This window comes from Camelus ferus, chromosome 23, assembly GCF_009834535.1.
Source record: "Camelus ferus isolate YT-003-E chromosome 23, BCGSAC_Cfer_1.0, whole genome shotgun sequence".
Lineage (NCBI taxonomy): Eukaryota > Metazoa > Chordata > Mammalia > Artiodactyla > Camelidae > Camelus > Camelus ferus.
The window spans coordinates 15,608,392-15,719,781 of NC_045718.1; the positions used below are offsets into that span (position 1 = coordinate 15,608,392).

The following is a 111,390-nucleotide window of genomic DNA, read 5'->3' on the forward strand; positions in this document are numbered from 1 at the left end:
ATATTGAATTTTATCAAATACTTTTTCTGCATCTGTTGAGATGATCATGTGGGTTTTGTCCTGTCTCTTGTTGATGTAGTGCATCGCATTGATTGATTTGTGTATGTTGAACTATCCTTGTGACCTTGACATGAATCCTACTTGATCATAGTATATGATCTTTTTTATATGTTGTTGGATTCAGTTTTCCTGATAGTTCAGAATTTTTCATCTGTATTTATCAAAGATACTGGCCTGTAATTTTCTTTTTTTGGTAGTGTCTTTGTCTGGTTTTGGTATCAGGGTGATGATGGCTTCTTAAAATGAGTTTAGGAGGGTTCACTCCTCTTCAATCTTTTGGAAGAATTTGAAAAGGATCAGCATAATTTCTTCTTTGTATGTTTGGTAGAATTTCCCAGTGAAGCCATCTGGTCCTGAACTTTTGTCTGCAGGGAGTTTTTTTAAATTACAGATTCTATTTCATTTCTACAAATTATCTATTTCTTCTTGATTCAGTTTTGCTGGACTGTATGTTTCCAGAAATTTGTCCATTTCTTCTAGGTTGTCCAATTTGTTGGCATATAATTGTTCATAGCATTCTCCTGTGGTTTTTTGTATTTGTGTGGTATGGTTGTACTTTCTCTTCTTTCATTTCTTATTTTATTTATTTGTGTCCTCTCTCTTTTCTTCTTGGTGATCCTGGCCAGAAGTTTGTCAATTTTGTTTACTCTTTCAAAAACCCAGCACTTGGTTTTATTGATTTTTTTCCATTTTTAAAAATCTCTATTTTGTTTATTTTCTCCCTGATCTTTATTATTTACTTCCTTCTGCTGACTTTAAGTTTTGTTTGTTCTTTTTCTAGTTCTTTTAGGTGGTAGGTTAGGTTGTTTATTTGAGGTTTTCCTTGTTTTTAGAGGAAGGCCTGTATTGCTATGAACTTCCTTCCTAGATCTGTTTTTGCTACATCACATAGATTTTTGTGTGGTTGTGTTTTCATTGTCATTTGTCCCAAGGTGTTTTTTTTAATTCCTTCTTTGATTTCATCATTAACCTGTTGGTTTTTTAGTAGCATGTTGTTTAGTCTCCATGCAGTCATTTTTTTCCTTCATTTCTCTTTCTGTGGTTGATTTCTAGTTTCATGGTGCTGTGGTCAGAAAAAATGCGTGAAATAATTTCTATCCTTTTAAATTACTTGAGGCATCAGGAAATGTACTTTTGACCACAATCTGTGCTTATTGTCAGCAATTACAGACTTCAAAGGTAGAGCTAAGAAAGAAAACATATGGACAATAACATCAACTCAGCTCTCAGTTCCCTGGAGAAAAGAAAGATTGGAATGGAAGAAAACTATATGGATCTATCACAGTCACTTGAAGATACACCTCCAACAGTGGAAAAATACACATACACAGTTACTCACTGCAGTATTGTTTATAATTGCAAAATATTGGAAACAACCTTAATGTTCAGACACTTATGGTACATTACACAATGGCATACTCATCAGCTCATTTTGAAAAATGAGGAAGAACTCTGTGTATTGGTATAAATTGGTTGCCAAGACATATTGCTAAGAGAAAAATGCAAAGCACAGAAGATTTATCTATAGAATGCTGCCCTAAGAAAGACAGGAATATAAGAAAACGTACTGCATTTGCCCATTTGTGCAAAAGAAATGCAGAAAAGATAAATCAGAAACTAAGGAGACTGGTTACCAATAGTGAATAGATGTGAAAAGATTGGGAAAAGCGAAGTAAATGAGAATAGGGTAATAGGGATGAGGAAGTAGTGATACTCAGTGTATTTTTATATAGCTCTGACCCTTAGAACCATAGTGGTGTATCACCTACCCCAAAATAAATGAACAACTAAAACCAACAATGATGTGGAGAGACCCCAAGTGGGATAAAAATATTATTATAAAGCAATAACGTAACTACACTAAAATGCATGGGAAGAAAAGAACTAACATACCAACCCCAGGAAGGAGCATCTTGATTGGCCACCATAAGTCTTTAGACAAAAAGAACTGTTGAGAATATCACCACTGGGTAAATAATCATTGCAAACAAGTTCCATTGATGAGTGGTAAAATTAGTGGGCAGAAGTTTGAAAAGAAACAATTTGCATTGTCTTAAAATATCTCCCACAAGACATTTTTTAACTACAAAGGGAAAGAGTAATTTTACAGTGAGAAACCCAGCTTAATCAAGTGATAAATGTCAACTTATAAGTAATAAGATACATAATATCATGAACCTATGATATAATTCACTGAGGACACAATATTATACCTGTCGTATTTAGTCTAGTCATGATAAAACATCAGATAAACTCAAATTAAGGGACATTTGACAAAATAACTGACCACTACTCTTCAAAAAAGTCAGTCATGAAAGACGAGGAAAAGCTAGGGAGCATTTACAGACTACACAAGAAGAGGACGGTAGTAGAAATACTGGTAAAATTCAAAAAAAGTCTTTAGTAGCGTTGCACCAATGTTAACTTTGGGGGTTCTGATAATTGCACTGTAGTCATGTAAGACGGTAACATGAGGGGAAGATAGAGGAGAGATATATGGAAACTCTCAAGACTACTTCTGCAACTTCTCTGTAAGCCTAAAATTAATTCAAGGTAAAAATTTTAAAAGAAAAAGGACATTATCTTCTCCTTCAACTCTTCTCGTGAGGGTGACTCACCCAAATCAAATTTTGCACCTTCCAGGAGATCATTGCCTAACAGTAGAAAGGAAAGGACAAAAGACTTTTAAAAATACAACTTATTTACGTTCAAGCAATTCCACATAAAGTTACTGGATCTGCAGAGGGGATAAGGAAGTAGAAAAAATGGTGGAAAACGTAACACTCAATCTGATGTTATAAATTCCAAAAACAAGAAACTGGTTCCAGTTCCAACATATGGAGTCTAGAAACTCCTTTCGGAGGCTCTTCCTCCAGCTTCAGGGCATGAGACCTGTGTAGTCACATAGGACCCCACACTTAGAAGAGCCTCACGCTTGGTTTAATGTTGTGCTGTTGCCATCTTGGGAAGTCTTAATGGTTTTTGAACAAGGGAGCCCTGCATTTTCATTTTGCACAGGGCCCCACCAATTAAGTAGCTAGTCCAGTCTGCCTCTGCTCACCAACAAGCTTGCAGAAGGAGAACTCCATCCACATGGTACACCGTGTCTCCCACAGTTGGCTTCTTGCTCTGTGGGTAAGACCCTGATCCAAGCTCAATCCAGTTAGACTCCTTTCGCAAGAATTTGAAACAGGAACAAAGTGGCCGCCATGGTCTGTCACATCTGTGGAAGAGAACAGATGTGCGTTAGATGTGTGCTATTGGCTCCTAAACATGGCAGTTGGCTGCAGATTGAACAATAAAGAGATTCAGAAACAAGTCAAAGACAGTACTTTCTGCATCAGATCCAGCCGTGAGACACCTCCTCACCTTCTCACCACTGTCTTTGAGCTGCTGTAGCTGTTTCAGCCTGCAGGCCTTTTCCAGCTGTTTCTACAGTCCCTTCTCCCCTTCAGTTACCTCGTAGTGAGCAGATTTGCTCCAGGGTCTCCCCTCGGGATGGGGGGTGGGCAGCAGGGGCGCCTGTTTGTACACTTCTGCTCTCCAGACTGCTCTCTGCTCGCTCCTCCCTTCTCCTGTGCTGCCCCCACTGGCTTCCTCCAGCCCCGCCTCCCCTTTTTCAGGTGTCCGTGTTCTCTGTGGGGCAGACTTCTGATGAGGGGAAGGGGCGAGCTGAGGAGGAGGCTCCTTTTCTCCCTCAGGGGACACTTCTCTTTAGCCTGAACTCACTGGGCCCATCCATGCACTTCCTTGGTTGTGGCAAGAACCCTGCTAAGTCAGTTTAACCAGAACCCCCAGCCTGATATCTGATCACCCTCCATATCAGATCAGGTTCCTCATCCTCCACCGTCCCCCAGGTGATGTCTGATCACCCTGACCCTGTCTTCAGCAAAAGTCTCGTTAGGTCAGTTTAGCCAGAATCCCTTTTACCCTCTTGTTTCCTCTTAGAAATTTTCCATCCACTGACTGCCCACTTCGCTCCATGGCTGTAAATTCCCACTTGCCTGTGCTGGATTTGGAGTTGAGCCTAACCGTTCCTCCTGACTGTAAAAATCCCACTGCAGTGGTCCCTATGCGTCTCACACTGGTCCAGGATAAAGTCTTTAACAAGCATCATTGAGCAGTTCTTTTCTGTAACAGGCCCACCATCTTCACAGTCGCTTCTGCTCCTTGGAGCCAAGCCCTCTGGCTGAGTCATCGAAATGCAGCAGATTGTCAATCTATACCACCCTTCCTTCTCCTTGTGATTTTTTTTTCTCCTACTTTGGCTTCTTGAAGATCACTTTAAGCAGAAGGAAGGAGAGAAGAGAGGTGAACAGAGGAGAAAGAGTAAAGAAAGGAAGCACGAGGAGGGTCAAAGTGAGCAGGGCCAGCCACAGGCTTGCTTGCTCTCCCTCCCTCTTTATCTTTCTCTCTATATATAAATACATTCCCTACACACTTACACTCTCACGTATTACATCCCCAGGCCTCACAGCCTCACAATAACTCTACAAAACGTAGCCACTGACATCACTATTTTCACATGAGGTGCCGAGGCTCTAAGAAGAGAAATGACCTGCCCAGGGCATGTATCCTGGATAACACGCAGAGTCTGAAATTGAATTCAGGTGTGTCTGGCCCCAAGGCCATGCTCATCCTATAAATTAGAAACTAATCAGGGCTGCAACTTATGACACCATGCCCCCCAAGCTGTGCCGAACACTAGACCTCTCTTAGTGGGACCAATACTTCACCCCAGTGAGGTGGGTGTATTCTCCCAATTCTAGAATGTAGGTGAGCAGCGGGGGGCTCCTCACCAGGAACTGCACATTTCCTAGAAAGTAAGATACTTGAGGACGAGCTGGGACACATGGGCAACTTGGCCTGGGCAGTGGAAAGAGGCAGCCCTCTTGTTCCAGTTCCTTGTTGTACATGCTCGGGATGGGCTAAGACACAGGGATGAGCATCCTCAGAGAGCCTCCACCTTACTGAGCCTATTGAGAGCGTGCTGCCTGATCTCCCTACTAGACCCCACACCTTCCCTGCCCAGCCGTCCACTCCGGCCGTGCAGCATCAGTGCTGTGTCGCCAATGCGCTCATCCTCCCACGGTGTTGGAAGTCTGACCTGTCTGCCCAGGGAAGGGGAAGACGTAGTGACCACTCAGACGTACCACTTAACCACAGCAGTACCTCAGTCACCCCCCCACCCCCGCCTTGTCCTTGAGCACCAGGATCAGAGGCTCCTGTTTCCAGAGGACGCAATGGTAGGTTCCACAGTCGGGCCCTACAAGTCTGGGCGTAGCACAGGTTCAGGAGGGAGGGAAGGAAAGGCATCCCACCTACCCCAGTCTCCTTCCCCCCAGGGCTCCAGCACCAGGGACAGCACCCACCTAGCCTCTGCCCACACGTTTCCTCTGAAGGCTGACATGAAAGTCTTCGTCCTTCTCCACTATTTGGCCCATTGAACAGACCTAGGCCTTATAGCTCCTTCTGCATTACTTAGAAACGCTTGGTAGATCTACACACACCAGGGACAGCACACAGGGCTCTCCTGAACACAAGCTCAAGAATTCCAGGCCCTGCAGCCAACAGCTGATAATTGAAAGCCACAAATGGCACAAATCTTCCACCTCCATGGGCCAGGTCTTAACTTCTTTAAAAAACTTTATTTTGTTTGGGTTTTTCTGGTGGGGGAGGTAACTAGCTGTTTTTTTTAATGGAGGTACTGAGGCTTGAACCCAGGACCTCATGCATGCTAAGCACACACTCTACCTCTGAGCTATACCTGCCCGCCCCAGGCCTTAGCTTCTGAGATTTAGTCTCCTACTTCCCTCCCCTCGCCAGGCCCGCCGAAGACAAATGGACACCTTCTTCAGTTGCCCAGAGTCCTCATCTTCTGCCCTGCCAGGCCCTTCTCTTCCTGCTGCATTTGGCAATTCTGGCTCCTATGCCAGGGGAGGGAAAAGTTACCCCTCAGGGAAACTCCAGCCCAGTTGGTGCCCACCCCCCATCAATTCGTGAGCACTTGGTAACACCCTCAGGCTGTCTCTCTCCTCACCTGCCCTGGCCTGAAACTCTCACCTTGGCTTCTGGTTCAGCAAGCTCTTCTCCCAAAGCTGTTCTCACAACCTAGGCCCATGGGGTTGATGACATCAGCTGTCACTGACTACTCCTTGGCGCCTGACTTGGGATTGGGGTCCCATACATGAGGCTCTACCGGTCCCCATGGCTGGAAGAGATGGAGGAGCCCATCTGTCGGCCTCCTTTCAGCTCAGAGAGCTGGTGGGAATAAACAAGAAAGGAAAACGGGCCTGGGGATCAGGGACTTGGGTGTTAGTCTTGCCCCAGCCTCTAACTAGCTGTGTGATAGCCTTTCCTCTCTGGATCGCAGTGTCCTCTGCTGAGAGAGAGGGGCTTCAATGGGATGCTTTCAGAATTCTTCCCGGCTCCAAATCGGTCCATGAAAGCCTGCTGAGCTGCTGCCCAGGGATCGCCTCTCCCAGGAGAGGAAAGAGGAAAGAGCAGGGGCCTTTTTCCCAGCTTCTCATTCCACTTCCTAGTTCTTCATGATGCCAAATGATGAAGCATGTCCAGAGTGGGTTATGGTACTGTTAGCAGATGGAGGGACCCCTAAATTAGGAAGCCCATCAAAGTGTGGGTCCTTGCTGCTGGCTGTGAAAGAATTCACACAGCAGAGGCAGAGGAACCAAGTGAACAGCTGCTTTATTGCTCAGAAGAGGAAATGGAAGAAAAGTGTTTGAGCAGAGAGAAGGAAAGAAAAGCACTCGAGTGAGGAAAAGGCGCCAGAGCGGGGAGCTGTCAGCCAAGGTGTGTGGTGGAGACAGCTCCGCCCGGGTCGGGCCACGTGGACTTTTATGGGAGGCTTCTGCCATCGTGTCCTCCTTCTGGGTGTGATGGAGCCAATCAGTCCTTGTTCCAGCTTTTCAGTCCTTGCATGGGCTTTTCCAGTTGTTGTCATGGCAACAGTCAACTGTCATGGCACTGGTGGGTGTGTCGTTTAGCATGTTAATACATTATAATGAGCATATAATAAGGCTCAAGATCCACTGGAAGTCATCCTCCACCATCTGACTCCATGCGTTCTAACCGGTTCTTGTTTTTTCTCTGCAGCTGCCTCCTGAGACTTAGATAAGTCTATTCGAGCTTTCTCTTTGAGGGAGGGGCAGGAGTATGATCCTGGGGGCAACAGCCTTGGTAACAAAAAGGAAAGTTGCTTTTAACCAGAATGGCTGCAATATGGTGGAGCCAGCATCCCCGTTAAAAAAAAAAAAAATCTCCGAAGATTCTGTTCAGCCATGAAAGTTTTAAAGAGAAATTGGGGACTAATCTCAGTTAATCGTTGAGCGAAGTGGTCAGAATCCTTGCCACCCGCCAGTCCTTGCAGGCTTGTCCTCATCAACCACTCGAGCCTGCCCTTCTATGACTCCGGGAGGCCTGGCAGACTTCAGCTTTTCTATAAACAAGAGGCAGGGGTTGGTGGTGGAGTGGGTGGGGCACAGGATCCTGCTCCCATTCAGCACCAACAACTGAAGGAGGAAAAAGCGTTAACACTGGGGCTGAAGAATGCAGGGTCCACGGTCTGTCAGCTCTGGCTCAAGCCTTGGGGCCAAAGATGTGAGCTGTGCCCTCTCCTGAGTGCTGTGGGACATTTAAAGCACCAGAGACCATGCCCCTCTTCCCTGCAGCCTCAAGACAGGACACTTTTGAAGTGTTATCTCAGGTCCGCAGCTCCCCAGGGACCAGCTGGGCCCTCTTTTGCAACTTCTTTGTCCTTCCAAGCTCTCTGCTCATTCTTGCTTCCTTCCCATCCCTAAGGTATTGATCCTAAGCATCAAGAGACCTCCCCAGCAACTTCCTGCGTAGAAACATCTATCAGAATCTGCTTCTCAGGGAACTAGACCGATAGGAACTGGACCCATGGCCAACCGGGTCCTTCATAATCTGGCCCCTGCCAATCTTTCTGGTCATTTCTCTCCAGGGCCCCCTTGCACTCTATTTCTTCAGCCTCTATAAGCTCTCAGTACCCCAAACACCAAGTAGTCTCTTGCTCTGTGTGAATCTGTGCATGATGTTTTCACATAATTTGTTCAACAGATATTCCTTATGCTACTGTATCAGTCATGATGCTGTCAGGAAAGAGATGGTATTCTCAAAAGGGGGAACTGAAGAAAGTTTAATGAATGGGCTACATAAAAGATGTAAGCAGGGTTATGGAAAACCAGCAAAGCATCCTAAGACAAACAGCAGTAGGATGGTTGTAGGACTGATGGGGTCAAGGGACGAGTGGTTAGTGGAAGCTACACTGTGAGAGCTGTAGCTCCAGGCAAGAGCCGTCAGCCCAGAGCTGTGGCCTCCAGGAGAAAGGCAACCATTGCCAACCCAGCCAAGCTGGAACTAGAGTGAAAAATTCCCCAATCTCTCTCTCCTGCCACTCTCCAAATCCCACTGGTTGCAGCTGAACCCAACTGGAAAGCCCCAGAGTAAAAGACATAGTCCACAGGGCTGGGTGGAGAGCGGAAAGAGTGGATGTGGAGGGCCAAAGGGAGAGCGTTCAGCGTAATCCCTGTTGTGCTCCAGACACTGAACGACACAGAATAGCAGTGTCCTCATGTTGTTTACAGGCTCAAAAGGGAAAATGAGCTTTCATCATGAATCATAAAAAAGTAATGAGAATACCGATTATTTTCATGTTTACATGAAACACTTGTAAAAATTCACCATAGCTAGCCCAGAAAGAAATTCCCACAAGTTTTCTAAAACTAGCATCGTACAGACCATGCTCTCTGCTCACAACTGTATTGTTATAAATCATCAATAAAAACATAAAGGAATTTATCCTCACACTTAGAAATTTTAAAACATGCCTATGTAACACGGTAAAGAAGACGTCACAACTTCGCAATTAAAAAACACTTAAAATGGAATAATAACAAAAATGTTACATATGAAAATGTATGGGATACAGCAAGAGTTGGATTTCAAGGGGAATTCTGAACTCAAATCTTTACATTAGAGAAGAAGAAAGGCTGAAAATTCGTAAGCTAAGCATCCAGCCTAACAAGATGGAGTGGGGAGAATGCACAATGGAATAACCCTAAAGAAGAGAACAAAGAAGATAATTAAGACAAGAGTGGAAGTTAATGAGGTAGAAAATAGAGGAACGATGAGAGAAACAATTGTACTAAAAGGTGGTTCTCTGAGAAAAAGAAAGTGGCTCCGCTGTAGCACATTTGCTCACTAGAATAATACACGGTAGTGAGACAAATGTACTACGGTGGCAACAAGTCAGCGTAGATGAAAGTCAGAAACATGAGTGGAAACAAAAGGCTAAACACAGGCAATACCACTTTTGTAAAGCTCAAGAACACGCAAAGCCAAATTATATATTATTTAGGGTACTTGTATATTTGGAAAAACTTGAGTTTTTTTGTTTGTTTTTGTGTTTGTTTTTGTTTTAAGCAAGAGAATGATAAGGACAAGAGTGACCTTGGGGTGGGAGAGAGGCAGGGGACTGTCATCTGGGAAGAGTACAGAGTGGCTTCAGAACCATGGTATTGTTCTGGTCCACAAGTGGACAAGGATGCTACAAATAATTTGTTGCAGGTATCAAATAGTAATAATTTTAAAACATTGTAAACAAATTCTGCTCAGTAGAATGTCTCAGACTAACTCTGTTTTGTTTCTCTACACTGCCAGCTAGGAATCTAGAGCAGCTCCCTTAATTTTCAGAGCCTTGGCTTCACACTGAGCCTGGCACTTACCTCATCCTCCTACCCTCTCCGTTTGGTTCCTGGATTCCACACTTAGAAAGCCTCTGATTTAGCACACTGCTGGATGCTTGAGCATCTTTATGATTAGTCTCATTGGGAAGTCATGCTAAGAAAACAAGGAAGGGAGAAGAAAGGAAATAGAAGCCAAGGGGGTCATCTTACAATGAAAAAATGTCCAGAGATTTAAAAATGAACTTCCCAGAGACCCACCTGCGACCCCTCCGTGCACAGGCTCCAATCTGTAAATCCGCTTCTATGACCTTGCCTCCCGGTAGTGCCAGAAAGGGGGATGTGAATGTTGAGCTGCCCAGGAAGTGAACTGTAGTGGGCACCTGTCACCTGGAGCCTCTCCGGAAGCTAGGTCTCTTTTCTAACTGTTCTTTGATTGTCTTTTAGGAATTACACTTCCTCCTTTGAAAGCAGTTTTAGCGAGTGGGCAGATCTAGGTGCTTGCCTCCCACCATGGACTCTAGAGGGGAGAGAGCCTTCCAATTCCTAAGCAACGTAGCTGGAAGATGGGCCTAGGGAAGATGCTGGGCCAATTGAGATAACAGTGAGAGGGTGGGGGGAGGGTGTAGCTCAGTGGTAGAGCACATGCCTAGCATACACAAGGTCCTGGGTTCAATCCCCAGTGCCTCCACTAAATAAATAAACCTAATTACCTCCCCGTGATAATTACAGTCAGCTATTCAGTCAGCACTTTGTGGACTTCTTGGGAACCTGATGAAGATGGAAATTCTGAGGTTGAATTTAATAATGTTTAGATACTTGGCCTCTCCCGTCTAAGCCCCACCCAAACACAGGTTTGGAAGGCCACGAAGGCCACCCTCATTGTTCTGTTTAAGAGACAAGCCTGCTGAGGGCTGTGTTCTTGAAAAGCATGCCTAATCTAAAAATGTGTATTTTCTTTACAAGCCATTTTCTCCAAAGCAACAAGGGTAAGAGAAAAAGAGAACTCAGTCACACGGGGCTTTCTAGTAGGAGAATATAGGGTATATGCATACAGATGGGATATATTTAGTTGTGAAGGGTGGCTGGAGTTAGGGGAGTTTCACAAGTGTCAGAGGCTTAGCTACACTAGATGACTGTTGTGTTGGGGGAGAACCAGAGCATCAACTGTAGCTTTGGCTTTAAGACTTGATCACAACCACACCAACCGTTTCAGGTGTGCTGCCATCTCCTGGCCAGACTTGTGTTGCAGTCAAATCATAAGAGTTAACAGCAAAAAGTGATGCCACTATGGGAGTATGACATAGTTAGCCCGAAACACGCTCTCTGGGAGTCGGCGTGCTGGCGTCCCCTGGTGGCTGCAGGTGGTGCTGCTCTGCTGGAAGAGGCCGCTGCTGAGTAAGCAGATCTGAACAGTGGCCTGTGCCTAAAAAGAAAATTCAAATATTCCAAATGCAGGTAGGCCTATATATGGATTCCATGCCCAGATTCTCTCACAGGGTGATAAATAGCTAGGCTTGTGCATGAGCTCAGAACATTGCAAGGATGTGCTGAGAAGAGGCTGGAGAAAAGGATGTGAACCCAGGAAGAGGCTCTGAAAAAATAAATTGCTATCACTCCACTTGGCCTCCCTCTTCTCCGCTGTCCTGCCTCCCACTCCCTGGCCCCGCCCTCTGGTTGGGGTAATGCCAAGTACCCAGGGACCAAGAGTGACCCGTGGGCAGAGGAACGTGCTCCATCCATCTCTAAGACAAAGTGAAAGACATCTGACTGCAGGGGTCCCAGTGGAAATGGAATGGAACGGGGAGCGTCCTGCAGACACAGTGGGGTGAGGGAAAACAAAAGCCAAACAGATGTAAACCTAAAACGTTAATGTGGTCTTTATTATACAGCACATCTGGCATTTGTGCATCCCAGCAAGTGTACACAATACTCTATAAAACCAAACCCAGCCACTCAAAATTACACTAAATGAAGGCTTAACCCACAGTTGTGTGTCTTAAAAATACACACAAATAACACTGTCCTGCTGTAACAATATCACGGAAAGAGACAGCGCAGGAAGGAAGGGTAAGAACTGACGTTTGTGCCAAAGCAATTTTCTCTTGTTATTGCACTTTTATTCTACACACTTAGTATGTTACACTTTTATTTAACACTGTAATAATAAACGTTAGTCCTTTAAAACAAACAAAAATGTTACATAAAGACAAAAGACACCAAGCTGTCCAGACCAATTTCCTTTTCAGCCCTCTGAGAAAGGTGCCCCCCCGACTATCAGGTGTTTACACAGGGTCTCTGCCATCAGCTCAAATGGACTGGATGTTAACAAAGCAGATGAAGTTAAAACTAAAACCCTTTTAAGAACAGTAGTGCTACTTAAAAACCCCCAAGGGAATCTGCAATACAGGTTTCTCTAGGTTACTTCCTCCTAACCCACTTTAACAGAATACTAGCCCTAACCCACGCCACTCCCATATTTAGAAGGATAAACCCTCTTTTTTTCTTTTAAAGAAAAAGTGGGTTATTTGATCCAGCAAATCCAAAAATCAAGCTTTGAAAACTCAAAGAAAGCAACTACTCTTTTTGGCAGTGGACTCTTCGAGGGCCATTCATCCCTCTCTGCTGCATCGTGGACTTCGGAGGTTCCCTGATTAGTCAGATGGAATACCACACAGGCCTTCTCTCCAAAGCAAGGCGAGAGGGAGTCACCAAAGTGCCATTTTAATCACCAACCCCCCATGGCTTCTCAGTGCTAAAGAATAAGCCACAAAATAAAGTGTCGTTCAGTGCAGTTATCACTTTGCAGCCCTGCCACCCCAAACCACTCATCCGATCAGGAAAAACCTTTGCCAACCCCTCTTGGGCAGCTCGCGCAAAAATGCAAAACAATGCACTGGAGAGCTGACAGGTCCCAGCTGAGGGTTCTTCCAGTCCCTCGTTTCTATCCGTGGTAGTAATGGATCCTTCCCTTCACTCTTTCCTTGAATTTTAGTGTTAAAAATTAGGAGAAGTTGCTGCCGAGGCTCTGTCCCCTTGAAACTGATGGAGTCACAAGTGACTCTCTTTGGTCTGGGAAGAACCAGCACAGTCCTCCTTCTCAGAGAAGTGAAAGACTTGCTCAATCAATGAGTCACTCTCTGCCGAGGATCCAGGGGACCAGGGTGTGCCTGCGGAAACCTCACCCCAGCGAGCATCCCTCAGCCCACCCAAGCTGTCCTTGCCTCACCACTGGCTCCCCAGGCACAATGTCAGCTACTCTGGGGCCCCGGGCTCCGCCATGTTTTCTGATTGCTCTGCAGGAAGGTCCCTCACTCGGTTCTGAAGCAATGTAAATGACCAGACTTCAAGCGCATTAAAAATGGCCAGGTGATCATTTTCAGGCTGGGGTAAATTGCCCTAACTAAGTGGATAAGAAGGATAGAACACAGGAAGGCTAATTCTTTCATCCCATCCTTCCTTCCCCAGCCACAATCTCACCTCACCACTTGGGAGCATATACAACCAAAGCTAGGAGGTAAAATCTTCAGGACTTTGGTCTTGCTGAGCCCTCTACAGCCCAAGTGCCGCCAGACTTCGAATATCTAGTGTCTTCCCGAGTAATATACAATACAGTACATTTCTGGCATCCCATCACTTAAATAACGGGTGCCAAGGAACAAAGAACCCAAAATTAGCAGACAATGTTACAAAACAAAAGCAAAGTGTACATATGTTATACGTATGTATTCCTGTACTCAGCCCGCTGAGTGTTTAAATAACACTTCCAAATACCGACACATGGACTTTGGCTGGCCCGGAGACTTTCAGGAATATTTTGCACCTTTTCTCAGAATACTTTGTTTTTTAATGAACTATAACACAACTAGACATCTCCTTTACTAAGTACTAGCCCCTCCCTTGCTCTCTCTCCCTGCTCAGACAAAAAATGTGGGGAATCTGCCAGAAAACTGGTGTCTGAGAGCAGACTAAGCTACAGGGGATAAACTGGAAAGGGACTCTGGCTGGAGAAAAACCTGACCTCCTCTGTGTAAATGGGAGTAAGAACTAAGACTTCCGAAGAATGTCAGGAATGTGGTCTCCACAATGGGAGCACTGAGTCCTGATTACAGCTAGAGTTAAAAGACAGTCTGGAAAAGGGAACTATGTAAGACCTTTCTTGAGATTTTATACAGAACAGATTTATACTGAGTTTTTGGCTAAAGGAGTAGCTTGGGGCAGGAGTGAACTGCTGAATACGCTCAGACGGCCACCCAAATCTTCACTCTCCAGGAGTCATCTCTGTCTGGGAGGGTCTCAAGTTGCCCAGCAAGCATCAATCCCCTCGGGAGCTCTCCGTACGGAATAAATGTCAAACTCTTCCCATAGCCAAAAGGTGAGGGGAAGGAAAGAAATAGAGAGCGAAAGAGACAGTCTTTGCTTTCAAGTAGAATCGTCCAGTCCTCTGTTAGGCCTCTCAGAATGGGACTTGCAGAGCCGGTCCATGATGCCCTGGAGCATGGGCTGGACAATGCCCAGGAGGGGTCTCTGAGAGGGGTCACCATCCCAGCAGGCTTCCATCAACTGCCAGCACTCCTCGTCAAACACAGGAAGGCGTTCTGGACGGGCCCCTAGAGAAAGGAGCACAGGAATAAGACCAGAGGCAGCGAGATGGGGACCAAGCCGAGAAAGCAGCATGATGGGCTCAGCTCATTGCCCAGCTGGGGCTCCAGGTGCTTAAGAACGCAGTGAGCTCTGACTCCCACTGCAAACACCTAGGTCAGAACCTAACAGTGACAGTGATGAAAAACTGTAACATGCTGGCAAAGGAAGTTGAAGAATTACGAGATTTTAAAGAAAACAGCCTTTCAAGAATTCAGTACCATGCTGCCTGGAAACCAAGGTTTGACTTAACTGTCTTTTCTGAGGGAGGAGGGTACAGCTCAGTGGCAGAGTGCATGCCTAGCGTGTGTGAGGTCCTGGGTTCCATCCCCAGTGCCTCCATTTAAAAATAAGCTAATTAATCAATAAACCTAATTACCTCTCCCCCCCAAAATGTCTTTTCTGGATTCCATGATGGTTTAAATGTGTATGTGGTCCTGCTGTGGAGGGGCCAGAGAGGGTGACAGGAGGCCCCCGCCGCAGTGCCCGGTCCCGGTCTGCTCTCGCCAGGGGAGTTTGGGACAGACAGGGCTGGTGGCTCTTACCTCTCCGCACGTTGTTCCAGAGATGGTCTTTGCTGGCACACCGCTCAAATGCCTCGGGGAGCCTGACAGAACCTGAGCAGATATACCAGAAGAGAATGCCGAACGCGTAGACATCCACAGAATTATCATACTTCCCTACAGCAAGAAAGGGGAACAAGCGGTGAGGGAGCGCGGGAAGCGGCGGCACCTGCCGAGGTCTTTACATATTCTGTTCTACAGCTTTTAACATCCGTTCTCTCTTACAACAACCCTGTGAGGCCGGACACGTTTATAGTGCCCATTTTATGATATAAAAAAACTACCATACTGGGAGGTCAAAGCTAGAGATCAAGAGAGCCAAGACTAGAACTTGACAAAGGAGAAAGAACATAGGCCTTTTATTTCAGTAGGACAGTCAAAAAGATTAATCCTGAAAGGTCATGTTAGGGAAACACAAACAGGTAGATAGGTTGGAACCAGAATCTAAAGAGTTTCAAAGTCAAAGTCAGACAGAAGAGTCTGGCTTCGGTGGGCAGCAGGAGTCATTTATGCTTTAGAGCAGGAGGTAACATGAAGAAAATATTTTAGGAAGATGATTTTTACAGCAGTAGGCCGAACTGCAGTAGAAACAATCAAAGGAATTTAAATATGAAGGAGCCAAGATAAAATAATAGAAGTGGAAATACAAATTTTTTTTAAAGTAAAGCAAGGAAAGAACAATGCTGACTGTCTGCTTCTTTCCAGCGTGCACAGGACCCCAGCTGTCCAGCTACCTCCTAACACGTACATGCGTCACTCAGTGAAGGGCTGGGGGAAGACTTGGGCCCAAGGCTGATGACAGAAATCCAAACACCTTGCTAATTTTAATTCTTACCGATACTAACAACTGACCTGCAATTACCCTTCCGTCTTGTCTGGCAATGACACAACCGTCCTCAACTATTCAGATTCATTTTAGCCGTTCTTTTTCTGTTCATTTACCCATATCAAGTTAATAATAAAATCTTGCCCACTCCTCTTCTGAACTGACCTTAAATCTGTAACTGTTTCGTTCTGTTTTGTTTTCAGCACTAGTACCAACCTAATTCTGGAGACAACCACCACTGGTCTCCCTACCTTGGTTCCTGCCAGTCACATCCCCCTTACCTACTGCTGTTAAACATTTCCACAAACATCTTCCATAAACATTTCTTTTCATCCCTCACTTGCTCAGAAGCCCAGTACAGCTCCTCACTTCTTCCACATCAAGCCTTCACTCCGCTGCATGAATTTCAAGCTGAAATATAGTTAATGTCCAACTTGTTTGTTCTTTCCCCCCAAATGGATTTCTTTCCTGTCATGCTTATTTCTGTTCGGCAACTCTCCTCACATTTCCCCTTCTCCAGCCTCCAGAATTTTCTTTTTCATACCATGGTTGGACTTGACAGACAGGAAGACCTAGACTCCAATCCCAGCCTTACGGCTTCTAACTCAGCGTTCTGGGGTGGGTTTCTGCACCAGTCGGCCTCGCCTTGACTTTATCCATGACATGCACGTAACATTGCGTCAGCATCGCCATGGAATTGTTGTGAGGATGAAACGGAACAAAATATATGAAATAACATACCCACACTGCCTAGCTCAAAGAATGTACTGAGTTCCCTTCCCATTTACCAAATTCTCCAGATCTGACTCAATTTCTATCCAAAACCTCACCTCTACCACAAAACCATCAAACGTCTCTCCTCTGAACACCAGCATCACATTGTGTAGCACTTAATCACATGCTGTCGTATGCTGCTTCCTACTTATTTTACCCGTCTTCATAGATCTCTGTCAACTGTAAGTTCTTTATTGATAGGGGGTGACTCTTATTATTTGAGAGTTATTCAATCAATACGTTAGGATTAAATAGCTGGTTGATTATGGCAATTATGGGACTAACAGCCCAGAGAGAATCCAAAAGAACAGTTGGTGACCCGGATTTACACGTTTCTTTCTCGCCCCTTTACCTCTTCACTTTTCCCCCTACTCATCTTAGGCTCCCCCAGTTCTGGTTTCTCCCTCACTGGTGTCAGACCTTTCAGCAGTACTTGTGGACACTACTCAGCCCAAGGGGCAGCACTCAGGGTTAAAATATGGAGCCCTGCCAAACCCACGCCCGCCCTCCAGCTTACCTGTGAAAAGTTCAGGGGCCATGTGGATTGGTGTCCCCACAATGCTGCCTGACATCATGGCCTCTGGCTTGCAGAATCCTAAGTCAGTGATCTTGGCACGGTTCTGCTTGTCCAACTGCCAACAAAGCAGGGCGAGAGTCACCGTGTGCCTGGTCCTGCACGTGGCGCTCAGTTGCATACCCAAGCTCAGAAGTAGGCATCTACCTCAAAGTGGTACTTCCACCTCCAGCCTCCCTGGCTCCAGGTTCACTCCCATCACTGTCTTCTCCCCAGACTGTAAGCAGCCTGATGGCAAGGACTGCCTTCTCCATCTCTGTGTCCCCAGCACTCAGCACAGTGCCTGGCACATACTGGGAGCTTAGAGAATCTTGGAAGAATGAATAAGTGAAAGACTCTCAGGAAAGTATTTCAGCTCCTGATTATTCTCCTCTGACCTCCAGACCCCAGGGCAGAAAATTACTAAAAAAGAAAGTTGAGGTCCTCTAGTCAGCTGAGGAGAGTTTCTGAATTTCCTGCAGTTTCCTTTCCTAAGGTCCAAGACAATAAATCTATGTTTCATTTGGCTATTGGCATGCCTCTTAGGTTTCAGCCTATAATTTCAGGAAAATATTTTGCTTCCCCCCAAACTGCTCTCATCTTTCTATATCACTTAAGTGTTACCAGAGACAATTCAATAATAATCCAATATATTTTCAAGAGGAGTATGCCAAAAGACTCTTACAATTTAGATAACAGGACTGATGCGTTCATGACTATCTTACCTTTTAAGGTGTATTTACCCATCTCAGTCCTCGTGCAGCATCTCTGATCAAACCCTAAGCAATAATAAGACCTGGAATACTCAAAAATATCAATGTCCCAAAAGCCAGAAAAGGTAGGACTATTCTACATTAAAAGAGGCTAAGGAAACCAGACAAAATACACTGTATGATTCTTGGACTGGAACAAGCAAACAAACAGACCATATTTGGGACAGTTAAACATATTTGGGACAACTAGAAAATATTAATGTAGACTGTATGTTAACTAATAAACACTGTATCAACTTAAAATTTCTTGAGTGTGATAATGGCATTTTAATTACATGGAAGAATGTCCTTTTCCTTAGAAGATAAAAGCTGAAGTACTTAGGAGTAAAGTTTTATCTGCACCTTTCATATAGTTCAGTAAGAAAAAAAAAAGTGTATATGCATGTGTGTGTAGATGGGGGGAGAGAGAGAGAGACTAGGCTGGGAGAGAGAATATGAATCTGGGGGAACAGTATATGGGTCTTCACTGTACTGCTCTTTTAGTTTTTCTGTAAGTTTAAGTGTTTTCACTAGTGTTGGGAGAAAAAGCCTTCAGCAACTGAAGCTGGGCCTATGATGCTACACCTCCCTAAGCTATAAGCCCAAGACCCCATCCATCTACTCTGCTGTCACCCCTTCTCCTCTTCCTCCAGTCTCTTCCTGCACACCTCCCTCCAAAGGTCACTGACACACAGAGGCAGGGAGTTATCTTGGGGGAATGGCTCTTACTCACCAGCACATTTTTCAGTTTGATATCACGATGGACAAGTCCCTGGCTGTGCAGGAAGCGGATTCCTTCCACCACATCTAGTGCTATCTGCAAGCGTGTCTCCAGGGTCAGCCCAGCCTGGGGAAGACAAAAGGGCTTACTTGTCATTAACAAGATGATAACCACTCAATCCAACTTGCTTAAACCAACAGTTCTTTCTGTGGGGGCCTGAAGGACTGGCCACACTAGGGTGCACGAGGGCAGAAAAGTGGACGAGTAAAGGGAAGAAGGAGGCAGTTAGGAGAGGGAAACTGAGGACAAGCAAGGCAAGGCAAGCTGTAAAGGCCAGATCAAGTCCCCTGGAGGCAGCACTCAGGCCTGCTGGATCACCCCAACGTGAGCAGGGAGCCACAACCCAACGCCTGAAGGCCTCAGCTCATCTCTAACCCTGAACAAACTCTGGAGCTGCCTTTGCTGCTCAAACGAAGTATTTCCAGGACTCTCAGATTTATTTCCATGGCTTTGTAGGCCTGGTTAGCCCAGGTTTGGTTTTAGGGATTCACATACCAACATTACCCATCTTACTTCTACCAAGCCTCCAATTTAGGGTCTACTGAATTCTGGAGAACGTTACCTTGCTCATCCAAAAGCACGTGAATGGTTCTCTAACCCACTTATGGAAAAGCATGGCACAGTGCTGAGCTTAACTCTTCTGAAATGAAGGGGGATAACCACTTGGAGAGTCATTTTCTTCATCGCATTGATTTCTCATGACACCTGTAAGCATTTCTAAGGATTCCTCTGTCTTACTTACTTTCATATAAACTGGTACAAGAGGCATCTGGCAGAAGGGACCTACCAGATACTCCGAGGTTAGCTTTTCCAGCTCCAATGTACGGGAGAAAACAAAAGAAACCTTTCTATGTCCCTCGTGGTGGCTGTTTCAGACGAGGGGAGCTTAACATTCGACTGAGGACACTTCACCTTCATTCAGAATCTTTCAGTAGCCTCTCATTGTCTACAACAGAATTTGAATTCTACGGAAATTCTTAACATTCCTGGTGTTCTATAATTTGTTCCCAAAAGTTTTTTTGCACATTATCTCCCCTCTATTCCTAGCATGAACCAGCTGCTCCAACATGACTAGCGTCCTTCAAGTGCTCTGGGCTCTATGCGACTCCTCCCCCTGGTGTGGCCTCTTCTTTCCATCTGCCTAAATTTTACCCAGCAGGGGAGACTTTTCAAACTCAGATGCTACCTGTTCATGAAATATTCACTGACTACAATTCTTTTAAAAGCCTCTGGCCAATTATACTTTTTGATATCCCCTTATGGTGCTTAATACATGTTTTGCACAAAATAGTCACTAATAAATATTTGTCAACAACAAAAACTGGCTTTATTCATTGAGAGCAAAAAAGGAGAAAGAACAGGCGAGTTACAGGAAGGTCTTCTGCTCTTCTGCGAGGGCTAGACTTTTACCACTACCACACGAGGTCAAAGTGGCGAAATGCAGTTTTCTGGTGATAAACTGGGTCAAAAAACAGACTCTGAGAAATTTTTAAGGCTTTTTGGAAATACAGGTAATAAAATGTGATTACTCCAACCATGTCTGATGACAGCTAGATGCTTTAAACAGAGAAGGGAGGAGAGGCCAGAGAGGCACCTGTGGCCCTGGCTGCCGTGTTCGCCCTCCCGGCCCCGCCCACCTTCAGCGGATCCCCCTCCCGGCCCCGCCCCACCTTCAGAGGACCTCTCCCTCCCGGCCCCACCCACCTTCAGCCCAGTGTAGAGGTCGCTGTGCAGCCGCTCCATGATGAGCAGCACGGCGATGCTGGAGCCGCCTCCGTAGTTGTAGTCGATGACGGAACCGTGCAGGTCCACCAGCCGCTCATGCTTCGGCAGAGACCTGAAGAGGAGCAGAGAGGGCTGGGCTACGGCGCTTTGGCGCTAATCTCGGGCAGCACGCTGCCACGGGGGAGGAAATGCCCTGAGCCCACGCTTAGTCCAGGCCCGGAGTTAATTGCCCTCATGACAGAGAGAGGGCCAGGAGGATGGGCTCTCAACAAGGACAGAGAATGGTGGAATCTAAACGTTAACTGGACTGGGAAAGGTATAACTCAAGTGGTAGGGCCTATGTTTAGCATGCACAAGGTCCTGGGTTCAATCCAGGTACCTCCTCTAAAAATAAATAAACAAGTGAACCTAATTACCTCTCTCTCCCAACCCCCCCCCCCCCAATTAGAAACAAAAAATTTTTTTTAATTGGTAAGTCTTGAGGACTAAGGAAGCAAGTCAAATGGCAGGGTGGGCCTGAGAAATTAGGATGGTGGGGAAAGGGCAGGGCAAGGCAGTAAAGGCCTTGAAGAGAGCATATGTCTGGGTCAGACACTGAAATACCGGTCTACAGCATTGTGAGAGGTAGGAATGGAGAGACAAGGCATGCTATAGTTCCTGGCACAAAATTTAAACAGGCTTCTAGCTTCTTCTCTGGATCGTTTCCCACAAAGATGAATGAGACCAGAACCGACCTCATGTAGTGAAACTCCAAAGCCAGGTCATTCCAGTGCTTCTCATCTGGAGGGACAACCGACTTCAGGGCACAAGGGAAGTGTCCCCCCCAACTGTCACACAGGTACACCACGCCATACTGGCCCCGGCCCAGCTCCTGGCCCAGTTTAGGTTTACCTGTAAGGTACAGAGACAGAGATAAGGCAGGAAGGATGGGAACCTGAGGGGCAACACCCCTAAGATTCTTGGGCGCAGGTCTGCTTAGAAGCAGGGAGTAGTAATTATACCAGCAAAAGAAATTAGGATGCTTCCTAGACCAGGAGTAACCTAACTGGTTTAATTTAAATCAACTTTGGTCATGTTATTTGAACTATATAAACAGACTTCAGGAATTCAAAAATACATCAGTGGGTGTTGAGGCAGCTTTGCACGGAAGCAGTTTTAGACGCTGGGGTTCTCCGAAGTTGGACATGAGAATGTCGGGTATCCAGAACCCTCCTCCAATTTACTGGGGGAAAAATAAGGACTCACGATGCAGTAAGACGTCCTGTAAAGAACGGCTTTCCAGTGAAAGGCGGGCCAGGCGGGGAGCGTGATCTTTCCGAACCTTCAGCCATAGATCTTCAGTTTTCTCCAAACGGCCTGAGTGGCCAGCTTCCAGCTGGGAGGGAGAAAGAAGAAAGAAATATGACCTATCAGGTCCCCAGCTTTGGCTTCCTTGCCTATTATATAGGGATAATAATATCTACCACGTGAGGATACATAACATAGCTCAGAGATCGGCACATACTGAGCTCTCCCTAAGCAATGACTTCTCCCCCTGGATGCATAATCACACCCTCCCACCCTCCCCTCTACACGTATGTACACACGCACAGACACACGGCCCAGAGGGACAAGCACATGTCACATAATTGCAAACTAGTATGGAAGCGGAAAGTCATCCCTTTCTGTCTCTTGTTCCTAAACTACTACATAAACTCACGTAAAATTCCTATCCCTTGATTTTCATTCCTCACTCAGTGAAATGGGGAAAAATTGAGTTCCCTCCATTCTCTCTAGAGCTAGAAAAATATCCACATTACAAATTTATTGAAACTTCCTGTAACTTAGTATTATCTCTTAACAGAATAGAAAGAAAATATACTGATGATTTTTTTAAATGATATAAAGAGCAGCAGACAAAACATTCCCCAGTGGATGAGGTTCTCCTCTGCTTGATCCAGCTGTATCTGCTTTCCTACATACCCACCTGCCGCAAGGAGGCTGCAAAAGCCTCATGAGAACTATTGAGCCGAGTCCGGAATTGGCTGCAAATGCTCTTGGCCAACTTGGAGGCACTGAGGCTCTCAATGGCCTCCTGGGCCACCTTCCTCTTCCACTCCAGTGTGATGGCAGGTGGGCTCACCCATGTGATGCGCTGGATGATCTGTCCGGATGAGGACAGTGAGAACATGGAAGGATGAGAGCCAGGAACCACTAGAAAGAACCAACAGCCTCCCCTCTTTGGGTTACCTCCTCACTAGGCGCAGGCTTTTAAGATAGGAGCTGAATGAAGCCCAATGCTCCTCTCCAATTCCATCTAATCAGGGCTCAGCTAAGAGAAAGGCATCAGAGAACACTGGGCCTCGTCTACATGTTCACAAACCCTCAGCACACTGCACATTCAGTGCAGGGGGTGCCTGATACATCCCTTTCTCAAGTCAGCAAATAACTACATAAGAGCCAGATCAAATTCCAGAAAAGAAACCACACTCGTGGCCTCCAGCAACAAAGCCTGGTTCCAAGAAACAACTTAGGTTAGAAAAAGAAATACGAAGAAGCCAGTGAAGTAGAGTCTTGTGGCTAAAATATCATTAAATATCATAAAATATCATTTAGACACATCACTTTTAAGAGCTAAAGGGGGCACTGTTGAAAATTATTTTGGAACAGGCATAAACCAGGGTTCTCCCAGGCAGGGAAACTAGGGCCCATGGTCACCCAACACTGACAGAAGATCCTAGGTGTCAGTTTTTGCTGGAGTGACTAAGATTCATTTGAAACAACTAGGGGCTGGAAAATGTTTCCCTAAGCAACCTCTACCTGTTTGATTTGCTCCCACAGCATCCTTGTAACTGAGGACCCTGAGTGAAATGTGACTTCAACATGATAGGCAGCATTTAAGATCTGAAAGAGAATACAGAAAAGAAAATCCATATGCCATGAGTAGAGTGGCTAGTTTTTAAAAATGCAATAAATGATATTTACTTCAAGAACACAGTCCAGTTTCAAGGTTCCCAGATCCATCCCTCAATATGTGCAGAGTCAGTGCAGGCTGATCATCTGTTTTGCAACTATTTGGGCCCCTTTACTTCATCTTCATCTTCTTGCTCATTGACTCAACTGCAATTGTACTTGTTTACAAGTACCTGCCACAGGCAGCAGTCATGAGATAGGAAAACAAAATAAAATTCAAACTGCATTGGCAAAAAGTTGAAAGAGAAATTCTCGGCTAACTTGAAGCTGGGCTTGTGGGTAGATTCTGTTTCATGTGTTATCTGTGACATGCTCTCAACCACCGACCCTTTGAGTACCTGTTTGAGATAATTACTGGTGATGTGAACTGAGACATCCTGAGACTTCTCCAGGCTCTGCAGACACCGCTCCAGGGTTCCGACGAAACTCTCGCGCAGGTAATCCACGGAGCTGATCAGCTTGTTGGCCACTGCCTGATTAAGCCGGGAGATGATGAGTTCCTGGATCTGTCGGATGCAGCATTTGATCTCTCGGGTGCCCACTGGTTCTCCATTCTCAGGAACAATGACATCTATGGAGGCAGAGCAAAAAGCTAGTAGGTTGTGAGGGGAGGGGCAGGCACACTGCAAAAAGGCATCTCCCAAGTCAGAGCCCAGGGGCTACCACTACGACGACGGCTGCAAAACACACGTGGCTGATAAATTGACTCAGCATGACCAGGGGCCACGCAATCCTCAACTACTTGAGGCATCTAAGAACCCTGAGAAGAAGCAACTGTGTCCAGAAGGAGCCTATTGATTTTGGCAGCCTTTATGTCACATTTATAGGAGGGGAAGAACAAAATTCACTGAGTGCAGACTATTTGAAAGGCACTACAGTATGCATTTTATATATGTAATCTAATTTAATACTAACAATAACTTTGTCAGGTGGGTATTGGTGGTTATATTTTATATGTCAGGAAAAAGGCTCAAAGAGAGAATAAAGTGGGCACCTGGAGAGGATGGTAGAGGAAGGAAGTAATATAGCTAGCACCTGAACCCAGAGCTCAGGGATTCCAGAACCTCTGATCTTTGTATTTGAACCTCTGATCTTTGAATATTTCATACTTCCTAGCATATTACTGAGAAAAACCCAAGAGTCAAGAATTCAATTCTAAATCAATTACTAGATAAATAGAAACCGTAAATGGATTGTTGTCCCCACTATGTTATTACTTCTCAGGATTTTGCAAACCAGAGGACAGAAGAATTTAAGAGAAGATAAATTACCTGCAAAAACTCCACCCCTAAAAAGGCACTCTTATGAAAACAGATTAAAACAAAATTTCTTCTGTATAGCACAGGGAACCATATTCAATATCTTATAATAACCTTTCATGAAAAAGAATATGAAAACAAATATATGTATATATATGCATGACAAGGACATTGTGCTGTACACCAGAAATTGACACATTGTAACTGACTGTATGTCAATTTTTTTTAAAGCATGTTTAAACTTAGAAAGAGGCACTAGTGGTGGAAATTTAAATTGGTGCTATCTATCAAACATGTAAACTAATCAAATGACAAACAAAAAATATCAACATACCCTTTCACTTAACTATTGTTTGTGCTTCTAGGAGTTATTTTTCTAGAAATATACCCTTAGAAATCTCAAACATATGTAGAATGATGATCAATGCATTACAGTCTATAATAGCAAAAAAAAGAACTAGCCTAAATGTCCAGCAGCAGGGGAATAGTTAAATAAATTAAGGCATATCCATTAGAAGAAGACCAATTTCTCTGCACATTTACTGGAAAGATCTCTAAGATATGGGTTAAGTGAAAAAGCAAGGGCAGAGGAACATACGGAGGAAAACGAGATGACTAGGGGACAGCACCTTTATATCTTTGAGTTAAATACCAAGTATGTATTATCTTTCTAAAAAATAAATATTTTCTAAAGTATGTATGTCAAGATAACCAGTACACATGTATTACCTTTATTTTAAAACAAACAAAAACCATTAATAAAAATCTGGTTCCATAGGATATGTAGTAGTTCTCTTCTAAATCCACTCATCATTACCTCAAGGATACCCAGAAAGGATCAGAACAGGTAAGAAGCAGCAAGTAAGTCTTGTCTAAGATCTAGCCAACTAGATAAGTAGATCCACAAGTCCACGATGTAGTTATTAACAGAGCCAGACATTTGATCGACTCGTGCCCAGACTCCACATCCGAGCAAACCACTGTGTCCCAGACACTGAATATAGTGTATCTGACACAGGACAGACAAGCAAATATTTCACTGACTGCTCAACCTACCTGCCCTGACAACCCTTATCATGTCCACTCTGATGCTGGCATTGATGCTGCAGTGTCTTTTATTCAGGCACTGAATTAATTAAATTAAATATTCAGAAGATTTCCTGGGATTTCCACTGCAAGTGAGCATTTCTCAGCAATTCCTCCCTATAATGGGAATTTGCCAAAGAGGCATCTTTGTTCGTCTTTAGAAAGACCTATAAGAAATCAGGCATCCTATGCTCGCTAAAGTCAAGTATATTTCCTTTGTACCTATAAATATATCATAAACATATACCATCATTCACACACTCATTCATTCTCCAAAGACGTACTATACACAGACTGTTATTTGTTACAAGGGATATGATGATGAATAAAGACCCAGATCCTATTCGCCTTCATTTCTAGGACTAAAAAAAAATAGAGAAACATAAATAACTGTGAAATACACCAGAAATTTCAGTTACAGATGAAATGCTTTGGGGGTCCCAATGTATGTGATCATTATTAGAAACCAGAGGAAGGTGTGCAGTGGGAAATATGACTGAGAAACTTGGAAAGAGCTAGGCTTTTGGAAGATCTTGAATACTAGGCTAAGGAATTTAAACTCAGTCTGTAGGAATACAGAGCCAATAAAGATGAATTGGAAAAAAGGAGAGAAAGTGGTCAGTGAGATCAGTCAGGTAACAATAGTTCAGTTACTCTAAAGAAGAGGGACTAGAGAAGCAAAGGTATGTATGAAATATGGAAGAAGACTCGTTAGGATGTGGCAACTGACTGGATATGGGGACAAGAGAAAGAAAACAAAGACCGGGCTGAAGTTTTGAAGCTGGTTACCAGGAGGATGGGAGCATCAGTAACTGGCAGCAGGTGAAGAAGCAGTAAAGCATGGAAATTAAGAGTACAGGCTCAGGAAGCGGACTGTCTAGATTTAAATTCTGCCTCTACTATTTAGCAGCTGTGTGACCTTGAGCAAATTACTTAACCTGTCTGAGCCTGAGTTTCCTCATCTAGCATTTTCAAAACCCTCCCAGGTGATCTGGGTGCATGGCTATGACTGAGAACCTAAAGGGCAACATGCAAACCACCTCGCTTTAATTAACAGGCAGTAGAGCCAATGGTCAGTCAACAAAGTCAGCAGCATCTAAACCTCAGCCACCAAAAGACCTGACCAATCACTTGGCCCAATTTTGCTAACAGTCATTGTAAAGAACGGGAATGCCACGAAAGCTAAAACCGCTACTTTGGGAAATCCTCCTGAGCTAGGTGTCAGGAGCAGCCTGAAAAGAAAACGAGACCATGCACACAAAAAAGGACTGATAAAGAAGCACAGGCCACGTCAAAGGAACCCAGGAGAAAGCACAACTTAGTGACGTTCTTCAAGCAGCTCTTCTCCAGCTCCATCAAGGTCAAAGGGGTACAGATATAAACCAGAGACTTAAAGAGCACTCTTAGGATGAATTTACCAAAAGTTGGACTAACAGTCCTGGGAAGGGATGATGGTGGAATCTTCCAGGAGGTCTCTCAGAACAAGAGAAGGTGAGCTCCTGCTAATGTCAGGGGTAGGTGAGATTACCCTGAGGTTCCTTCAGAATTAATGTACTCAACTTCCAGCTGGAAAAGACTTAGAGGATGCTGTAGTCCCGGCTCCCCACCAGGCTCCGCAAGACCTACCTTTAAACTCCATGTTGGCAGCATCATCCAGAAGCTCCTCCTTCATGGTGTTCAGCGTCTCAACAATCATGTCCTTCATCTCCTCCTGCTTTCGGTTGGCAATATTCATCAGTGATTCGTACAACTCGTTCTCCTTTTTCCGTGTGTACTCCAGACGCTTGGGAGTAATCTGCAGGTCCCGCTGCATGTCAAAGGCCTGGTTGATAAAGATGTCGAGGCAGTGGCAGTGCACCAGGTTCAGGGCCTTGGCTGCGTCCACCAGGCGGGTCTGCAGCACCTGGTGAGAAAATGTGTTCAAGTGTCTCAGCTTCTCACTTTGCTCCACCAGCATGCTCTGAGCTTTGGTGTCCTGGCCGGGGGCCCCACAGTTACAGTGACTGCTGCTCAGATAGCCCAGGTCAATTAGCTGGCGGTGAAGTGGTGATCTTTCATTCTCCATTCTTCTGGTGGAGCAGTCGATCATCTCCGAGCCCAGCTTCGGCACTTTGAAAAAGAATATGGGAAAGGAGAAATACTTTCGGATTTCCTGAAGCTCTTGCTCATCCCTCTCAGAGAGTTCATCTTTGTGGACTGCATAGGTTATCACAGGCAAGAAATCATTCACCAAGTCACCCAGAACATCCACTGTGGGCCGGAGGCCTTGGCACGGTGCTACCACAATGTCCACTTCCTGGAAGGGGAAGGGGGTCATATCAGCACTTCAGGGTCAGAACCAATCCTTGCCTCCCCAGAGTCCCACACTGAGACCAAAATCCAGATCTATGATGGGGCAACTGAACTTTGGTATGCCCCAATCATTCGTCCACCTCCTTCCTCGGTTACCAATACGCCCTGGTGCAGCCTATGAGGCAGGTACTCATCTAGAGAGAGTGAAAAACCAAGTAAGTAGAAAGGATGGCAGTCCCTTTAGCCATTTCAGATAAAAAAGAGTATTTGGTCCCTGCCTTCCTTTGTTGTTTGGAAACTCCTACTGATTCCCTCTGATGAAGAAATAAGATAAATAATAGACGAAAAAAGAACTCAACAGACTGGGAGGGAGTCTGCCTGGAATATTCATTCCTCCCCTCGCACTCCTCTCACACCCCCATCCCCATCTTTCTAACCTGGCTAACTCCCAAGCATCCTTTAAATCTCAAAGTATATGTCATGTCATACTCTTCGGGAGTCTTTCCTATTACACCATCCCATTTTTTCCCCATTAGCTTATAAACTCTTTGAGGACGGGGACCATGTCTATCTTGTTCACTACTATAACTCCAGTGCCTAGCACAGAGTAAGTCCTTAACAGTGTTCAATCAATCAGTCAATCAGTCAGTCAAGCAGTAAACTGAAGTCTAGATAAAACTTATCTGTAACTTACTTACTGTTCTATCTGTAACAAACTTACTGTTCTATTCTAAGTCTGCAGGTATCCCAAAGTCTTTGCCACCTGAGTCTTGGTAATACCTTTATGCTCATGATCACTTGGAATGACCAAGGTTTGCCTATCCAGTATTTATCTTCTGCATTATTTGGAAGGCAATGTCTTTTACATACAGAGTCGGCCATTAAGAGTTGGGGCTACCAGGAAAGCTCTTAGAGAAGGTTTGATTCTACCAGGAAGGACGCCCTTTGGCCCTGCCCTTCCTGCCTGGAGTACAGCTGTGACAGACAGAGCAGCCCTAGGGCAAACCTGAGAGGAGAAACCAGCGCTAAGGATGATGAAGCAACAAGAAATAGGGAGCTTGGGTCTCTCGTGGCAACAGCTGCCACACCAACCCTCAAATGCCTGGTTTCAGACTTCTTTTATGTGAGGGAAAAAAAATTAGCCTCTGTCTTGCTTAAGCAAGCCCTTACTTTTCTGATTGCTACATATGGTCGAACCCAATCATAACTGATATACCCAAGTTCCTAAAGTGAGGTTCAAGAATGATATCTGATTTAGAAACAACCTTCCACAGGCCTTGTTCCTAGTCAGCAGTTTCTTCCTCTTGTTCTGCTTCTTTCCTAAGGATCTTGAAGCACTTAAGGGCATATATTTCCATCCACCGCATTGTGAGGCTGCTCCTCACAATCTCTGAAATTGTCTACTTGGCCTGACATTCCAGACCCAAGGGACGACCTGGAGACCTGAACCTATATCACCATCACAGGCACACCAGCCCCGAAGTCTTCTGGGTCTGTAGACTCAAAATCAATCCTCCACAGAATTCCAGCATATTTTGCAGAGTCATCAAAGAACGCAGATCTGCTCAAGTATGTGTCCTTAAAGTTATCAGATGATGCAAATTTACTTTATTTGAAATCTAAGATAGACAATTTGCTTATTTTCTTTCAGACTAATACTCTGTTTTCATTCCTTTTTCGAGCAACAGGTATTGTTGATGAGAGATTTTTAAAAATCAAAACCTGGGACCTTTTCCTTTTTGATCTCCTTCTCCAAACAAGTAAGAAAGGGCTGGGAAATGTCAGCCCCTGTTTCTTGCACTGAGTGTGAGTGTGTGTTTGTAGTGTGTGTGTTGAAAGACAGAAAGAGAAAGAGATAGCTCTCCTAGTCCCTGAAAAGCACAAAGGTCTGATCTTCTTCCTCAACAAAGAACGAGTTAAGTTTTATTCTCAGGTCACACAACTCTCACTTGGCCGGCCACTTTGAACTCCCTAAAGCTAAAAGCGCTTTTAGCATCTCACTATTTGTAATCCGAGCAAACACTGTATATAAATCTATCTACTTTCTACCCAAGCCTAGGCCAAGAAGAAACCTGCTGTTTCGTCTGGGCCCGGAATTGTATGGAATGTTTTCTGATTGGAAGACTAGTCTGATACCCACCTCGCTATCCAAAACTAGCCCCCTTTCACCATGCTGAGTCACACACCAGAGTATGAATCAGTTTATGAGGCATATTCACAAAGCGAGTAAGAAAGAACTTTTAAGGTTTAGAGTAGAAAATGCAACTGCCTAAATACCAACATTCTAATCACATACAATAATTAGACTAGTAGAGATTCCCCCAAAATGAAAAGTTATAATAAGATAGAGAATTATAGGTAAAAATGGCTTTAAAAATATTTTTAAAACTTCTTCTGTCTGAAATATATACCTTTTAAAGATATAAATCAATCAAACTTATTATAGAAATTTTATGGGGAAAAAAACCTAAAAATATTCAAAACCAAAGTAAGTGTTGGTTAGAAAGTTTTCAGGAGGAATTTTATTTCCTTGTTTATTTGATAGATTTTCTTAAAATTCTAAAATAAATTCCTAGGTTTTCTTCAAAGGACTATTTTGTGTGTGCAACAGAACCATCAGCCAAAGCTGCCAAATCCATTTGTAGAACTAATATCCTCTCTAAGAGACAGCTGACTTTATTTGCTCACAGGTGCACATTCATTAAAAAAAAAAATGTATTCAGTGGATAAAGAACATGTGGTACATATATACAGTGGAATACTACTCAGCCATAAAAAAGAATGAAATTCTGCTATTTGCAACAATATGGATGGACTTGGAGGGTATTATGCTAAGTGAAATGAGACAGAGAAAGACAGATACTGTATATCACTTATATGTGTAATCTAAAAAATAAAACAAACTGGTGACTATAACAAAAAAGAAACAGACTCACAGATATAAAGAACAAACTAGTGGTTACCAGTGAAGAGAGGGGTGGGGGGAAGGATGAGATAGTGGTAGGGGATTAAGAGGTACAGACTATATTAAAATAGCACCCAAAGTAATAAAATACCTTGGAATAAATCTAACCAAGGAGGTGAAAGAATTATACACAGAAAACTATAAACCATTGATAAAGGAAATTAAAGAAGACTTTAAAAAATGGAAAGATATCCCATGCTCTTGGATTGGAAGACTCAATATTGTTAAAATGGCCACACTGCCCAAGGCAATCTACAGATTTAATGCAATCCCTATTAAATTACCTAGGACATACTTCACAGAACTAGAACAAATCATAATAAAGTTTATATGGAACCATCAAAGACCTAGAATTGCCAAAGCATTACTGAAGAGAAAGAAAGAGGCTGGAGGAATAACTCTCCCAGACTTCAGACAATACTATAGAGCTACAGTCATCAAGACAACATGGTATTGGTACAAAAACAGACATATAGACCAATGGAACAGAATAGAGAGGCCAGAAATGAACCCACAAACTTTTGGTCAACTCATCTTCGACAAATGAGCCAAGAATATACAATGGAATAAAGACAGTCTCTTCAGCAAATGGTGTTGGGAAAACTGGACAGAGCATGTAAAGCAATGAAGCTAGAACACTCCCTTACACTATACACAAAAATAAACTCAAAATGGATCAAAGACTTAAACATAAGACAAGATACAATAAACCTCCTAGAAGAAAATATAGGCAAAATATTATCTGACATACATCTCAAGAATGTTCTCCTAGAATAGTCTACTCAAGCAATAGAAATAAAAGCAAGAATAAACAAATGGGACCTAATGAAACTTACAAGCTTCTGCACAGCAGAGGAAACCATAAGTAAAACAAAAAGACAACCTATGGAATGGGAGAAAATTTTTGCAAATGAAACTGACAAAGGCTTGATCTCCAGAATATATAAGCAGCACATACGACTTAATAAGAAACAACAAAACAACCCAATCCAAAAATGGGCAAAAGACTTAAACAAGCAATTCTCCAAGGAAGACATACAAATGATTAATAGGCACATGAAAAAATGCTCAATATCACTAATTATCAGAGAAATGCAAATCAAAACTACAATGAGGTATCACCTCACACCAGTCAGAATGGCTGTCATTCAAAAATCCACAAATGACAAATGCTGGAGAGGCTGTGGAGAAAGGGGAACCCTCCTACACTGCTGGTGGGAATGCAGTTTGGTGCAGCCACTGTGGAAAACAGGATGGAGATTCCTCAAAAGACTAGGAATAGACTTACCATATGACCCAGGAATCCCACTCCTGGGCATATATCCAGAAGGAACCCTACTTCAGGATGACACCTGCACCCCAGTGTTCATAGCAGCACTATTTACAATAGCCAAGACATGGAGACAGCCTAAATATCCATCAACGCATGACTGGATAAAGATGTGGTATATTTATACAATGAAATACTACTCTGCCATAAAAACCGACAACATAACACCATTTGCAGCAACATGGATGCTCCTGGAGAATGTCATTCTAAGTGAAGTAAGCCAGAAAGAGAAAGAAAAATACCTATGAGATCGCTCACATGTGGAATCTTAAAAAAAAAAAAAAGCATAAATACAAAACAGAAATAGACTCATAGACATAGAATACAAACTTGTGGTTGCCAAGGGGGCGGAGGGTGGGAAGGGATAGACAGGATTTCAAAATTGTAGACTAGATAAACAAGATTATACTGTTTAGCACAGGGAAATATACACAAGATCTTATGGTAGCTCACAGAGAAAAAAATGTGACAATAAATATATATATGTTCATGTAGGACTGAAGAATTGTGCTCTACACTGGAATTTGACACAACATTGTAAAATGATTATAAATCAATAAAAAATTTTAAAAAAAGAGGTATAGACTATTATGTATAAAATAAATAAGCTACAAAGATATACTGTACAACACAGGGAATATTTTTTATAATAATTATAAGTGGAATTTAACCTTTAAAAATTGTGAATCTCTATGTTGTTCACTTGTAACTTATATAAAATTGTACATCAACTATAGCTCAATTTAAAATTTTTCTCAAAAAAAAAAAAAGGGGGGATTCAAGGCTTTCTAATGGTAGGTACTGCCTGATACATTGGCACCTAGAAAGAAGTTGTCCACTCCTAAATGTATCTTGTACTAAGCAAAAATGGATAGAAAACAAGTACCATGTTCTGTGTTCTCCATCCCCCAGTTAACTTGGGCAGTTGGTCTCACTGTTCTGACTATCACGACTGCTGGAAGGCAGGCAAAAAGAGCGGCTGGCTGAGACCCGGGCAGCAGTACAAGTGAGCCTGGAAGATGATATGTGATTCTGCAGTACTTACGGTGAAGGGATGACTCATGCCTGACGGGTTATAAACAAAAAGGGAAGCCAGCACTGTCTCCTGGAGACAGGGAGTGAAAAAAAATAGATTAGCACAGAGAGGATGAGCCCTTTTCTGGGCCCTGTTACAGCCACCTGAGAGGGGAGACTGACCTCGGACTGTCTCATGGAAGGCTGCGTTCCCTCCTGGTGCCTAGAGCAGTGTCTGGCACTCAGTGAGCATCCAATAAATAAATGTGCAAGTCATGGGTGAATAAACAATGTCTTTACTACTTGCTCAAAACCATTTTTGATCATCATATGTAAATTTTTCTATTTTTTAGCCCATTTCCCACACATTTATCTGGAATTGCTGTTTGCCTCTACTCCAAGCAGTGAGTAAGCATTTTGCTCCTAACTGAATTAAGGAAACAGAATCTCAGGGCATCAGGAGAGTGTGCCATGATTCCCATTTTGAGTCACAGCAAATTCCTAAAGACATTCTGCTGGTAGAAAGCATTCTGCACAAATCTATGGAATCTAAGGATGTTGTTAAGTTCCCATCAATTTTCTTGGTAAGATTAAGAGAATCCAGAAGAAAGAGACTGCTACCCTGCAAACACCAGAATTTACCTCTTTCGTTTTGTTTTTGATGTAAAGTGATACTATCTTAAATGCCAAGAAGAAATCACTCAATCACTGAAGAAACCTGACCACTTCTTAAGAATATCAGCTCTCATAGGCGAGGACTCCGTATTCAGTGGCTCATGGCACATTACCAAACCTCGGTGACAGCTAAGGATGATTAGCTTACTGATGGTTCAAACAGAAGACAGTCACGGACTCAGGCAGGTCACAAACAGCTTTGTTTTCTCTGGAGTTCGGCAGCCTCAATGCAACACACAGAAAAGAAGTGCATAACTATACTGAGTCCTGCCTTTGCTCAGCAACTGACACAGACTCCATCCCCACCTCCGCATTCTGCCTGTTGTCACTGTCAGTTCTCCTCCCGTGCCCATTCTCACAGGCAATTGGAGGTTTTTCTGTTTGTTTTTAGACAGGGTTGATTCTTCCTCATTTTTATGTAGTTTCCTAAACTCACCGTCAATCTTATTTTTATTTTTTAATTAAAAAAATTTATTTGGGGGGGGATTAGGCTTATTTATTTTTAGAGGAGGTACTAGGGGTTGAACCCAGGACCTTGTGTACGCTAAGCATGCGCTCTGCCACTGAGCTCTGCCCTCCTCCCCTGAACTCACAATCACCTTAAGTGTCAATTACATATTAAGGAAAAGACCTCTCTATTCTTGTCACATTGCAGAAAATCCTTGACTCGATACAAACACTCCCCAAGGAGGAGCCACAACTGAACTGGTTTCTAGGCTACAAGAGGCCTGAAGAGGCTGGGCCAACCCAGAGCTCTATCCCAGCAGACAGCACAGAATGGATTACAAGCTCATCTTCCTACCGAGTAAAAGTAGGGAGTGGCTAACTCAGAGGCCAGAGCAAGACTCGGGGAAAAAGCACGATCTCAGTCAAAGCTCTCAACTAGCCACAGACAGCATGAGACCATAAAGCTAAAAGACACAAGTTTATAATTTCAAACACCCCAAAGCAAAGGCTTTAGCTCTGCATCTCAACTTGTGAGCATGAAGCCCTTAAGGATCAGATCTATCTGATTCCAAACTGTGATGAATCGGATAACAGATAAGTTGACAAGAATATACTGAGTAGCCTCTATGCATTCTACCTTATGGATATTCAAACTTCCAGGTACCCACAGATGTAAATAAAAGTAGGAATGTGAAGTTTTATTTTCTTACCACTTACTAGATTCATCAGGAGAGACAAAACAGTAGAATGGAGAAGAGAAAGGGAGAGGGGAAACTTTGCCTTTTAACTTTATAACTTCAACTTCTGTTTTATTTACCTTTTTATAACATCTCTCTTTTCTTTCATTTTATTACAAAAGCACTTCGTAATAATTATGAAGAACTCTGCCTCAGACATAGTAAACAAACTTATGGTTACTGAGGAAAGGGAGTGGGAAGGGATAAACTTAGGAGTCTGAGATTTATAAATGTCAGCCACTATATATAAAAATAGAGTTTTTAAAAGTTCCTTCTGTATAGCACAGGGAACTATGTTCAATTACTTGTAACAACTTTTAATGAAAAAAATATGAAAACAAATATATGTATGTATATGCATGACTGGGACATTGTGCGTACACCAGAAATTGACACACTATAATTGACTGTACTTCAATTAAAAAAAAAAAAAAAGAACTCTGCCTCTAACTAGAACAGAATGATAGCTGTAAGTAAGCTGGAACCAGAAGGACTGAAGTTTGACAAAAGGAAGAAGTTCCACCATGGACGACTGTCAGGGAAGGGATGAGTGACTGAGAGAGCAGGAAATTCTCTTCTCAAGGACACTGATTAATTCATCCAAAAGAAGACTTACTAAGTGCCAGATACTGTGCTAGATGCTTTACACATAATCTCTCATCTAAGCCTAACACCTGTCCTAAAAGATACAGATTATTCCTCCCATTTTACAAATGGGGGAACCAAGCACCAGAGTCACACAGTTAAGTGACCAAATCAGGATATAAATCCAGGCCTACTTGACTATAAAGACTGAGTTTAAACAGTAACCGAAGCTCTACTGTGTCAGGAACTGCCTGGGCTGGTGCTAGGTAAGTTCTGAACGAAGAATAAAGGATGGAAAAGATGATTTCAGGGATACTAACACTCCAACTGTTCTTTGTTAAAAACTGTATATTGGCTACAAGTAAAAGCCCTGCTCTGCTGTGAAACAATTTGGCAAAAGAAGTCAAGAAGAAAATATTATCACCCCAATAACAGAGTTTCTGCCTGTTGACAGTACTTTCAACCTCTGAGTCTCTGAATCAGGGGAAATTCCTTACCACCACCATCCTCCACCCATAGGGAAACACAAACAAAACAGAGAGATGCATTTGGTTCAGGAACAAGGTAGACAGGATTCTAAAAAAGGGAGAGGACCAAAGAGGAAGATTAAGACCATGGTGTCTGCCAGATTTTCTTCCAAAGAGCTAAACTTGAAAGGCCAAAAGTGTATCAGTAGCTGTGAACTTCCAGCTGTTCTTTTTAGGAGGTATCAAGACTATCACAGTGAACTCAGAGATTTTAAAAAGAATCTTGCCGCTAAACTACACACATCCTTAATTAGGTAAATTAGCCTATCATACATATTACCATGTTTCCTGGAAAAAGAGGAACGTATTGGTTGTAATTCATTGTGTATGTTAGTGTGTTAGAAGAAAGGCAAGAGAGGTGCTGAAGGCAAAGAGCAAAGGATGACTGCATTTGCCTGAACTTCCCATACCCTTTTTTTAACATATCACTTTAGTTCCCCTTTCTTTTTGCCCTATAAAATCATGGTTTATTTTAATTGTAATTCTAGAATATCATTCTTTATTTCTCTGTTCTATACATATTACCCCAACTTTGTTTCTCTTCCCTTGGCATGGCCATCTTGACCTAATTCCACATACCCTCTCCTCCCAAAAGTATCTTCTTACCCTGAGGACCATCACCCATGCTGCTTTCTTTCTTTTACCCATCAACTACTAGCTTTCAATGTAGATACGTTCAAGAGAAGACATGGTATCTAACTAAAAGTAAACAATACATAACATGTTTAGTCTCATAAGGTGCCAAATTAATACCAAAAACTAGACAAAAATTGAGAGAAGCTAGTTTTCTACCGACAAACAATGTTTAGTTAATTTGGGGGTTAAAAATTTGCATACATGTGTCATTTATAGTAAGATATTTTATAATGATTTTGGATTGTAAAAATATTAACTGCTGAGAAATTAATAATATCAATGTCCATGTGAAATTAAAAATAGATTATTTCCATTGATGGCTACTGAATAAGGGTTATTAAGAGAAGTTTTTACTACACACAACTGGTTAAAGCTAAAAATAGTAAAAACTAAGTTTATTTGCAAAGTCACTAGACCTTGCCTGGAAACATTAGTCTACCTTAATTCTCTGAAATATACCCTGCCAGACATCACCATGAGCCAGTAACCATGACAGTGTGTGGCAGTCTGGCAGCCAGGTGACATGTCCGTTTGTCCAAAGAGCTGGAAAACACCTGTGGGGGAGAGGTGGGGGATAAACAGGCTATTGATAAAAGCAGAAAACTCAGAGCTACAGAGAGCTATGTAACTACCAAAGAAAATGAAACGCCACTGTGAGGCTGCAGGAATCCCACCCCAAGCTGAGGAAATATAACCTTCTCTGCTTCTTTTTATTCCTTTTCTTATAGGTGTTCATAGGAAAAAAACATACACACTCATTCACATATGCACCACACACATCAGATTGAGGCAACTCTAAGGCAGACAACTGTGTTCCACTGGACCTGAAAAAGGGAAAAAAAGAAAAGGAGGTCGTGTATGTATCAGAAAGGGGATGAAGTTGTGGAAGAGGAAGTATGGGCATGGAGACAGAACTAGAGAAGATGGTGAATGGTGAAATGTTTCGCCAATTGGAAAATGACAATGTTTTAACACTAAATGAGGGTGCAGAAACTAATGGCTTGACAGTGTTCTCTATTGCTGAATTATGAACTGAGAATCTCAGGGGACTGAGAACTAAAAAGCTGGGAGTACCAAGCACCGTGGGTCCATGTGAGTTGGCCTTTTCTGGAACAAACTGAAAATGGCTAATTTATGAGGACTTCAAAGTAACATATTAGAAGAATGACCATTGTATAAGAGTGTAGGAGGAAATTCTGCTTTAATAATTTGACAGTTACAAATGAACACCTCATTTCCCCTAATTCAGTCTTGGTTTCCTTTCTGTACCACCCACTTTACAAACCAAATGGAAGGTCTGTATAGAGCTAACTCACTGGTCCTAAATATAACTAGAGCTAAAAAAAAAAATCTTTCGCACTGGCACGAAAAATCTTCAGAGTAGCTAGGAAATGCTCCCAGCAGTAAGCTGAGCATCTGTGATGTGTTTAATGGAGACAGGAGCCTGACTATGGCGACAGAGCAGGGCCTGAGCTCCACAAAGGCTGCCAAGGCCCCTCTGAGGCTCAACATCAGTGGCTTCTAGACTTAGAACTGCTGGGGTCCGTTGCTGTTTCCACATCAAAACCATTGGAGTAGAAGGTAGATCCAGAGAAACACTGGCTAAGGAAGCCTCACAAACCACATGAAACAGAACACGAGAAGCTAGAGGATTCCCCCCAAAAAGAAAAGATTATTTCTCAAGAAAGAGAATATATATTTCAACTGTGTAAGGAGAAAGCTGATTTACAGATGAGATCGCTTATACGTGGAATCTAAAAAAAAAAGAAAAGAAAAAGACAAATGAACATAAATAGAAAACAGAAACAGACTCACAGACATAGAATACAAACTTGTGGTTGCCAGTGGGGAGGAGGGTGGGAAGGGACAGAGTGAGAGTTCGAAATTTGTAGATACTGACAGGCATATATAGAATAGATAAACAAGTTTATACTGTGTAGCACAGGGAATTATATTCAAGATTTTATGGTAGCTCACAGAGAAAAAATATGTGACAATGAATATATGTATGTCCACGTATAACTGAAAAATTGTGCTCTACACTGGAAATTGACACAACATTGTAAACTGACTATAACTCAATAAAATAAAATTAAAAAAAAAAAGAGAGAGAGAAAGCTGATTTAGTATCTCAACTTCCCAGCCAAGTAGCCTCCTTAACCGTTACCATTTTGAGTGCTTACTACATCTATCAGGAGCAGCACAGGGAACTCTCAGCAGTAAGGTAGGTGCGCAGGGATGCACTTGGGGAATGGCTCTCTTTTTTCCGTGACTTTCTTTTATCTCCTCAATCCATGGGACAAAAGTAAGTGAGAATTACAAATTGAAACCAAATTCAAATCATTAATGGTCAGCATGCACAAGGTTCTGGGTTCAATTTCCAGTACTTCCATTAAAAAAAAAAGAAAACCAAAAACTACTAATAAATAAATAGACCTAATGACCTCCCCCACTAATAATGATAATTAAAAAATAATTAAAACCAATAAAATGAAGAGACACAGAGAGATCAATCAGTTTGCCTGTCCTGCAAATGGCTTTGTTCACATTCCGAGACTGTTTTTAAAAAGCAAGAACAGGAAAGATCACCACCCAACCAATAGTAGTCATCTCAGCTATTTAACAGTGTCTTCTAGGCTGTAGGTCACAATGTATCAGGTCAGATCATCAATCTAGTGGGTTGCTACCATTATTTTTTTTTAAATGAAGTCACAGTGCAATATCAAAAAGAAAATCCAATCAAAAAATGGGCAAAAGATCTAAATAGACATTTCTCCAAAGAAGACATACAGATGGCCAACAGGCACATGAAAAGATGCTCAGCATTGCTAACTATTAGAGAAGTGCAAATTAAAACTATAATGAGGTATCACCTCACACTGGTCAGAATGGCCATCATCAAAAAGTCTACAAATAACAAATGCTTAGAGGGTGTGGAGAAAAGGGAACCCTCCAACACTGTTGGTGGGAATGTAAACTGGTGCAGCTACTATGGAGAACAGTATAGAGGTTTCTTAAAAAACTCAAAATAGAGTTATCATATGATCCAGCAATCCCACTCCAGGGCATATATCTGGAAAAGATGAAAACTCTAATTTGAAAAGATACATGCACCCCAGTGTTCTTAGCAGCACTTTTTACAACAGCCAAGACAAGGAAGCAACCTAAATGTCCATCGACAGATGACTGGATAAAGACGATATAAACACACACACACACACACACACACACACACACACACACACACACACACGATGGAATATTACTCAGCCATAAAAAAGGAATGAAATAATGCCATTTGCAGCAACATGGATGGACCTAGAAATTATCACTCTAAGTCAAACAGACAGAGAAGGATAAATATCATCTGATAGTGGTTTTACGTGGAATCTAAAAAAATGATACAAATGAACTTATTTACAAAATAGAAATAGACCCACAGACATAGAAAACAAATGTATGGTTACCAAAGGGGAAAGGAGGGGAGGGATAAATTAGGAGTTTGGGATTAACATATGCACACTATTGTATATAAAATAGGTAATCAACAAAGGCCTACTACATAGCACAGGGAACTATATACAGTATCTTGTAATAACCTATAACAGAAAAGAATTTGAAAAAGAATAAGTTTATATATATGTATAACCAAATCACTTTGCTGTACACCTGAAACTAACACACATTGTCAATCAACTATACTTCAATTAAAAAAATACAAAATACAAAAAAAAAAGGATGTCAAGTAGAATAGAGAAAGAAATAGTGTGTTTTGCAAGAAGTAAAAGTATTGTTTCATGAACCTTTATTCCAAACGTATACACGTATGTTAAGTACAGGGTCCTGATACATTATTTCTTAGAGTGAATTAAAATCTAAAAAAATTTGAAAACCACTAAGTTATTGGAAACTGAAAGGACTAGACCAGGGCTGAATACTCTAGAGATACTGTGTATGGATCAAATACTTATGAACTGTGAGGAAGTTTGTGGGTCAACAGAGCAGCCTCAGTCAATAAACAAGGACCACTGTCAGAGCCACTGTCAGTTACGCGGGGGCTCTCACAGCGTCCTGGAGCTAAGAAGTGTGAGCTCTCAGTCTGAAAACAGAAAAAAGCCAACACTGAAACTGAGCTGAGAGAAAACGCTGGCTTGTTTGCACAGCCCCATCTAGCATTTACTGGGATAAAAGAAATCTGGACTTTGGAAGGAAATGAGATGACAGTTTCTACTTCTACAGTATCACAGGCTGTGGCCACAACCAAAGGACTCATTCACTGACTGAGAGATCAAGCCTTCTAGAACAGGGGCAGGTGGGGAGAAGAAGAAACCATTCTCCTAGTCCCGCCAAACTAGCCCTACCTTCCTGGCACAGCTGACCAAGGCGGTGGACTCTCTGTTCTGAGCAGGTCTGCATTCTTTTGTTCCTACCAGCTGGACCCTCACACAGTCACATCTCTGCCGATCTCCCCTGGGCCTAATGAAATAGCCCAGCCCGAGCTATACAGTAGCAAAGGAAGCCCTGCACAACAGACAAGTCCTTCCGAAGTGGAGATTTGAACAACAGATTGACAACATGATCTTTCAGGAGATGTCACGAGACCCTGTGTCCTCCTTGGGAGTTTAATTCAAGAGAGAAGCAAAGATATTTTTCACATGACGGGATCTCCATATCTCCTTATGTTGAGCCAGACCTGTCCTCACATTCTGACATCCCTTAAAAAGTAGGAGACGTGATCTGTCCAAATTAGTCAACAACAGCAGGTCTAAGGAAAAATTCAAAATTCTTCATTTGTTCTCAACCCTGACAAGAACGTTAATCATCTTATTGGTCCTATTAGAAAGGAATGGCTAAGAGACAATTCTAGCAACAGCTTCCTGCTAAGAAATGAAAAAAGGATTTCTAACCCTGATCATAATCATTCTGTAAAAGCATGCCAAGGTGCAACTATCACATTCCTTCAATTTTCAAAAAGGAGATAAGGAGGCAAGGAGACAAGCAAATTGCCCAGGGCCTCGCAGCGTGGGAGCAGAGGCAGGGATGGGCACTGCTACAGCCTTGTCTGGTTTTCAACTTCCTAGGTTATGTTCCGTTGACTCCTGACGCTCAGAGTCCAGAGTACATATTGCCAAATTCCCTTCTGAGAAAGCTCCAGTACAAGGAAAGCTGGAATGTATGTGTGCCACTGTGTAAGCGTGAGACTGGTACCTGTAAGAGAGCATGGTGCATCGTCACCTCCAGTTCCGCTAAAACATGGGCGGCATCCTCACTGTCCTCTTGGACCTCCAGGTCCTCCTCAGGGATGGTCTCCCAGTTGCCCCGGTGAGCAACCAGCGTGTGCACGAGTTCATACTGGCCGGGGAGCGCCAGGCTGACCCGAGTCTGAGTCCCGTGGGTGAAGCGGAGGCGCCGAAGCTTACAGTTCTCCTCACTGCCCAGCTTGGTGGTGGGAAGTACCTGTGCCCCCAGCAGCAGGTTCAGCAGCTGGCACTTGACCTTACAGTCCTGGCCGAGGATCAAGATGCAGGGGAGGCAGTCCACCATCTGCTGGAGGTGCTTCTCTTCCTTGGGTGGGAAGGAAATGCAGCTCAGCTGGCCTGGTTGGGGAAGGGGAGGGTGGAGGAGGAGAAAGGGGGGCAGAGAGAAGAGTGAGGAGGGGTAGAGAGAGACCCACACAGAGATCCCACTAGGATATTAGGTTCCTAGGAATTCCTTTTCTAGGAAGCTCTTGGTTAAAGGAGATGTCAGAAAAACATTCCAATCAGAACACATCTCCTCAAATATCAAACAGGAATCCCCCTCTCTGGCTTATCCCCAGAACAGCTGTTTCTATCCAGAAAGGTGGCAGTGACTTGATCTACCCTCCCCTCTCCTTTTTCACCCAGTGGAGGGACAGCCTAAGGTGTTTACAAGGACACAATCCAAGATCATGACATTGACAAAGCCAGAAAAGTCCAAGGACTGGATACGTCAAAACGAAAACCTTCCTCATGACCCAAGACCTACTACTTGAACACATGGAGGCCCTTTTAAATGTCTCTACCACATGCAGTTTTAGCTTATTTCCCTCATTTATGACATATTTTGTAACTAACTATATGAGCTAATCTTTAAATCTACATATATCGAAATAAAATGTTATTCAAGGGTGCATAAGCTCTAGAATCTTTTCTGGTTCATCTCACTGATAGCTGGTGACAGCATCCCAGCTGCCAAGTCATCTGTTTTCTCAAAACACTGGATGCTCAATTAAGATCAGTATCTCCTAATCAAATCACGTTCTTTCAGTTTGTGGAAGACAAGACCCCAAGTAAGACAGGGGGAAGAAACTTGTTAGGATAAGATACGGGCAAATCTAGGAAGAAATGTGATCCATCTCAGAAACACCCTTTCAGGGCACCGCACTCATCTGAATTGCGAGCTTCCACAAACGGATCAAACAGTACTCATGAGAAAACACAGGCTTCTTAAAGTATGAGAACCTCTGTTTAGGAAAAGGAACCGGAAATTAGTTGGCTAGAGCTTTCAGATTCTGAACCCAATCATTCCCTGACTTGTTCAGTGCCAGTGCTTGCCTGTGTCTAAGATTCAGGCAACCGTGTGTTTGTTCAGAAAGGCACAGACACGCGGTTCTTAGGCTGTAAGAAGGCCAGTCTCTGAGCCAACTGCGTCCATCTTAATTGAAATTTGGGGCGGCACCAACTGAAAAAGTATTTGCTTTATTCACTTAATCATGAGCTGCATTAAACCATTCATAAGCTGTTTATCTTGTTCATGTAACTGAAGCAAGAGAGGCCTGGTACATTTAAGAGTTTGTTCTGCTTCAGATTGTACCTATCCTGCCACAAACTATTTCAAATCCTCCAACCCCCGTCTCTTCCACAAATGGTACCAGCAAAAGGTTTAAAGAAGTTGGCTTTCACCCAGACCCCTCCACGCATTTCAGTAAGCCCCTCCTTCCAAGTCTGCCTAGAAGTACATCACCAGCCTGTGCATGGATGTCAGCAACACCAGACACTGAAACAAGGAAATCTATTCTCCTGGAAAGAGATGAAAAAGCAAAGTGTTAACTGAGTGCACAGTTCTGTGCAAGGTATTTACTAAGCACAAGAGCAAGACACCAGACCACTGGTCTAACTTTTGACCTACAACCTAAAAGCAAAGGGACATAGCCAATTGCTTGTGCAAGTAGCAATGGGCTAGTCCAGAGTCCCCTCATACTGTGTTCACAACTAAACCACATTTATCACAGTTGTCGGGGAGGCAAAACAATCTTCCTCTACCCTTTTAGTTTCTTCTGGCTGGGTCTAAGAATTAAATTGACATGAGACAGATTAACAGAAGAAAAGAAAATTTAATTACGTACACACGGGGGATGCGAACATGAGACAGTCCAAAGACAGTCAGGTAAAATGAGGTACATATATCATCCTGGACTAAGGAGACAGGAGTAGGGGGCTGGGTCCTCAAAAGAAAGGAAGTCAATTCACAGGAAGAATGAAAAGAGTAAATGTTTGGTAAACAAATGTTTGCTGGGCCATCCAGAAACAAAGGGGACACAGAGAGGACTCTGATCAAACAGGCCTTGCTAGGCTCCTCCCCTGTCTACCACACCTCGTTTATGTGACACTGGAGCTAGTTCTGGTGATTGCCCTCTTCCTAGGATAGACCCCCTATCTAAATTCTTCTGGGCAGTTAAGATGGAGAAGGTAAAAGCTCTCCCTGAGCCTTTTGTTTCTTTAAAACAACCAGCCTAAAACAATCTTCATACCAAAGGGACACTTTGAGGGTGGCAAATTTTGCTCCCCTACACAGTCTCTTCTAGTCATATTTATAATTACCAAAAGCAGGAAGAACTATCATATTTCTCTCTGTATCCTCAACACCCAACAGAATGACTAACACGTAGTGAGTGCTTTATGTTAAGTGGCTGTTTGCTTTGTGTAAGAATCCACCGACTGTGAGAAACTGTCTACAGAAAGCCCTAAGCGGTTGTACTAAGTACTAAGTACAGAAAAGTCCAGTGCCATGATGAACAGCTTAGGAGCAACTGTCATTCCTAAACAGCTCCTTCATCTCCACGTGGAGAGTAGAGGTGGACAACAGAATAGGACCTCCCCATTCTCCTTGCAGAATTCACCAGCCACAGCCTCAGCCTGAGCAGTGAGAAGTCTGGCTAGATTCACTCTAATCTACACTTCCTATCTTCCTCTTTTCTGATTCCTCCTCAGAGCTCAGATGGGTGTCTAAGTGTAAGTTCATACTCACAACCTTCATAACTCCTATAACAAAAGCTGGTACAGGAAAAAAAAAAAAAACAATAAGCCTAAATGAGCTTTGCTACTGCTGCTGTTAGGAGATTAGGTAATAGAGGATGAAAACCAACTAACCATTTTTCAGGACCAGTGGGAGAGATCGCAACATCTCTGAGACACAGGGTCAATATAGGAAAGCCAGTAAACCATGCTGCATCAGCCAAAACCACAGCAGACACACCCCATTATTCATCTGAGCCTAATTATCACACCCCCATCTCTGGAGTGACAAAAACAGTCACTCCAAATAAACCGGCTAGAGTCAAGCAACTGGAGGCTAGCGCAATGGGAGAGGGGGCTGACGCAGAGATAAGTCCTAATTTCTGTTTCCAAAATTGATGCACTCTGCTAGGGTCCTGCGTGCAACCCACCAGCCTGAGAAAAGGTCTTCAATGTGGATGTAGCCATCTGTTTTTCAGTATATTGTTATCCAAGCCCTTTGCTGCTCCCACTAATCTTTAGCTTTGTCGTTGCTCTTCAATGTGACTACAAGATTTGAACAAGGGCATGGAGAGAAATGAAGTTGAAATGAGATGGGTTCACTCCTTGTTCTTCTCGACAAATGGTTGGGTGAGAGAAGAACGCAGCGAGGAAGCGGGCAGAGTGCGAGAGAGGAGGGCAGCCGATCCCATCCCGGGCTTCACCATGACTGGCTCTGTGACTTTGGCAATCTACTAGCTTTTTTCTAGCCTTGGATTTCTCATCTGTGAACTAAGGCAGTTGGATTAGATCATCTTTCACATCCCTTCCAGTTCTAAAATTCCAGGATTCCTTCAGGTTTTAACTGTTGAAAGGAAAGTAATTGAGGGGGGATGGACAGTTGGTCTGGTTGTTTTTATTTTAAAATTATATGTGAATTTAATTATGCAAGCTCTCCCAGGAGGACTATAGCTGCAGATCAAAAAGCTGACTGAACTAGCCAGGGACTCCGAGGACCTACCGCGCTGTTTTAGCAGGTTCTCTAAGGAAGAGATTAAAAACTCTAGACTGTCGGTAGGAGGCAGGAAGAAAACCTGTTTCAGAGCTAGAGCAGCTGCGTCACTGACAGTTAAAGGACTTTCGAGTTAATAGGATTTCTTTTGTAATTAATACAACAGCAGCTGCATATGGGGCGGCCAGAAGGTAACAGCATGGCCCTCAGCTGGAGCACATTAACCCTGCCAACTCTGGCTGCAGGAAAAGTCAAATCGTCTTAAGCATAAGCTGAGACTTTTTTTCCCTTCATGGTTCTTAAATACAGATGATCTTGATTAGGGTTACTTCTAGACAAAGGTTTCAAACTGCCAGAAGAGCAGCTAAAGCAGCAACCCATTGTGTTTATCTGTTTTAGAAAAGGAAGGGGAATAAAGTATACCACCTCCAAATATGTCTTTTTGACACAGTGATTGTTTTGAGTGGGTTATTTTTTAAGAAACAGCAGACCCAGGTGAAGCTCTGAAAACTGAGAAGTTACACTTTTGTGAGAGATATTTATATTCAAAAGGAAAAATCTCCATTTGTGAGGGTGTCTCCCTCCAGTACCAAGAAAAAGAGGACTCTACAATCTCTAGACACTCTTATCAACACAGATGGCAGCCACTATAAACTGCCTAACAACCTTAGCCCTGTTTACCATGCTTTTCCTGGTAACTGCCCATAACTAACTGCCCCCTCCCCAGCCCAACACTGTTTGTCTTTAGCTGGAGATGGTGTTTAAGGTAGTGGCTTGGGCCATTTCAGAGTTACTCCATTTCTCCTGGATGTCTTCCATGTGTACAGTAGGTATACATGTTATTCAAATTCTGTTTGCTTTTCCCCCATTAATCTGTCTTTTTAAACAGGGGTGTCTCAGCCAAGAAAGAACCTAAGAGGGTAGAGGGCAAACTATTTTTCGTCCCCCACAATAATATTTACTGACTTCATCACTATTTAAAGTATTTATCACTTTATTTGCCTCATCTCTTTTAATGCTCACAATTCTACCAGGCATGAACTATTATTATCCCCATTTATAGATAAGGAAGCAGTAGCTTAAAAAGCAAAACAAAATTAAAAAGGACCCATGTTTCTCCATTTATCTAAGCAGTTAAAAGGTAGAACACAGGGCAGTGCAGGAGCTGTTCTTAGGTGTCAGGGGGCCAGGTGAATACTTACTGGTAGACAATGTTCCTGCAGGGTGGCAGAATACGCCATCCCCAAAATGCCACTTGGGCATAAGGATTATTTTGAGCTAAAGGCACTAGACACACAGCAGGTATAAGAAGGGCACTCTGACCTCCCCTTTTTCTTCCTGAAAGTAAGAGATAAACTCCCATTGAGAAGATGCCCTCCCTATAACAGAAGGAAAGCAACATTCTTATCACCAGAGACTAAAAGTCCAGGCCAAAAAAATCCGTACAAATAAGCCTTGTTAAACTAACTGGTATCTTCCCAGTTACTTTTCCACCATGAACTCCAAGCCCCTGTGTCTTGTCTCGTTTTCATAATTTACTTCTCTTTGTCCAGTTCAGTATATAAACATTCAACTCTGTTTCTTTGGGTCTTCATTCTCTTGTGAGGACTCCCATGTACATGTAAAATTTAAGAAAATGTTTATGCTTTTCTCCTGTTAATCTGTCTTAGGTCAGCTGAAAACTTAGGCCCAGATGGAGACCCTAAGAGGACAGAGGAGAAAATTTTCCTCCTCCACATCCCCTACCACATTTCCCCCTAATCTGGGGCCAAGCACAACTTAGTAATTATAAGACCTCAACTTAAAAAAAAGCAGGCTGACAGAGTCCCTATGAAAACTGCACAAAACCATAAGGAATAAAGGCTGGGGGAAAAAACTCACAATATTACCACTAGCTAATGAACACTTTAAAAAAATGTTGTTATTCTACCTAAGATCTCTAGGGTCTCTTTTCTAAAAGAAACAGTAGGGGCTTTTCAGAGAAATTTTTAATGTTCCTCCCATCAGTCAATCTGAATGCCCCTTTGGGTTTGAGGTTGGGCCTATTCTACAAAGGGAGAACTGGTGGGAAGGAATGCTAATGACCTTTTGATGTCTCTAGTGACCCATCAGGATAGATACTTCATTAAAATTATGTTTGGAGTAATGGATATACATCGACACATTCTCCTTGTTGCCTGTTTTTCATCCCAATCAATAATATGAGTGAAGGCCAGGGTAAGGTGTAGTCCACGGCCAAGGTGGGGAAGGCACTAGGGGGAGTAGGTGAAATGGAATTCTAGCTCTGCCTTATCATGTTATTGCAACTCATAAGGTGGACAGGGCTTCAGAATCGACTCAGGTCTCAACAGTTACTACTGCAATACTTGTTCCTGGTACCCAAGGACTTCCCTCCTTCGGTAAAATTTTTTATTTCACCTTTAATATTGAACTTGAAGTCCTCTCTGAAGTGACTGAAATACAAAGGATTTTATAATTCACTAAAGTAATCAGTGACAGAGATATGCACTTCCACAGGGATGCAGTGATGTTTTATTTCTTACTAACTCTACGTGCCAAGAGTGGAGAAAAGGGGGACAAATCCTAAGTTGAGAAATGAACATTACAGTCTTTCTACTACAATCAATTCTACTACAAGCTTCAAAGTATTGACCTACAAAAACCCCAGAAGCTGTGAGACAAATAATTGTGCCAAGAAACATTTATTTATCATTTCCAAACAGGCTCTATGACCTTCAGCTAAATTCAAAGGAGTCTGAATTTACAAAGGAAGCATCCCCATTTAAGGAAAACATATGCTTAGGTAGTCTGGGTTTCAGAATCTTCAGGACCAAGCAATCCAAAGTATTTTGGTTGAATGGGATGGTTTTTGGAGATCAGAGATTGAAATGTACTCAAGCAGCCAAAGGTCTTATTGGAAGCTGAAAGTCAAGCTGGCAGAAATGTCACTAAAGTTATCCTACCTGGTGGTCATGTTCAGATCTTGAATAGTTCCTAAGAAATAGATTGTACTGGCACCTGGGAAGATGACATAACCTCTGACTCCACCCCCAAGGCTTGTGCACCTGGGAGACCTGTGAAATGAAGAGACCACACTCAGCAGCCTGCTGACAAGTTGCCCTTCTGGGAGAAACTGCCCCTGAGGCTGGTCATGCTGCAGAGGGAACAGAAAGGCAGCTGGCAGCTGAAGCTGTAATTTAAGGGATGCAGAGATGGAAGCGGTTCTTCAGAGAAAGCCAACCCCATGCTTCACTGAGGGCTTAGTTTCCATCATTTGGAAGACAGCATCTTACAGCAAGTAACCATTAAGAATGATCCAATGGGGGCAATGTGGTAAAAGGATGAAGGAACCCACTCAAAAGGGGGACTCACTGATAATTTAACCATAAAAAAATTTTAAATGATAATAAGAAATAATCCATTGAAAAAAATCAGGAGTGCACACTGATATACATAAATAATAAATCAACAGGAAAAGGAAAGCTCTTCCTTCCCAATTACCAACTAAGGAATAGTGGATAGAAAAGCCACCCCTGTGGTCAGTGGATGCTAGGCCTAGTGGAGGGAGGCATCTTTAGGAACAAGATAGTCAGTGAAATCTTAGAACACCTCTCCACAAAACACTAATCAATTGCAAAAGGAAAACTGGAGATGTTAAGGTACAGAAACCTAAAGGACACCAACATGACCAGTGATGAAGCTTAACATCTCCAAGGGTGGGTGGGCTGACATCATGTACCCCTGATGCGATGCCCACCACGGCATTCCTGTGCTTAGTCCTGCTGAGAGCTCATGGCTGAGTCTAGTCCCAAGGAAACAGCTAGATCCATGCTGAGGGTCATCCAACAGGATGTAAAGCCTGCTCTTTAAACCCGTCAAAGATATAAATGCCACGGGAAAGGCCAAGGGACTGTCCACATTAAGGGAGCCAGAAGAGACATGACAACTAAATGCAACATGTGTTCCTGGATAAGATCCTGGATCAAAAAGAAAAAGACATTATTGGGACAGTTGGCAAAAGTTAAATGGGGTCTGTGGACTGGAGGGTTTATTTCCTGATTTGGGGTAATTGCAGGCTGGTAAGTAGAAGCATGTCCTTGTTTTGGGGGAAACGGGCACTAGAGTGTTTAGAGGAAATAAGACAACCTATTTAGAGCTTGCTTTCAAAAGGCTCAGAAAAAGAATAGACTATATATATTATACCAGAAAGAGAGAGAGAGATCGGGTGATGGGGCAAATGCAATAAAGTCTTAACACCTCGGGAACCTGCATGAAGCGGGTATGAGAGCTCTTTGTACTGTTCTGGCAACATTTACATAAATTAGAAATTATTTCAAAATAATTTTAGAAAATAAGCCAAAAGGATTACTAGCAAAATGTATCCAGGTCTGGATCTCAGAGGAAAGAGATTAAGAGGGAGAATTTTACTTGTAAAAAACCCAGTGGTTGGGGGTGGGGAGCAGTTGGGGAGGGTATAGCTCAGTGATAGAGCGCATGCTCAGCAAGCATGAGGTGTCCTGGGTTCAATCCCCAGTACCTCCATTTAAATAAATACACACATACATACATACATAAATAAACCAAATTACCTTCCCCCTCAAAACAACAACAACAAAACCCCAGCAGGTAAAAAATGTATCAAATACAGTAATAATGAAATTTTAACAATAAGTCTTCACTGCCCCCACTTCTGCCCTGCACACTACCTTCTCTCTCAATCTCCCTGGGATGATTTACTGATGCCAGTTCAGAGTCTGGGGAATCCAAGGCACTAATCTAAGTAAGTAGTTCAGGATCAGATTTAGGATTCCAATCCTTTAGACTAAGCAGTATAGACAAACACCGGCTCCAGGATGGGACACTTTGATGGAGGTTACCTATCACTATCCAGTTCACTGAACAAGAAGCCACCAGAAGAATCCTGACCTCGCACAGCCTTGCAGTGCCCTAAGGATTACTGAGCACTCGGGAACACATCTCTACCTCTTCTGCAGGACAGGCCTCCTCTTTATCACATACCAACAAACCACATTTCCAAGTTGCTGCAACAGAACTCCTCCCTGTCTCTCCGCGGAGCAAGAGCCAGCAGAGCAGGCCAACGGTTCACTCAGGAGCGACTGAGCTAGGTTTCCCCAGCGGGGTTCTTGTTCGCCAAAAGAATAAGAATGACTTTCCTCCCACTGTTTCCCCCCGCATTCCTCATTCCTTCTTGCACCTACATGTCTCTTACTATTAAAAGTTAAAACTAGAGTATGTTGTACAGAATATTCCTAAAAAGTACACTCCCTATTGGCTTGGCCACCGTCCCTCTAATTTGAATAAAAAGAGAGCTTTTATTCAAAGTAGTCTTGTCACCTAGTTGCTTTTATTACCTTTATTACCTAGTTGCCTTGGTCCTCGGTCTGGAAAGTTGGGTTTGATCAAAAAAGCCCTGGGAAATGCAATTCTCTCCCACTTACATAGACTAGAAAGGGCAAAGTCTGCCTGGCATGAATAACACACGAAAGTCTTAATCTGATGAAGCTAAAGTTAGACCTTTTTTACATCTGAGTGATAAAAGTGATAAAAGCATTTTTAAAAAAGAAGTGTGAGTTGTTTTTTTTTTTAATAATCAAAGGCTCTTATGAATACATAAGATATCATTATTCTTTGGGTTAGTTTTGATGCATTATTAGTTGGACAAGTGAAAAGTAAAACCACCCTCAAGTTCTGCTTCCCATCTTCCTGCCCGGAGAGCACTGCCCCAGGGAGCGGAAGCCACTTTAAAGGCCCACTCCGAAGACTTGGGGTCAAAAGGCTCCTGCAGCCACGTGGCACCAGCTGGGGATACATCCAGACCATTCAAACTGCCTGCTAAAGGCGACAGAGGAAGGTACTGCACATGATGGGCACTTTGATCAGAGGCCCAGAGGGGACACTGATGAGTCCCCCATGCTCTGACCAACTTTCCTTCAGGGCATTTAGGTTTGGACTTGGGAGGAATATTACATATGAGGAGACTTTCTCAGAGAGGCTGATTTATAGCTTTAAGCAAGGGGCACGTGTCTTAACCACTGCTACACCTCTTCTCCTCTGTTCAAGTGTCAAGTTCCAGGATCCCCAATTTACCAGGCTCCCCATTTAACAAAGAACTGAATCAATTTTCAAGCATGGGGTGGCCTATACCCGGACTAGAGATCTAACAGGGGCCTCCAGGCAGGCCTCTGAGCATCAAGAAAAAAAAGCAGCATCTTTCATACAGACTCACCCTCTACACTCTTGTTATGAACGACACCATTCAGATTCCCTGGACCATGTAGGAAGCAAAACCTATCATCTCCAGAGGTGAACTATTTTCCTACAAGAAGTAAGGAGCAGATTCACTTTAGGTCTCAAAACTGTTAGGGAAAAAACCCACGTCCTCTCAGATACCTCATACTCGTCATACCGGCTTCCCCGTGAGTAACCTCTGAGAAAGACAGGAAGATGAAAGATGCTCTGAAAGGGGTCTTCGTGAACGCACTCTGCTTTTGAACCACACAAACAAGACAATGATAATCACTCCATCCAAGACAGGTTGGGGCTAATTTTCCTGTATTGCCAGATAGTAAAGAAACTCAACTCCTGTTTTTATCAATGCCATTTAATCTTAGAACTTCTCATATGCCTTATCCCCGTGTCCTCAAAGACTAATGGTTAAGCAGGTGATCAATTTGTAGAAGAATCCTCCAGAGGGATATGATGAAACACTAATCCTTCTTTCCTTCATAACATCGATTTAGAATTAACAAATCAATGAGCTGGACAGTGCTTCCCCATTGTGTGTCCTGTACCTAGTACAGAGTAAGGCACAAATAAAGATTTGTTGAGTGAATAATATTAAAGATTTTCTTCCCATACCATGTAAAGCTCTGGTATTGCACGCAACTCATTCTTGGGGACGTGAAAATCATCCTTTGGGATACTGGCATAGAATGCAGCTCCAGCCTAATCAGTCATCTATCAAATGTTTATCATTTGCATTGCAAGGGATACAGTGTTCATGAGTTAGTAAGCAAGATGACACCCTATATACATAACAATCACACAAATTAAAAATAAAAGCATGATCTGTATGTCCAGAGCCTACAGGAATTGAGGAACAGGGATAAGGTGAAATTCATACTGCTCTTTACTTCAGCAATATTTCTTGAGATTTTATCTTCAGAAAGATTGTTTCTGAGAAGTGCATTTACTGCAGTAAGATTCTTTGTTCCCTTAACCTAGTGAGAAAGAGAAGCCTAGAGAAATAAATGGAGATACTGGGAAAGTAGACAGAGCAAAACAAAACCTAAAGACCAGAATGGATCTTTATTTAAATCCATGTTTTCTTCATTTTTAAAATTAATTTGTATATATATTTTAGCGGAGGTACTGGGGACTGAACCCAGGACCTTGTACATGCTAAACATGTGCTAAACTACTGAGCTACATCCACTCTCCATGCTTTCTTTAAATACTACTTGCAAGGCTGAAGAACTAACCATACTGAAACCAGTAATGGCTTTTAGGACTAAACTAATCATATTGCAAATGATAATAATCTTAAAGGTAATAATGTCTTCTTTTAAGGTCAGGCAGAATTATCCAGCCTTTTTATTGGTGGGCTGCCCTGTGCCGTGGGAAAGAGATTATCCTAGGAAAGGAAGCTTAGAAAGGGGAAAGGGTAGAAAGGCCATTGTATTTGGGAAGGCCATTTCTTCCCAAAATTCCTCCCAGGGAGCTTGGGGTTGCAAGAGCGGCGAAGAGGGGCTCGATCCCCTAAATGTCAGGGACTGGAAACTGAAATAAGAGGTTGGAGTAAACAGTGTCACATTATACTCATTCAATCAGATAAAGTCTCCCCACTGAAGTGAATTATGGTTCCATGGCAAGCTACGGAGCCTGAGTTATGACTCACTTGTAACAAATCATCTCCATGGCAGGGTGCATTTGCACTCCCATGGCCAGGTCAGAAAAGAACAAGGGGGGAGTCACAGAAGCTGACTTGGACTAGGAGCATAGAGACCCGGGCCTAAATCTGGCTTCAGCCCAAATTGTTGTCCCTCATTCCATCTTTCTGCTCCTCCCATTCTTCCCCCAACCCTCATGTTTCAAGTTCCTAATCTAATGTTTACTAAGTACATCCATACAAACACACTCAGATGCCACATATGTTTAGTACTAACCATGTGCCTGTGCTAAGTGCTTTAATGTACACTATCTCTAAATGTCACAACAACTTTGTGAGGAAGACATTAGCACTCCCATTCTATTTCTTTATTTAGATATAATTCACATATCATAAAATCCATCCTTTTGAAATTTATAATTTATCGGTTTCTAGTATATTCACAAAGTTGTACAACCATGACAACTGTCTAATTCCAGAACATTTTTATTCACCAGAAAGAAACCCCATACTCGTTAGCAGTTATTTCTCATTTCCCTCTCTCCCTGTCCCCTGGCAATCATTAATCTACTTTCTGTCTTTATGAATATGCCTATACTGGACATTTCAAATAGATTGGCTCACCCAATATGTGGCATTTTGTATCCCTCCCATTTTACATATAAAGAAACCAAGACTTTAACAGGTTAAGTAACTTGCCCCAAGTTACACAGTTAATAAGGTGCTGAACTTGAAGAGCTCAGGTCTGATTCAAATGCTTGCACTTGCTTTTCACTATTATATGCTGCTTCCAGACAGGAAGAAAACTGAGAGAAAGTGAAAGTTTTAGACATTCTTGGGGAAATGGGGTTTTGCTCATCGAAGGTAATAAAACTAATAAATGAAGAGCAATTATAGCACCATCTCTGCTAAGCTGAAATGTTGAGGCAGCTCTTCTAAATAGATTCTGGCAAACCCATGAAAGCACACCCATCCCAGTCTCTGGCTGTTTTAGCCCACAACTTCTCTCCGCCCCTCAGCCCCAAGAAGATGGCAATTATAAGAAACCAGTGGGTAAAGATTCTCCTCTCTCCCAATTTTCTGTCCCTTCCCCAGATGTCACTCTACCACTTGAATTGTATTATCCATGCAAATTTCAGTCTGACGACTCCAAGAGAAATGTCTATTTTAAATAAGTGCCCTACAGAGAACTATGTTCAATACCTTGTAATAACCTTTAATGAAAAAAATATGACAATGAATATATGGATGTATATGCATGACTGGGACATTGTGCTGCACACCAGAAACTGACACATTGTAACTGATGGTACTTCATTTAAAAAAAGAGAGCGAGAGAGAAATAAATAACAAATAAGTGCCCCAGTGCTTTTTGTCTCCTTTTTTAATTTGGGCAACCAGTTTATACTAGGTGTGACCAAAAGAGGGTGACGGATGTTGGAGAAACTAAGCTGTTAGCGAACCAAAGCCAAAGAAAGCTATAAAAACCTAAGAATTGTAACTCACATAAAATGCCTACAATCTAGCCATACCTTGGCTTTTTCCGATTTTTCTGCTTTAAGTGTTGTATATGTATATGGTTGAGATTACATTACACCTTCCCAGGGGGCCAAGTTCAGGTCTTCCTAATCTTTTTTATCCCTTATCCAACATAAACAAACAGGTGCACGGTAATGATGATAATTATAATTTTTTTTCTTTCTTAAGAGAGAAGTATAGAAGGGGAAGACTGATCTCCATTAACCCAAGACCAAGGCCAATGTTTTATTCGCCTCGTTGGCCCTCATAAGCAGTACTCAAATGTTTACTGAATAATAATAGCTAATACTTACCCAGCACCTTACCAGGCACTGTTCTAAGCACACATATTAACTCCCAACAACCCTTGAGGCAAGTACCATTATTATAATCCCCACTTCCAGGTGAGGATACTGTGGCACAGTGCAGTTGGGATTTGCCCAAGGTCACTCACTTAATAAGAGTGGAAGCAGGCATGGAGGAACGGAGCACAGCCCAGAGCATTCTAACTAGACACATTTGAGTCATTCCAATTTCTTAAAATTGAGAGGTTTATGACACACAGCAAAAGCCAGGAACTCTACTAGATCATAAAGCAAAAAAATACTTTACTCTCTGCTACTTTGTAATACTCCATACTGACTGTCTTCAGAAGTGCTTTATCTCATTATTTTGGAACCCTCTGGCAAAGGAAAACCATCTGAAAATTTCTCTCATCCCCTATGGTTAAGTGAAAAGAAGGCCAATGATCTGGGAAGAAAAGGAGGAACTGAATCAAGGAAACTTCACGTATAATTCAGTTTTTCCCTTATAGGCCAAGCTACTCTCATTTTACAGTTCTATTCCACCTACTTTTCAATTTCTAAAACATCACGTCCGGGGAGGGTATAGCTCAAGTGGTAGAGCACATGCTTAGTATGCACGAGGTCCTGGGTTCAATCTCCAGTACCTCCGTTAAAGATAAATAAACCTAATTACCTTCCCCCTCTGCCAAAAAAAAAAAAAAACTAATATAATGTGATAATAAATACATAATAAATTAAAATATTTTTAAAAGAAACTTAAAAATAATAAAATAAAACATCATGTATGTTACATACTCTCTACACGGCCCCCAGTGAATTCAAAACTGTCAGAATTAAGAAGGCAACCTGGTGGGGTGGGTGGTCCTTCCCCTCTTTCGTGGTTAAAAGGGAAATTAAAAAAAATTTAAAATTAATCCATGATCATCAGTTGCTCAAATACCATACTACATCCAACCTAGAAGTCACTCCCATTTTGATAAGATGATTAAAACCTTCTAGAGGTTTGTTAGGTTAAGAATCGAGTGTTCCTTCACTTAACATTCCAAATTCCTATTAATCAGAAACCAACATTCAGAAAAGAGAGTTGAGACACTCTGAATGCACTTGACCTTGCAAAGATAGTCTGTAAAGGGAGAGAACAAGAAAGAGCTTAGTTGTCTTTTAAGAGTGATTTCTACTTTCTAACACAATCACCAAAACCGCTGGGAAAACGGCAACCCCAAAGTATACATAGCAAACGCCATCTCACTCATTTTTCCTGACGCTCCTTTTCACCTTCAAAGAGAAAATTCTCCTGAAAGGAACACATTTTATGGAACAAAATCAAATGGCTCCCAGTACTGTCATCTATATCCTCCCTTGGTTTTATTTTGGAGGGACAGAGACTCCAGTCGGTGAAGAGAGTTAAATACGCAAAGATTAGTCCATGATGCACTCAACTAGAAAAGCCAATGAGGCAAAATACAAAGGTGCATTTGTATTTCTCAAGTTGGCTTTTAAAGAATAAAAACAAGAGATAACTAAGGTGCCTTGAAAACCTCCATCTCTCTGAGGTGAATCTACTTGATTTTTTTTTTTCAGTAGTAATTCTAAAATCAAGTTGTTATAAAGTTACAGCAATAGAGGGCTTTTCTAGACTAGCCATAAGAAAAACTTGTGAGCAGGGAAAGCCGCTGGAAAGCACTGCTGAGAGAAAGGGTGAAAGTACACATTCTGGGATCATCTCTGAAAACATCAGCCCTCCTCACCAGTTGTTTTTCGACAGCCTCACAGAAATCAGTCTATGGGCCCATTTTAAGAACAGCGTATCTCTGGGCATAAGATGTCAAAAATCACAACTTCAGAAAAGCTAGTCATCCCCACCTCCTCCCATTTATCCCTTGAGGTAAAATAAAAGCCTTTTTATTTACATCCAGGCCAACTGAATGGAATAGCATCACTCAGAATCTTCTTTATTTATATCACCATTTCTGGAGTCTCAGGCAAATTCAGAATATTAAACATACAACTCTGGAAAAACATAGGGCCCAACACACAAACTCTGAAAAGTTTTAACAATTCATTGCATTCTGAGCCTCATGATCGAATTTGCTGTCAGCATCTCAATTAGTGTTTCTAATTAGTTGTATCAGAATCCCTACCAATGGTTTGGGTTTAGATTGTGAGGACCCACCCACTAGACCTACTCAATGAATCTGTGGGATCTAGACTGAGATATCTTTTATTTTAATTAAATTTAATACACACTTTAGGTGGAGACTCACTCAATGAAACCCACTGACTTCTTTGCTATGTTGTCCCAAGGTTATCTGTCTACATAGGATGCCAGTCCCTTCTCCCATCCAACCTAAGTTGTTTCCTAATCAGATGAAGGAGTTAACAAACCTTCCAGTTCCCCACCAACAGCAGTTTAAGAGGAAGCAAGAAATTGGGAAAGGTCAAAGACCCTGCAAGATTTTAAGTGCTTTAGGGCCTCTATCACATCCTAGAGAGAATTATGTTGTCTCAGGACCAAAAAAAGGATCCTTTCTCTAACCTCTTTACCATAAGCACAAGCCACATCTCTAGCAATTGCCTGGCACCCATCAGGTATTTCATTTAGCGACCCCAACCCCATTTAGAGGATGTTCTTTACTTCTTCAGAGTTGTCTCATGATTGATGTAAATACATTTCACATACATAATCAAACACACATGCACAACACACACACACACACACACACACAAATCCACTACAGTTCCGTGGCCTCCTAGGGCTCCGGGGTGGCCCTGCCTACCGCCCCTCTTCCACTTTCCATTCCTCCATCCCTAAACTGGGGTTCTGACCATTACTGCTCGCCCCCCAATTCAGAGCAACTTTCCCCACTCCTAAGCTTAACCTCCGCCCTCTTCAAACTGGGGCCCTCCGCGCTCCCGCCCGCGCACAGCCGGCTCCCCCGGATCCCGCTCCTAGAGCTCCGGCCTCCGGGCGCCCCTTGACCCCTGGTCCCCGCCGGCAGAGTCGCTGGCGCCCCTCTCCTCCCCCACCCGGAGGGATGCCCTCCCACGGCATCTCGGATCGGATCGGCCCAGGCCCGGGGGCCCCGCCACGCGGCCCTTCTTCCACTTTCCGCCTCTCCCCGGGGTTGTTTTGCAGGGGCAGGGGTGCGGTCCACCCTCTAGTTTGCCTCTCCAGCCTGCCTCTCTGGCGGCTACCCTCCTTACCCGCCTGCAGCCCGATCTCGGCGACATCGCCGGCAGGGCCGCGCTCGGCCCCGCCGCCGTCCGTGGGGGAGGAGGGACAGCTGTGGTTGTGGGAGCCCTTGATGTCGCGGAAGAACTTCTGGGTCTCGCGCAGGTTCTGTCTCAGCCGTCCCAGGTAGCGGCGGTAGCGGCCGAAGCTCCGGCACAGTTCGCGGACCATTCCGCCGCCTCCGGGGCCGGGACCCGAGACTGGCTCGCTCCCCCACCGCACCCCGTCGCCCTCCATCTCCTCAGCCTGCTCTGTCTTCGCGTCTCGGTCCCCGGCCCTCTGGCCCGGTTCCCCTCCTTCCGCCCCCCCAGTGCTTAAGGCAGGAGGAATCCGCCTCCTGACGCCCCCGCCTGCAGTCGCCCGGGCTCCCAACCTCCGTCACCGCCGTTGAAAACAAACCAAGCCGCAGTGCGCCGCGAACGGAACCTTTCTCTTCACTATCCAGAGGAGTGGGGGGAAGGATCGCCGGAGCACCGCGTCATTGCGAGGTCTCCTGGGACTTGTAGTCTGGGCTGGAGCCGAGCTCCAAAACCTGGAGGTTGTAGGTGCGACTGATAACCCCTTTGGTATAAATCTCACCCAGAGCTCACTAGCTCTCCTGATTTAAAAACATGTTCCTACTCCTTACAGAATTGTCCCTAAGGAGATAGAGGAGCTGCAGAATCCGGGCGCCCGAAGTGGGGTGCTTTACCGAAATCAGAGGGAAAGATCTTAACAGAAAAGGAAGGAAACAAGACCGGGACCAGTACTATCTCCATGGCTACCCTAAATGGTTCTCACTTTCCGATACAAGTAGATACTGGGGAACCAGCTAAAAATACCATGGACGTAGGGAAACCCCTTGTGTTTGCATTGCATCCTCCTTTTCCGACTCTCCTTCTCCAGATGTGGAAAAGGGAGATGTGAAATGAGCGTTGAAGAGCTTTAAACAGAAGTTCACTCGATCTGTTGCAGAGAGAGCGAGCTGGGTAAGGGGAAGTTGAGGTTAGTAGCCTTCCAAACCAGTTCTGATTATCTTGGCTTCTGCTAATACGGAAGACTTTTAGTGACACGAACTGTCACGGAGCCCTGGACACAATTATGAAGGAAATGACAACCACCTCTTTTTCACCTCCTGTTTTCTTTCTCTTCTTCTCCAGGCACCAAGCCCTCCTGTCTTTCTTGCTGTGGAAAGACCGTATCTTCCACTCAGGCCAGATTTCTTTTGCAACAGCTAGTTACTGTACTTCCTCAACTGAATTTAAAGAGGAGACTTGAGTTTGAAACTTTCCCAGTGCCCTACCTTGAGAGCTGTGAAGTAAGAGTTTAGACTAGTTAATCTTTAATTTTGTAAGTTTTGCTTCAAAATGTTCCGTTCTGTCTCCCAATCTCTCATCCCCTGAGTGCACGTGCTCTTAGCTAAGTGATGTTGTGATAACGGGGTTCATTCAGTGTAAAATATGAAGGCTCTACCTGTCCGGGGGCTTTTAGCATTTTGTAAAAAGGGGTTGCTGGTTCACATGAATCTCTACTTGGTAAATGGGTGTGAAGGCTGCCTTTTAGGAGGAACCTCAAATTCCTTCTCATGTGTTTCCTCCCTTTTACTTGCTCACATATTCTCCTCAGGTCACTCTTCATCTTTGCAAGACCCCCATGCAACCCCTAAAAGGCTCAGTGAAACAGAAATGAAAATACAAAATGAAAAGTTTAATACAAGATGGTTGATACTATTTAAAAGAAGTGCTATAATAAAGCAATGTGTGATGATTTGCCACACACAGTAACTTCTAGCAAAGGAGATCAGAGGAGAGAGTACTTGGGCTGGAGTTGTCCAGAAAAGGAATTGGGAATTAGTATCTTGAAGAAGGAGTGGAATGTGGATAAGTGGAAATAATCAGGGAGGGCATTCTGTCAGGTGGAGCTTATCCTTTTAAAAACTACTCATTAGTTCTTTATATTATTTTTAAAGTAAATAATGTAGGACTGTGGTGTAAAATTCAAATGGCACAAAAGGTATGCAAGGGAGAACTAAGTCTTCCTTCTCCCTGTCTCCCAGTCACTTAGATCCCCTCCCAGGAGGTAACTACTGTTGCAGATATAGATACTATATAAATATGTATTTTTAAACGCAAATGATAGCATACTATTCTTACTCTATTCTGCCCTTACAGATTCTTCCACACCAGAACATAAAGATCTGCCTCATCTTTTTTCACTGTGCATATACTACCATATGAATTGAGGTTTTTATATAACAAGTCCTGTATTGATCGAACTTTAGTTTTGTGCAGTCTTTGGGTATTATGAATAATGGTGCAGTAATTAACCTCCTACATACATAATTTTTTTGTTTGCTTTTTGGGGTTTTTTTGGGGGGGGAAGTGGGTTATTTATTTATTTTTTTTTAATAGAGGTTATTTATTTATTTATTTTTAATAGAGGGATAGAACTTGTTCTACCTACCCCCATAATTAAAAAAAAATTGGGGGTAATAAATTATTTATTATTGTTTTAATGGCAATTTTTAATATGTGCATGTCTCATCCTCATTTTTGAGCTGATGAGGAAAGTGATCGTTTCTTGCTATTTAAAACTTAAAGGATGTGAATGACAGTGAGCTCCTCCTAAATTATAATCACCTGTAAGTCAAAATGTATATTGTATTCAAATATCTAATTCTAAGGATTTAAGTTGGTCTGGGAAAGTGTTTCCTGAAAGTGATGAGAATTAAACAGTTAATGAAGATGAATGCACAGATTGACTTTTGTTCCCTTCTAGAACACTAAAATGACAGTAATGAGATTTTTTAAAAAGCATAAACTCACAATAATGAGAGGAACCAGTAGCGCAAAAAAAAAAAAAAAAAAAAGTAGAAGCTGGAAAGCAAATGGACAGTGTGAACTAAGTTACTAGCCCGGAGAAACCTGAATCCTAAACTCAGAGTAGGAAAAGCTGAGCCCCACCCTGATCAGCAGGGCTGCCACGTACAGGTGCCTGTACCCTGGGCAGGGATTAAAACAAGGATTTTGAAAGCTGTTTAAGAGCAGTCACATCCCCAAATCACATCCCCTCTCCTTCAACTCCCTCTCCCTGCAAATCTCCCCCCAAAAGACTGAAGTATTTATTCTCCAGAGAGGATTGAACAGGAGTTCTCTGTATAAAGAGGGAGATTAAATGAACTAAGATACTGGATGCTAAGATTCCCAGCCGTCCTCCTCCATTCAGTTCCAGCCCTCTGACCACCAGATGGTTACTCTCCAGAGAGGAAACTTGCAGTGTCTTCGTTAAGGAATCTGACCAGCCCAAGAGGCAAGGCCTAAAAGTACTGACATAGGAACCAAGTTTTTGGTTTTTATTAAGTATACTTGACATACAACCATTATATTAGCTTTAGCTATACAACATCATGATTCGATATTTACATCTATTGTAAAGTGATCATCACAGTAAGTCTAGTTAATATGCATTACCATACATAGTCAAAGAATTTTTTTCTTGTAATGAGAACTTCTAAGATTTATTCTCTTAGCAACTTTCTTTTTTTTTTCAATGTATTCATTTTACTTATTTTGTTATTTGGGGGGTGGTCATTAGGTTTATTTATTTATAATGGAGGTACTGGGGATTGAACCCAGGACCTCGTGCATGCTAAGCATGCGGTCTACCACTGAGCTCTACCCTCCCTCTTCTTAGCAACTTTCAAATGTGCAATACAGTATTATTAACTCTGGCCACCATGCTGTACATTATATCCCCATTACTGACTTATTTTATAACTGGAAGTTTGTACCTTTTGACTCCCTTCCTCCATTCTGCCCCCAACTCCCACCCTCACCCTCACCCCAGCCTCTGGCAATCACTAATCCAGAAGAGAAATTTTTATCTGGCTTGTTCATTGCTGTGTCTCTAGCACCCAAAACAGTGCCTGTCACTTAGTAAGTTTTCATTAGGTATTTGTTGGATGAATGTATGTTCACTGGAAATATTTTGGAATATTCAGAAAAACACAAAGGAGAACATAAAAAAACACTCATATTTCTATCCAGAAAGACCCAGTGGGTTATATTTGTATCTATTAATGTTTATCTCCTTTGGAGGAAGAGGAACAGGTGAGAAACATGTAACTCTTTCTAACTTTACTTTTCCACGGCAAGTTCCTCTTGGTTAGATGATTTCTAGAGTGATTCTGAAGCCTTGAACCTCATGTTTATATAGGTGGGAATCAGATGCTTTATGTGGAATACCAAAAGACATTAACATCTAATTCTGTAATATGCATTAGGAACAAGTTTACTAAGAGAAACGATGACTGTTCTCTATTATGCAACATAAAATCACAATCACATATCCCAAGAATTAAAAAACCCCACAAATTAAGGGGAAAAAATACTACAAACAATTAAACAATGTTTCTGAGTTTTCTTTACTACTTTACTACTGTTCAACTGTTGTCATCTTTTAAAGTTACTAACAGGCAAGTGATATTCAATGCCAAAGAAGACAGGAAGAATTTTGGAAGATGAGAAAATATAATTCATTAACTTAATTGGGAGAAGAGCCCCATTATCAAGTTGAACAGCAGAACATACCTTCTTCCAGCTCAAACTGATTTCCAAGGGAACTTGTTTTAAGAATCCCTGTTCCAGACCATCTTGCTCCCTTCTCTGCTTATTCTGTATGTTGCTGGTCGTGTTGCAGAGCAGTGCTTCTCAGACTTTAATGTGCAGAAGAATCATGCAGGCATTTTGTTAAAATATGCTGCTGATTCAGTAGGCGTGGGGTGGGGGCTTGGGATTCCACATTTATGACAAGCTCCCAGGTGATGTTTGGGTGACGCTCCCAGGACAATGCTGCCGATCTGTGAACCACCCTTTGGGTAGCAAAGGTGTATGGAGACAGAATGGGAATCAGCAAAGCCTTAGGGTTAAGGAAATAAGTACTGGAGTCAAGGAGACCTGCGTTCAAATCCTAGCTCTATCCCTTCCCATTTGTATGCCCTTGGAGACATTACTTATTTTCTGTAAGTCTTAGCTCCTCATCTGTAAAATGGGAATAACAGTACCTTCATCATACGGTTATTGTGAGCATTAAAAAGAGCAAGGCCAATTATAGATCTCAAAGTACATAGCAATAAAAAGTCTTTTAAAAAGCAGTATCTGACACACGGTAAGTGTTCAAAAAGTGGCAATTGCTTTTATCAATTGTGTTATCATTATTACAAAGTGAGTTCTAGTCCTCACTTGTTACTGTATAATCTTGTGCAAGTCATTGGCCCCTCTGAGTCTTGGTTTTCTCATCCATCAAATGAGTGACCACTTCATAAGTCTATTATGAGGGTTGAAATGGGGGGAAAAAGTATAAAAAATGCTTAGCACAGAGCCTTGCACATAGAAAGCATTCAATACAAGGTAACTGAGATGATGATTGCTATAAGCCTAGGTTCTAGTCCTGTGACTTGTTAAAAGAGAGAATGCTATGACTGTGTTAACATCTCTGTATTGTTGGATGGAATGAGCTGTAGGAAGAGAAAGTGCTTTGGAAATGAAACCCTGTAAAAATTAAGGGAAAAGCATGGGAGTCAGAGAGAATCTGACCTGAGTTCTGGTCCTATCTGTGACACTACTTACTTTGTGGCCTTAAGCAAATCAGTTAGTTTTTTGGAGCCTCAGTTACTTCATCTGTATAGTGGAATCAATAATACCTACTTCATGAACTGGAAAGATTAAATAACATAATGTATAAAGCAGTTAGTACCTTGTCTGGCACATAAGATGGCTTAATAAATCTTTTCTTTCTTTCCTATGGATAGTAATTACATTCAGGAGTATGTATTTTTCCAAGGAAAATTATGTATGTCCAAGAATATTTTGTTTCTGATGTTCTTTACATGAAGGTTTATTAACTTGAAGATTAAAGGTCTATAAAACGGAATTTCTAAATGCATTCTATTTAATTATACATTAAGAAGCATTCCAGTGCTGAATATTTCATCAGTGGCATCCTGGCTGTTAGGATGTGGAACATGGGAAGGAAAAACAATCAATTAAAGAAATTTAGTATAACCCCAAACAGAGGTAATCTTTGTTTTACTGCCAAGTAGACAAACAAAGTTTCTAGAAAATTTTTAGAGTAACTGACCCCAGGCTTTCCAGAAGAAGCCCTGAACATCATTTTGCCACACTTCATTTCTCAAAAGTAAGATTAGTAGATTGGTAATGATTTTCCAGCTCTAAGTATTTTTGATCCTTTTTCCACTCCGTTGCCTGACATTTCAGTGGAACTTGGTTTTGGTTAATTTCTTTGCCTGCCCAGTATGAGACCTTGTAACAGGTTATATTTTTATCTTTCTGGGCTGATCCTGGATGGAAAAAAGATGGATAGATGAAAACCTACCAATACGTTTCTCTGTGTCTCTGTTATCTTGGTAGAAGTTTTCTGGAAGATTCTGAAGCCTGAGTTCCAAAACATATTCCAGCTGGCTTAGTACATATCTATCCCCATGTGCCAAACACAATGCCTGACACAAAGAATATGCTCAATACGTATTTGTCGAAATAAGGTATTTCATGTTATCCTCCTGTCTACCCACTTTCTCACGAATCAAGCTCTGCAGGGAGGTGGTTTAAAGGAGGTAAGGGTTAGGTTTCCAAAGCAAAGGTAGATGGAAAGCTTCCTGGTCATGAGAATGTTCCCCATCCCCAAATTGTAGAGACAGGCAGCACTACCTAACAAGCGTCACATAAACCTCCATCCAAGTGCTTGGAAAGCCAGCCCTCAACCTAGCTGAGTCCCCTTCCTGTGTGTCAGTGTCTCGGGCTCCTGTCACTTTCCTGGAGCTGATTTCAGAAGCACTGATCTAGCACCCTTCGCCAAGTAGGGCTTAGTAACCCATAAGCCAGTTTCCAGATGACATGCACACACATCTCCTGCATAGGGGCTATGACATTTGTTTCAGGGTGTGGAGGAATCAAGGGGAAAAAAACAGTATTCAATTAAAATATAAAAATAATTCATTTCAAATAAAATTTTCAGCTGTCCTATGTCTTGGCATAAAACTTGGTATAATTATTTCTGAGCACTCCCCTCCTGTCTTTATCCAAACTGTATCCATTTAGTTCACATCATCTTTAGTTCTTACAACAACCCTGGGAAGATGGATATTTCCATCCTTATTTTATAGATGAGACTGAGACTCAGGTTAAGTGACTTGTCTAAGCCCATACAGCTAACAACACAGGTTCATCTGACTCCAAGGCCCTTCTAGGTCAACACAATTTTGCCTTCTAATTCTTTCCTTTTATATTATTTAAAGAAAGCTTTTCAGGTTTCTATATACTCGCCATGTTTATCTCTTTTAATAGCAGCACAACATTCCATGACACTAATGCCACTGTTACTCATCCGCTCCCTGTTCTTGGGCATTTAGGTTGTTTCAGGTTTTTCATTGTGAGAAACATTTTCTGTGGTGTTGCTGCTCTTTTCCTCTTTTGAATTATTTCCCAGGATAATTCCCTGGAGGGTTTACTGAGTGAGAAGGTACAGATATTACATGGCTCTAGCTATATATTCCTGAATTGTGCTATGTCATCGCATCTTGAAAGAGAGCACTGTCTTCTTTCACCAGCATCCTATGTGAGGTTTCAGACAAGCCTGGGAGATTCACTAATGAAAACAGCCCTTTGTCCCTGTATCTGCTTGGGTATGCCCCAGAGTCATATGAGATTCCATGAAAATAATTTATTACATAAGCATGCATACTCCAAAATAAGATCTCACATGAGATAGTGTGATTCCTCTTTCCCAGGAGAGGTTTCCTTGATAAAGTTGTCTTTTTCTCTTTGCAGTCACAAGATCAGCAGAAGGTTTTTCAAGCAACTGACATTTCTTCTTGATTCAGACTGTCGCTCTCCATTCCTGTGTCTGGAAAAGGTGTGGCAGCTGTTAGCAACAAAACCTAGACTTCAAACTAGGTACAAAGGGTTGGAATAAATAACACCAAAGGAAGGAAGCCCCAATAGTCAGAGCTGAGAAAGGTTTTAGGAACTGTCAGGAGGAAGTAAAATTGCAGAAAAGTCATTCTCTAGTAAGAAGCTCTGTTTCAGCTGTTGGAAGGTAATTTTGAAATGTATATTAGTATTTCTGAAGTTTAGTTATCCTATATGACAAGCGTACCATTGGAGGGTACTGGAAAGTTTAGATTGAAATGATACACGGTGCATAATGGGCACTCAATCCCAAGGCAGTAGGCATTGTGGGAAAAGTACAGACAGTGAAGGCAGGCAGAACTGGTTTGGCTAGAGCTCTTTCTAGCCGGGTGACCTCGGGCTAGTTTTTAATCCTCTTTGAGCCTCAGTTTCCTTTTCTGTAAAATGAAGATTATGATATTTATCTACAGAGTCTGTTTTGTGGACTAACTGGGAGTGTGACTCAGACATATAGTAAGTGCTTGATTTTTAAAAAAAGGAGCTATTCTGTCAATATGATCAACCAAGTCTTCCTCTCCATCAGTGGTTCTCAAACTTAATGATATAAGAATCACCTGGGATATTTGTTTAACGGTTAGATTTTCAGGCTCCACCCCTGGAAGTTGTTTCCATTAGTGTGGGACGGGGCCCAGGAATCTGCATGTGTAACTAAATTCCAGGGTGATTTATGTTGCTGGTAGTCCATGAACCAACCATACTTTGAGAAACAATGCTCTATGGTCTCAGGGAATAAAAAAAAAGTTTTTCCCATCACTGATATGCCGTTAAAACTCTATAATGTGCAGATGTAAAATTAAAGAGATCCAAATATTGAATGATTCTATATTCAAGATGATTTATATAGTTCTTACTTACTTAAAGCCTTCAGTAGGATCCTAAAGTGACACTTCATCATTTTAACACTCACAATATAGATGAATGTGTATAAAACTCTTCCTTGGAGTCAACTTATTAATCCCTCACAGAGATCTCTCTCTGGTCTGAGGTACTTAATTATCTCCCCCTTGGAGTGTAGACAGACATCCTGTCTTATCTTGTTTCACATTTCATTTGTGTCTCATTTCCCCAACTGGACTTTAAGTCCAAAGGCAGGGGCCAGTGTCATTTTTTGTTCTCCCTCTTCCATGTTAGTTCATAAATATATTTGAATGAATGTAGATTCAGCAATCTGTAGCCTGATACTCATCGATAAATCCTTTACCACAAGAGGGGCTCAAAATGACAGTCATGAAAGGGTGAGCTCTTAGGCTTTGAGGTTTGGAGTCAGACAGAGTGGAGTGCAGCTCTCAGGTCTGTGGAAGTGCCATGGTCTCTCTGAGCCTGTTTTCTCATTTGTAGAGTGAATAACACCTCGCAGATTTGTGGTGGGGATTGAGAGAGTTCACAAGCACCCTAGCAAAATGCCTAACACCTGTGGGTCTCTTTAAACGGTATATTTTTGCTCTTATTATTGTATTAAAAGTACCACATAGAAGAATATGATGGAACTGTCACAGATATTTCTCTTCAGATATAAAATAATAAACAACTAATTCTATCCCAGCAAAGCTGATATTTCCTTTCTTTTCTTGTCTCTTTTTTCTTTCTTATTTTTTAAGGTCTAGCATTTTCAGCTTTAAGTAATAAATCTCCAGAGGTTTGTACGGATTCCCGATGGAGATGGGGAAGGACACAAAGCAGCCATTTTACTAGTCCTAGGCTCTCACACACAGCAGTACAATCAGGGTTTAAGTTTATGCTGCACAAGCCTCCTCTGTTCATGGCCATGATTATTATGACTTTTCTCCCATTACGGAGAAGCAAGGAGCAGCCAGAATGAAGAATGAGCGTCCTACCTGCAAGGAGAAGCAGGAACGTCCAGCTTTTCGTATTACAGATCGGAGATTGATTAGTCCCAGGAGTGAGACAGACTTTGGGTTCCCTATGCAGGTCTTAGGGAAGCTGTGAGAAAAATGGTTATAAGGGACAATCTGGGTTTATTTACTTCTTTAAAACATTGCCAGTTAGGTATCAGAGATTTTATGCTATGGATGAAATAATATATACAATTTCTCCATACAAATAATAACTACAGCTTTATTTCTGTGGGCAAAAAAAAAAAAAAAGGAAACGAATAGGTAAGAATAAGGTGGGTATTGTTTAAATAAACCAAGACAATGGTAAACAATCATTTTGAATTACATATGTCTAAGTAATAACATATAGAAAACATGGAAAAATGTAATAACACATGGAAAATGCTTCTGAGTACATTTTACTTGAAAAAACGGGATAAAAAAATTAGTTTAGACTCAAAAGAGCTTTCTCCAACTCACCAGTGATGCAGAGCATTCCCAGTCCTGCCTGCCTCTTGCAACAGCCAATAAAAAGCCTGTGCTTTGGTGGTGGGATTTTTGACGTCATCAGCAAGCCAGCCAATCGCCCTGAAGATAATTTGCATAGTTCACACCTCCTAAAACTAAACCGAACTCAATTTCTTTTAAGGAGAGAATTGAGTGGAAGTGGAAATCTCCAAAAGAAAGGGAAGAAAATTACATTCCCAAAGGAAAACTTGTAATGATGTTGGTATCAAAATACAGTGATCAAAATTATTACATCTAGTCTCTTTCGAGAGTACTTTTACCTTCTAAGCAAGGCACTCACTAGTATGTTTGTTAAAACTTAAGAATAGCTCTCTGACAAGCCATTTGAAGTTTAAAATGTTTTTTAAAATAAATTCTTACAGAATAGGAAACAATTTTCTTGGATAATGTATAAGCCTCTTGCTATCGGAAAAAGAGAAGTCTTATTTCTTAGAGTTAATTGCTTTTTCAAAAAGAAAAAGAAATCTATGCTTACTTGTTGAGCTTGGTACCTTACTCTTTATAATTAAATTTCAGTTTCTCAAGCCAAATAAATTGGCTGTTGACAAGGATAACAGGATTCCATAACCTTGATCTTAACTCCTTGTTTATATACTTACTGGTTTAGCAAATTTGATACTACCAGGAGTGCCCGCTTTCATTAGCCTAACTGGGATTTCCTTTCAAAAAGCATTAAGTTTAGTGGGATAATCGTGACTTTCTCATGTTGGCTTAGACAAGTTTGTTAATTGTTTTTGTTTCATTCAGGTTTACTGAGCACATACTATGTGTCAAGTGTTTTCACATGCATTACCTAGTTTAATCCTTAAAATAATCATGTGAGGATAGATATTATAGCTATATTAGCCTTTGTTTACAGATGAGAAAACCAACAGTGAGGGGGCGGGGGGTGGGGGAAGGGACAGACTGGGATTTCAAAATATAGAACAGATAAACAAGATTATACTGTATAGCCAGGGAAATATACACAAGATCTTGTGGTAGCTCACAGCGAAAAAAAAATGTGATAATGAATAGATGTATGTTCATGTATAACTGAAAAATTGTGCTCTACACTGAAATTTGACACAACATTGTAAAATGACTATAACTCAATAAAAAAAAGTTTAAAAAAAAAGAAAAAGGAAAAAAAGAAAAAAGAAAACCACAGTGAGAGAGAGTAAGTGATTTGGTTGCCCAAGAATGCATAGAGAGTAACAGAACCAGAATTCTTAGAAGGATTTCCTAACACCAACATCAGTGTTCTTCCCACTACACCAGGTTATTTATCTGTAATTAACTAATGGTGCCAAAGCAAGATGCAAAATGCTACTCCTGCATACGGAATAATAATCTCTTGCATTGTAAATCTGCAATTTTTTTGTCTTATCTTGAACATCAAAATAATAGTATGTGCCTCTATTTTCCCAAGAAACCTAGAATGACAGAAGGATCCAATCTTTTAAATAAAATTTCAAAGTATTTTCAAGTTCTCTTTATTTTACTTTATTTTGTATTTATTTATTTTTGTTGTGTGTGGGTGGAGGTAATTAGGTGTATTTATTTAATTATTATTATTAGTTTTTAATGGAGGTACTGGGGATTGAACCCAGGAACTTGTGCATGCTAGGCATGCACTCTACCACTGAGCTGCACCCTCCCTCCGCTGAGTTAATTATACCTTCCCCCCAAGTTCTCTTTATTTTAGGTACTCAAGAATCTACTATGGCCAATGAAAATTTGCCATCACCTTCAAACTGGTGGTTGCAGGTCACACAGCTCTCTACACAACTTCTTACCCAAACTTCTCTGGCAGGAGTATATTTGTTCTCCAACGTGATACTCAGTGAAAGTCAAAAATGGGTGAGACACATTTGAACCCCTAAGATAAAGCCACTGGAGTGGAATGTGCAACTTGTTTGAAACTGGGTGACATCTGTTTATAGCTTTGGCCCTCACTCTGTGCCAGGAAGTGTCTAAGTGCTTTAAATATATTACCCAACACCCTGTAAGGTAGGTATCCCTTCTTTTTTTGCAGGGGGAGATAATTAGGTATATTTATTTAATTAATTTTTTAATGGAGGTACTGGGAATTAAACCCAGGACCTTGTGCATGCTAAGCATGTGCTCTATCACTCGAGCTATACCCTCCCCCTAGGTATCCCCACTTCTAAACTAGGAAACTGGGGCTTAAAGAGGTTAGACAACTTGCCTCCAATCACATGGTCAGTGGAGAGCAGAAGCCAGGATTTGTCCCCAAGCAGTCTGGACACAGAGTCCCAGCTCGTAACCATGATACTACACTGCCTCTCTAAAATGGAGTGCAAAGCATTGGCTGACTTCATGAAACATACTACTTTTTGTTGACCTGCATTACACCTTGCTAAATATGACCACAAACAAGAAATATGGCCATCATGCTATATGTCTATAACATAAAAATCAAACTTAAGATCAACTACAACCTAGTACGTAAATGAGGCATAATTCAAAATGATAATGGTCTCTTAACGTTTCATAACCACTCCCTCAACTTTCCTTCAGCCTAGAGTCAGGTCATGAACATGTGTTTGCATGTTCTCATCATACGCTGGCAGCGGCTTGCCGCCCAAGACTTGCCTAGGACCTGTGGGGGCCCCTGCACTTCTCTGGGGAGAGTCAGGGAAGGGGCAGTAGACTTTGCGTGACATCTTGCATGGAGGGCATCTGCCCCCACTGGTTCTGTCTAGTCCTGCCACCGTCTTCACTCCCTCATCATTGAGAACGCTAAAGACTTGTGGCCTTGTGTTTCCACATTGTGCCTGATACTGTGTAGTGGAGGTGGGGGTGGTTCTACATTTCCAGCCCATCCTAAATGCCTGTCTTCTAAAAATGGAGCTGCCTCATTTAGAAAGTAGCTACTTAACTGAAGTAAATTCTTAGCAACTTAGGCTCTTCTAGGACACACATTCAAATGAGTGGTTGGAAGGGGAAGAAGACAGAAGAGAGTCAGAAAACTCACAGACTAGTAGGACTAAAGTGAGGCTGGGATGGCACGATGGGCGTAAAAGAGATTGGTAAACTGTGAAACGCTTTCACTATCATTACTGTGACTCACAGACTGAGTGGCCCCTTCACTATCGGCCAGCGGTTCGCAAATGTTAGCTTGCATCAGAATTACCTGGAGGGTTTGTTAAAAAAGATTTGGGGGCCCACTGTTTCTAATACAGTAGGTCTGGCAAGTGTCCAATAATCTGCATTTCTATAAGTTTCCAGGTGATGCTAATGCTGCTATTCCCAGGATCCATATTTTGAAAACCACTGGTCTAGGCTACTGGGTAGACAAAAACCACGGTATCCACAGAAAACATACAGCAGACACTCAGATGGCATTGTTACTATTACTACGATCCGTATATTCATAACCCCAGTATTTGCTCTCTTCTGCCTCCAGATTACTCAGTGCAGTTTGGCTTAGATTTATGGGAAAAAGAGACTGCATTCCTTTCCTCCCTTCCATATGTCTCAACCTCCTGCCACTAATACCCCCTTCTTATTTAAAAGCTGCTTCACAGTTTGCAAAAACTCTCACATACATTATTGTGTTAAAAAATGAAATAAATTCCCATTTCTGAGCACAAAGCTGAGACTCACGAGATAGTTTCTTAAGTTGGGGGTGGGGGGCGATGGGGCAGAACACTCCCTTCCTTCCTTTGCATTTGCAGCTCTAAATGTAGGCATAGGTGTGTGTTTCAGATCAGTATCCTAGAGGGGATCGGCGTCTTCCTCACTGAAGGGATGTTACAACGTGCAAAGTTAGAGCAAAAAAAGCAGCGATAATAAGCATCCTTATTGCGCCTCCTCCCCGCCAAATAAAATGAGTGGGTGGGGGAAATCCCGACAGAGCCTTTCCTTGGGAGGGTCCCTCGCGCATCTGCTAAAACCGAGTCTCGGCTGGCCCCCCGCCCCCAGTCTCTACTCCATAGCCCGCTCTCTGCAATGCTAAAACGCAGCAGCCCAGCCCTCCAGACCTCTCCCGGGGGATCGCACGGTGCAACCAACCCTAAAAACGTGGCCGCGCGACGCCCCCTCAGCCCTACCGGCTTCCCATTGGCCCGTTGCCGTCGTCACTCCCTCCTTGCCTCGCCTTTCCCCTCCCGGGCTGAGGCACCGGGCGGGGTAGGTTGCGCGCTCGCCGCTGGCTCGGGCCGCGGCCGCGGCTTTGCAGCAGGCGGCGCGGCGGGAGGGCGGGGAGCCGGGAGCGCGGGCGGGGGAGGGGCGGGGCGCGCTGCGGGCTCCGCCGCCGGCCCGTGCGGGGCGGGGGGCTGGTGGCAGGGCCGGGGGCCGCAGCCAGTGCGGAGGGTGGCCGACGAGGACTTGCCCGGCCGGCTACCCCATGCCTGCCTCGCCCAGCAACCCGGCCCTCCTGGAGGGATGCGCTGTGCCGCCCAGCTCCCCTCCGCCCTGCCCATGCCCAGAAGCAGAAAGTTTGGGGGGCCGGGGGCTGTCTTCCTCCTCCCGCTCCAATGACTGCCCAAGGACTCCTGCTGCCCAGCCTCGACTGTGACCTGCCTCCGCTCCCCAGGTCGTAATGAACTATTCCAAGCTGTAACCAAGGCTCCCCCTCCTCGCCCCTCCCTCACCCTCCTTTAAAAAGATTTATTTTTTAATTCAAGAAATTGTGATCCGCCGACTCCCCTCCTCGTTAATAATTTAGACCCCGGCCTCGTTTCTGGGTGTAAGAGGGGGTGCGGTCTCCCCCAAGACGGCGCGCTGGAAGGACAGATTCCCCTTGCCGACCCACATACACCATGAAGAGGTGCAAATCGGACGAGCTGCAGACACAGCAGGGCGAGGAGGATGGAGCTGGACTGGAAGATGCCGCTTGCCACCTGCCGGGCGCGGACCTCCGGCCTGGGGAGGCCACGGGTGCTAACTCTGCTGGCGGGCCAACTTCAGATGCGGGCGCTGCCGCGGCGCCCAACCCGGGTCCCCGAAACAAGCCTCCTGATTTAAAGGTGAGCGCAGACCCTCCTCTGGCGAGCCCAACCGGCGACTTAGCTTTTCCCCGCCCCACGCAGAAGTGTTTTACCAGGATGAAAGTGAAGGGAAAGCCAGGCAAAGGTCAGAGAGGATGAGCAGATGTTCGGCCAGACCCTGGGCTGGACGTCAGGTACCATTTGCACCTCTGCTTTTCAGTTCATTTCAGGCCTCTTGTGTTTGTTCCTCATTATGCGGCAGACGTTCTAGTGACTCACCCATCCGAGATTGTTTGAATAATGCGTGTGAAGTGCTATTCGCAGACAAAGGGCTGGAGAAATCCAAGATGCTAACTAAAAAGTTGACATCACTTTCCCTCCTGTAAGATGGCAGGGGAAGAAAATTACAGAGTGGGAGGCCAAGCAAAGGACCTAATGGTTTCCTTTGCGGAGTTAGTTTCCTCCTTTTGGGACCTTCCTGGATTGAAGCTCAGTTTGTCCATCTGTGAAAGGGGAGTGTGAACTTCTTGCCGTTAGGTGGAGCCAGAGGTTAAGCTAGTGCTTGGAGATCCCTGCCCGCCTGCTGAACCAACCCCCAGGGTGGAGAACTGACAGGTGGCCGCGCTGTGCTTGGGCTGGTTTGGGGCCTTGGTTCAAGTTGCACACATGCTGAGCCGGCAGTTAGAACCAGAATCCGAAAGAGGCGATCACATGCAGCTGGGAGTCCTTTATTTTCCGGCCTGAGGTTGCTGAGACAATTATCAAGCTGTATTGAATTTATCTCTATATTAATTAAAATAGCAGCTGTGGTAAATAATGCACCTTTGCTGGAGCTGCCACAGGGACTGCAGGCTCCGGCTTCTCCAGCCAGCTCACCACTCGGCTGGGCGAGATGTCAGCCCAAGGAAGGAACTTAGATGCCTTGGAGATTGATGCCTCAGGGAGATTTTCTCCAGAGGGGGTGCAAGGTCTTGGCTAGGGGAGCAAGAGGACTCCGTTATGTTAAATAAAGCCTGTATCCTATGGCAGCAGCCACTAAGGAGCTCACCAGAATAAACCAATGACATTCCTCGTTTGGCCTGAGCGGCACAGAGTCAGGAAGTCAGAGCGCAGGTGAGTGTGCTCTTACCTGTGTGTGTTACCTGTCTGTGTTCCTTGGGGAGCGGTGAGAAGGGGACAGCTAGCTCCATGTGTGTACTTTTAAAATTTTGTGGTAATTTTTCGAATGTGACCTCTGGTTCTGCTGCTGCCCTTTTCAGAGGTTCGGGGTAGCCTTTTGTATATAGGTGAGCTCTGTTGGGAAGGCTGTATACCGAAGGTCCTTGGTACCTGGCCCAGCTGCCACTTCTGAGCCCACCCTGTGTGGTCAGGAGGTGTGGTTCCTCTTTTAAATGAGATGATGAAGGAAAAGTATTGCCCTTAATGCTGATGTGGGGAGGGGGCCAGCCTCCTGCTGCAGACTTCAGCTTTACTGTGGGCCGATTCAGATGAGTCTGGCCAGCAAACCCTGATTCCCTTGACTAGATGGGACCTCACCCGAAAAGTCCAGGAGAAACAGCCTTGGAAACTCCCCCAGTTTCCAGCTCAGACAGCAGTGGAAGCTGTCAGCGCCATTCATTTCCCCCAGCTGCCTTCATGAGGGAAGGTGGACTGGTTGTGGTGTGGGGGCTGTTGAGTCTTTGTCTCTGTAGATAAAGCTGCTTTAAGAAGCTCCTTCATCTCCACCCTCTTATACCATCTCTCTCTCTCTCGCTCTTTTTTTTTTTTCTTGTTGATGTTCTCATTCTGGTTGGGGCAGATACAACAGCAACTCTACACTTGATATTAAACGCCGGACGTCCCCGAACCAAAATTGAGATCAGGTGTGAGAAAGGACATTGTCTTTCCAAGTGGTCCTCCACGCCCACCAGAAGATGTACCACTGAGGCGACCACAACCATGTGGACCCAGGCTGGCAGCACGGAGAAAACCTAGCTGCTGCTTGCTCAGTGGGAACACGGGGAGACAAACAGGGCCTTTTCCTGTTTATCTCTGTCTGCTTTATCATGTGTTTACAGGGTAGGGACTTCAGAACCAGACAGTGAACTTGGGGGCTATTGCAGTTTGATTTGCTGTGTGAGCTCAGGCAAATCACTCAACTTTTCTGAGCCCTTTTCTGGGAAAAGGGACTAAGAATACTGAAGTGTGTCCAAACTTGTTTTCCAATGCTGGCACAGTTTTCCAGTGATGGGAAAATTCCACCATTGGCTCTAGCTGTGGGTAGAAGCTGCCTTGTTTTAATTTGCTGGTGGTACCAGTAAGGGGAAAGTTTGATTTTTAACGTCCCCTGCCCTGCATCTGTGTTTGTCCTAGAGAGACCAGCAGTTCTGGCTTGCTTTTGTTTTCATTTTAAACTTTGGAGATAGAAACTTTGGGTCCCTTAATCCCACTTCTGTTTTCCTGCAACAGCTCCAGCATTGCGATAGATTCAGTGCAATGGAGGAAATCATCTTGAGAAAAGGGGGAAAAAAATAAAAGAGGCTTTGTCTGAAGCACCTCCATGAAAGTTGGAGGAGGTGGGAGAGGAGAGAATTTTGGTCTGAATGGTGCCCTCACTAGTGGCAGCCAAGGTTTTGGGGGCTCTTGTGGGCTCCTTTCCCCTTTAGTGTTGTGGGCTCTGCACTGTCCATTTTTGCTATGGTGGCCTGAGATCGGTGATTATAAGGTGGGGAGGGCCAGTGAAAAGAGGGAAAAAGAATTAAGCAGCAGTCTTTGGGGAGGGATCATAAAACGGTAACTGAAAAATAGCCTGAAAATGGACATTGCCCCAGAAGGGGCTTATACAGGTACTTTGGGGGCCTTCTTAGCTACTCTGCACACTAGATGTGACCTTTGGGGGACATCCCAGCAGACACTCCTGCAACAGGAGCCTGACAGTTCAGAGTCACGTCCCCTGCCCCTGTAGCCTGGATTTCTGCTGAACCACTTGAGTTCGCGTCTTGGTTCATTTGTGGTCATTACCTGGTCCTTTGCTGCTGCCCGGCTCCTTGCTAGTCGGGAGGAAATGCTGGATTGCTGGCCAGAGAAAGTGTTGGCTGACCAAAAGTACACCGAGATTTTCCAGCAAATAACCCCAGTTCCAGCCAGAGTGGGAGTAGGGGGAGCGCAGGGGAAAAGCGCACAAAGGGACATGGAGCACCCATTCCTGTTAAAAATACAGCAGGTGGTAGTGGCTGCTGGAGGTGCTGGGATGTGCGTCTCAGCCCGTCAGCTGGCTCTGTCCTGATGCCTTTAGAAGCCCGAAGGTAGAGGAGGAAATCGCCGACCTTGCCACCTCTCCCAGCCCTTGGCAGCTGGAGGAATTGAGTCTTTCCTGAGAGGAAGACTCTGGGTGTGCTGGCCGGAGTTCTTCACCTGGACGTCCCTTGAGGGTCTCCTTCCCCTCACAAAAGCCCTTGCGAATGATTTCCCCAGGGATTTCTGAACAGTATTAATATATTTTTGTCCCAGAAGGAAAAGGGGGTGCTCTGAATTTCATTATTCCAGTCCTGGTTCGAAGTCCTTTAGGCTCATTTGGGTTCCAGCTCATGTTCTTCCGTCCACACCAGACCCTGGTCTCCCTGCCTGCTCAGAGTGAGGATCAGGAAAAGCAATTAGAAACCAAATAGCTGCGGGAAAGTCACAACTGAATCCTGTATGCTTCTCCTTGCTGGCTGTGCTGGGGATCACAGGCGCTGCACCCCCTCCCTGCCCCCCTGCCCCTGAGGCCCTCAGGTAGAGAGCCCCTGGGAGAGGGGTCAGAGGTCAACAGACACTGATGCCTTCAGCGGGAGAGGCCGTGTTTTAAACTGTGAAATACGACATGCATATGAAAGTGTCTGAAAAATCTGAAAACATAAGTACAGCTTAAATAACAGCAAAAGACACCCCATCTATCTACCACCAAAGTCAAGAGAGAGAACACTGACATTTCTAAGAAGTCCCCTGCTTGTTTTTCTGTTCTTTTATTTTATTTTTAAGGCCCAGGGTTTTGATAAAATGTATGGGTCTCAGTTTCTCCACTTTTTCGATGGGAAGACAGGCGACCTCATGGGAATGCGGGTGGGATGGAGGAGTGTGGGTGCTCTGTCTGGGCCTCTGGGGAACAGTTCTGATGGTAGAGCAGGGCCCCACGCAGCCTTGCTCATCATGAGGCTCCCAGCTCCCCTCCTAGAAGTGATATGTTCTGGCTGGAAGATTCCCACAGTTGCAGGTGGGAGCAGGACCCCTGGGAGAGGTTCCATCAGGGGAGGCAGAACCGGAACAGGGTAAATCTCGGAACAGGGAAATGGGGAATCAGCCCTTTGGCAGCAGCCACTGCCTTCACCTCCAGGCAAACAGAGTGAAACACTTACAAGAAAATCATTCATCTAAGCACACTTTAACTTTAAGTGTGCTTTGGGCATCATCAGTGGAATGAGAAACCTATGGGGTTAATCAGAAGCGGTGGGCTTAGAGCAAGTTTTAAGGGTGGAAGTTTAGTTACAACCCAGAGGAGAGCACTTTTGAAGTGGGGGAAGTAAAATGATAAGTGCCAGGTCCCTTGTAAGGCCAGAGTCCTTTTTGACTGTCAGTAGTCAGGGACAGTAGGCGGTGGTGAAGAATTCTGAGGCTGCCCGTTTCTATCCCACCTGGACGTAATGTGAGGTGGGCAGAGGGTCCTAAGGCCTGGGATTGCCTCTCTCCCACCCCCCTTCGCCTCCAGGAATTTTCAGAGCAGCCCTGAATGTGGGCTTGGGGGGAATTGGTGACCGATGGGAAAGCAGGTGGCGAATGAAGCTGTCTGTTCTGCCACATATTGGGCTCTAGATGAATTCCCAGCTGCCCTCGCTGTTCCAGTGGGAACTGTCTTGCAGGCTCGCTATTACAGAATGTGCTTCTTTTCGTGTATTTAATTGTCTTAATTGCCAATCCCATTAACAAGAATCTCTCCCTCAACAAGGAATTGAAACATCAGACAGGATCTGAATTTGGGGTTGAAGTTTAAAAAAAGTGTGGGTGTTGGGCTGGGGGAAAAAAGCTCAGGTGGCTTCTCAGTGGTGGTCCTGGAGGCCAATCCAAACTCGTCTCTGTTTCCATCTCTCCTCTAAGAAATGGCATCTCCCTTTGAACTCCTCACAGACGAGGAGGGTGCATTCTTAGAACGAGGCCATACTTCATCAGCTAAACACCAGGCCTCTCGCCACGTTAAGAAGTTAAAACAAAGCTGTTGAGGAATAGCAGGTATGTTTATGTGGGAAAAAATTTGACTTTTCAAACCAAATGGCTACAGGCTTCCTTATTACAGCCAAATTCCCTGAGTGATGTCCACCTTGGAAAACAAAGCTGGCTTTAATTTCCGGAGCCGTGACCTAAGCCATTCGTGAGGACAGCAGACACATTCGGGCTCCTGGGTTTGTGTTCATCTCCCTCCAAGAAGCCCGATCTTGGCAGTTACTCTGATAATGGACCGAGGTGAGAGTTTAAACTACAGCAGGAGGGATCTGGGTTAGACACAAGAAAAAGCTGTGCAAATGAGCGTTTTAAATCGTTGGAAAAGGTAGTTGTCTGCGCACTAAATCGCCTTTTTAAGGTGGTTCTGTAGATTTGCATTGTTTCCACTCAGAGAATAATTAAGTAGCATTTGCCACGTTTGTGTTAAGGTCTCTGCCGGGTGATACTAGAGACAGAAAGATAATAGACCATATTGCTCCTGCCCTCCATTTGCTCATGGAGGGTTCCATTCATAAGCAGGAGAAAAGTTGGATGACAATTTGAGAGAGCAGGAGAAGCCATGGCGCAAGGCGGAACATGATTAACTGCAAGATGAGGGGTGCAGATAATGACCTCTCCGGAGTTCAGATCAGGGTGGTGCGATCAGTGCGGGCTGGTGTGGTCAGTGAGGGCTACATGGAGGGGGAGGTGGTGAAGGGTGGGTAGGATGAGAGGAGGCAGAGAGAGGGCCCACCATGTAGGTAACTTGAATTAACATCTCTTTTGCTGGTGTATGTTGAGCTGGTTCTGCCTAGAGACCCCGCTGCATGAGGTCGCCTTGCCTGACTGGCATTGGCTCCAGGCAGAATTCTCTAAGCGATAAATAAAGGAAGGAGGAGTTAAAATAAAATTGAGAATGGGGAAGCCGTTTGCCCGAGTTGAGATCTGTTTTGTAATGTCAGCGGTGATGCTGGGGAAGGAAAAAAATGATTCCAAAAATCTTTCATCGCTGTGTTTCTAGGAGAAAGAGTTGCAGCTGCTCACTCTTCCCCATCATTGTGGCCAAACCTGGGGTGATGGCTCCCCACCCAAGGCTTCTTAAGGGCAATTGGAGACTTTTGCAATCCACTTTTTTATCTCGAGAGTAGGACTCTGTGGGTTTTTACAGCGATTAGCTCTCTAATGCTGGCCCTGTTTCCATAGAGACCCTATAAATAGAGGAACGTTGGCGACCTAGGCTTGCTAAGGCTCATGGTGACCCAGTCACCCCGCTGAACCCTCCCAGCCGAACCTGTGTGGGGCAGAGGGCGTTTCAAACCCAGGTGGGAGGAACGGATATGCAGTCAGAGATGCAGTCAGTTGCCAGGTGGGATAATTAGCTATAGGTTAGTGTCACTTTTTAAGATCCTTTTAGCTTTAATGGGAGTTGGTAAGAACACAGGGACTTGGAGGAATGAGAAGCCACTTCTGGCCAAAGTCTGTACTGGCACAGCCAGTGCCAAAGTCACTGTACCCCGAAGCATTTTACTTTTGATCTCCTGCAGCTGTGTTTGCAGCTTTTGGAGCAGACTTCCCCTTTGGGGGACCCACACCCAGGGAGGGAAACGGATGAAGCATAACTGTTCGGAGACCACAGCCTTCTCAGGAAGGATCTCTCAGAAACTGTCGAGTCCACCCCGTCTTCCCGAGAGGATGGTGGCACCCAGGCGACGGGGCTCTTCCTGCCTTTAAAGATAGTTCGGAGGTGGAGGCAGCAAACTCCCCTCATTTACCTGCCCAGGTGTGGGCACCTGGCCCCCGGACGTTCTCCCTCCCAGCTGGCTTCTGGCCTCTGGGCAGTTCTGGGACAGCTTTTGCTCGTTCTGTGGATCCAGGGAGCTGTTTGTGTCCCACCTCTAACTCTCTTTTCATAATACATGGCTTTGCTTGGCCACCAAAATGGTTTCTGGCAGCTGGGGAAAAGCAATAGTCAATGTGGAGAAGCAAGTGACATTTAGTAGCTGGAACCTGTTAGTCAGAGCAGGTGGTGCCTTCTGCTGCGTTGGTGGCTAAGTTCCCTCAAGCTAGTCACCATGGTTTTCCTCATTTCCAAAACTTGTGGTTGGTTATGTGTATGTGCTGTTTTTTTTTTTTTTTTTTAACACTTCCCATGTCGTGTCAGAACTCCTTAACCGTCTCCTCGCTGACACCCACACGCAGAAGCAGCCCGTGTGCTACCTGCTTTCTTGACTTGCACCTCGTAAGTGAGGGAAGAACCCCTTGGTTTGGAGCAGCCTCCCTCCCGCTATTATTCTCTGACCTCTTTTTTGTTCTTTTCCCTTGTCCCCACCATCATCTTTAGCAGACTCCTTGGTGCTGCAGGGGCAAAGGTCCTGAGGTCACCCTGGCTTTCCTTCACCTGTAGAGCACATGGAAGGTGGGAAAGAAAGACCCACACTGGTTACAGGTCTTGCCCAAGTCCTACAGTGTGGTGCGGGCAGATCCACCACTGCAGTTCAGGCATTTTTGTTTTGTTTTGTTCCTGCCTGTGATTCTGTTCTGGATCACATGAAAATACCATATCTGCTTTAGTCTTCGAATCACTGTGAGCCAGTGAGGGTGACTTAGACTGGAAGTCGGAGGTGCCTGTGTGTGACTTGCATGAGCCCCTTAACTGTGCTGGGCTTCAGTCTCTTCATCTGCAAAATGCAGACACTGATGCAGTCACATCCTGCGTCCTGAGGTTAGGCGAGCATCAGGCTGGAATGACAGCATACACTGGAAAGCACTTTGGAAAGTGCTGTTGTTAAAGGATATTAAAAATAAATTGACCAAAGATTTTAGGATTCAAAGCAATATGGCAGGCAGTGGTGGCTGCTGTCCCCTGCGCCTCCCCCCTTCTCCCCGGGCTCAGGGAGAGGAATGCTTCAGGACTCTGGTGAAGTCTTTTGAAGGGAACTCTGTATCTGAGTGGATGTGAAAGAAGGGCCTCAGGGTAGGAGAAGCTAGGCTAGGAGTGGTGGGGAGAGGAGAAAGAGGCCTGGAATAGAATGCTAGAAAGACAATTTGTAATATGTAATGTGACCACTTGGCAAAAGCCACTGGGCAAATGCCAGAGTCAGCTGGCCTGTCCACCATGCCTGGAGGAAGGTCTGGTGTCAGCTTGGACTGAGGAGGAGGGGGGTGTCCTGGGCTGTCCCTGGTCCAGAGGCTGCAGGATCTGGCCATTTCCAAGTCTGGCGGAGTCCAGTCCTCAGTCTGGTCTGCCTTGGACGTGGTGGTTGTACCCAGAGCAGATTCAGCTGGATCCTCCTGGCCCTGCCTCGGGCTGGCCCTGAGGAGATGGTAGCTCCCGTGGGAAGATCTGGTGTTGTGGACCTAACGTCTCCAGGGCTGCCCCAGGATTAATTTCTTGAGCAGTCAGGGTCACCTTAATTTCCTCACTTAAAAATGGAAGTGTTGCCACTGTTGCTTTTATTACTTTCTGGGAAAATTGAGTGAGCTAATGCAACAGAAAAAGTGCCTTGAAAACTATAAAGCGTGAGTTCACAGTGAGCTGCGATGATGTAACTTATCTGGTCTGTAAAATGGGTGACATAAGGGCCCCACCTACTCTGGATTGTAGGGCGACTTAAATGAGCTGAAAATGAAAAGCCTACACTTGGACACAAATCCACAGTAGTATACGCAGTTATTGACATCCAGATGTGAGTGTGGCTATCTGCGCAAACCACGCTGCGGTGTAAAGTAAGAGGAGTGCGGTCAGCTAATTCAGAAGATCTAAAGATGGTTTTTTCTTGGTGTCTTTGTGGTTCAAGTTTTCTGCTCTGTAAGTTGTTTCTAGGAAAAAAAAAAAAAAAGTCCAGTACGTGTAATTCTTTGGAAGGGTTTTTTAGGTGAGTGAGGCTGCATCCCGAGGTGATGGGGTGTCCTCACAGATGAAGACCTGCTGTGGCTCACTGAGCCCCACATGGCTGGGTTCTGTTTCCCCCTTAGGAGTTACAGGATGTGGATTCTCACCTGGTCCTCCAAGTCCCAGCTCTCCTACTGCTGGCTCTGAAGCTCTCTGCCGGGGGCTTGGATCCACCAGATGAGCCAGCCCCCTGACAGAAGCAGCTGTCTGGAATTATACCCACATTGCCTCGCCCTGGCCAGGCGGTCCTGCTGCCTCTGAGCAGTGCTGCCTGGGGAGCAGCTGAAGCATCTCAGCGGCAGAGCTAAAGGGGGAAGGCGGGCGCAGGGCCACACTGGGCTCCAGGGCGCCTTTGGTTTGTTCCGATCTGAGCAGAGAGATGTTGGTTCTGATATGTATGCTAAAGAAGTGGTCACATTACTCCCTGCACTACAAGGTATGCCCATAGGAGTAGTTTATTTACTTTCTTACATTTACCAGTTTGTTACAAAGGATGAACAGACAGATGAAGGGGTCCATGAGGTGAGGTTCAGAAGGGCCTTGAGTGCAGGAGTTTCTGTTGCCCTGGAGCTGGGATGTGCCACCTTCCTAGCATGTGAAAGTATTCGCCAACCTGGAAGCTTCAGTAAAATGTGTTCTATTGCTATATCAGGAGTGAGATTGGCTGTAAGTAAGAGAAAATTACTGTTGTATAGACGACAATATAGACAAAGCTACGTTTGTTTATTTCATGAAGCAAGAACCCCAGGGTAGGCATTCACAGCTGGTTTGGTGACTCTGTAGGGCCATCCGGTCCTCAGGCCTGTCCCTGGGGTCTCCCCCAGCTGTGTGTAAGTCTGCATCATCATGCCGGTCACCTTGTCGTTGCAAGGCGCCTGCTGCATCTCCAGGCTTTACCACCACATTCCAGATGGGAAGTAGGAAGGGCCAGTGCCTTTATCAAGAAAGCAAAAGTGTTCCCAGAAACACACACCTTGTTTTCCATTGGCCAAAACTGTCATATGGCCACTCCTAGCTGCAAGGGAGTCTGATGAAGCAAGAATTGCAGTACGGCGCAGTAAGGCCATACAATTTGGTAAGAAAGAAGAATAGAGTGGGGAGGGTATAGCTCAAGTGGTAGAGCACAGGCTTAGCACACACGAGGTCCTGGGTTCAATCCTCAGTACCTCATCTAAAAATAAATATAACCTAATTACCTCCCCCTACCCACTACCCCCAACCAAAATAAAATAAATAAATGAAATATTCTTTAAAAAAAAAAAAAGAATAGATATTGGGTAGATAATTAGCAATATCCGCTATGACCTGATTGCATGGCCCTGACCCAGGGAGTGTTGCAATGAGACATCTTTGGAAGTGGATGCCTGCCTGGTGGTCTGAAAGAGCATCTTGAGAAGGACCTAACTCAGAAGAAGGGAGGGATTAGGGGGTGGAGGGAGAGTCAGTCCAGAGGCATAAACCTCATGAGCCAAGTGCTGCCTGCGTGTGCCCCTGAGCCCCAGACTGTAGCCACAGGAACATCCTGACCAGTAACCCTGAGGCCAGGTGTTGATTGGGAATGTACAGTGGGAAACCATATGGGTACATCTCTTTGTGAATGAGAGGAAAATGGGTCCGGGTTGCCACCTTTATGCAAGGTGACCTTTTAGGCATGACGAGATATTCATGGGCATCTTCCAGACTCAGATGGCTGCGGCAGCTACACTAGCATCCCAAGAACGGACCCTCGCCTCTGCCCCTAATTGACCAGGCATTTGAGAGCTTTCCACTCACCAGGTTCTTCATCTTTGTCCCCCTTAAGAAAATCCAGCAGCTCTCAGAGGGCTCCATGTTTGGCCACGGCTTGAAGCATCTGTTCCACAGCCGCCGCCGGTCACGGGAGAGGGAGCACCAGACGTCTCAGGATTCCCAGCAGCAGCATCAGCAGGGCATGTCCGACCATGACTCCCCAGACGAGAAGGAGCGCTCCCCGGAGATGCACCGCGTCTCCTACGCCATGTCCCTGCACGACCTGCCCGCCAGGCCCACCGCCTTCAACCGCGTGCTGCAGCAGATCCGCTCCCGGCCCTCCATCAAGCGGGGCGCTAGCCTGCACAGCAGCGGCGGGGGCGGCGGCGGCGGCGGCGGCGGGGGCAGCAGCCGGCGCACCAAGAGCAGCTCCCTGGAGCCCCAGCGCGGCAGCCCCCACCTGCTGCGCAAGGCCCCCCAGGACAGCAGCCTGGCCGCCATCCTGCACCAGCATCAGTGCCGCCCCCGCTCCTCGTCCACCACCGACACGGCCCTGCTGCTGGCGGACGGTGGCAACCTCCTGGCTGAGGAGGCCGAGGGCCTCGGCGACAAGGTGAGGCGGGGCGAGGGGAGGGCCTTCCAGGTGGGGGCTGCCCTAGAGGCAGGAGCCACCTCCTAAGGGGCCTGTGGCCCTGGGGAGCTGAGCTGGGGACCAGCCTGGTGGGTACGGACACCCCACCGCCTGCCGAGCTGTCTGTCTGGTTGAAGGAGCCAGAGATAGGACTGAGCCAAAAGCAAGAGATGACCCGCAAATGGCTAATTTTTTTGTTTGTTTAGAGGTTTGTTTTTCAAAATTAACTTTTGCTCAGGCTGATACTAATTTTAATTTGTTCTCCTTAAACGTGCTCTCCAGAGGCAGTAAGTGTAGTCATCAAGAACACAGACTAGTGTCAACCCTGGGTCTGCCATGTACTGCCCAAGTCACTTCATCTTTTTGTACCACAGCTTCCCCAATTGAAAAGGGCTAATAATGGTAGAGTTGCTGTGGGATTAAATGCATTCATATATGTAAAATGCTTGGAATGGAGTCTGGCCAGTATCATTTTTATTATTATGACCAACCAAAGGAGGCAGAGGAGGAATCCATGAAGGGTTGTTTGGTAAGGAGACTGTCTAGTTTGGCACTTTTCTGAATTTCTGTATTCATTCTTGCATTTGTGTAAGAAGTATTTCTTGCATACTTGTTAGAAAAATATAACAAAAAAATGAGCGGAGGTGCCGTCCTCACGGAGCTTACCGAATAGAGGGCAGACAGATGGGTGAGTGGACAGAATAGGGTGGTGAGGCTGTGACAGAGGCTGTGGGAGCTTGTTGGCAAAGCCCTTGTTGGAGGAAGCCACTGAGCTGAATCTTAAAGAAGAAGTATCATTTAGCCAGGGAAGAACTGGGGGAGGAGTTGGGGGAGGAAGTGTGTAATGTGAGCTGACGCTGGGGACTAGCAGGGCTTCACTGTGGTTGGAGCGTCCAGCGGTTTTGGGCACTGCCGGGCAGGCAAAGGTTAGATCACAGAAGCCCTTGCCACATTGAGTCTGGGGTGGTGTGAAGTTATCCAAGGGTGTTAGGCAGGAAAATGGCAGGAGCAGGTCCCTTTGGGTCTCAGTATAGACAGCAAATTAGAAACAGGGACAGGAGCAGAGTCAAAGAAACCATTGTTGGAGCTGTTGCTGGAGTCTAGGCTGCAGCAGTGAGGGTGGAAAGGCGGAGACAAATTCAGAAGACATTTGGCAGTTAGCATCAATAGTAGTAAGTGAGGAAGTGGACATGGAAGAGGAATGGAGGAGGATTCTCGGGCTTCTGGCTGAGCAGCTTCAGCAGTGGGGCATTCTCTAGTTGAAGAAACACAGGGGAAGGAGAAGGTTTGGGAAGGAAAGTGGTGAGTTCGGTTTTGGACATGTTGGGTTGCAGGTGCCTCTGGGAGCTGTCCATCTAAAGAGCACCAACTTACGGTCGGGTTCACATGGGAGAGGTGGCACTGGGGCTGGCACTCTGGGAGCCAGCACTGAGCTTGGAATCCTGGGTGTGGATGAGACCTCGAAGGGCATGTGTCAGGTGAGAAGGAGGCCAAGGATGGAGCTGACATCAGGAGAAAGTAGGCAGATCTGTAGGGTTGGACCTGGAGAGAGATGACGGCAAAGCACAAGGAGAAGGGAGTTTGAGGAAGGCGGAAGTACGCAACTGTGTGAAATGCAGCAGGAACGATGGGTCACATCTGGATTTGGAAACATATGCAGGCAGTGTCAGGCAGTGGGGGCCACTGGTAACCGTGGCAAGAAACCAGTTTCAGTAGATTGAGGAGATGTTGGACGTGGAGGGGCAGCTCTCCTGGGGAGGAGAAAGGAGGCCAACATTGACTGAGGCAGTCTGGTTTATGTTGGTTTTTGAAAGATGGGCAGGGAGGGCTGCCCATCACTAGCAGGCCAGGAGAGGGGCTTTTGACTTTTTTCTCCAGTGAGATGAGAATTCATTAGATTTCGTATAGATGGGTGACACCTTTTAAGAAGACCACTCTGGCCGCTGTGTGGTGACTGGGCTGGGAGCCAGGTGCGAGCACGATGTCCAGCTGGGAAGCTGTTGGAAGCCTCCAGCGGGGAGATGACAGTGGTTTGCTGCAGGGCGGGAGCCGGAGAAGTGGCTGGATTTGGAATTGCTTCAGAGATCAAGCTCTGAAGATTCCTGATGGATGTGGGGCATGACAGAAAGGGAGCAGGCAGAGATGGCTCACAGGTTTTTGGCCCGGCAGCTGGAGAGAAGAAATTGCCTTTAAACTAAGTTGAGAAAGACAGCAAATGGACCATACATCTGCAGGGGCTGTGGTGGCAGAAATCAGAGCTGGTCTTTGGACATGTTACGTTTGAGATGGCTATTAAACATCCACGTGGAAATGCCAGATAAGCAGTCAGATGTCTGAGTCTGGAGTCTTGGGGAGAGACCTAGGCTGGAGGCAGACATTTGGGTGTTGTTAGCATACAGAGAGCATTTAAAATGATGGCACTGGACCATCTGTAAGCATAGTTTCAACTGCAGAGAAGTCTGTGCCAAGAGTGAAGTCTGGATGTGTCGGCTAAAAGGGAAGCGTGGCCTTGTGGATGGAAGGGAGACTCAGAGGGGACCAGCAGGATGAATTGGTTATTCAGCCCTAATGAGCCAGTGGTTTGGCTGTGGCAGCCGCCAGGCCCATCTCTTGCTGCTGAGTGAATGAATACATTTAAAAAATCAAATTAGAATGATCCTGCCAAGCCAGGGTCTCTGGTCCTAGAGCCGTTTTACAAGGAGGGAGAACGTGAACTTTGTGGTCCCCGGCTCTCTGAGCAGATGGAGCAGGCGTGCGGTGAGCACTGGTGGAGACTGGTGAGGAGTTGTTGGCGTTTGCTGACTGGGAATGCAGGGGGCTGGGGGGTCCGGGATGGGCGCATCGACTAGGGAGCTTCTCCACGAGGCTAATTTTTGGTCTTCACACTCCCCCCAAGATGTCCGGAAGGCAGGCAGGGTTCTGTTCTTGCTGCTGGTGGGGGAGCAGCCCTGGAAACTCCTGGGTGAGCTGACTCTGGGGGAGGTTCCCTGGGTTCAGGTGGGAATGGGGGGACTGTTTCATATCCATACTTAGAACTTTCATCTTTCCAAAGCTTTGTCCTGTGCATTACCTGCTTCATCCTAAAAAACATCCTTGTGAAGTTGCCAGAGCAGACACTATTCTCACCATTTTACAGATGAGCAGCCTGAGGCCTCAAGGAATCAGGAGGCTGCTTGCCTGGGGGCACCTGGCTAGTTCTTGGCGGGGAGGAGCCTAGACCCCATGTTTCTAGCATGCCCACAGGACCAAATTGAGATCTGAGGTCACGAAAACCGCCAGGGACCATTTTGTGCCACATCCATCGTGAGATGGTGGCCTCAGCCCAGGGACAGTGACTTTATCTCTTGGTTGCCATTTCCCCTTCCATTGCACATCCTTTCTGACCTGGAGCTGCTCCTCCAGGGATGGGCGTGGCCCCAGGGGGTCCTGAGAAGAGGGGGTACTTCCATGTCCTGAGGACAGGGGTCTTCCAGCCATTGGTAAACACTGCTTAGTCAGCTGACTCCCCCAAACCCAGATGCCACGGGCTGGTGTGCGAAGCTGTGCTGGTCCCACCCTGGTCCCTCGGCTTGAATAGAAGGGATTCTTCTCTCTCTAGTAAACACAGCCCCACATGCTCGCTGTGAGCTCCCTGGTGATTACTAGCATCTATTTTTAATTCATAAGCCTCCCCTACTACCCACACCCCTTGCCATTGTTTAGAACTCGGCAGCTGGCTGTTGGACCAGAGCAGGCCCTGTTGGGTTGAGTTACCAAAACACCCTGGAGGCAGCTACAGTTCCTGGGCTGTCCTGAGAGGCTCACCCCAGCCCCTCCCTAAGAGCGTAGGAGACTGGAGCCCCATAGAGAGCAGGGGTGCAACGGAGGGACAGAGAGGGGCTCACAGGCCCAGGAAGCAGCTCAGCCTTGGTGATGTCATTTGCCTGTCATTTGTCCTCTCCAGATCCACTTAGCTGTCTTCGAGGTTGTGCCTTAAGTGATTGCCCTTTTAAAAACAAAAACGGAGTTTCATCTCAGCCTCGCCATTCCACTTTCTACTATGTGTGTGACACTGAGCAAGGTAACCTCGTCGTTCCCTGTCTTACATCTATAAAGTGGGGGAAAGGTCATCATTGTTGGTGCACTGGGCCATTGGCAGGTGATGTCTGGGTTCCCCATCTGTGTGTGGCCTTAATCTCTGGAAACCTGAGTCCTGGAGGCTGCAGCAGGAACCACTGGTTATACGTGCAGTGGGGTTGGGCTCCCTGGTTCCTCAGCAGATAAGCCCCCTCGCCCCCTTCCCCGCCGCCCCTGCAGCACACCCCACCTGCCCCCACACTGGCCGGACTCTCTTTTGCTGAGCAGCAGTTCCTACAAAATGCAGCGTACCCTCAAGAAATCTAGCAACTCTTCCATCCTGCCCTGATAACCTGCTCCCAGGCTTACAGGGAGGGGATTAACCCCTGCAGGGGTTAGAACTTTGTATTTCCTTTCTCCTGCTTCTCCCATGTTTGGCTTGGTCATTGCTTCTCTCTTGGCCTTGTTCAAAACACCCCCAGCTGTCGCCACAATCATCTTGCCCCTCAGAAGGCTTGTGCAGTGTACTCCAGCTGGAGGGTCTCTGTAGAGGGGAGAGTGCAGCCAGCTATGCCATGCTGGGCCCCCCACCCCAGCCCTTGCCCCAGTCGCCCTTCCTGTCTGCACATTGTGGCTGGTCCCCCTGAGGAAGAGGGAGAGGGGGCAGGAGCCAGAGGCTCACTGAGGGTGTCTCGAGCCTTAGGGAGACCAGCCAGGAGTGCTCAGTGGCAGGAGGACTTAACCGACAGGCCAGCCTGCTGCCCCCTGGCTCTGAGGGCAGGCAGGGCGGGAGCGAGGACCAGTGCTGCAGGGCGAGGGGGAGAGGGTGGAGATGACGTCATGATGGACGCTTCCCTGTGGCCTCACAGAGGTGTTATCTCCAGGCCCCAGATGGGGAGACCAGGGGCGTTTCCACGCATGACCTAAACCAGAGCAGATTCCGGACAGCCAGTCCTTCTGTACGCTCCTCCAGCAGATTTATCCAACAACAAGATTTCTTCTCTGTCCTGGCATGAATAAGCACCCCTGTTTACTCCGAGGGATGGCAAGTGAGGGGCTGCCCTTAGCCCTAGGCTCTTGGCAAGAAGACAGATCTTGGCAGGCGGCAAGGGGCCTGGTTTATTTATGTCTGGGAGCCTGCCGGCTTGGTGGTGGGTGGGGCCAGCTCTGCTGAGAGAGGTTTTCAAACACATCCCCTGGGCGGCTGGGGGAGGCCGGGCCATTCATCTGTGAGGCCCCTGAGTGCTTCAGCTTGCAGGCCAAATTCCAAGGGAGGCGGAGGGGCCCTGTCCCACTGGGCCGGTTGGCCTGTCCTCACAAACGTGGCCACCTCCAGAGCTGCCTTTCACTCTGCCCATCCAGTCATCATTTACGCGCTCAAGTCTGTGCCAGCCTGAACTCATACCCAGTTGCTGGGGAGGACGGCTGCTTTCTCTGCGCCCCTCCCCCACCCCATCTCATCCCCTCTTCCCTCTCTTTTCCTCTCTGCATGGAAAGGCTCCCAGAGGGGCCATCAGAGTCAGCCAGCCCAGTGGCCTCCCGAGGCAGTGCCCACACTGCCAGCCACTTGCCAGGCCAGGGCAGGGTGGCCCTGTGCTCCCCTGGGAGCCACTGCTTCCCTGTCTCAGGGATTAAAAGCCCCTATTTCCCGGGGGCCTGAAGGCCCCACCACAGCAGTGTACCTGGTACCTGGTGAGTTAAGAAGTTCTTCCTTTAGTCTGATTTGAGTTCCTCATGTTCAGTGGAGCCCCCTTGCCTTTTAGGGGTCCTGCCCAATCAGGAGAGGGGCTGCAAAATGAGGACTCTGCCTCTTACGTAAGCTCTGACACTGGAGATCATAAGCAGCAGCTTCCTCTTGACTTTAGAACAGGATTTTGGACTCGGTCACCCCAGCAGGCAGCTGGCCTCCGGAATTAGCCTTTATTCATCTTTTCTCCATTGACATCCATGGCTTGCTTTCTAGACAGAAAGTGCCCAGTGCTCTCCAGATGAGCTCTGGCTCCCAGGAGTACAAAACTCCCCCGGAGACGGAGCAAAGTTAGAGGAATCCCAGGTACCTGGCAAGACCTGATGTCATGCCTTCTCGGCCCACCTGTCTCTAAGCTCAGGCCAGAACCTGGCAGGAGACCCTGTGGCTCTCTGCAGCCCCAGGGTTGGGGGGTGTGAGATGCTGCCAGCCCAGACCTGGGTGGGAGATGTCTGTCAGGCCCCCCTGCTTTCTCCCTTGGGATCATCAGCCTCGGACAGGTCCCAGTGGAAGGTGTGTTCGAGGCTCGGAAATCAGCCCCCCAATGCCAGAGCTGATCACAGTCAACAGCCAGAGGAGCTCTCTGCCCTCTGGTTCCAGACGACGACGAGCCAGCGCTGGTGATGTGGGCACGGGTCATGGGCGCTCCCCAGCCACTGGCCACATTCCTCTCTGGATCTGCCACATCCCTGAGATACGAAACATGACCCTGGTCCCCTCTGCTGCCAGATGAGGCAATGGAAATACAGTATCATTTACCTGATCCCCACTCTGCCTCTTCTTTCTTTTCACAGGCACAGTTTGGGCTTTCTCTGTTTATGCGCCGCAGGGCAGAGGACTCTGAAATAGGAGCAGTGATGAGTGCACACAGCCTGCTGCATTCCTTCCAGGATCCTAGGGGAACCGAGGGTTCTCCTGAGCTGCAGTGGGGACTGGAGGCAGTGAGCGAAGTTCCTGGGAACCATAGCCCTCCCCGGCCTCCCTTTTCTTTCCAGTGACAGGCACTGGCCTGTTGCAAGCAGCCTGTCTGATTGTTCTTTGCCTCCCCACCCCTCCAGCCGCGCTGGCCCCTGCGCCCACATCCTGACTCCGATGCTCCTGCTTCTTTTGTCTCTTTGCTCTTCCTCCAGGTCTAGATTTGGGGAGTGTGCTCACTGCACACTTTTCCACCTCTTCAGACACCCCACCACTGGGACCCCAGAGCTAGGTCGGTATCCAGAGCTACTGAATAATTCAGCATGCTCAGCAGAGGCTAAGTCAGATCCTAAGTGATACTGTGACCAGGAGGCCTCCTTTGGGTGGCTGGAAAGGTGAACCCTACCCTGGAAAGAAAAGTGCTCTGTAATATTAACTTCATTATATAAGGTTTCTTCACTGCCTGAGAAGGCGACTTCAGACCCAAATATTATCTGGGCCCCATGCCGTCTACTGACTCCTCCAGGGTTCAGGACATTGTGGGCACCCCCCAGGCCATTGAACAGCGTGCTGCAGTTTGCAGACTGTTTTCACGTACATTTCTCATTAAATCACATCAGCTCCTGGTAAGCTCTGAGCCTTTGAGTCAGCAGGACGCCCCAAGAGTTCTGTGTTTCAGTCCTCTGCTTTTAGAAAGGAATTGTTCTAAGTTATTCTTGGCAAATAGGGTGGGGTGGAGGGTGCTCTGCTTCCTAAAAAGAGCCCCAAAAGGAGACACTGCCTCCTCTCTGGAGGAGGGGCTGTCCCCAGTGTCCTGGGGCTGTCCGCAGTATCCCTCCCCCAGGGGAACAGAGTGGCTATAGAAGGCATGGAATTGTCCCTCTCTTCCACCCACCTGGCACCAGTTTTGATTTTCTTAAAAGTGACCCAGGTGCGAGGTCCTCTCCGCTGCCCAGCGTCTGGCTCTTGACTGTGGCTGAGAAAGACCCCATGATCAGGAGTCTCTGTGGCATTAGACGGGCAAAGGACCAGTGGGCAGAAGAGATGGCCTCCTCCCTCTCTGGAAGCAGATGAAAGGTGGCGTGCTGTGTGCACGCCCCACACCTCTCTCCACTCTGGCCTTTCCTGGCTGCTTTTCCAGCTCACGTGGCCGAGCCTCTCCACGTGCTCCTAGGAAACGCGCCCACCTTGGCTGCTCTAGTTCACCCGGTGGAAGATGAACCTGCCTCCCGCATGTCCCCAGAGGGAAGCAGGGCTCTTTGGTAACATGAGTTTCTAAGAAGACGCACCTACTGGCTGGCTCGAAAAGTGAGTGTTAGGGGAGGGACCTCCTAATACTGACCACTTCTCAGACTCCTGTTTCCAAGAGGTGAGCGTTTGAGTGACTGCCAGCTGTTCGTGGAGGAATCCTAACTGGGAGGTTTTCACAGCACATTTGGAGCCTGAGATTTTTTTGAGGCCTCACCTTGTATTTGAAGCTACTAAATTTAGCTGCTTTTCAGCGTTCATCTTTGCTCCTAAAGCCTGTGACTTCTCAGATTTTCCCCCCTCCAGAATGTGTGTGTGGTTTGTGCTTTTTTTTTTCCCAAAAGAAAGAAAAATAAGTAGGAAGATTTTTTAAGGGGGAGGGTGACCTGAAAAATAATAACAAAGGCAAAGGAAGAGACAAGAAAAATGTCATGTTTAAGAGCATTAAATAAAGAAGGGGGCACTGCCTGGAAATGAGGGGAAACTAAACCTAGGGGAACCCGGGGAAAGGGAGGGCTGAGACCTGCTGGGCATGCAGAGAGCCTCGTGGACAGGACCTCGGTTTCCTTCCGGTGTCCCCTTCCAGGACACGGAGCCTCCAGACTCAGGCCAACTTGGGAGAGTGGAAGGAGCAAGGCCAGTGACTGCCCTGCTCCGGCTCAGAGGGGGCCTGTCCCTGCCAGGCCAGCCCGGAGGTGGCTGCATGGCCAGGGTTACTAAGGTGTACACTTGGTGGCGGTTACCCAGCAGCACCTTCTCTCTGCAGGACAATCGCTTGGTGGCCAGTGTCTTTCCAGGCCCTGTTGCTTCAGTGCAGCTCTTCCCATGTCCGCCTGCCACCCTCTCAACTTGGCTCCATATGTAGCTACTTTTTGGCTCTTTCTATCCCAGACAAAGTCTTCCTGGCGCCTCCCAGAATGACAGTGGGGTGTGTGCGTGCATCCACATGTGAAGGAAACTCAGGACTAGTCATCTATCTCAATAAAACCTGCGACGTGTCAGCTGCTTTCACTCACGCTGCCATCTGAGCCTCACTACAGCCCTGGAGATAACGTATGATTTTGCAATTAAGAAAACCGAGACTTAGCTGCAGAGTTTCCAGGGCTTAGCTCATCTGCCCTCTCCTCTGTCTCCTGATGCACCAGTCTCACCCCTCAGGCCTCTTCCTCCTGGCCGCAGCTTTGTGGGTGCTGCCGCCTCCCCTTGCAGTTGTGAAGGGGCACCTGCAGGACCTGTGGAGGCCACATCCCTAGCGAGCGGCGGGGTGATGGTTTACAGCTGGCCTTCTGACCCAAACCCTCTAGCCCTGCCGCTGAAAGGCAGAGCCGGTGCCCAGGAGCGAGCGGTCTTCCTGCGACCCGTTCCCCTCCCGCCGGGGCTCTCCTGGCCCCACCTTAACGCACTCCTCCCAGCACGGTTGTGGACGCTGAGTCTCCCATCCTGTGCTGACTTGACCAAGTGTGGAGCCAAGACCCAAACCCAGGGCATCATGACACCTCGGGCTGCTGCTCCCCACACCGGAGCAGGAAGCTCTGCGTCCTTGGCAGATTGGAGAACATTTCAGACATGTAAAGATAAGGGCAGACTCCAAAGGAGAAGGGACCCCTCTCCTGCCGACTTACCTGGCGGACACCCCCCGTTCCTGTCTGTCCCCTTTCTCTTAGCAGACTACTTGTCCACCTTGAGCCCCGCTTGCCTTCTTCCTGCTCTTTAGCGATTACGGGTGAGTTGTCCCTGGAGGAGAGCTGACCCTCCCATTGGAGAGATGTCATAGGCCGTGTTGGGGGTGACTCTCCCCAGAGTCATCTTGGTGGTGCAATGAGGCCTTGAAGGAACCTCTTTCTGGGGCTTCTGAGCCTTCATGACCCCGGGTAGGTGGGAGTGAGACTCCGTGAGCGGCCATGAGGGTCCCAGGGCTCAGCCCTCTCAGCCCCCTCCTCGCCCCTGGGATCCTCCCGCCCCTGCCTAATGCTTTTTCCCCTCCCTCTGTTTTGCTTGTAAGGAAAGGTTACAAATCTTCGCTTGGTGGAGCCTAGAAAGGAGAGGGGCATTGCAGGGGTGTCTTGCGTGTGAGGCCAGGCTGCCTCTGTGGCTCCCTAGGGCAGGACTGTAGGAGATGGACTGCCTTCTGTCACAGCTCAGTGAGACAGATCAGGCAGTCACTCTGCAGACCTAAATATGAGGTGGGGTCAGTCTTACATTCAGCACAGTGAAGGGCCCAGATACAGTTAAGATCTGATCCCTGCTTTCTAGGGGCAGTGAGACCTGACTTGTTTATACCAGATGAACAGTGCACACTGTCAAAGCGCAAAGTAAAAATCAAGTACCATTGGAGGGAGGTCATTTACAGACACGGGTTGCTGCCGGAAGTGTCCCTGACCCCACGTGTTCCTGTCCTCACAAACCCTAAGTCATTGGCCACCGCAAATGTTTGTAAGGTTTCCCAGTGCCTAGGGTGGGGGGAACTCCTCCTCTTGGAGTTTTGGCAGAGGGCCCTGGCACTGGGCCCTAGAGATAGCCCTAGGCCCTTATCTCCCTGCACCTTCTTGAACTTGGGACCGCCCCGTCAGCGTGATCCACACCGACCCTTAGTATTTAAGCCCTGAGTCCCTTGCCAGGCTCAAGTCAGTGCAAGATCGGCGGCGTCTTGACCGGTGATTCTGCTGTGGGAAGCTGCCTTTAGAGACGCCCAGCAGACAGCCCCCTGCACTCTGCTGGCCGCCCCGGTGCCATCTTCACAGCTTGTGCTTCCCAACTGTGGACCTCTCGCCCCCTCTGCTGGCCACTCACAGGATTTCCCACTAGGACTGTCAAGATGAAGTCCAAGGAGGAAGAAACGGCTGTGAGTTTGCCATGCATATTTTATCTTGGTTGTTTTTGCCCAGGCAGTGCTGAGGGGAGGAGGGTGGGGAACAGGAAGCAGGAGCTGGAGGGGAAGTGGCTGCAGTGGTGTCCAAAGCAGAGAGTAGATTTCCAGGATCTCAGAGGAGGGGAAATATCCTGGCGAGGCTGGCTGCTTTCTGGTTCCTCCAGGCGGTTTTGGAATAGGGAGGAAGGCTTGGGAGTGATGGTGCCTTAGCCATTGGGCAGGGCAGCAGGGAGAGAGGCAGAGGACTCCAGGCTGAGCTGGCTGTATTAGAATCTGCCAGGGAGCCTCCTCCAGGCTCCAGCCTTTTTGGCTTTGAAGAGCTTTTCTCCATCCTGGAAGCCTGGCTGGGAGGCCCACTTCCATTCTGAGGCTGAAGAAGGGAGTGGATGGGACTGTTTGTGAGAGGGGCTTCTGATGCTGAGAGGCATTTGTGGGCATGCAGGAGGGGAGTGGAGGGGCGGGGCGTCCTTCTGGGTGGATGAAAGATGCAGGTGCATGTGTTGCCCTGTGCCCCCTCTGCCCCACCTCCCAGGCAGAAGTTGCGGCCTGTCACACCTGGGTGTCCTTGTGCACATGGGACTCACTAGTGGCAGCTGCTGGACTTGAGGATGGGCAGAGTGGTGGGGGGGCATCTCATCAAGACTCGGTCCACCCGCTGGGTGATCCTCCCTTCCCCTCCCAGATGGGAAGGGGCAGCCGTGAGCCCCGGGGAGGGGGAAATCTCCCAGAGCAATCCGCCCCTAATCCCCAGGCTGGGCCTCAGACTGGCGATGGCGGCCGCAGAGCCTGGGAGCTCGGGCACACCTGCTCGCCGACCCCGGTTTCCCTTGGCAAGCCCAGTGCTGCCCAAGGACTGTGACCCTGGGGGACTGGTGCAGCCGGCAGAAAGCTGGGGCCTCAGAGCCCCGGGCACCCCGTCACAGGCGCGGCTTCGGGACACGGTACCCGCACAGGTGAGGCCCTGGTGGGGATGGGGGTGGGGTTACGGGATGGGAGAAAGCCATTTCTGCAGTTAGTCAGGCGGGCCATGCCCCTCTCCCCTGGTCTCTCAGGGTGCAGCCCCCTCTCCTCTCCACTATAGAGAACTCTTTGTGGTTGGTAGTGGGGAGGAGGGGCGAACACCAGGCCTCCAGGCCTCGGCTGATGGGTGCCAGGAGGGGGCCCCAGGGTTGGGTGAGGAGACGCTGTGCAGGAAAACAGGTGAACCCTGGCACAGACACCTGCAGAAACCAGTGGCCATGTGTCAGGGGCCAGAAGAGCTGATGTGAAATAACATGGAAGGGGTGTTCCTGGTTGGGGCCACTTCTGTTTACAGAGGAACAGTGACAGGCAGAGGGGAGTGTGAACGCCCAGTGAGCACGACCCCAGTGGACAGTGGGAGGGCCCAGAAGCAGCGAAGTGTTGGGTGCTTGGAGCTTTTGGAAAATTCAGAGGATGGAGAATGGAGGAGGCCCCAAGGTGGGCGGGCAGCTCCAGGGGTCCGGCCAGGGACTTGGGTGTGAGGAGGCAGAGGGGACTGCAGGACATCTGTGTGAACAACAGGGCATTGTTCTCAGCCGGGCAGGGAATGAGGCGGCTGAGCAGAGGGTGTGGTTTTGACCCGAACCAGGGGGTGGACCTAACAGAAAGGACTAGAATCCAAGGGCTAGATGAGCATAGTGTTGCTCTGCTAGGAAGGGAGAGTTGCCCTTAGGATCAGGGTGAGAGAAGCACTTGCTGGCTGCAGGAGGGGGCCTGAAGCCTCCACCCCGTGCCCGGCTGCCTGGAGATCGTAGGTCCTGCATGGAACGATGAATCTGTCTGCTGTATCCTGCAGTCCTTTGTAGCAGCGCGAAATTCCTTATAAAGCCGCCGAGGGCCTGCATGCCACAAGGGAAGGGGCACCGCAGGAAGAGCCAGGGCCCTCACGCACCTGCCCTCGAATCCCCTAGATGGGACTGGGCCTCGCTGCAGGAGTTTTTCACCCGACTGTGCCCCAGTGAACAGACCCAGGTGTGCATACTGCCCTGCGTGTACCCCTTTCTCTAGGCATTTGCCTCCCTGTCCCCTGGAGAAAAGCCACTTAGGCTCCCAGGCACCAGTGGAACCACTGGATGGGCTGGTGCCTTTCCCTCCCCCACCTGTCCCCACCTGGTAGTGCTTGGATCAGCTGTGACAATGCCTCCAGAGCTGGGGTTGAGTGGCTTTGTACTGCCTGCATGTCCCCACCAGGAAGAGAAAGACCCAGGCTGTGCCTGCTGGCTTGGGAGAATGGGGGCGGCCCCTCCCTCCAGGATCGAGGGTTGGAATGTCAGGTTGGTGTGGAAGATGTCAGGTTGCCTCCCTGCCAGCTCCAACATAGGGTCAAACGGCCTATGGGTGGAGGGTTTTATACTGTTCCTCTCCCTCCTGGCCTGGCTTACCTCGCTTTTCCATCTGTGTGTTCTCCATCCTGAGAAGGGCGCCCAAGTCAGAGCCACGGGGCCAGAAGTCAGCAGATGGAAGCATCTCTGCTGAGTCACGCGGGCCCGACAGCCTTGTCACACTCGCCCAGTGGGGCTCTTGGTCACTGCAGCCCAGGCCCTGCTCAGGAGCTGCACCCTGCGTGGACCTCAGCCCGCTTGGCCAGACCCGCAGACGAGGCAGGGTTGACACCCAACTCCACTGCTCTCCACCCTGGGAGGGGACCTTCAGGCCACCTGTCCCAGGATGATGGAGCCGCCCTGCCCTCCTAAAGGGGAACCCAGGGACCCCAAAGCTCTTTCCCTCTCCTTTCTTCCATCTTTTTCCTTTATTTTTTTCCCCTCAGAGTGACTGTAGTGTGAGCTTTCCACCCCCTAAGCAGGTGGGTAGGATGGGGAAGGCCCCATCTCTCGTGTCAGCTTGTTCTGGGGACCCTGACAGGAGACTTTGTAAATGCAGGAAGGGACTGCTTGTCCCGGCGGAGGGGAGCCACAGGCTGGGAGCCCTGTGCGGTCCCTTGGGAAGCTGGGAACACAGGTGTGGAGCACACACTCCTTGCACGTGTGATTGCTGATACATCTCAGAGGATGTTTATGTGTTTGTTCTGTTGCTGGAGAAATAGATCCTGACCCACATTTCACAGTTCACGTGGCTAATGCCCTCCCCTCTGCACTGAGGAGCTTCGGGTAAGCCTGGACCCTTCTGTCCCCACAGTGTTTGCCTTAGGGACCCAGGCCGCAGGGCCAGCGTGTGAGAGGAAGAGCCATGTCCCGTGTCTGGGCCGGGCTGACACAGGAATGTGAGCTCAGGCCTGGGAGGAGGTGGGAGCCCCGGGGGGCCCAGAGGAGCCAGGGCCGGAGTCCAGTAAACTGGCAGTGTGCCTAATCCGGCTTTGCTCGGAGCTGCTGGAAGTGGGCAGGGAGGAGAGTCCACGGAGCTGTGAGGCCTCGTGGAGGGGGTGTTCCCAGGGGCGTGTGGACCATGGTTGGGTCTCACCACAGCAGGGAAGCGAATAGGGAAAGTTGGGCCCTGGGCACTTCAGACAACATCCCAGCTAGCTCTTCCAGAACACTCATCAGCACTTCTTGGACCTCAGTCTGTGTGTAGAGCAGTGTCTGTGACCCCAGCCCTGGCTGGTTGGCGCCCTGAGCAGGGAGCACGTGTGGCCTCCAGGTTGCCTTGTGCGGACAGGTATTACGGAAGAAGCATAGGCCCACCCTCCACGGTTCTCCCACCTGTGCATGGGGGTTCCTCCTGGGGTCGCGTACCTGAGGGTCCCGCCCCTCTCAGGCTGGAGAGTGGGGTGAGGAGGCCATGCTGCTGGCGGCTGGGCAGCCTGGGCCATGTGAGGTTCTGTGGTAGATACGAGAGAGGGGCAGTGGGGCCATCGTAGCCCACCCACTGCCGCACTCCAGGCTGGGGGACCCGGGGAGTTTCCGCCTGCTGGTGCCCGGGAGCTCAGTCATCTCTATTGCTCCTCTTTTTAGGTGCCCAACCCGACAGGGCTTGGGAGTGAGTTAGAAGGAGCCTCTGCTGTAATGAAAATGTGATCATAAGGTGAAGGACCCAGATACCCTCCCAGCTGGACCTGAGCCCAGGCTGGCAGTTGGAGGACCCTGGCCTTCCACACTGGGTTGTGCAACCATCACCTCTGTCTAGTTCCAGGATGTTTTCATCATCCCCAAAGGAAACCCTTACCCATTAAGCAGTCACACCCCACCCCCCAATTACTTCCTTCCCCAGCCCCTGAAAGTCACTAATCTGCCTTCTGTCTCTATGAATTTAACTATTCTGGACATTTAATTAATTAATTAATTAATTATTTCGACAGGGCGGGGATTGGGTTTATTTATTTATTTATTTTTAATGGGGGAACTGGGGATTGAACCCAGGACCTCAGGCATGCTAAGCATGCACTCTACCACTGAGCTATATATACCCTCCCTGCTATTCTGGACTTTTAATATAAATGGAATCATTCAATATGTGACCTTTAGTATCTGTTTTCTTTTACTTAGTCTGATGTTCTCAGGGTTCATCTGTGTTGCAGCACTGATCAGTACTTCATTACTTTCATAGCCAAAGAGTATTCCATGTGGGAATATTACCAATTTTGTTTGCCCACTCACTGATGAGTGGACATTTGAGTTGTGTCCACCCTTTGGCTATTGTAAATAGTGCTGCTCTGAACTGTATGTGTACAAGTACTTGTTTGAATACCCCTTTTCAATTCTTTGGGTGCACACCTGGGAATGGAATTGCTGGATCATACAGTAAATCTATGTTTAACTTTTTGAGGAACCTCCAGACTGTTTTCCACAGGCTTCAGGCATCATAGGTCTCCGTGGAGGGGCAGGAAGGAGCAGGTGTCCTGCAGGACCCCCACGCTTGAGTCTGGGCCCCAGGGCAGAGAAGAGGGGTGGCGGGTGGTGGGGGCAGGCCCAGCTGGTTTTCCCCGAGTGTCTATGCTCCTCTCATTCGTGGGGTTTCACAGCCAGCTTCAACTCTGCTTTTCCATTTGTAAGCTAGACAACTGCCAAACTGAAGGGGAAAAGGCTCCAAGCTGCCAGACTGGAGCCAGGACAGGCAGATTTGCTATTTTACACTCCCAAAGTGTAAAATAGTCCAAAGCACTTTTGCTTTTCACAGCCTTTTCGCATCCCTGTCTCATTAGCTCCTCCCAGTAGGTGGGACCCACGCTCTCCTCGTTATAAAGATGAGCCTACGGCCTGGCTGAGCTCAGCCAGATCCCCACTCATTTTCTGGCTGTTTTTTTTTTTTTCCCTCATGAAGAGAGTGGAAAGAGGAAAAGTGTTGAGTCTCTTTGGAAAGCGCAGTGGCCTTGTAAGAGGGTCAAGTTCTTTAACATCAGAAGCTGTGTGTTGCATATAGAATTTAATTTTGTCTGGCTCAGTATCTTGATCGCAATATCAGTACTGAGTAAATTTGTTGGTGTGATCTTGTAAATCAACTTCATTTCCTCCACTGCACAAAGGACAAAAAAATTGTGCTGTCAGACCCAGACAGCATTCACGAGCGCCGCCCTGGACCCGCACGGGGCCAAGTGATCGCTGGACGTCATCTTGAGTAACCCTCACCGAGGGCCTGAGACCAGATATGATTATCCTTATTCTACAGGTGGGAACACCGAGGGTCAGGAAAGTTGAGAGATGAATGGTTTGCCGTCACTGCTGGGAAAAGTGCGGGAGGAAGGGGTTTAACTGCAGGAGGCAGTTTTAAGTCAGATTGGTGCGGCGAGTAGACCTCGGGACAGGTCATGGAAGGGAGACGGAATTGGCTCCTCTGGTATATGAGGTCCTGAAGGTATAAGCACCTGGCAGGAGGGCAGGGGGACACGAGGGGAGCCCGAGAGCACATGTCAGAGGAGAGACTTGACCTCAGGAGGGATGGGAAGGGATGGCTGCTGTCCCCAGCATCCCCAGTGGAACCGTGACCTGAAGAGGCCGAAGAGGAAGCCCACAGAGAAGCCACCCTCCCTTGGCCCCTGGGTTTGGCAGGGCTGTTGTTTTAACAGCGTTTTTCAATAACTTTGCACCTTGGCCGAAGTGGAGCCCAGTGACTTCTGCCTACAATTGGCCCGGGCTGTTTCCGGTGAGCTGGGGGCACTTTCTTTGTGTTTAACCCCTTCCCCCACACTACCCCCCCCCCCGTGCATATAAAGAGCGAATGACCTGACCAGTACTGGGGTGTGCAGTGTGTAAAAATACATGAGGTTGAGCCATTTCCTGCTGCTTCCGTTGTTGCGTGGCGATAAGACACTGGGGACTCGGCTGTGGACAGAGATCCTCCAGCAGGCCGAGGGGGTCCCGCCCTGGGAGAGTGGGGCTCCAGGCCCGCCCGTGTTCATCCGACCTTGCTTTCCATCTTTCCTATCTTCTGTGACTTTTCCTTCCTCTCTCTCCCTGCCCCCCGTCCTTTCTCAGTCTCTCTGCTCCTGCTTTGTGCCACCCTGATGCACTTGGGAAGCCTGCCTGCCTGCCTGCCTACTGGCGGTGGGGGGAAAAGGCGCGTCCTCTCCCTCCTGCACATCCGCCCCCTTCCACGCTGGGCGGCCGGTACCCCAGGCTCCAGCCTGGACCCTGCTTCACTCGGCCTGTGGGTTGCTTCTGGGGCTTGAGCCCTCGGGGACCGGGCCAGCAGGCGGGTGGGGATGCGCTCCTTTTCCAGTTCTGGGAGACTAGGCAGGGCTGGGCGCTCCCACCCTATGAAGCGGAAGAGGTTGCTGACAACTCCGGAGAGCTGGAAGGTAATGGCAGGGCAGGGAGACGTGTCAGCAGAGGCGAGTGACCCGCTGAGCTGCCCTGGGGGAGCTCGGGCAGGGGAGAGCAGGGGCTGCTTCCTGTGCCTGCGTGGGGCCGAAGTGAGGGCTTTGGTCAGCTCTGAGGAAGAGGCCCACTCTAGGCAGGAGCCTTGTGGGGAGGTTGAGTCCAGAGGGACAGGGTGTCTCATCCCTGAGAAACGACCCCGTGACTCTGGTGAAGCCTCAGACCTGCTTGGTCCATGTGATGAGGCAGTAAGAGTTCTGGGCTACAGATTCTGTCTTCCTGCAGCTGTGTGTCCCTGAGCAACTTGCTTGAGCTCTATGGGCTGAAGGAGGAGCAGGTCTGCTTAGCCTGCATTTTAGGGATGTTATGGGGATCAGGTAGGTAGCAGATGAGTGAGCCCTTCCTAAATGGCAGCTGTGAGGAACACTGTTGTCATTGCTGTTAATCTTTTGGACTCTTCCTCAAGTTTCCTGTTCAACCTGCATCCGTTTTCCAGGCGGTGAAACCAAGTCCAGAGATGACCAGCGGCACACGGGAGACCCCTGCGGGCCCCGCCCTTGGTTTCATGACTTACATACACTTTCTCTGCTGGCCTTTTTCCCCAGGTCGACAAGGGGGACCTGGTGGCCCTGAGCCTCCCCGGCGGCCCCGGCCATGGTGACACCGACGGCCCCATCAGCCTGGACGTGCCAGACGGGGCCCCGGACCCCCAGCGGACCAAGGCCGCCATCGACCACCTTCACCAGAAGATCCTGAAGATCACGGAGCAGATCAAGATCGAGCAGGAGGCCCGGGACGACAACGTGGCGGAGTACCTGAAGCTGGCCAACAACGCGGACAAGCAGCAGGTGTCCCGCATCAAGCAGGTGTTCGAGAAGAAGAACCAGAAGTCGGCCCAGACCATCGCCCAGCTGCACAAGAAGCTGGAGCACTACCGCCGGCGCCTGAAGGAGATCGAGCAGAACGGGCCGTCGCGGCAGCCCAAGGACGTGCTGCGGGACATGCAGCAGGGGCTGAAGGACGTGGGCGCCAACATGCGCGCCGGCATCAGCGGCTTCGGGGGCGGCGTGGTGGAGGGCGTCAAGGGCAGCCTCTCCGGCCTCTCGCAGGCCACCCACACCGCCGTGGTGTCCAAGCCCCGGGAGTTCGCCAGCCTCATCCGGAACAAGTTTGGCAGCGCCGACAACATCGCCCACCTGAAGGACCCCCTGGACGACGGGCCCCCCGAGGAGGCGGCGCGGGCGCTGAGCGGCAGCGCCACGCTCGTGTCCAGCCCCAAGTACGGCAGTGATGACGAGTGCTCCAGTGCCAGCGCCAGCTCGGCCGGGGCGGGCAGCAACTCGGGGGCCGGGCCCGCTGCGGCGCTGGGGAGCCCCAAGTCCAACGTGCTGTATGGAGCTCCCGGAAACCTGGACGCTCTGCTGGAGGAGCTGCGGGAGATCAAGGAGGGCCAGTCCCACCTGGAGGACTCGATGGAGGACCTGAAGGCCCAGCTACAGAGGGACTACACCTACATGACCCAGTGCCTGCAGGAGGAGCGCTACAGGTGGGTGCCACCTCCATCCACGCTGCCCTACCGCTGTGGAGAGGTGCTGAGCACCAGGTGACTCAGGGTGGTGGAGGCAGGTGGAGGAGCATCTGGAAGAGTCCTGGGCTGCTGGAAGGGGCCCGGAAAAGGCTCCAGGGAGCTTTCCTTCAGCTTCCAGGGCAGCTGGAAGACAGGATTATGGGACTTATGGAAGGAAGGCTTTGCCTGTCTCAGGAGCTTTGAGCATCCCTACTTGATGGTTATGTGGTTATTGTTGCAAAAAGTGGAAACCAAGGCAGGGGCCAGCTAAGTGGCCTTTTATTTGGGGAAACTCTGGTTAAGAACACTGACTCTGGGGCCAGGTTACCTGGATTCAAATCCCAGCCCTACTATTTACTCTTTTCCTTGAGCAGAATTCTCAATGCTTTCCTCACCTGGTGTCTTTGCCTGTGAAGTGGGAACAATGTGAATCCCTTTTCATAGGGTTTGTGAGGATTGAGTCCAAGCCTGTAAAGGCACAGTTTTTGTGGGTATCTGGCGTGGTCCACGGGAGCATCCAGCCGAAGCTCCTGAGTCAGCCAGGGATCGAGCTGGGGTCTCCGGTCCCCTCCTTCCCCTCTGCCTGCTCTGCTCCTTTCCTCAGTGCCTCTCGAGTGGCATTTGGCCCTTGCTCCCTGGGAGTCTTAGGGATCTTTTTCTTAGTTAGCACTTCTTGTTCTATTTATATATGTAAAGACGGTTTGGAAAATTAAGGGAGAAACCTTCCTGAAAATTAACTACCCCTACAGAATAGACATGTTTTGAGATTTTGTGCCTTCAGAGCAAGGACTGTCTCTATATATCCCTGCATCCCTGACACCCAGGAGAGCCTTTAGCCCAGGACTCAAGGGCCCAGGTAGTTGAAGTCAGTCAATCCCTGACTTCCTCCATTCTTGAGCTGTATGATCTCAGGCAAGTTCCTTAGCCTCTCTGTGCCTCAGTCTTCTCATCTGTAAAGTGTGGATGACACTAGTGCTTACCTCGTGGGGTTGTGGTGAGGATCCTATGAGGTAATGTGGATAAAGTGCTCAGCACAGAGCCTGCTGTGAGAAGTGCTGTGCACATAGTAGCTCTCATTGTCATCGCTGTTCAAATTGGACAGGGCTGGGTCGAGTCGTTGAAAATGAGTGAAATTGACCCGCAGGGGAGATGGGAGGCTCGGGGAGCCAGGACTGGTGTCCACCTTCCCCCTCTGCCAGGTACGAGCGGCTGGAGGAGCAACTCAACGACCTGACCGAGCTTCACCAGAATGAGATGACCAACCTGAAGCAGGAGCTGGCCAGCATGGAGGAGAAGGTGGCCTACCAGTCTTACGAGAGGGCTCGGGACATCCAGGTACGGCGGCCTCAAGGGGAAGCGGGGGTGGGCCAGCTCCTCCCCGTCCCCTTATTCAAGACTTCATTTCCCCATCCTCCCCAAACTGGCATCGTTAAAGGACTTGGCCCCCAGCTGCAGCTGATCAGCCTCTACCCTGCCTGGCCTCCGAGGGGCAGCCTATGCATTGTCACCTCCTCAGAGGGGCAGGTAGGGTTCAGGCCGGGGGCCTCCGTGCCCTGAGCTGTCATGCATCCGCCCCTTGCGTCCCTGCAGGAGGCCGTGGAGTCCTGCCTGACCCGGGTCACCAAGCTGGAGCTGCAGCAGCAGCAGCAGCAGGTGGTACAGCTGGAGGGCGTGGAGAACGCCAACGCGCGTGCGCTGCTGGGCAAGTTCATCAACGTGATCCTGGCGCTCATGGCCGTGCTGCTGGTGTTCGTGTCCACCATCGCCAACTTCATCACGCCTCTCATGAAGACGCGCTTGCGCACCACCAGCACTGCCCTCCTGGTCCTCGTCCTCTTCCTCCTCTGGAAGCACTGGGACTCCCTCACCTACCTCCTGGAGCACGTGCTGCTGCCCAGCTGAGAGGCTGGCCGGCCGACCCCGTGCTCTCCCCAGCCCCCACGCTTCTCCAGGGGGAACCCTGGGATGCCTGAGTCCCTTGGACTTCTTCATGCGTCCAGTTTGGCCTCCTGCCCAAACTGTCCATTCCAGCAACTTCTGCCTCCTTCTCTGTTCTTGCTTGTTCTGTCCAATGCCTTCTCCCTCTTGGCCTGAAGGGAGCCAGCCTTAAGTGCGACCCCGGCTGGAGGCGGTGGGGATGTCGTGGCCAAATGGAGCAGAGGACGCCAGGACGGGCCATCTGAGGAGGCAGCTCTGGTTCCCTCGAACGGAGATGGTCAGGATGGAGGCATGAGAGCGAGGGGGTCTCCACTGGCCCCAGGGAGGCTCCCCAGCCCACCCCTCCTCCCTCCAGAGCGGATCTGAGGCTGGGCTCTGGGTCAGGCCCTTCTGGGGTCTGAAGGGTGCAGGTTCGGGAGGCCAGGTGGCTTCGGATTTATGTTTTCCCTGTTATTCTTGCTGCTTGTCACTGGATCTGCTCTCTTCAGGGAAAGAGGCCCCAGGGGCCCTGAGCCTCAGCCCAAGCCCTTAGGGTTCTATTTATTTATTTATTTGTTTGTTCCTTTGTACCTTATCCCCCTGAGCTCCAGGGAGGGGTCCTGCCCCCCACCCCCTGCCCCCTCTCTGAAGCCCAGGCTGCTTCTCGGCTGTCAGGCACTTCCATGCCATTTAGCTCTGGATAATCCTGGCTGGGAGAAGTGGGGCGGAGCCCCAGCCCCGCCCTCCCAAGCAGCCCCTCAGCCTCTTTTATACGTCTGTTTATTCTGTGTGTGTGTTTGTGTGGGGGAGGCTGTTTGTGGCTGTATTTTTTAAGGTTCTGGAGTGTTGTGTATGGTTTCTGTCCACAGCCCAGCCTCCCCACGGGCACTTCCACGAAGAGAGGGGCTCTCTCAGAATGCGAGAGGGAAATCCCCTGGAGCAGGGGAGGGCGGTGCCCGCCAGCTGTTGTGGACCTTCCCAAGAAATAAATATCCTCTAAATTTTCAAACCATCCTGTCTAGTGTTGGCTGATTAGGCTGTTTCCATGGAAACCTCCAAATCTCTCCCATCACTCAAGCATTCTGGGGAACACAGACTGGCCCTCACCTGTTGGCCTGAGACCTTCCTCCAGGATCTGATGTTGAACAAGGCATCATCCACCCTTCCCAGTTGCTTCACACAGCCAAAGCTCTGGCCTAGGTGATAGGGAGGTTATGCCCACCCCTGGAGTGCTTTCTTGGAGGAGGGAAATTGGGAGCGATTTCCTTAGGTTGGAGAAGATAAACATCTGGAGACGTGGATGACGGCAGTCATACCCAGCTGTGTCCACGAGAGGGCAGCAGAATCCTTACTCAACACCTTAGAGTTCAGTCACAAAGACTGGCATCTGTTGGAGTAAGTTTGGCCTTATCAATGCTGTCCAGTGATAGCAGAGATCACCTGCTCACAAGGAGCTGGAACATGGCCTTGAGCATAGAGGCCAGGCCCTCACTGTCTATTCCAGGGCTGAATCTCCCATCCCTGACAGTTCAGGACACCCACAAAAGTCACTGGATTCCCAGCAGGAACCCTGTGGAAGCTTGGTGGGCCCACCTGAGTCTCCCTCCTGGGAGAAGGAGATGGTGGCCCTCGGCTTCATGGAAGCAGGAGGGGTGGGGAAGGAAGCACCTACCCCAGAGCCCTGACCCATAACTCGTGCACCTGTGGCCAGTTCCCATCTCTCTGAGCCTCACTTTCCATGCTTGTAATGTGGATGGATGCTGTCACTGCTAATTGCAAAAGGCTCTGACATTCTGTGATTCTGTAGGTCTGAGAAGTCAAAAGGTACAGCTGTATCCTCGGCCTCGGGCTTGAGGGGACTCCAGGAGTCAGGGACCACGCCCTTAGCTGGATCAGAGAGAGTGTTGTGCTGGTACCACCAAGAAGATGGCATGGACAGTCCATCTTCACCCTCTGTAACTGTGTAGGAGTTTTACCAGGTCACCTTATGGGGCCTTCCAACAATGTCACTGCTGGACCCTGCATGCCCTTCTCTTCCAACCTCAGGCACTACACCTCCCTTGGGGGCCGCGGGCTGCTGGGCTGGGAGCCTACATTCCTGGGCCCCAGGTGGGGGGTGGCTGCCCCAGGCTGCAGGCATTTCCCACATTCCTCCCCAAGGTCAGGTGCCTTCCCTGTGTTGGTTCTGAAATGTCACTGCCAGCCACAGTCCACGCTGAAAGGGAGAGGGAAAGAGGGAAGTGGGCAAGGGACATTCTCAGCTGATCCCGAGGCTGCAAAGCAAGCAGGCCAAGGAGAGAGAAGCCCAGCCCCAGGTACAGAGCCATCTTCTGTGAAAAAGGACAGAACAAGCAGGCCCTGTGCTTGCCTCTTCGTGACAAGCGGTTTCTAGCAAAACTTGGCCCAGCTGGGAGTTGAGTTTCATTCCTCTGAGAGTCACTGCCCTTCCTTATTTCTGTCTGAGCCTCTCTCCACTCTAGAAAGGGGATGACTTACCAACTCTGGACCTGCCTGCCTCTCCCACCCGAGGTCACAGGGTGAGACATTGGATCAGGGTGGCCTCGGCAGGGGACCACCCTCCATCAGACTGCAGGACCAACAGGCAGGCTTTTTCCTAGAGCGTCTGTCCTGCAGATCCCTGCCCCACCCTGGGGTTGAGAGGGCTCAGCCTGCTGGCACACTTCGGCAGCCTCAGTGGCCCAGGGTGGGAGCAGCTGAGAATTCATCTCTGCCTGGACTTGCTGCTTTAAGTTCCAACAGCACTTGGCTGGCAGGTGGCTGGCTAGGAGCAGGCGTGTGTGCTGCGCCTGTGCAGAGCTGGCGCTCCCTGCCAGCCTTGTGGAAACAATGGAGCTGCGGCAGGTGCAGCCTTGGGCAAACACGGAAGCCCTCAGACAGTACAGGACAGAGGATGGTGACCTCCCCCTACCCCACCACTCCAGGTTACTTGAGGGTGATTCTGGGGAGAGGAGAGACCTGGGACCACAGGGTGGGAGAGGAAGGGAGCTGCACCCAGGGCACATGGACAGATGCACGTGGCAGGCTTAATTTCCCCGTCAGCAGCAGGGCCCTTAAGTGAGGTCCGGGTTCCAATTTAAGAGCATGGACCTGGGCTCAAATCGCAGCGCTGCCACTCACCTTAGGCAAGGTTCCAACGATCTCAAGTGAGTCTCCTCTGCTGACAGGAAAGCAAAGGACATCTGGCTCACAGGTAAGGGGTGCAGGAGAGGATACCCTCCTGCATGTCAAGACCTCAGCCTGGGCGGAAGGGTACAGCTCAAGTGGTAGAGTGCCTGCTTGGCATGCATGAGGTCCTGGGTTCAGTCCCCAGTAATTCCTCCGGGATAAACCTAATTAACTCCCCCTACCAAAAAAAACAAAAAAAATAAAAAAAAAACACCTCAGCCTGGTGCCTCGAACAGAGTAAGGGACTAACCCAAGGCAATCACAACTCCTCCTCCTTCCTGAGGTCAGGGGGATGTTCAAGGGCAGAACTGAGCAGGTCTTGGCCTCCAACTCCTGGGAGACCCAGAAGCTCGAGAGCCTGTTTATTCCAAACACCTTTCCTCTAAGCCTCAGACAAAGCCCGCCCAGGCCCAAGGAGTCAGGACTGCTGAAACAGGACTGGAGGAGGCCTGCCTGGCCCAGCCAGCTGCCTCCACCCTGGTCCTGTGAGTAAATCAGTGCATGGGGTCCTCCCTCCTCCAGACCATGGGCCCAGGTATGCACGTGGGGGTCAGCATCAGAGAGCCCAGGTCTGATTGGAGCCTCAGCCGCTTGGTGCTGGCAGTGAGGTCGTGGGCCTCTGTTTCCGTATCTGAAATAAGGATGCCTGGGGCTGCCCAAGTGGCAGGGCATTCGTGAGGCTCAGAGATGTCAAATGAGAATGCCTGCTCCCCACACCCCCAGATCTCTCCCTAGGGGAGACACCTGTCAGGATGCTGCTGGGCCACCTGGGGTCCCAGGGAGGGCTCTGACCTGTTCAGGGATGGGGCTGGGGCTGGGCTCCAGAAAGTGGCCAGCAGTGGTCCCTCAGGCTGAAGGGTGGAAGCCAACCTCCTGATGGAGCTGGAAGGAGGAGATTCGCCCTCTACCAGGCGTGCTGGGACAGCAGTGGGGAGGGAGGGGAGGCTGGGACTTGCCCCAGCACATCCAGACCTGCCAGCAGGACCTGAGTCGGAAGGCAGTCCAGACTGGTGACAGCAGCTCTGCCTCCCACACTCGGGCCCTCCCAGAAGAGCCCTCCCTCCCCGGCGGCCGATCCCTGTCTTTGGTTCCCCTGCCCTTCCAAGGCGAGCTGTCAAGATGAGGTAACCTGGGCCCAATGGTGCTGGACAGGCCATCTCAGCCATGCCCCTGCCTCCAGGCAGCCATCCACCAAGTTGACTCTGCCTCCAAAAGCACATAGAGGAGATTCCACAAACTCTGGGTGCCTGGGCCCAGCTGCCCACCAACCTCCCAGCCTAAAGGTCCTTGGTTGTCTTATTTTGGTCATTCTTGTAGCA

The 111,390-nt window shown here is 46.7% G+C and overlaps 2 protein-coding genes and 2 long non-coding RNA genes across 13 annotated transcripts; 1 reads left to right on the forward strand and 3 right to left on the reverse strand.

The window, feature by feature from the left end:
• Nucleotides 1–11,638: 11,638 nt before the first annotated feature.
• On the reverse strand, nt 11,639–59,522 carry DSTYK (dual serine/threonine and tyrosine protein kinase). 4 transcript variants are annotated; one of them, XM_032467012.1, is made up of 14 exons: nt 59,085–59,212; nt 49,112–49,222; nt 42,111–42,499; nt 27,321–27,990; nt 23,688–23,920; nt 23,197–23,280; nt 22,364–22,540; nt 21,643–21,772; nt 21,132–21,288; nt 20,377–20,509; nt 18,625–18,738; nt 17,104–17,218; nt 14,969–15,103; nt 11,639–14,392 (listed from the first exon to the last, which is right to left on the reverse strand). In XM_032467012.1, the coding sequence occupies exons 3-14, from the start codon at nt 42,444–42,446 to the stop codon at nt 14,205–14,207; spliced, it is 2,472 nt and encodes an 823-aa protein (XP_032322903.1). In that variant the 5' UTR covers nt 42,447–42,499; nt 49,112–49,222; nt 59,085–59,212; the 3' UTR covers nt 11,639–14,204. The 4 variants fall into 4 exon arrangements, 3 of the variants coding, with proteins under 3 accessions (XP_032322903.1, XP_014412736.2, XP_014412738.2); XM_014557250.2 differs by lacking the exon at nt 49,112–49,222 and having other exon boundaries at nt 59,085–59,517; XM_014557252.2 differs by lacking the exon at nt 49,112–49,222 and having other exon boundaries at nt 27,321–27,597; nt 59,085–59,516.
• A 3,421-nt stretch (nt 59,523–62,943) lies between these two features.
• Nucleotides 62,944–73,418, reverse strand: LOC106729299. 2 transcript variants are annotated; one of them, XR_001365675.2, is made up of 5 exons: nt 73,052–73,418; nt 69,392–69,499; nt 68,912–69,017; nt 66,868–67,011; nt 62,944–63,961 (listed from the first exon to the last, which is right to left on the reverse strand). It is a non-coding gene; the product is annotated as an uncharacterized LOC106729299 (long non-coding RNA). The 2 variants fall into 2 exon arrangements; XR_004314772.1 differs by having other exon boundaries at nt 69,392–69,534.
• A 251-nt stretch (nt 73,419–73,669) lies between these two features.
• On the forward strand, nt 73,670–107,897 carry TMCC2 (transmembrane and coiled-coil domain family 2). 6 transcript variants are annotated; one of them, XM_032467013.1, is made up of 5 exons: nt 73,670–74,415; nt 85,281–85,820; nt 104,007–104,947; nt 106,168–106,303; nt 106,559–107,897. In XM_032467013.1, exons 1-5 carry the CDS (start codon nt 74,209–74,211, stop codon nt 106,868–106,870), a joined length of 2,136 nt encoding a protein of 711 aa, XP_032322904.1. In that variant the 5' UTR covers nt 73,670–74,208; the 3' UTR covers nt 106,871–107,897. The 6 variants fall into 6 exon arrangements, with proteins under 6 accessions (XP_032322904.1, XP_032322905.1, XP_032322908.1 ...); XM_032467014.1 differs by lacking the exon at nt 73,670–74,415 and adding an exon at nt 74,851–75,489; XM_032467017.1 differs by lacking the exons at nt 73,670–74,415; nt 85,281–85,820 and adding an exon at nt 89,782–89,898.
• LOC116659401 lies at nt 75,494–78,451 on the reverse strand. Its single transcript, XR_004314773.1, has 3 exons — nt 77,959–78,451; nt 76,112–76,116; nt 75,494–75,505 (listed from the first exon to the last, which is right to left on the reverse strand). It is a non-coding gene; the product is annotated as an uncharacterized LOC116659401 (long non-coding RNA).
• Nucleotides 107,898–111,390: the final 3,493 nt, after the last annotated feature.

Coding starts and splice junctions, on each gene's coding strand:
- DSTYK (XM_014557250.2), bottom strand. CDS start 59,349: ATGGAGGGCGACGGGGTGCGGTGGGGGAGCGAGCCAGTCTCGGGTCCC. Junction 22,541..23,196: donor TGTGGGAGCAAATCAAACAG/GTAGAGGTTGCT, acceptor TCATCCGGACAG/ATCATCCAGCGCATCACATG. Junction 20,510..21,131: donor TTGGAGTTTCACTACATGAG/GTCGGTTCTGGT, acceptor GCTCCTCTTCAG/GTCTCTGCCGAAGCATGAGC.
- TMCC2 (XM_032467013.1), top strand. CDS start 74,209: ATGAAGAGGTGCAAATCGGACGAGCTGCAGACACAGCAGGGCGAGGAG. Junction 85,821..104,006: donor CCGAGGGCCTCGGCGACAAG/GTGAGGCGGGGC, acceptor CTTTTTCCCCAG/GTCGACAAGGGGGACCTGGT. Junction 106,304..106,558: donor AGAGGGCTCGGGACATCCAG/GTACGGCGGCCT, acceptor GCGTCCCTGCAG/GAGGCCGTGGAGTCCTGCCT.